Here is a 118910-nt window from a genome sequence, read left to right as displayed (position 1 = left end):
AATGGGAAACACCAAAACACACTCATTCACACACACACTTTTCCACTACGGACAATGTAGTTTATTCAATTTCAGAACATGCAAACCCACACAGAAATGCCAACTGACCCAGCCGGGACTTGAACCAGTGACCTTCTTGCTATGAAGGCACTGTGTTTTATAATATATTATATATAGTATATTTTTCTCTAAATATGGTTGCTGTTACACCAATACTTTTCAAAGATTGTCACCTTTCTCAACACTCCATCAAAATTGGCAACTAAAACAAACTGAGTAAAAACAAACACACAAAGTCCTCAAAATTATTGAAAAAATAAATAAAAATACAACAGTTTAAAAAATGCAAATGAACCTATGCCTTAAACGTAGTATTCATAGTAAAAATTAAACTTGATTTGTTTCTTATTACAAAAGGCCAGAAAAGTTCTTCAGTCAAGTGCACTGAATGAGTTTGTTCTTGTCTTTTGTTGTTGGATTAATAATAAGCACAATTGGCAGCAGGAATATAAAACTCTACCACTTTAAGAGCTGCACCGATCTGATTTACTTTTACAGATGCATTTTCATTCTCAACTCTTTATGTTTATTTATTACATATCAAACTAAATATTTTGCATGAATTTGGCATTTTAGCTTCATGCCTATTAAGCTAAAGGATGACTTTACATGTTCTGCTCCACATCTGAGACTGAGTGCATGCCCAGAACACAATTTAAAACACTTTTAAAAAGCCCTGAATAAATCTAATACACTTTAATAAATCAAGTCATGCTGCTTGATTTTACTGATTTCCACATAAAACCAGGCTTTGCGTAAGAGCGAATGCAGACTTTTGGAAAGGGGGCAGGATGATTCAATAATCATTTTATCTTGATTATTGTTTTCATAATTGTTGGAGGCCCAACATTCAATTGAACATCTCTAGATGAACTAAATTTACTGAATTTCAAGGTCACTACTTTGTCCTATTTGAAAGTTATGTATCTTCTCAAGCACAGTCAAATTTCAATGCGATATCTGCAGAATAATCCATGCAGGTTATACTGTCCCTCTCCTGACTTGTGCGTAAGAAAGATCGGTGTTCATTCAAAAAACTCAGAGAACATTTTTTGATACCTGATTGAAAATCTCTAGCAAATACTTGACAACAAAATTATGGCTTAGAGACCCACTAGAGTCTGAGCAGTGTGAGACACTGTAGTGATGTCCTATGTTCAGATATGCTGAAATCATTCAAGCCAGAGCCTGGGCATTTTGTAGCAACGGCAGGTTTTTCAAAAGAAAAATAAAGCACATTTTTATTTAAAGTGGAATCTTTTTAGGAGTTCTAAGTGGAACTCAAAACCTTGTTGTGGACTGTAATTGACACACTATTTGTGTATCTATGTCATTGTGTGTTTATTAAGTTAGAAATTAAGTGAAAATCTTAAGCAAACACTAGCAACTTAAGCCAATGAAGAATTAAATGTAATAATCAGCATTCTCTATTAATTGGATATTATTGCAGTATGACACACCATAGCCAGCTGTTAGAAACTGTTGTGATACACAATGATAGAAGTGTATCACAGATTTGGTTATCTGAATCTTGTTATACTGAATCTGTTTGCGGGAATGGATCTGATCATTATTAGCCAGAGTCAAATGACTCTTTTCTTTTAAAAGAGTCGATTCCCCTGGATTGAATCAGTTCTACACTTTGGCATTGATTCTCGATTCTCAACACCTTAAAATTGAGGAATCATTTTTTTTCCCAGTCCTTTTCTTCCAGTCCTACTGGATGCTTCAACCTCACATCTGACTGCCGTGACCTTCAGAAATGTTTGCTGCCATTTTTATTTGTGTAAGTCATTATTGTTCTCTGATTTTGGCCAATTTTACAGTTATTTTATAAAACACTGTTCTACAAGCATGGCATAACTAAAATATAATGTGTATATATGGGTGGCATGGTGGCTCAGTTATTAACACAGTCGCCTCACAGCAAGAAGGTCGCTGGTTCAAGTCCAGGTTTTCAGGTTTCCCCAACAGTCTAAAAACATGTTAACGGTGAATTGGATAAACTAAATTGCCTGTAGTGTATGAGTGTGTGTGTATGTGTGAATGAAAGAGTGTAAGTGCTGTGTCATGGCTGAAAGGGCATACACCACATAAAACACATGCCAGAGTAATTGGTGGTTCATTCCACTGTGACGACCCCTGAAAAATCAGGAACTTAACTGAAGGAGAGAGAGTGAGTGAATTGTGTGTGTGTGTGTGTGTGTGTGTGTGTATACACAGTTGAATTCAGAATTATTAGCCCCCCTGAATTAGTAGACCCTGTTTATTTTTTCCCCCAATTTCTGTTTAACAGAGAGCAGATTTTTTCATATATATATATGTTTATATATATGTGTGTGTATGTATGTATATACGTGTCTATATGAATATATGTATATGTATATATATATATATATATATATGTACATACATATATAGTAGAAGTAAGAATTATTAGCCCCTCCTTTGAATTTTTTTTCTTTTTTAAATATTTCCTTAATTATTTATATATATATATATATTCTAAAGGATGGACGAACAAAAAGTTGTCTGAAACACTGATCCATTAGTAAAGAAATAAAACATTTCTTTTTTTAAAAAAAAAAGGTCACTCTCACTCTTTTAAGAACTCTGTGCCAAAAACTTGCTTAGAATATTGCCCATACCCTGAGAGAAATATGATCGTCATTCAGCTTTATGCTAGTGATTAATTATCCAGAGTAATGGAGCAATACTCCGCACTGGACCAGGCTTCCTCTGCCACTCATGGCCAATTTCCTTAATTAGGCGTCTGCTGATAATGTAAGCACAGCATGTGAAATATATCTGCAATAAAAGTGTGTCTTTTGTGGGGTCGTGGCAAACTGAAGGGTGGTGGGAATGTTATGGACGACGCATGTCGGCGTGAGATTTAAGAGCAAGGATTTAGTGGGCTTTTCAATCTCAGCGTGTCTGTGCTGTTCTCGGGATGACCTTGCTGTTGTGAGTAGACTATACTGTGACTGTCACTTCTTTTAAAGTAGAACGAGTCTGACCGGATTGAGATTCCTCCCAGCAGCTGAGATGACATGAGCTGCTGAAGAATGGCTTGCTGAGAGCCGTGTGTCTGCAACGGAGCCAATACTGACAGCTAAACACTGCACACACAACTTTAATGGCATCATCTGTGTTGGACTAGATGCCTTCTATCAACAGGAAGTTTGTGTTTACTATTCAGCTTATTTGTATTCTTCTTGCCCTCATTTATCAAATAGGATAACATAGGAGGTGTAATTTGGCAGCGTGTGTTTTAATGTGGTTGTGGCACTCGTCCATATTTCCACTAACTCATGCACTTTACTCGCTCAGCATAACTAAATTTTTAATTGATTTCAATAAGACCTTGCTATTAGTTAAAGTCAATGCTGATATAACAGTGCTTGTTTCATTGTCTTAGGAATTGTGGATTAATAATATTTTGAGATGTAATTATACTTGATATTTAAAAAGTAATCAGGACCCGGGTTTCACTCCATCCAGGCTTATTAAAGCAATAGTTATAGGAATAGCCCAATAACTGCTCACACTCAAGCTATCCTTGGTGGAAATAACTTTCATCTGAAGTGTTTTAAAGTTGAATTTTAATTGTCCAACACCATCAAGGGGTTAATGCATGTCATACGAAGAGGATTGATGTGTTGTAACAAAGATATTTCAAATTTTCTAGTGATGAATGAAATCTTTTCCAAATGTGTAATCTTGACAACTTCTTGTCTGACCTATGACTCAAAGCATTTGTAGCTTTATTTCTGGGAATTCACAGTCAATCACTTGCCACAAAATTAGTTTTCCACAAAGACGATGGCAAACAAGATATCTAGTTGGCTTGGCATTACTGGTAAGTTGCATACAATTAGGCCCTGTTTACACTGCCGGTTAAATGTAACCCAATTCCGATTTTTTGCTCATATGAGACACATATCGGATCTGTTCTATGACCGTGTAAACACAAAAAAAAACCCGCATGCATTCGGATATTCAGAGATCGATTTCAGGCCTCCTTCATATGTGGAAATAAACTATCATTTAAACAGGCAGATCGGATTTATGGCAGCGATTCCGTTTTGTACGTCATTAAACTTGCGACAATGTGGTACTTCTCCGCTGTTTAATGACGTAGAAGGAAGAGCGTGTGTGGAGACGCTGACGCGGTAAACAACAACAACAGAGGAAACATGGAGGAAAGTGGTCAGTCACCTGAGATCTCTCTCGTACCCACAAGTTCCTCTGAATGGTGGAGGATACCATATATAAACCAAAGGCGCAAGCTGCAATGACGGCCCTTCCCTCCTCCTCCTCTGCCTCAAAATCATTTTAAAGTTGGCAGATCATTGCATATTTTGCAGAGCATTAAACAAGACGATTTCTTCCATGGGGGCTAGTGTGGCGCAGATGCTAGAAGAAGCCACCTTTACGAATGTGCGACGTTGTAGTTTGTATGGCAAGTGTAAACGCATGAATTGATTATGGGTCACAATTAAAAGAACGTGTAAACGAACAGGCAAAAAATCAGATAAAGGCAACAATTCGTAATTGGGCATCAAGACCTGACAGTGTAAACGTCAACTTATTTATTATGCCATGCCTTGTTTCATGAGTCATGCGTTGAGTCTGTTGTGGAGAACATACATGGCGACAGCCACTGGAAATCACTGATTTTGAGTTTAATTTAAGTGGCTCCTATTTTTCTCTTTTTACAAGATGTAAGTCTTTGGTGTCTCCAGAATGTGTGTGTAAATTTCCGCTGAAAACACCCATTAGATTATTTATTTTACAATGCAGAATTTGCCCATTTTGCCGTCTGAGTACAGTGTAGTTGTTTTTGTAGCCTGTGCCTTTAAGTGCAAATGAGCTGGTTCTACCCACCCACCGTTCTCAAGTGTGTTTGCTTCTCATGTGTTTTGTCAGATAAACTGCAGTCAGTGATGCAGACAGACGTGGATGAAGCTGAAGTCCAGATTATTAGTCAAAAATACCAAGTAAGTTTATTTGATGTATTGGTGGTGGAGTTTATTCAATCCTTTCTGAAATGATGACAAATGCTGTTTGCTGTACACACACACACACACACACACACACAAACAAACACACACACACACACACACACACACACACACACATTTACAGACACTGTGCAGCTATGGTGATTTCAGTGCTTATCAATTACAGCGATTGTACTGTCTTTATTACAAACACGCTCTGTTTTAAAAATATTTTAAACTTGTGAAACTCATTCTTGAGGTGCAGCTGATCACAGAGAGTTGAAACAGATCTTTTAATCCCAATTTCTTTGCAAATCCTTTTCTGTGGACATTTATACATTTTACTATGATTTAATACGTGCTGTCAATCAATTTGGTGGGAGAGGAAAACCGCAGTCCTGTTTCATGTTGCATTAAGTTAGGAATTTTTTAAATGAGACTTGTTGTGTTTCTATCACTTTAATATGACTGTGGACACTACAGTACATACCTTCACACATTTATGTCCAAACAGCTTACAAAAGTTGATTTTGCATCAAAGGTGCATCAGGAAACAATGTAAAAGGACTCTTGACTGTGTGTGTCTGAAAGAAAAAAGGCATTTATACTGAAGATGAATTGAGGGTGAGTAAAACATGGAATAATTTTCATTTTTGGTTGAACTATTCCTGTAGATAATTGTATAAACTGATTATAAGGTAGGGTTGGGTCGATAGATGATGCCCTCATCCATCGCAGGTGGCTGATAGACATCATAGAGTTGATCTAACATCGCGATCCTCTGCCCCGCCACTGTCGCAGCAGCAACTCGCTCGCGAAAAATACACACTTAGGCTCCGTTTACACTAATACGTCTTAGTTTTAAAATGGCATTTTAGAACAAAAACTATCCACATTCACATTGGCGTTTTACTTAGCATTTCTGAAAAGATCTCCCTCTATACTGCTGAAAACGCACATCACGTGACCACACACACACACAGACATGCACTGCAACATATGTGGACGCCTGAGCTCCTGGCAGTCAGCGAGTGCTTTGAGCACAAAACCCCAGAGAGCAGTGCACGTCGGACAGTTCATCAAGGATGTACCGCTGGATCACATCTCACTATAGTTGTTAAATGTTATAACGACACAGATCACACTGCCTATTCATGCCAGAGTCCCGCGGAATAAGTGATTGGCCGGTGGTAATTTGTGTGTAACTTACCTTTATTTATTTATGATTTGGTTATGGCTAAAACTAAGACCATGAGGGTCAGATAGTTGAAACGGTAGGCTACAAATAATTATTTGTTATGAATTCATTAATTATTCATAAATAATTAATTCACCGCCATCTACGACGACGATGCCATCGTCCATCACGATGTTTCACATTAGACACTGTACGATGCCAAATTGGTCGATATCGCCCAACCCTATTATGAGGGATTAAAGCGATAAACAGACATAAAAGACCATGTTAAATCAAGATGAATTATTAACAGGAAATCAACTATAAAAACTGAAAAAAAATTCCTTCAGTGTTTCTCTCAGATTTTTTCCATATCTTCCCATCATAAGGAAAGGTCAGTTTTGATTACTATGATTATTTGTCTTCAGACTTAACCACAGTCTTCAAACCCAAAGTGTGGTCAGGAGTACTTGTGAAAGGTCCATTTGTGAAGTAATAGCTTTACTCTAAAAGAAAAAAACTGAGGCCGAGAGAATTATTTAAGCATCATTAATGCAGTTGTGCCCCCCCCCCCCCCCTGTTGCATCTAAATGTTTTCTCTTTAAGTTGTTGGCAACCGTGTGAAAGACAGCAGAATCCTCTACCCTTAAATCACACCAGCTGCTGTTGTCTTTGCTGCATTAACCATAAGTGGATCTGCACATCTGAACACAGTCATTACCTTTCTTTTCCATTAGATTTCACTTTCCACTTTTATCTTCCTCACATAAACTATGAATAATGATTATCTCACACCTCTTTGACTTTGTTTTGAGAATAAATGCTTGTACTTACAGACTTGTGAAAGGTCAAGCACAGTGAACTAGAAATATTGTTTATTTTGATGTTGCAAATGATAAGCAGTTGTGTGTGTACTGCCTGTTCACACCATGAGAACTATAAAGATACATGATAACATTGTGGCTTAGTGGTTAGCACTGTCACCTTACAGCAAGAAGGTCGCTAATTTCAGCCCCGGCTGGGTCAGTTGGCATTTCTGTGTGGAGTTTGCATGTTCTCCCCGTGTTCGTCTAGGTTTCCTCCGGGTGCTCCGGTTTCCCCCACAGTCCAAAGACATATAGGTGAATTAAATAAACTAAATTGACTGTAGTGTATCAGTGTGTATGGATGTTTCCCAGTACTGGGTTGCAGATTGAAGAGCATCCGCTGCATAAAACATATGCTGGATAAGTTAGCGGTTCATTCCGCTGTGACGACCAATAATAATTAAAGGGACTAAGCCGATGGAAAATGAATGAATTAATAATAACATTGTTTATTAAAACTTTAAACACTTTAAACTCTCTATATCTTTAAAGCAGGATGGATTCTGATTGGATGTGAATGTTTTTATTTTTACAGCAAATGAAGAGAAGAATTTTGATATTGATTCCAATAATGACGCTTCTCTGTGTCATTATCGATGTAGCTGTAGTTTGCTATTAATACATTTTTTAGGGATGGTCCAGTCAGGATTTTTGCAGCCGATACCGAGTACCGATTCCTTGTCATGGTGATCGGCCGATACTGAGAACAGATTCTGATGCTTCAAGCTTTATAATGCATTAAGTACATTATCCCTCTAAGTATAATACTTAAGTGGAGATGTCTCCTTACCCAAGGGAATAATTTAAGGATGCTGCATATAATCTCTTAAACATGTCTCTTATAACCATTATAAGTAAGTATTTATTATAAGTATATTATAGTGATGCCATAGAAAACCTATTGTTTTTTTAACAAACCTATCAGTGAACAGTTCTTAAAAGAACAATTAGTTTCTTAGTGTGAAGACAAATAATACAATTTAAATAATCTAAAGAACTGCTTCCACTTACATATTTTTGTGGAATGGCAACATCAGTGCCAATAAAAAATGTTTTAAGGGTGTATTTTGTTGGCACAGAAAATCAAGTCAAAATCAGGAGTTTTGTTGATTATGACATAATATTTTGATACATTTTTCAACAAATCATATTGTTAAACACCATAACATTTGGAATATATGACAGGTTGCTGACATAGAACAATTCTGTGATGCTTTAAATTTAACATTTAAAGGCGTAGTTCATTCATAAAGGAAAATGTATTTACTTAATTCTGTTGAACACAAAAGAAGATATCTTGAAGAATGTTGGAAACCTGACTTCCATAGTATTGTTTTCCTATTATGTCAACATTCTGTCATTATTTACTTACCCTTGACTAATTCCAAATCAGTAAATTATGGACATTTCCGGTAAATATAATAGGTTTTATTTTCTTTATATGTATGTAAATGGTTACTGGTTTCCAACATTATTCAAAACATCTTCTTTTGTGTTCAACATAACAAAAAAGAGCAAGTCGAGATTATTTTTGGGTGAAGCATTGTTTATAAGCTTTATCTTTCTCATTCTCATTATAGCTATCGTCCTTGATTTGTCCTTGTTATTTATAGAAGCCAACAAGCGGTGGGCTTTAAGATTCCAGTATGTGTCTGATGTGAAGGGTGGTCCGACTGTGTGCTCTGAATGCAATGCAATGTGTGTAACTCAATACTGATCCGTGTGCAATTTAGATTTTGGACACCATCAGCTGCACAGAACAGATGCTTTGCTTTTAGCTCAACTAAATCTGAACAACAACCTGATGGTTTGAAAAAGTTATAGAGGTGCATTTAGCTGTTATTTATGTTACAGACACTGATTTAGATGCGCTGGTGGGGTCAGTGATTATTGGCTATTAGCACCGGCTGCTCTTTTGTCCACCCACAAGCCAGATCTGAGCCGTATCTCAGTGTCCAGCCATACATACACAAACAAACACAAAGAGCTTTCCGTGTGGGCACAAACACATTCAATGCATTAATTCACTCAGACGGAATGAATAACACCCACACACAGCCATGTCCACCCATGTCTTTTAGGAGGCAACAAATGAGCGAATCACACCCTAAGGGATGATCAAAAAGCTGCAGTAAAATTCAAACCCTCATGACACATAATTTAAAGCCCAAAAGACGGGGGTGGAGGTTCACACTGTTGTTTAATGGGCAGGTGAGATGAAAAAAAAATTACAGGTTTTTTCATAGATGTATACCAATGAAAAAAATCTTGTCGTCGATCCCATTTGTAAGATCAAACAAATAATAACTTCTAGTTGATCATTTGGAAAAGTGGCAGAAGGTTTTACCAATGAATCATTTGTTGAACTGCATCCCAATCATCACAAATACTGCAGAAGACCTACTGTAACCCGAATGGACCCCAGATTCTCACAGAAATCAGTCAAGTTTGGTCAAGAAATCATGGTTTGGGGTTACATTTGATCGCAAAGTGAAGAGCTTAATCAAGAGTGGCACCTCAGCCAGTGAGGGCAAAGGGGCAGTGGGGCCCCCCCTGTGCACGGCCCTGATATATATATATATATATATATATATATATATATATATATATATATATATATATATATATATATATATATATATATATATATATATATATAAATATATAAATATATATATATATATATATATATATATATATATATATATATATATACTTGTATTTGTATTTGAGGTACCAATATGGACCTATTAAGTACAAATGTGTACCTTAAGGTACCACCCCAGTTACAGCTCTTGCACCTTTATTTCTAAGAGTGTAACACACCATACATCAGTGGAATGTAAGTTTATTTATTCAGTTTTCAGATTATTTAAAAATCTCAATTTCAGAAAATTTACCCTTATGACTTCTTTGTGGTCCAAAGTTACAAATAAGTTATCCCTTGATGTGTGATTTGTTAGGAAAGAACAATACTCGGCTGAGATGGAACTATTTAAAATTCTGGACTCTGAAGGTTCAAAACATCTGCATTTTGGGAAAATCACCTTTTCATTTTGACCAAATGAAGTTCTTAGCAATGCATATCACTAATCAAAAGAAGAATCTCTAAATTTGGCTACTAATGTATTTTTGCCTATTCCTACAAATATACCCATGCATAGGACTGGTATTGTGATTCAGTAAACACATGAATTAATGTCTAGTTTTGAACTATTGCTGTTGCTCAGGCTGAATTATAGCAGTAAATCAGACAATCAGTTGCGTATTTTTTATATAATGTACAGCAGAACCAGTACAACCTTCCTATAGAGAATGATTTTAAGTGAAAGCAAAGTAAAACAGAGACAATCATTCAAAAATATATTGTGTTACAGAAATGTATACTAATTAGTTTGTGTTTTTTATGCTTCAGAGTACATTAATTTCATTATAAAGTAATAGTCATCTTTCCTCCTTCAGGCTTCTTCATGTAAGAGACCAGTTTCACATGCTCATTACTGTAAGACGTCTTCAGAGACAATGAGTCTTGAGGCCTTATATGTGGATTAGATTTAAATGATAGTTTTTTTTTACAAGTCCTTTAATTTAAGTTATGCATGTCATATAGTTATTTATACCCTTTTATTTTCTTCTGCTGAATTGTTTTAATTGTTTATTGTTCCTTAAAAAACAAAACACATATTGACCCATTGTAACTGATTTTAAATTATCTTTTTAATGGGAAAACAGTCTGTAATTGGTGCATCTTCTACTAAGCACCCTTTTTAGAACAAACCTTATACAAAGATATTTATTATGTTAAAATTGTGTTTTTATTACAGATCGTCCACCCAAAATGTATATTTGCTATTCATTTACACACCCTCAGGCCTTTCTAAATGTAGGTTTCCTGCAGAGGCTGAATATTTCATCTTGAAAACCGTTTTGCTTGTATTTGTTTTTTGACTCTCAAAGTCATCCTCTACCATTTTATGAACCAACAAGGACCACAGTTTTTGCTAAAATCTTTGATGTTCTTTAAAAGAAAAAGAAAAACACACCCACATCTTGGAAAGCCTGAGGGTGAGTAAATTAAAGGGATAGTTCATCAAAAAATTAAAAACCTGTCATCATTTACTCACCCTTTACTTGTTCACTTTTGTTCTGTTGAGCAAAAAAATAAGATATTTTGAAGAATGTTGGAAACTATTGACATTGTAAAACTAATATTATGCAAGTGAACGGTTACAGGTTTCCAACGTTCCTAAAAATATCTTATTTTGTATTCAACAGACCACAAAGCCTCAAGCTGGTTTGGCACAAGTGAAGGGTGAGTAAATGATGACAGATTTTCGTTTTTGGGTGAACTATCTCTTTAACAGCTAATCAGGGCCGGCCCAAGCCTTCAGGGGGCCCTAAGCAGGATTTTATTTGGGCCCCCTTGGTGCAAACAATGTGACAAATTATCGTCGATCCTTGATTATTCGCACACTGTAAATTTAAAACATGCATTATCGATTTTATTTGCTGTAGTTGTGTTACTTAAATCATAAAATGTTTAAAGACAATTCCAAATATTATACTGCAGAAACAACTGCCTATTGATCAACTGCCTATTGATCCCACTTTTTATATGACTACTTGCCACAAAACTAAACAATTAGACACAAAACATTAATCTAAGCTGTAATTAATGTTGACAGAAACAAAAACAGCTGGAAGTAGCCAATAGCATACTTATTATTATTATTATTATTATTATTATTATTCAGTCACAAAACGCTGCCAAACAGTCAAAAATAGTGACAATAAAGATTTTTTAAAAATGGATAAATGTTAACACTGAAAAAAATGCATTTTGTAGTTAAAATAGCTTAAAACTGTTTACATCAAATTCAAATTAAATCAGGAAGCATTTTGTAGACATATTCGCATATAGCATATTACTAAATATCTAGAAAAAAAATTCAGTTTTCATAAATAATTATAAATTAAGTGAATTTTTTTCTGTAAAGTGAACAAATTAATCTGCCAATGAGAGAAGTAAAATAATCTTACTTAAAACTAAAAACAATATTCTTTTATTTACCCTAATTGGCAGATTATTGAGCTTTTTTTATGAAAAAAAACGCACATAATTTTGACTATAATCTGTCTAGAAAATGTTTATCGGTTAAATTTATTTTAGATATTTGGACAAGAGACAAGACAAAATCTAGAAGAAAGAAAATCATTTTTGCAGTGTATTTACCATCCATAGTTAATGGCTGTGTAATAAGAAATTTGAAACAAATGAATAAATCAGAAGCTTATTTTTTATCACCAAGTTTATGAAGCGTTTTGCTGCTGTGCCGTGCACTGTTGCTTCACGATATCAGTGATTCTGCGATAAATCAACAGAAAACCAATCACAAATATTCCATGAAAAAATGCATCAAAAATGAAAAAAATTTTATAAAAAAATGCAAAAAAGAAAAAATGCATCAAACGGTTGATTCATTTCTTTTAATGACAGCATGTTTCTAAAATTGCAACAATGTAAAACAAGCGCACAGCTGTCAAACAACTTAACAATGCTGATGTGCACAGAGCAGTTTGTGATTGAAAAACACAGTCATCTCTATCATAGCAGCAGAATCTCAATTTTGTGGAATATGCATTTAAGAAAACACTGTCAAAATAGTCAATTATTGCTTTCTAGTTTTCTAATTAAAAAGTTTGAGCACATTTAAGTCACAGCACTGCCTGCGGGCACGCGCGACCGATATAGCGAAGTGAAAGTGCGTCTGTGAGGAAGAAACTAGCGGAAAATTCGGGGGAGCTGGATGTCTAAAACACAAATACCTTGGTCCAGCTTGGACAGAAGAATATCCGTATGCCTGAGATTTCCACCATTGCAATGGCTCACCTGTCAGCGGTTTACATGACGCTGGTGTATCTCTGATGATCTGCTGTTATGGGAAGCGCCTGGTGGTGGCTGAGTGTACTGTATCTAAAGCGGTAATCTGTTGCAGTCAGTGTAAAAGACTGATTAATTAATTCATATCTTTTGTAAATTTAGATAAGTATCGATACGTGGCACCAGGGTATGTATCGCGGCCGGAAATAACATGATAAATGGGCATATGTTTTGTCCCACCCCTTATCCATAACCCAACAAACAAACATAAAACGAAAGTCACTCATTCATTTTGTGCACTCTTGGGGGCCCCTGATGGTCACGGTTTTGCCTTGGGCCGGCTCTGCAGCTAATTTAATTTTTAGGTGATTGTAATTCTTTTAAATAGTAGATTGGTTGTTGAGCTGAGATCAACTAAAGATAGATAGATAGATAGATAGATAGATAGATAGATAGATAGATAGATAGATAGACAGACAGACAGACAGACAGACAGACAGACAGACAGACAGACAGACAGACGTTTACATAGACCTATTATTGATAAAGCTTTGCCGGTTCCTAAGCATCACAGTGAACTTTTCGTAATATTAGTAAATCCTTCTAGTTGTTGCATTTGTGGGCATTTTGGCTTTTGGACACCGTGGCTGTCTCACCGAGTAAAGGGATGAAGGCGTCACTCTGAGAGGTGCTCACAGCTGCACTTTCCCACACCGAGCTGCCGCCAGCTGAAGCCGCTCTTCTCTCAGCCTCCGGACACTCCTGCGCTTCCTCCTTCGCGCGCAACGCCATGAGCTCAATCTCGTGCTTGGCTGCGGTCTCGAGCACGCGCTGTTTACTGTACACGATGACGAAGTTGTTGATAATCGGGTGGATCGGCAAGGCGATGGCTATCACGCCACACAAGAAACTAACCGCTGCGTTACACCTGCCCAGAGTGGTTTTAGGATAGATGTCTCCATATCCCACAGTAGTCATTGTGATGATGGCCCACCAGAAGGACTGCGGGATGCTGGTGAACATGGTCTCCGGGTGGCTCTGCTCCATCGTGTAACCCAGCGCGGAGAACAGAAAAATCCCCACACTCATGTACATGAGCAGCAGACCCAGCTCTTTCAGGCTGCTTTTGAGCGCAAACGTTAATGTTTGGAGACCTGACGAGTGGCGCGCGAGTTTGAAGATGCGCGCGATACGCATGATGCGCAGAGCCTGCACTGCCTGTTGCACATTGGCGAGCTCCATCATAGCTGTGCCTAAATGCGTAAGAATCAGCACTACATAAAAGGGCATGATGGCCAGGAAGTCGATTATGTTCAGGAAGGAAAACACAAAGTGCAATTTGCTTGAAGAGGACGCGAGGCGCAAAAGGTATTCCACTGTAAACCAGATGATGCAGGCCGTTTCGATGGCCTCGAGGGTTGGGTGCTCCGTGAGGTGACCCTCATCATCTCGCACCTGCAGCTCCGGAATGGTGCCCACGCACATGACCACAGAGGACAGCAGGATGAACACGAACGACACCACTGCGATCACGCGCGCGGCGACAGAGGACTCCGGTTTTTCCATAAGCTTCCACAGGAAGGTCTGACACCTCTGGCTTCTGCTGACCCTTGCATCATCATCATCATCATCTAGGTCATCCAGTATGGTCTTGACCTTCTCTGCTATTTCCGCCAGCTCGGTTTCGACCTCATTTAGACTACATCTGCAGCATTCATCCAGATAATCCTCGTCGATTCCCCAGTAGTCCATCTCTTTCATGAAGCACATGGGACAGACTCCGCGTTTCATGTGAATCTCTCCGTAGTAGTACAGCTCTAGGATGCATTTGAAGGCCTCTGGGTCTCTGTCGAAGTAAAACTCCCGCTTTAAGTCGTCGTAGTCATCGCAGAGCGCAGAGAGATCGTCTTCCGCGGAATCAGAGACACGGTTCAGCAGCTCCGCCAAACGCGTCTCGGGATATCGGTTCAGCACGTCCCCGTAGAGAGTGTGCTTGACACCTCCGATATTCACAGAAATCTCCGTCTCCTCGCTCGCTTCTGAGCCGTTACAATCCGCGTAACGAGTCCTCGGAAACTCCCACATGTCATCAGATAGCTATTCAGAGTTTCACACAAAAACAAAAGAACAGCTTTCATGTTGAGGATCATATGTAGGTTATAAAAAGCTTATGAGTAGTAGTTAAATATTGAGGGAAATGGGACTAGACATTACACGTATAGCTGGGTGAATTTTGGAAAATCAGTTTTATATATTTAATAACCCCAGGCCCGTAGCCAAGCCTATCGAAATGGGTTGTTGTTTTTTTGGATCAAGTGGAGCTTTTTCATTCATTCTCAATTTCTATTAAAGTCTAAAGTTCAAATACTGCATTTAGGGACATTTTAGCCTCTATAATCTTTGCTGCATTAGCTTGTGAGATGGTGATTATAACCACACTTTTTTGATGCAACAAAAATATTTCCTACAATTTCTTTCAAAGTGCTTACCAAACTATTTTACCACAAAGTGTTTATTAAGAAATGTGCATTTAAACTGCAAGTTATTACAAGTTTATAAATAATGTTATGAGATTAAAATATTAAATTAAACATTTAAAATAAAATGGTATGAAAAATACTTTTTTAAATAAAAATTAATTATCATGCATCATAAAAAAATAGGAATCTGTTAAAACCTATTAATAACATTAAACCAGTCAGAATTTGTAAATTTGAATCGTTAAAATGTTATTTGTCTTAAAGCCTTCTTTTATCGGTTATTTTCACAATTTATGATGGCATACTGTCAAAAATGGGACAAATGAGCTCATATAGGGGCCAAATTCTGGACTGTCAGTGGGGACTGTATCTTTCGAACCACCTGAAACCCCCCTGGCTACGGGCTGAACCCACAACTTTCCTCGTTTGATATTTGAAAATAGCCAAGCCTATATTTTCTACCTTGAGAACGAGCCTTTATTATAAAAAATGCTATTATAATTGTTTAATTTAAAACAAATAAGTAAATGACTTGTAATCTAGTTGTAAACGGATCGTTATGACTAAATTATGGATGAAACTAATGTCACACTATAGAATGAAATAGGTTAATCTTTAATCTGAAACATCAAAAATGAATATATGAACATATTTAATGCAGAGCGTCAGATACGATCAAACTTACTTGTATTTGGAGAACTGTAAAGAAAGTCTCAGATTGCTTGACTTCAGCTGCGGGATGTTCGTGTTGAGAGCAGAATAAATCCGAAAGCGTGCAAAATGTATGTTTTCTTTAATGATTCCATATTTATATTAATTTATCCTAATCTATTTAAATCGCAACGTCGTGTTGTTACATTAATACAAATAGCGCTAAAGATTATTATTGAAGCCAAGGACCATAATAGTTATGACAAAACTTACTTACATTTGGGTCAAACAGTATAGAAAGTCTTAAAAAGCTTCAGTTGCATGATGTCTGATTGAGGGAAGAATAAACCCGACAGTACGAGAGGAGCGGAACTAAGGGAGGGAGAGAACGAGAGAGAGAGAGAGAGAGAGAGAGTGAGTGTGAGTGAGTGAGTGTGTGTGTGTGTGTGTGCGTGCGTGCGTGTGTGTTACGTAGCAGGCGTGATGATGGGAGGGGGACAACTCATAATTTATGTTTTCAGATTGAAGGACCAGGAACAGACTGCAACTCACACAGTCGTAAAACATAAACTCTTGCAGAGATTAAATTGATAAGGGCACATTTAAAAAAATGGACCTTCGATTTTATGGCACTTACACTTTGTTCAACTTTTTATGCTCGTACTTTTTTTTAAATAATATTTCAAGGGTAATGTTTCCAGTGAAAAAACATATTTATTTGGTCAAACACTGCTAGGAATAAAGTAAAACCAGCCGTCACACAATGATGTATGATACAGACAGCACCTCAAAGAACTTATTTGCCCTTTACATCAATTAATGTTGAAATGTCTCCCTCTAGGGATGAATAGTGGAAACAACAAGTTGTGGCACCTGATTAAACCTGTGGATAAAACGCTGCAGACAGACGTTAGATAAAACTGGGATAAGACTTTCATTTGAAACCAACTCTTACTTTCTTTTTTTAATCTGCATTACCCCATAATAAAAGATGATTAAGACATATATGCTAAACAACAGCAGCTTGGAGTGGTAATTTCTTAAATTAGAACCCGGAGGAAACCCATGCTAACATAGCGAGAACATGCAAACTCCACACAAAAATGCCAACTGACCCAGTCAGGACTCGAACCAATGACATTCTTGCTGTAAGGGGACAGTGCTAACCACGGAGCCACAGTGTCGCTGCAATTAATAAATAAACAAGTAAATAAATAATTAAAAAATAATTATATCACACACATTGCTTAATCATTTAACAGCCTTTATCTTAGAAAAAAATTCTCATAAGAGCGTCTTGCTTATCAACGTTTAATACAAATATTTCCAAATTTTATGTGTTAAAAAAAGCTTTAAGAGGGTAGTTCACACCAAATGTCCATTCCACATGTTGCAAAGCTACCTGAGTTGCTTTCTTCTGTTGGATACAAAATGAACATATTTTGAAAGATGTTGGAAACTAGTAACCATTTGTCTTACATAGTATAATTTTCCTAAAATGTATGTCAGTGGTTGCCAACCAGTTACCAGCATTATTCAAAATATCTTCTTTTGTGTTTAACAGAAAGAAGAAATGAATAAAGGTTTGGAACAACTTCAGTGTGACTAAATGGTGAGTAAATTTGACTTTTTTTTTTTTTTATTAGATTTCCTGTTTGAAATGATTTATGAGGGCTTACTCTCTAAAATATATTATGCACATGCAGGACTGCAGTTTTTATGTTCAGATATCTCCCTCTAGAGTCCAAGCTTGGAAAAGCTGAAAAGTGGAAATGAAAAAAACTGCAGTGCTGAGAATACATCCTTTCACTGATACGCATTACAACTCTGTCTTTATGCTAATTATTATATGAACGAATCTTTAAAGTGTGAGAAATTAATGAGCTTCTAGTTGCTCGTATACATATTTTAACTGAATGTATTCTCTGAATAATTTCACTTAGTTTAATGAATATCAAAGGTGATGGTGCATGCCTTTATTTTTTTAAAGAAAGGTCCCCATTTAGTTGTGAAAAGTGAAAAGTGTAGTGCAGAGTTTTCAAGTGATAAATCTGTTATATTTGCTTCTAACATGTTTTTAAATAAATATTTTCTGATTCTCTTGTTGAAGATGGTGTGTTTCTTCATTATAATTAACTTTTAATTGTTCTAAAAAATATTAGCTACATTTTACTTATTCTATTTTTCTAGGGTACATCACACTGAGAACAGTCTCATTCTGGTGGTCTGCAACTCCAGCTCAACATTCACTGGCCCTGTCAGGAGAAATCAGGTTGGTTTAATTAAAAATGAATTAAACTGAACAACCAAACTGATCCTTAACATAATGTAATGCATTCAGTCAGTCACCTTGGAGGTTGTGTAAAGATGCAGCAGCTGTCTAAGCTCAGAATTCTGCTGTTGTATGTTCTGTGTTTCCACAAGAAGCTCAGTCCTTTCAGTCAGTACAGCACTGAGGAGAAAACATCCTTATTAACACATGACCTTGTTTTCTATTAATTACGTCCAACTCAGTTGACTTACTGGTATTTGTTGAGAGCTGAATCTAGAGCCTCCCAGAGCTTGAGTTTGGACTCAGGCATGACATTAGCAATGCTTTCCCAATACGCTCCATCCTCAGAGTCATCTCTCATATCCAACCCCAAAATACTGCTCTTATGCGAAGCCTGAACATCTCTGGACACAAAATAACATGGTGTATATTTTAGGGAATATGCGTAAGAGTTGAAATATCGAGGTTTGAACTTGCAATTGCACTGACTGTCTGCAGAACTGGGCTGTAAAACTTTGAGAGCCGCCAGCAGGTCTTCAGGGTGGATGAGGTCAGACGGCTCTTCTGCTGATTCTCCCTGCTCATTGGCTGTCTCATCCTAAACAAAGACATAAGAGAAGTGGATTGGGATTTCCTGTGGCACAGTGAGAGGTTGAATCATAGCACCCAAGTTTTTCCCAGGAGCCTTCCGTATTTCAGATCCATCTCCCGTTTTGTCATTTCTCCCTGGAAAACTCCTGGAATTCCACCCCCACCCCCATTTTGGTACAATCTACAACACCCCTGGATTCCCCCCCCCTCTCACACACACACACTTTTCCAGCCTCTGAACGGTACTGGACACAGACACATCCTCCTCCACCCCCACTCCCGGTCTCCCGGATTTTCGTTGACAAATGTTGGCAGGTATGGGTTGAGTTGAGTTGATGGGAGAATGGATACTTTACCTTTGTATATTCATTTTCATGTTGTCGGTATTTCATAAAGAACTCTGCCATTTTATACACATCCTTCTCACTCTCAATCCCGATTGCCTGTGTGCATTAAAAGAAGAAATCAACATGGATATTGATAGTGCTGTTATGAATATGTTAATATAATGACACTCATTGGCCAGTTTATTAAGTACACCATTCTTGAACCCACTTTTGCCTTAATTCTTAGTGACATCGATCCAGTAAAAAGCTGGAAACGTTCCTTAAAAATTTTGGACCATGTTTATGCAAACTTTTTAACCATATCACAACGGTACTGTTTTGCAATCTGTGTAGGCCATTTGAGTCTAGTGAATCCATTGTCATGTTTAAGAAACAAGTTTGAGATGTTTTGTGACATGGATTGTTATGCTGGAAGTAGCCATCACATTACTGTGGTCATGAAGGGGTGTACATGGACAGCAACAATATATCAGAACTAGTTTAACCATCTTCCTGTAACTCCTGGAATCAATGAGGCGTTTTCAACAACATCACTGCCACTCAATGGATATATATATATATATATATATATATATATATATATATATATATATATATATATATATATATATATATATATATATATATATATATATATATATATATATATATATATATATATTTATTTATTTATATATTCTTTCATTCATTCATTTTCCTTTGGCTTAGTCCCTTTATTTATTAGGGTTCGCCACAGCGGAATGAACTGTCAACTCATTCAGAATGTTTTACATAGCAGATGCCCTTCAGCTGCAACCCAGTACATGGGAAACATCCGTACACAGTCATTCACACATATACACTACAGCCAATTTAGTTTATTCAATTCACCTATAGCGCATGTCTTTGGACTGTGAGGGAAATCTGAGCCCTCGGAGGAAACCCATGCCAACAAGGGGAGAACATGCAAACTCAGAACTGCCAACTGACCTAGCCAGGGCTCGAACCAGTGACCTTCTAGCTGTGAGGTGACAGTGCTAACCACTAAGCCACTGTGTCACCAGGTCATACATATATTTATTGATAACAGATCATTCTATGTAAACACTACACTTAAAAAAGAATTGTCTACTTGTTCAAACTACTTATTTAAAATTAGCTGAAACAACACACTTGAGATTTTTTTTGACAACTTAATTGTTTTATGTTCAATCACTTACATTTGTAAAAACAATTAAGTTAACTTAATCAATTTGTGTTGGGACAACAAGAAGGTATTGTGTGGAACCCAGAATTTTTTACAGTGTTGAGGTTATTAAGTCCAAGCAGATCATTCATTCATTTTCTTTTCGGCTTAATCCCTTTATTAACCCGGGGTCGCCACAGCGGAATGAACCGCCAACTTATCCAGCATATGTTTTACACAGCGGATGCCCTTCCAGCTGCAACCCATCTCTGGGAAACATCCATACACACTCATACACTACGGAGAATTTAGCCTTTCCAACTCACCTATAGTGCATGTCTTTGGACTGTGGGGGAAACTGAAGCACCCGGAGGAAACCCACGCAAACGCAGGGAGAGCATGCAAACTGCACACGAACCAGCGACCTTCTTGCTGTGAGGCAACAGCACTACCTACTGCGCCACTGCGTCGTCCCAAGCAGATCAGCAATTTCTGAAGTATTCATTCCAGCAAATCTCGCACCATCAACTATGCCATATTTTAAGTCACTTAATGACCTTTCTTCTCCATTCAGTCTGAGTTTGAGCTAATTGTCTTGACCCAAACTACATGCATAAATGCTTTGAGTAAGACTGAATGATTAGATATTTGCATTAATGACCATTGCATTAGTGTATCTAATAAAGTAAGGTTCTCTATTGTTGAGCACTATTTGTCTAATTATACTTACAGAGAAAATGGCATCTAGCTTTATAAGGGACTGTTCATTCTTCTCCAGAGGGGACAACAGCATCCGCAGTTTACTTTCAACAAGAAACCCCTGAGAAAAGAGAAATGAAAAAGATAGTATGCAATAGTTTGTAAATGAGATGTGGTGATGGATTATATTTTTATGCCATAGTGATTTATAGATTACTGTCACCAACCTTTTTGTATTTCGAAATATTTTTCAAAAACTTGTTTATTTTAAAGGAAAGATTATAATCTATATATTAACCCTTGATTATTCAATTATACTTTCCTGATTTCGAAGAAGTGTAGAAGTAAGTAAAATGGCTAACAACCTTCTCTATTTCAACACTGCTAGTAGGAATGTTCACATGGACACCAATAATCTGATTTTAATACGATTAAGACAGTACTCAGATTAAGAGTAGACCATGTAAACAGATTTTAAGGTCATAATCGAACTAAATAGAAATCAGATTAAGACATGTGGAGTATGCCGATTTTAGTCGCATTTTTGAAGTGCAGTACAGACGTGTAAACACTGCAATCAAACTTTTACCGTCGTGTAAGATTTTCACAGCATTTTGTGACAGGATATTCCATACACACATGGCTGTTTGACACTATTCTCTGCACCTATCGAGTCAGTAAAGGATCTTGAAAAAATCTAATTTTTCACGGGGGCATGCATGAAATGTTCCTGAATGAAAGTGAAATTGCCAAACTGCAGTTAAAGTCGACAAATTAAAATTGAACCTCCAGAGGAATTGTGGATAATGTGATGACACAATGACATTAATCGAATTATGTGCTATAACATGTAAAACGGGATCATGAAAGGAACATTCAAAAAGCAACTCATGTAAAGACCTTCAGTCTTATTCAGATTAAGACAAATAATTCGATTACTGATGTCCATGTAAACGTAGTCAGTGTTCCATACTAGACTAGTAACTTACCATGTTTTAATCGGCTTTTCACACATGGTGGAAAATACAAGAGAAATTGTTGTAATGGTAAGTTTTCCAAAAATTGAAAATTTACCCTTATGTTGTTCCCAACTATCAGAAATTTGTTCATCTCCTGAACACAAATTAAGATTTATTCAATTAATCGTGAGAGATTTCTGTTCCTCAGTTGAAAGCCAATAGCCTAGTGGTTAGTGCGCTGACATATGGTGCAGTAGCATGTCAGGGCGTCTTGAGTTCGAATCCTGGCTCAAGGACATTTCCCTACCCTATCCCCCCCTCTCTATCCAACTTTGCTTCCTGTGTAAATACTGTCCTATCTAACCAAAAAGGCCAAAAACAAATCTTAAAAAAAAAAGTGTCCAAAAAGAGATCTAAAAATAAATCTATACTAATCGAGTGGTTTAATTCAAGTCTTCAGAAGAGACACAATCGCTTTATGTACTGTGTGTTGAACAGTTTTAATATCTCTAAAAAGTAAAAAAGGTCAGACAAAAAATTACAAAATGTCTCCATTTATGTTCCACATAAGCATGAATGGAATTTGAAATGACATGATGGTGAGTAATACCTTTCAATCCATGTTTTGGCATTTGTGATATATAAAAATATATAAAGCATTAAATACAGAAAGAGTCCAGAGAAAGAATCCACCCCAAACACTAACCATTTCATCACACAGCAGCTGTAATATGCTCTTCACTGTTCTATTGTTGAGTGCAGCACCAGTGTCCTCCTCTAAGCCTCCTCCTGCTTCCTCTTTCAGTGTGTCTGCAGCAGCCTGTGTGGCCGTCCTGAATGTCTTTTGCTGGATTGGGCCGGATCTCTCCATGAAGGGCAGTGGAGGAGAAGCCCACTCCAGACCCAGCTGCTGCTCATGAATGACTCTGTCTGTCTCCAGTGCTCTGTGTGTCAGAGCCTTCGCCTCATCTTCACACATCAGCCATAACTTCTCAAGCCGCTCCGCATCCAGCGCTGCAAAGTGTCTGTCCACAAAACACACAAGCACACGGTTTGTCTGAATGTGTGTCTAGGTCATGGTGTGAGTTACTGAGCTCACCTTGCTTTCTTCTGCATGTCTTTGTACTGTTGACTGATGCGGGTATAGTCATTGTTTAGAGACTGGTTTCCTGCTTTCGACTGCTTCTCCTGTTTGGTCAATTTAGACTTCAGGTTGTTCAGAACATCTTGCATTCTGAAAAAAATTCTGATCAGTTCTGAAGATATTTTTAACTCAGATTTATATTTGACATATACAAATATTTATACTCAACAAATTGATTTTTTAAGTCAACAAAAAATCTGTGGTAACAAATTAAACTAGTTTTATTCGTTCAGACTTTATTAATCCCAAAGGGAAATTCACTTGCCACAGCAGAGCTCTTCATACTATAAATAGACCATAAGATAAATAAACCATAAGATAAATAAAACAAATTGCATATATAAAAAGACTGTAATATTAATAAAATTATATTTAAACTACACACCTTAGTTTCAAACATTGAGTAGACACTTGTTCATATCTACAGTATTAATGCTATTACAATTCAGCATAATTCATCTAGTTTGACTTTGAATGTACAATCTGATCACTATTGGTAAAAATGACTTCCTGTATCGTTCCCTGTAACACCGGGGCTGAATCTTTAGCTAAAAGAGCTTGCACACGCTTGGACTGTATCAAAAAGGGGATGACTATCGTGGTTCATCATATTGACAAGTTTGTCCATCATTCGATCATGTGCAATCTCTTCTATAGTGGGTTGTAGGGTTGTGGCGATACCATAATTTATGTTATGATACTATACCAGTTAAAGTATTGCGATACCAAGTAGTATTGCGATACTGTTATTCATATCTCTAATCCATGAAATAAAAAATATTATTTTTTATTTGTTATAATATGCCTTCTTAAATTGAATGAATAATTCCCTTATTATTGAAAAAAGTATTTGCACCTCACTTAACCTAAAATTTATTTGTTCTTTTTGTTTATTTAGGAGGTAACTGACCAAAAAAAAATCCATTAAAATAAAGATACAAATTATACCGAACGAAATTCGTTACAAATACAGAATTTTTCCAACCAAATTATGCTTTATGAAGTGGTCAAAAAAAGTTTCAATGTTTCCTAAATCTATAGTATAGACTAAATCTATAGTCTTATCAGGTAAGAATACAAAGTAATTAAAAATTTCACTTTGCAAGTCTTTTTTTAAAGAGATTGTCACGGTTGTTGTAGCTACTAAATCATATTGACAGGAGCAAAAATAAACTGATTTAGATTCAAACTGAAGCATCAGAAAACATGCAATAGGCTACCATAAAAGGCATGAATTCTACACAGTTTTGCAACCTTAAGAGGGCTCCAAAGACTATTAAAATAAAATGGTCTATTGTTGCACAAACGTGTGAGGATTTTAGCGTCTTTTCCACATGCAACATTATGTATTAAAGATAGACCGTTAATGACGATACTACTGTTTACAAACAACTATTTTGGAGCCATAGTCACGATACTACCATAGTACCGGTAAAGCGTGCAACCCTAGTGGGTAGTACATTCACCACAAAATAACCTGCCTTTTTTATAAGCTTATTTAATTTGTTTTTCTCCATCTATCCATCCATCCATCCATCCATCCATAAAAGCATAGTATCTTAGCATTTTAATATAGTAGAATTATTTTGAATATTCACTACTGTTTAAAGGTTTTCGGCCCTTAATATTTTCAATGTTTTATTGGATTCTCTTATATATTCAGCCAAAGTTGGATTTATTTGAATGAAAATACAATCAGATAGTTTTTGTGAAATATTAATAAAGTCAGTACAGTCTTCAGTACAGGGGGCTTTGAAAATAATTGTAATATGCTGATTTGGTACCTTTTGCAATTTATAATAAATAAATGCATAAATCTTTTGCTAATAAAATGATCCATTTCAGATTCTAGCCTCAGATTTCTGAACGGCAGTGTGCTAAAATTAATTTGTCCAACTCCTAATACACATACCTAATAATTTTCCTCTTCAGCTGGGATTTAATGATGGCATTCTCTTCCTCTTTTTTCTTTAGCACCTCATATTTGTAATCAAGTTTCTCCTCGTTCATATGACAGTTGAACTTCGTCTCTTGCACCTTCATCCTTAATTTCTGCACACACAAAAACAGACACGTTTACCATAGTTCCATGTCAACAGTATATCTCCTTATTCTCATATCAGAGATTCACCTGTACTTCTGTGTCCATTCTGATTTTGTCTATGTTGTATTCTTCGGCTGTCTGAACCCTCAGCTTCTGCAGCAAGTCTGCATACTCCTCCATTAGACTTAAACTCTGCATCATATTCATCAGCTGCAGAGAATATGCATCCGGTTTCAGTCAAAGGTATTCACATTGAATGTTTAATGTGTTTTTATGTGCAGTACCTCTTTCTCATTACGATCCTTCATCTCATGCTCCCATTTCTTTTTGTGTTTAGTTAACAGCGTTCTTCTCTCCTCATCTAATGAGTTCTTTAATATCCACAGAAAATAGTATTCATTCATAGTTATGCAATTTTAAATGCTGAACTAGCTACTTCCATATTAAATCAAATCTATCAGAAAAAAGTATATGTAAAGTGAGATAAATACTGTGTCCTCCGGCCTGCAGGGGCAGTACTACACCTCAATCTGATGCAGGTCTTCTCGATATGACTTTTTTAAAGTTGAGATCTGTTCTTCCATCCTCTCGACAAGCAGGTCTATGTCTTTAGCCTGTCTTTTCAGGTCCTTCACATAGCGGTCATCGCTTGCCTTCAGCTCCTATAAACAAAAATAATTGGAATTCATTCATTTTCCTACGGCTTGGTCTCTATTTCAGAGGTCTCCATGTTTCACACAGCAGATGCCTGTCCAGCCTCCACCCAGTACTGGGACACACCCACACACTCTCTCATTCACAGACACAGTCATACACCATGACCAATTTAGTCCATCCAATTCACCCTTAGCGCATGTCATTGGACTGTTGGGGAAACCAGAGCATCCGGAGGAAACCAGTGCGAACATGGGGAGAACATGCAAACTCCACACAGAAATGCCAAGTGGCCCAGTCAGAACTCGAACCAGCAACCATCTTACTGTCAGGCAACAGTGAGAACCGCTGAGCCACCGTGCCACCCATAATCAGAATTATTTAATGATTTAGAGTTTGTGTGTTTATAAGCATTTGTTGGGAATTGGTGTGTGTGTTCACCTGCTGGAGCTCACTGATCAGTTTATTCTTGTCCGCTATGATCTGCTCACAGAGCTGTTGCTGGCTGCTCAGAGCATCTCTCAGATCTAGTGGAGTCTGCTTCATTTTAGCATCCGTCCATTTGCGATTGATCTCCTCAAACTTCTCCTGACTGGATTTGGCCTCGTTCTCCAGCTTTTCTCTCCTTAAGCGACACGTTTTTAGAGAGAACATACTTTTAACACAGGTACAGTTTCAAATGCTTCATCATTTCATTGATACTGCTTATAAAACTTAAAGGTGTGTTCACATTTAAGATAATATTCAAACAGCATTATTCTGTCCTTTTCATGGATGCATATTCAGGGTGTTGGTTTGTTTGGATATCTTTGGTGCATTCATATTTCAGACCAACAGACCAACAGTCCAACAGTAGGGGCATCACGGTGGCGTAGTTGGTAGCAAGATCGCCTCACAGCAAGAAGTTCTGACTGGGCCACTTGGCATTTCTGTGTGGAGTTTGCATGTTCTCCCTGTGTTTGTGTGGGTTTCCTCCAGGTGCTCCGGTTTCCCCCACAAGTCCAAAGACATGCGCTATAGGTAAATTGGGTAAGCTAAATTGTCCGTAGTGTATGTGTGTGAATGAGTGTGTATAGATGTTTCCCAGTGATGGGTTGCAGCTGAAAGAGCATCTGCTGTGTAAAACATATGCTGGATAAGTTGGCGGTTCATTCCGCTGTGGTGACCCTAGATTAATAAAGGGACTGAGCCAAAAAGAAAATGAATGAATGAGTCCCAGAGTTCATTTAGAATTTGTTCCCTTTTTTAGGAAGTTTCTGTCTGTTTTTACTCATTTTTAAATGAACCACACCAACAGAACAGTCACATCAGATTTTGTTTTAATCAAACCTAATCTGCCAAGAATAAGTGTGTGAATGCTGCCATCTAAACCTTTGTGTGCACCAATGAACTGGATTTACACAGCTGAAAAAAATGGTCTCTGTCAACTTCCAAATGAACTGTGTTTTGACTGAAATGTGGACCAAAGATATCTAAACCGATCTATGTGAACACACCCTGGAGGTTGCATCGTCATGTTTACCTCAGTCGATGTGCCTCCTCTAGCTCTGTTCTCCTGTCAGACTCTCTGGCATCTGCCGCTACTTGAATGTTGGTCACCAACTCTAGTCCATCGCTTTTTAATTTTGCCATGCGCTGTACAAAGACGAGAGGATAATGTCATGAAAACCGGATCTACTTCTCACATGTGCATTATATTCAGTACTGAGCAATTTCAGCATTGAGGATGTGACATTTGCAGTAAAAACTTAAACTATAAATTCACATAGAAAGAAAAGGTTAACATTATATTGAAACATCTGTTTATATTCTCCAAAACAGCTAACCACAGAGTTTTGGTTGACATTTGCATGGAATTGGTGTACTGTATTATTTATTTCAAAACATTATTTGCTTGTGTTATTTCTTAATTATCATTGTTTTTAGGGATTTTGTATGATAATGCCCGTGTTCTGAAGAGAAAAACAATATTTTCATATATAATATAAATTATTTTTATAAGGCATAAGATTTTATATCAGGCATAAGATTTTGATTAATATCAGGCAAAAGATTTAGGAGAAATTATGATATGTCTTTTTTTTTTTTAAATAAGTCATTCTGCTTGCCAAGGCGGAATTATTAATAATAATAAAATTAAAAAAAAAAAATCCAGTAATACTGTGAAATATTATTTTAATTTAAAATAAGTGTTTTGTGTGTGATTTTATTTGTTTAATTTAATCTATTGAAGGCAGTCTTAGAGTGATTAATATTAATATTGAAAACAACTGTGCTGCTTCAAATTTGTGGAAACTGTGATGTATTATCATTCAAAACCTCCACTAAAATTAAAGAAATTTTGATAACATTTTTGAGCTTAGGTATATTATATTATATTGTATTATATTGTATTGCATTATATTATATTGCATTGCATTAAATTGAATTATATTATATTATATTATATTATATTATATTATATTATATTATATTATATTATATTATATTATATTATATTATATTATATTATATTATATTATATTGCATTAAATTGTATTATATTATATTATATTATATTATATTATATTATATTATATTATATTATATTATATTATATTATATTATATTATATTGCATTACATTGTATTATATTATATTATATTATATTGCATTAATTTGTATTATATTATATTATATTATATTATATTATATTATATTATATTATATTATATTATATTGCATTAAATTGTATTATATTATATTATATTATATTATATTATATTATATTATATTATATTATATTATATTATATTATATTGCATTAAATTGTATTATATTATATTATATTATATTATATTATATTATATTATATTATATTATATATTATATTATATTATATTATATTATATTATATTGCATTAAATTGTATTATATTATATTATATTATATTATATTATATTATATATTATATTATATTGCATTAAATTGTATTATATTATATTATATTATATTGCATTAAATTATATTATATTATATTATATTATATTGCATTAAATTATATTGCATTAATTTGTATTATATTATATTATATTATATTATATTATATTATATTATATTATATTATATTATATTATATTATATTATATTATATTATATTATATTATATTATATTGCATTAAATTGTATTATATTATATTATATTATATTATATTATATTATATTATATTATATTATATTATATTATATTATATTGCATTAAATTGTATTATATTATATTATATTATATTGCATTAAATTGTATTATATTATATTATACTATATTATATTATATTGCATTAAATTATATTATATTATATTATATTATATTATATTACATTAATTTGTATTATATTATATTATATTATATTGCATTAAATTGTATTATATTATATTATACTATATTATATTATATTGCATTATATTATATTATATTATATTATATTATATTATATTATATTATATTATATTATATTGCATTAAATTGTATTATATTATATTATATTATATTATATTATATTATATTGCATTAAATTGTATTATATTATATTATATTATATTATATTATATTATATTATATTATATTATATTATATTATATTATATTATATTATATTATATTGCATTAAATTGTATTATATTATATTATATTATATTATATTATATTATATTATATTATATTATATTATATTATATTATATTATATTATATTGCATTAAATTGTATTATATTATATTATATTATATTATATTATATTATATTATATTATATTATATTATATTATATTGCATTAAATTGTATTATATTATATTATATTATATTATATTATATTATATTATATTATATTATATTATATTATATTATATTATATTATATTGCATTAAATTGTATTATATTATATTATATTATATTATATTATATTATATTATATTATATTATATTATATTATATTGCATTAAATTGTATTATATTATATTATATTATATTGCATTAATTTGTATTATATTATATTATATTATATTGCATTAAATTGTATTATATTATATTATATTATATTGCATTAAATTGTATTATATTATATTATACTATATTATATTATATTGCATTATATTATATTATATTATATTATATTGCATTAAATTGTATTATATTATATTATATTATATTATATTATATTATATTATATTATATTGCATTAATTTGTATTATATTATATTATATTATATTATATTATATTGCATTAAATTGTATTATATTATATTATACTATATTATTTTATATTGCATTAAATTATATTATATTATATTATATTATATTATATTGCATTAAATTGTATTATATTATATTATATTATATTATATTATATTATATTATATTATATTGCATTAAATTGTATTATATTATATTAAATTATTATATTATATTATATTATATTATATTGCATTAAATTGTATTATATTATATTATATTATATTAAATTATTATATTATATTATATTATATAAAAAAACAACATGTTAAATGTTAAAGATCTGTTTAAATGCAGATAACAGACTCTTTCTCTTTGCTCCACTTCCTTTTGACTTTTCCGTGTTTCTTCTTTAATGTCCTCCTTTCCCTGGGCATCTTCACCGAGCTGTTGTCTGCAAAAATATAGCGTGTCATTACTGCACATATAAAATCTCTGAAGATCGAAGACTGACACTTTTATTGCTAACTAACGAAGCAAAACACAAGAGTTAATGAACTCGGAGACATAAATGAATGTGTACCTGGTTTTGGCCTCTTTTCTTGCTGCTAAACGGAGGCGGCGGGCTATAATTCTTTCCTCTTTTTTGTCAGACTCAACAGATGGTCCAGGTTCTTCGGCCTCTTCTCCTGCTGCGAAAGGTTCGGTCTGGTGCATTTTTACTTGCGTTAAGAAGCGCTAATGTTAGACAGAGAAATGAAACATGAAGAGGAAAGTGTGAATGGACGAGGGATGTTTACGAAAGCGTTGCTATGATACTGCGCAAGTGACCACGTGTTAATACTGCCAAAGGCGAAAACAAGCTCAGGGGAAAAGGTAGCATATATTTATTTAAATATGACTGTAAAGCAATAATATATTCAGTCGAAGTCAGAATTATTAACCCCCTGAATTATTAGAACCCCCCCCCCCCGTTTATTTTTCCCCCACAATTTCTGTTTAACGGAGAGAAGATTTCTAAACATAGTAGTTTTAATACAAAATTCTTTACCATGTTGACAGCACATATTTTACTAGATATTTTTCAACACACTTCTATAGTGACATTTAAAGGCTTAACTATGTTAATTAGGTTAACTAGGGTAATTAGGCAAGTTATTGTATAAGAATGGTTTGTTCTGTAGACTATCGAAAAAAATATATAGCTAAAAGGGGGTGACAATATTGACCTTAAAATTGTTTTAAAAAATTAAAAACTGCTTTTATTCTAGCTGAAATAAAACGAATAAGACTTTCTCTAGAAGAAAAAAATATTATCAGACATACTGTGAAAATGTCCTTGGTCTGATAAACATAATTTGGGAAATATTTAAAAAAGATAAAAAAATAAATAAAAGGGGTTTAATAATTTTGATTTCACACACATATTTTATACACATATAATTGGTATGTTCATAAATTTGTCATTTAATAATATTATGTAATTATATAGTCGGTTTACATTTATAAATGTATCTAAACTAATTTTTTACTACTAAATATTTATCTTTAAAAGTATTTTCTATCAGAAACAAAAAAAAAACAACATTGAGTGTTCTTGTTATATTCTATTACCCCATGTTAAATGTTTTTTTTTATATATAAGAATTAATCTATGTGAATAAAGAGATGTTTTATTTTTCATTTGTAAATGACCACATTGTGGACGACATAATTTGTGTTATTTAAAATTTCTAGATTTATAATAACTTATTATTGTTTTTTATTTATATGTTTATGGCAATTTGTTTGTGTTTTAAAAACTTTAAATATCTTTTATTTTGTTATTACAATGCATTGTGATATCTATTTAAAGTTTCAACAAAATAATTTTAATTTTATAATATATTTTCAATGTTTAAAAATTATTTTGTAAAGTATGTGTCAGGCACGTAGCTGGGGGGTTTGGGTGCGAAAGACCTGCCCCTCACTGATAAAGTTCCAGAATTTGTCCCATACATGAGCTCATTTGTCCTATTTTGACTGCTATACCATCATAAAGTGTGTAAATAACTCATCGAAGATTATTAACTGCCTAATAACTGACAATAGGCTACTTGACCTTAATAGGAGATTTTATTTTAAAACTTTAACAGGTTCTTTTTTGTCTAATGATATAGAATGTGATACATTTGTATTTTAAAAAAATAATACACCTAAATAAGTTTTTTCATATTTCTTTATTCTAAATCTTTAGGAAATGTTTTTGGTACATCAAAAAGTGCGGTTGTGATGACCACCTAACAAGCTAATCCAGAAAAAAGGTGCTTAAAATGTCACTAAAATGCAGTATTTAAATACTTAACTTAAATATAAAATGAGGTAAATAACTGAGGTGAGAAAAAAGAACCACCCCTTTCATCAGCCTGGCTGCGGGCCTGTGTGTTGATATTATGTGATATGCCAAACTACATACATATTTGCCATAGAAGAAAAATGAGGACAAACAAAAAGAATTGCATAGTCATAACTCAAGGAAAAAATACTACATGTCAGCAAGCTCCTGGCGGCAGCAGCTGTTTATTTAGCAGAAGAAATGTTTGTGTAAAGAAGCTGAAAGTGGCGATAATTTAGGAAAGCTGTCTTTGTGGCTTTTCTCTTTCTTTCACACTCTCTGATGTCTGATATCTTTTGCCATGGCTGGACTGGTTTTTGTCTAGCTTTATTGTGCACCTGACTGTGCCATCAGATTAGAAGACTATAGGCAGCACATAGGCATCTGTTGTGACTTCTTTGCATATAGACTAATTCTCTTACTCTCCAAATGAGTCTTTTGCACATCCATAACAATATAATTCTGAGTCATAAAGATTAAATATATGCACTGGGGGCTCTTTTTTCAGTTTTAGCATTCAATATGAGAGGATCGCACACTGTACAGGATTAGCAGTCATGTCCAGGGCTAAAGTACTACTGCTGGCATGATAATTGCATTGGTGATTACAGTGGCTTAATGTTTAGCACTTTTACCTTTAGCTTGACTGACTGTGTTAGCTGAAGAGCTACAGTGCTCAGCATAATTGAGTACACCCCGTTTTGAAAATGAATATTTTTTTTCCATTTCTCAGTGAATATAGGCAATGTATTTTAGTGCATTTAAACAAAACAGATTTATTAAACAGATATATTAATTAAAACAATATTTTAGTCACCAAACATATTTAGAAATTAAAAGATAATACAATTAAATTCAAGCAAAAGATTGCAAAAAAAATTACCACCTTCAAAATTTTTCCTCTTTTTAAAAATTTGTATTCAATATTTTTCTATAACATATAAATTTGGGTGTACTAATTTTTGTACTGCTATCGTAAGTTATTTTGTTAGATTAGCTCCAGATTTGGCTTCAGTACTGACTAATCTAATGTATATTCACTAATATAATATTGTATAGCTTCCTATTAAAAATATTAATCTAAAAATTTGTGAGGGGTGTACATATATATACTGAGGACTGTATCAATCAACTTGATACATACAGACTGAAGTTCTCTAATGCATGTGCATCTATGTATGATTTGCTTTTAAAAGTCTAAGAAAGGACATTACCATAAAAACAAGCAAAAAGGAATTCAGCAGTTCAGTGCTTCTCATGACCCAAAAATAAACAGACAGCATGAATAAACATGCAGAATAGAAATATCTGAACGCCAATAATACAATTTAGCTATTCAAATAAGCCTCGGGGACTAGCGAAGTCAAAGGCAGTTGATTCATTAACTCAAACTTTGCAATATTTTTGGTATAAATTTATATTTATCTTTCTAATTTAACCAATGCAAACTTTATCCCTGTTGTTAGAATGTTTTCGGATTGTAAATCGCATTTTTGATCCAAGTAATTGTTTATATTTTATTCTTCATATAAATAGTATGCGCACTGTACACCTATCTGCACTTATTATTGCATTTAAGTGTTGGATATGTGTAGGAATTTGTGCTGACATGTTGTATTTACTGTATTGTTAAATTTAATTTAAATATATTGGTCACACTTTATTTTGATGGTCCGTTTGTTGAATTTAAGTTACATTACTTCTACATGCTAACTAATTCTTATTAGATTATAAGCATGTTGGGGTTAGGGTTGAGGTTAGGGTTAGTGTAAGTTGACATGTACTTGCAAATTTTCTTACAGTCAGTTAAATGTCTGTTGAAGAAGCAGTATCTACAGATATTAAGCAGACAGTCTACTAATACTCAAATGGACCATCAAAATAAAGTGTTACCGATATATTTTTTATCTAATATTTATAATTATTTAAGCTTTTCAGCTTTTGTCCAGTAAGCTATTTTTAAGCAAAGTATACACTAATGTTGGATCATCGCTTAATGTAAAAAATTTAAAAAATGCTAAACCAAAGCCTGTGTAGAAAAGAAAAAACAGGAGGGTAGATGGAGAAAGAGGATACACACAAGGAAGGGATTAAACAAACATAATTGGTTTAAAACTGGCACGATTAGACAGGAAGACACAGCAGAGGATTACAGCCTGTGTTTGCGTTACTGCATGCGTCTTCCTCTTGTTTCTTTCAGGACTTTTATACAGGACTGTAGCACGGCAGGATGACCCAACAACAGGAGAAACTGGAGTCTCTGATGAAGAGTATGGAGGTCCTGCTGAGAGAGGTGGAGCAGCTACGTGGACACTGTGGTCATTATAACCTGGAGCTCAGTCGCCACATCACCGAGCTCCGCCTGGAGAACCGGATACTGACCGACAAATACAATGCTCTGGACAAGGAGCTGCAGGAAGCCTGGGAGACAATTGAGGACCTCCAAGACACCAAATATGCTCTGGATGCCAAAGAAAGACAAGCTGAGAAGCTGAGCCGAAAGCTGTGATTAACTGTAGACATGCAGCAACCAAAAGTTTTTAGGGTTTAGCGCCTAAACAATGCAGCTTGTTGATTCAAGCGTATTCATTTTTATCTTTATATTTAAGAAGCTCACCACTCACCAGCCACTTTATCAATTTCTGGTATCCTGTTCAACTGGAAATATCTAATCAGTCAATTGCACAGCAGAAAGTTAATGCATTGAAATCCAAATGAAGTCAAGATGATCAGCTGAATTTCAAATTTAGTGAAGAAAGGTGATTTAAGTGAAAACGATCACTGGTGTTTATATAAAATGGCCCAAAAAGGAGAAGATGTCCAGTGAGTGGCAGTTCTTTGGGTGAAAGTGGCTTGTCGATGTCAGATATCAGAGGAGAATGGCAAAACTGGTTTACGTTGATAAAAACAACAACAATAATGACTCAATAATGACTCATTACAGCCAAAAAGGAGAAGATATCTAGTGAGTGGCAGTTCTTTGGATGAAAGTGGCTTGGCGATGTCAGATATTAGAGGAGAATGGCAAAACTGGTTCACGCTGATAAAAACAACAACAACAATATTAACTCAAATAATGACTTGTTACAGCCAAAAAGGTGAAGATATCCAGTGAGTGGCAGTTCTTTGGGTGAAAGTGGCTTGTCGATGCCAGATATCAGAGGGGAATGGCAAAACTGGTTCACGCCGATAAAAACAACAACAATATTAACTCAATAATGACTTGTTACAGCCGACAAGAGCATTTATGAACACACAAGCTTGGCGAAACTTGAAGCAGATGAGCTACAAGAGAAGAAGAAGAGCACACTGTTGACACTCTTTGTGAAAGGACACAATTTACAAAAGCTCACCAAATTTGACAATGGATGTCTAAAAAACAGTAGTCTGGTCTGGAGAGTTTCGATTTTTGCTTCAACATTGGACGGAGGGTCAGAATTTGGTGTAAACAAACAAAAAGCATGGATCTATCTTGCCTTGCATCAACTGTCCAGGCTGCTGGTGCTGGAATTGTATAAGGAAGATATTTTCTTGGCCAACCTTTGGCCTCTTAGTACCAATTGAGCATTTTTTTAAAATAGTATTCTACCTGAGTGCTGTTGCTAACCATATCCATCTCATTATAATCACAGTGAACTTATTTTATTGGATAATGTTGTGTCACAAAGCTTAAATAATCTCAAACTTCCTTCCTGCTTCCTGAACATCACATTCATCAAGATCACTATTCTCAAGTTGCTTCCACAATCCAGCAGAACACTTTTGGGTTGTGCTGGAATGGAAGATTTGCATAATGGATTTGTAGTCAACAAATGTCAGTATGGACCAAAACCCTCGTTGATTCTGTGTCACAAAGAATTAAGACACTCCTGGAGGCAAAATAAGCAATCTGATTCTGCAATATGTACCTAATAAATTGGCTGGTGAGTGCATGTCGTGTCTATATATCTTTTTTATGTGGAAGTGAAGCAGTCCTGTAGGTAAAGTTGGCACGGTGAGTCTACATTCTCCTTCACAATGACAGCCATCATCTGTCATTTTGGTTGCTGAAAAGTGAAAGGGACTAAAATAGTACCTTAGATGACTGAATGTCACACTGAAAGAACTTCCACCCCTATGATTTAATACTATATGTTTAGTGGCACTAGAGGAACAAATGTGGGTGGAGCATTGAAAATCGCCTCTCTGAGGGATCTTTCACACATCAAATAAATATGCTTTCATAATCTCTTTGTAAATAATGTTTTTAGGCTTTGGCTCGATTTAAGGTTAGGATTACACGGTCAGTGTTAAGAATTGACAACTGCATTTACCTGTTCACAGTTCAGCTTACAATAGATGTTTGGACACTGTGAACAATAGACTGTAAAAAATACAATGTATCTTCAAATCCTTTAACATTAGAAAAATGAAGCCAACATGTCCCAATGATGGCTACTGGTGATGTCCTTTGGAGCCAACGGTATTATGGTTCCCCCCGAAACTTCTGCAGACTCAAATTCATAAAAAATGAATTAGTAACTTACGATCTCATGCATTTTCCCCAACAAGATTAATGTCTGGTTTGTTTCCTTAGTTAGTTAGCTAATCCTAAATAACTTATCTTAAAAGTTCCAGGAAGAATCTCTAAAGTCCCCAAGAAATCAAAACTAACCATATGATTTTGTGAGCTCACAATGTTAGTTTTGTGCTGAACAATTAATCTGTGCATGTCATTATGAAAAAAAATGTTTGCCCTTCTAATCTTTAACTGAAATCTGATAATGGACTTCCTGTTTGTTTTCAGTTAAATGATCAGATTACGTGATTTTGAAGTAATGGGTATAGCTAACATACCTAACCACGCAGGTTCGACTGTCAGTTTTGACAACAATCAGAAATGGTGAGCAGAAGTCTGTTAGGTTGTAACAACCCTTCCAAAACCCCTTTCCTGATCTTTCTGAATGAAATGCCTATTTACTACATCCATTCAGTCCACGGTAGAAAAAACAAGCCACACCCACTGTCTGCTCATTTAAAATTCAGTTCCTCTAGGGACTGCATCACAATACGAAAAAAAAAAAAAAACGGTTGCAGCTTCGGTTCATTGGGACTTTAATACCCATGGAACCATTCTGATGCACAAAAGGGCTCAATTGAACAAACAATCAATCGTGCATAAGTGAAATAATAGTAGTCTAACATGACATAAACCATTCTCGTGAATATGGTGGTGTTGTCTATACTGCAGCCAGTCACCAGGGGGTGATATTTGGGCTTCACAGTTCAGTAAGGGCTACGCATGCTAGTGACAATGACTGAAAGAAAATGTCAAAATAGATGATGTTTAGGAATGAAGTTATTGCATGATTTTATTATTCAAATCTTTAAACCGTACAGAGCAAAACATGTGAGCTGCTCAATCTACAAAACTAAAAGGAGAAGCTAAAACTTAAGACGTCACAAATAAAAACCCAGAACATGCTACATGCTATTTGAGCTCTCATTTGCATGGTGTGATTTCACAGACAGTTGTTGAATATCGTTTAATTCACACACGAGGCTTTACCAAAACAAAAAAAGAACTGTTTAGAGTCCTGAAAATATACCATCTGAGCTTATTAGGAGTTGTCACTTTGTAAATTATCCTTAACAACTTTGTGAATGACAATTTAACAGATTCAATCAGTCAAAATAAATCTAATATTGTTCAGAAATCTGAATTTGTGTCCCACATTATATTAAGTGGCCTTAACTAATGTGCTTACGCTAAAATTCATCATTTGTTGCAACGTACTTATTGTGTAAATACTTTTTACATTGTGATTGATTGAAAACATGCATGTAATTACATCTGTAATAAATTTACTTTAATTACTGTTGACCATACCTTAACCCAGCCTTAAACTACCCTACCCGTATCCCCCTCAAGAGCGCCAGAGGTTTTCTGCAATACATTGTGAACACATTACATTGTATTTACTTTTTGTAGTAAAAGTAAATACTTAGTAGTTAAAACCATGTAATATAAAGTGGGACCTGAATTGTGTTTTTAATTTTGACCAGCCCATAACAAACATGTATGATCTTAAACTATATTTGTGCTGATGTCACCATATTATAAGATTCAGGCATGGATTTGTCTCCTGAGAGGGGTTAATTGTAATCTGATCTGGCTAGTGTGAATTGGTAGGTTTGTGTACGTATGCACAATGGAAGAGATATTCAGTCCTGAGTCTGCATGGACATCAGTGTCATAACTCTCTTGCCGTGACCGAGTCAGCTTGACATTTACAAAGACGCTGAGAAGGTGAGTGAAAACGGGACGTTTGAGTGATCTGTGAATTTATGCTCAACAAAAATAGTAAAAACAAAGCTTTACAAATAATCTGTGTATGTTGTAGATGATGCTCCACTATCTTCTCGGGACTTTGTGCCTGATCTCTGCCGTTTTCAGCGTGAGTATAACCACAAACATTAAACACATGCTCAGAATTAATGTCAGATTTAACCACACATTTTAGCTGCAACTAAATGTTTATATTTTCAGAAAAGCTGATCATTTATATGCAGAAAAGAGTTCTACATTTTGGATCTTTTTAAAAAAGGCAATTCTCCAAGGCTGTTTAAGGCTTGTCCATGTCTGTGTCAGATAACCAGTGCGTTTGCTTGCAGTTGAGGCCACCATCTGATGATTATTATGGTGAATATGGCCCATATGGACCCTGCAGCCGCACATGCGGTGGCGGAGTCGCTGTGAGAACAAGGATCTGCAACACCATGAGGTGAGTTAAGTACATATGAAACTCTTTTTTTTAATATACTATTTCATTAAAGTCATCTTCTGTGTTTTGATATTAAGGACGGATGGTGGACACAATTGCGTGGGACCATCAAAGTCCTACAAGCTCTGTAACACACAGGTAGCTAAGTTAACACCTAAACAAATGCACACGCTGTTTTAATAAAAGTGTTTGTTCAGAGCTGTAACATTCGTCCTCTGCAAAGGAATGTCCTGCTGGATCTAGAGATTTCCGTGAGGAACAGTGCTCTCACTTTGACCAAATGACCTTCCAGGGGAAACGTTACACCTGGCAGCCATACTATGGAGGTAGAAATGCTTTATATATACAGTTCAATGCAAAATAATTAGCTCTCCGGTTAATTTTAATTTAAAATACTTCCCAAGTGATGTTTAACAGAGATTATCTTTTCCATATAGGCTAATTATTGTAATAGGCTTTGTCATTATTGTGCAGTTTTATCTTAGGCCCACACGGAATCTGCGCATGCAGAAATCCACAGATTTTTAGCCCATCACTGAGTCTGTTTATTTACTTGTGTAAATTTATATTTATTCAGTTTTTAAATTAATTTCAGTAATATTGTTGATTAATATAAAAATGTTTGTATGATTTATTTATAATACAGTTTGTAAAGCAATATTTTCTGTCATTTAGTAGATATATTATACGATAGACTTGCTTTGTTTACCAAATAAGTGGATCTAGATAGATTTGCTTTGTAAACATTAAATACAAGTTTAAAATGTATTATTTTAAAATGTAATATATTAAGTTTTTAGTTATGAAACTCCCAAAATCATTCCACATAAATCTGCAGATTTTTTACAAAATTCTCTGCAGAAATAGCAAAAAGTGTCAGCAGATTCTGTCTGGCCCTACTTATAGGTATAAACCACACCAAATAAGTTGTATTTACCATTAAAAATGCAAAAAAGAAGTAATGTTCATTTGACATCTGTCATTCTAAAATGCACCTTGCCCTAAGCACAAAGAATGCTGTGTTGTTTTGGGTCAAATATGTACAAAACTGTTCTGCCATTGTTGTGTTGGACCTTAATGTCCCAGAGACTGGGTTAAACAACCATGTCTTTTAATGAGCATTTTTGTTGTTGTTGTTGTTTTTTCATGTGTGTGAAGAAAGGCAAAAATATTAATAATAATCAAGACTAACTGCATTACTTAAGTGATCATATTGACTTAAATTACTGTTACTGTCACTTTAAACTTTTATCGTCCCCTTTTGGGGCATGTGTTCTTCAGTGTATTAGATTTACACCATTCACCACACACACAAGACAGACATCAAACAATAAACTAAATCATTAAAAACAGCAGCTACTCTTCCCATTAGGGGAAATTTGAAGCTATAGGAGTGAAACTCATCATGTAATATATCATCAAAATTATTAGCCCTCCTGTGATTTGTATTATTTTTATTTTTTAAATATTTCCCAAATGATGTTTGATATTTCCAATAATATTTTTTCTTCTGGAGAAAGTCTTATTTGTTTGATTGTTGCTAGAATAAAAGCATTTTAAAAGCATCATAGAATAAAAGTCATTTTAAGGTCCATATTATTAGTAATATTTTTTTTTCAAGTGTCTACAGAACAAACAACTGTTATATAATGCATTTGCCTAACTACCATAACTTGCCTTATTAACCCAATTAACCTAGTTAAGCCTTTACATTGCACTTTAAGCTAAATGCTAATATCTTTAAAATCGTCTAGTAAAATATTATGACGTGTCATCTTGGCAAAGATAAAAGAAATCAGTTATTAAAAATGAATTATTATGACTATTCTGTTTGGAAATGTGTTAAAGACCCCTTTTTCCATTAAATAGAAATAACCAGGGGGGGCTAATAAATCAGGAGGTCTAATAATTCTGACTTCAACTATATATATAAGTCAGACAGCTGTTTGCTTTCATATTCTGTTCAGAAACACTCCTCTGGACTAAGATCAAGTGACCTGAACTGTTGTGTTTTTTCCAGCATCAAACCCGTGTGAGCTGGTCTGTGTGCCCAGAGGAGAGAACTTCTACTACCGCCACAGACCCGCTGTGGTGGACGGCACTCTATGCCACGTGGGTCGCAGTGACGTTTGTGTGGAGGGCGTCTGCAGAGTACGTGTCAACTATGCTACTACAACACAAAACCACTCACACACTCATTTCAGTCTAACACTATTATCTATGCTAAAAGGCGGTGAGCCATGGAGAGATTGTGGGCTTTGAGGATCGCGATATTCCTGTCACTTCTAGACATGGACCTGTTGCCGCTGTCCATCTGGACACTTACAGGTCATTCATCTCTTTTTCGTTTGTTTGTTTTTTTGCATCTGTAATGAAATACAAGTATACATTAATGTATGTATATGGGTCAGAAAATAAAAGGGGTTTTGTGTCCTGTTTAATATATTTTTAAAAATTCTGAGCAAAAAATATTGATTATAGAGGCATACTTGGAAAAATAACCATCTGAAAGACTTAATTTGAGGATCACAGTGCAGTCCCAAAACACTGATTAATTCAAATGTAATTTACTTGCTTTAAAAAGTATATATTTAAGGTCAGAAATAGCATATTGATTTATTTTTTCAGAAATATACGTAAATAAACAGTTGAAGTCAGAATTATTAGCCCCCCTTTGATTTTTTTTTTTTCTTTTTAAAAATTTTCCCAATTGATGTTTAACAGAGCAAGAAAATTTTCAAAGTATGTCTGATAATATTTATTCTTCTGGAAAAATTCATATTTGTTTTATTTCAGCTGGAATAAAAGCAGTTTCACATTTTTTAAAAAACATTTTAAGGTCAAAATTATTAGCCCTTTTAAGCTATATATTTTTCTGATAGTCAACAGAACAAGCCATCGTTATACAATAACTTGCCTAATTACCCTAACCTGCCTAGTTAACCTTATTAACCTAGTTAGGCCTTTAAATGTCACTTTAAGCTGTATAGAAGTGTCTTGAAAAATATCTAGTAAAATATTATTTACTGTCATCATGACAAAGATAAAATAAATCAGTTATTAGAAATGCGTTATTAAAACTATTATGTTTAGAAATGTGTTGACAAAATCTTCTTTCCTTTAAAAAGAAATTGGGGAAAAAATAAACAGGAGGGCTACTAATTCAGGGGGGCTAATGATTCTTACTTAAACTGTATGAGTAAACGGTGACAGTACATTAATTACAAAGGAACAGCGGGCTAAAAATAAAAGATATTTTGAAGCCGAAACATGTACACTTATGCCCCGTTTCCACTGAGAGGTACTGTACGGTACAATACGGGTCGGTACGGGTCACCTTTATCAAGCTTGCGTTTCCACTGCCAAAAGGATACGACAGAAAGTTTTAGACGACGTCATTTTTACTCGAGGAAATGTTACAGTAAAGCTGTACGGGTCGTTCACATATCATATGAGAGGCACTTCTCACAAAACAGATGCTTTATACACATAAATACTTGTTCAAAAATGTTCATTTATTACCTTTCTATGAACATGATTTGACTATAACTGCAGATCAATGATGGTGCGAAATAGCCCTCTGTAACATCTGCAATTATATAAAATAAATAAATAAATGCAACATATATGAACACATACAGACCCTTACAGTATCCGATACGTTACCAATTACAGATAAGCTACACACAGCATACATTTAGTCCTTATTTGGGTTCAAAAGCAACACAAACTATAGCCCAAAATCAGAGCAAACCTCTCATATGTGTCTTTAATCTTCAGCAGCACATGTAGCCTCTTGTTAGAAAGTAATTCTGTCATTCCGAATTCATAATTGTGAAGCTTATCGTCCAGCTTATCCAGCCTCCAGTGCCTAGACTGCAGCTCTGCACAAGAAGTTTGGTCATAGGAGAAATGGTCGTGCCCAACTGAGTCTGGTTTCTCTCAAGGATTTTTAAATTCTTCACTTTCGTTAATTGGTGAAGTTTTTTCCTCACCGCTGTTGCCACTGGCTTGTATGGTTCGGGACTTGTAGAGCTGCGCATCGATGGATTTGCTCTTCAGTGTTTGAACTCTCTGTAGTGAATATTAAATCACACTGGACTGAGCTAAACTGAACTGAATTTAAACTTTAAAAACTGAACTACACTGTTTCAATTGACTATAATCTTCTATGTGAAGCTGCTTTGACACAATCTACATTGTAAAAGTGCTATACAAATAAAGGTGAATTGATTTGAAAAATAATAGTCCAAAACGTGATGATAATAGTTAAACAAGAAGTTTGTTCATGTTTTTGGTCGCAGAAAGCATCATTTGTTGTGTTTTTTTCCAGCTTCTCCTTTGTTTTTTCACTCTCCACTCTCGCGTTTGTCCATTTCTGAAAGGATCGGATATCACAGTGCTTTAATGATTATGTGCACGTTATTAATATGAGCTCAATAAGTTTGTTATTTCAAATATAGACACGCCGCAAGCTCTCTGGAGAAAGTAAAACCACTCGCACTTTTAGACGGACTCGTAAAACAACAACAGGACACAGCAGTTTTTGTTCTTCTTGCTTCTGTGAGTGACGTATCTCTGTAAACCAATAGCGTTCAGCTACGCATCTTGCTCTGCCTTTTGGTACCATTTTTTCGTGCTAAGTAGCATTTGCAAAGGGTGACCAAAAAGTGGTACAGTACTGTTTGCTTTTAAGTACCCTTTGACAGTGGAATAAAAGTGTACCAAACCAAACCGTACGTACCGTACCAAACCACTCTGTGGAAACGGGCCATTAATCTTATTTAAAGTGTATACTGTTCTTACATGTGGATATATTCTTCTTTTTTTGTATTTTTTAATATGTTTGTATATTATTTTTCATATTTCTTTATTTGCTCATGGTTTGCTTGTTTTTATCATTTCATTCATTGTATTATTCATTCATTCAATCATTTTCTTTTCGGCTTAGTCCCTTTATTAATCCTGGGTTGGCACAGTGGAATGAACCGCCAACTTATCCAGCAAATGTTTTACATTTGGATGCCCTTCCAGCTGCAACCCATCACTGGGAAACACTCATACACTCTCATTCACACACATACACTACAGACAATTTTAGCTTACCCAATTCACCTGTACCACATGTCTTTGGACTTGTGGGGGAAACCAGAGCACCCGGAGGAAACCCACGCGATCACGGAGAGAACATGCAAACTCCACACAGAAATGCCAACTGACCCAGCTGAGGCTCAAACCAGCGACCTTCTTGCTGTGAGGCGAGAACGCTACCCACTGTGCCACCGCGTCACCCTCATTGTATTAAATTAAATAATTATTATTAAATTATTATTATATATTTATATTATCTATATTTATTCCTTATATAGTGCTATATTATTGTTGTTTGTGAAATGTAGTTTTTTTCTTATATATTTTTATATGTTTTTATTTTAATTACTTGTTTTGTGGACAGTCCTTTGATAATAACCATGCCGATAAGTACTTTCAAACTCAATATGATTGTGTTTGTAGATACACATACAGTGCCTACTCTGAGTGTTCCCGTCACTGTGGAGGAGGTGTTCAGAGCCGCACTGTTTACTGTATTCATGAGAGAACATCGGCAATGGTCGATGAGTCCCACTGCATTGCAAAGGGCCTCAGAAAACCAACTGCACAGGTGGCCTGCAACGAACACGCCTGTGCCGAATACAGTGCCGGCCCATTTGGTGATGTATGGAATTATTTTACTAATATTTTATCAGTCCCTCCAGGAACACAAATTTTAAAAAAGGCCACATACAGAAGAGCTTGAAATTTATTTATCCATTTATTAATTTATTTCAAATTCTACAGTTTGCCAGCAGGTTTTGGGCATCCTTAAAAAGATTCTTCAGCCAATAATGCCATCATTTTACTGGCCATTTACTTGCTCAAAACATATTTAACTTTCTTCTGTTGAACACAAAATAATATGTTTTGGTTTGATTTAAGACCACATGACTGCAACAAAATGATGAAGTAATTGAAATTTTTAAGTGAACTAACCCTTTAAACATTCACCATCTGATGGCACAATTTGATTCTTAAGGAGATTTCAATACTTTTATTTCAGACAACACTTCTCAGTGTTGAAATAGTTGCCAAACAATACAAAGACATTATACATTGTAGGCTTTTAATGCCTCAGATCAAAAATAGTGTGAAAATTGCACAAAAAAGGAAACGTAATAAATCAAAGACTATTTCCATCAAATGAATATAGATATTTGTTCCTCTGAATCTCCAAATAATGAATAATGGCTTTAGTAAAAAAAAACATTTAAATCTTTTATGATGAGACCTCTGCAAAACACAAAGCAATGTAGTCCTGTGATGTGTGATAAATGTATTTCAGTATGATTTTTTAAATGTAAAAAGATTTCAACAAAGATTTGTTTATTTTGATCATTTAAAGTCTATTGTGTATCAAATATGAAGCAATAGGCTTTATAGCTCAAATAAGTAATAATAATTTAAAAAATAAATTGTTGTTTGTAAATACAGTAGTCCCTGCAATGCAACACAAGAAATGTTGCAATTATTGCTGCAAATTTTGCTGCAGTAATTAAAATCAGTCATTTAAGCTGCGAAAATCTGAAAAATTTCCTATAAAATCTTTGAGGGACTGTTGTAGTTATAGCATTGATTTAAAACTAATACAGAAATCCCCTACATGGTCATATACAGTATGTGACCGTGAACCAAAAAAACTGTGAGAAGTGTCAATTTTTTGTAATTTCGACGTATACATCATCTGAAACCTGAATAAATGAGCAATCCATTGATGTATGTTTTGACATGATCTTTATCTAACATTCTAATGATTTTTGTCTGATCATTTTGACCCAAACAATGTGTTTTTTGGCTATTGCCAGAAATATACCCGTGCAACATAAGAGGTGTGTGGTCCAGAGTGAACATTTGTTTGTGGCAGTGTTCAGTGACGTGTGGTGAAGGGCTGCAGACCCGAGAGGTGATTTGTGTCGGGGGCAGAGGAGAGAGACTCTCTGAGCACCACTGCAGTGGACTCACACGACCACAGGAAACCAAAGCCTGCAAGAAACCGGCCTGCCATCAGGTCTTCAGATACTACACCAACGACTTCAGCCTGGTGAGACGAGGAAGCACAAGAAGGGATCATCTTAAGGGGGATGTGCACTGTAAAAAATGTTTAGTTCCACACAATTGATTTGGGTTGGGACAACATTAAGGAATTAAGTTAACTTTTAGTGTAACTAATTAGTTTTAATAACTCATTTCTAATAACTGATTTGTTTTATCTTTGCCATGATGACAGTAAATATTATTTTACTAGATATTTTTCAAGATACTAGTGTTCAGCTTAAAGTGACATTTAAATGCTTAACTAGGTTAATTAGGTTAACTAGGGTGTTAATGGTTTATTCTGTAAACAATCGGGAAAAATATATTGCTTAAGACTAATAATTTTGACCTAAAAATGGTTTTTAAAAAATTAAAAACTGTTTTTATTCTAGCCGAAATAAAACAAATAAGACTTTCTCCAGAAGAAAAAATATTATCAGAGACACTGTGAAAATTTCCTTCCTATGTTAAACATAATTTGGAAAATATTTGAAAAAAGACACAAATTCACAGGAGGTCTAATAATTCTGACCTCAACTGTAACTTATAATTTTTAGAGTGTGGATCAACAAACATCATTTTTTAGAGCGTGGATTGGTTTTGGACATCATTGATGTTGTTTTCTGGTCTCCTTCAGTGCACCCGGAGCTGTGGAACTGGCACCCGCGAGCGCAGAGTGGTGTGCATGGATTTGGATCAACATCCATATTCAGATGACAGATGTGCTTCTCTTTCCAGACCTCATGCTGTGGAGAACTGCAACACACAGCCCTGCCCTGGCCCACAGAGTGAGTTTAACTACAGGGTCATGTGTTTGCTTTTGAAAGAAGTCTCTTTTGTTCACTAAGGTTTCCTTTTATATAGTAAAACCGAAATATTGTGATATTTAATAACATTTTTGCCCCTATTTAATTCATCTTAAAAAGTGATTTGTTCTTGTGGTGTCTCATTATTACTCCCATCTTGAGTATCACGTGATCCTTCAGAAATATTTTTATTATGCTCAAGAAACATTACAAATTTAATATCATATTCATATTTAATGTTTTTGTGGAAATTGTGATACATTTTTGGTTAAAAATAAAAAAGTTAACAATAATAATTCCTTACATTTATATAGCACTTTTCTGGACACTTAAAGCTCTTTACACATTTTTGGGGGGAATCTCCTCATCCACCTGCACCATATTGCACCAGACCGCACACCAGCTGATTGGTGGAGAGGAGAGTGTTGAAACTTATTATAATATGGAGATGGTTAGGAGGCCATGATGGACAGAGGGCAAATTTGGCCAGGATGCCAGGGTTAAACCCATACTCTTTTTCGAAGGACATCCTGGGATTTTTAATGACCACAGAGAGTCAGGACCACAGTTTAACATCTCATCCGAAAGACTGAGCAGTAGAGAGTCCCTATCAATATACTGGGGCGTTAGGACCCACACAGATCGCAGGTTGAGAGTTGGTCTCATTAACATCACTTCCGGCAGCTACCTAGCTTACCCATGTGGTCTCCCATCCAGGTACTGACCAGGCACCGTCCTGCTTAGCTTCAGTGTACGACCATGTGAGAGTTGCAGGGAGCTAGCTGCCGGCTAAAAGACAACTAGCTTGTAACTAAAATGTTTTTAGTTCTGATTCATATTTATCATCTCAGATTTTTCATGAGATCATTATTTATTTATTTATTTATTTATTTATGTAAATTTCTTAGATTTGACTTTTTACCCATTTGATGATGTTTCAGTTCAGACAATAATGATTCAATTATAATTTTCTGTTTATCACAATGAATCTTTTCTTTTATTACTTATAACTACTATATTATAAACACAACATAGATTTATTTATTTAAATAACTATAAAAAATAGATAATAAAATAATAAACAGTAGTAAATAATATAGTAGTAAAGAAAAACAGTAGTAAAGAAAATAATAAACAGTAGTAAAAACACTGATTAAAATTGTACATTTATCCAGCTGTATTGTAATGATGAGTACAATAAAAATATGTTTTAATATGAAGATAAAAATTAGAATGTTCTGAATGAAACTAGACAGTTTCCCTGCAATAAATTTACAATCCTCATATTTTGGCAGAAACCCTGCTGTGTTATGAGGTACTGATTCTGTCATTGTGTTGCTTTGGTTTAGCGGTGCTCAGTGTGCAGAACCCCAATGGTTATGAGAGCTCCTTGCGTGGATTTGTGCCTCACACTCACGACCCAGTATCAGGTTAAAAGACTGTGACAAATAAAGCACTTTTACATTCTTGTAGTCTATCCATTTTTTCATGTGTGTTTTTTGCATATATACTAATCTTTGCACTGTAGTTTACAGACCAAGCGATCCTTATCCCACAGTGACTGGTCCTCATTGCGCTCAGTCTTATTATGGCTGCTGTCCTGATGGCCACACTGCGGCCTCTGGGCCTCGTGGAGAAGGCTGTGCTCATGATGACTGCCAGAGATCCAGGTGCCAACATATACATACAAACACATGGACAAAATTGAATACTGACACAAGTTATTTTTGAATATATAGAAAAGTAGATTGTAATGCCATAAAATAAATAGTTGACTTACCCTCTATTCTCTCCCAAAAAAGGATGTTTTTCCTTCTGTGGAACATAACAGAGAAGTTAATTTACATTGTATAGACAAAAATGTTTCATTTTAATTCTTTTTTTGTATTTATTTTGCTTATTCTTTAGGTGAACCATTAATCTGTGCAAATGAATCCACTGAAAAAAGTTTGTTTTGGTAATCTTTAATCAAACTCTGACCATTTGCTTCAGCGTGGTGGTCCTTTTCGGTTCAGTCACAATAACCTTAATCACGCAACTCTTGCTATTAGTTTGCTATGAGGGAATGATGCACAAAAAAAGCCTTGCCCCTATTAAATATTGTGTTTCAGTTGGAAGTACATCAACATTCATTTATTCATTTTCCTTTGTCTTAGTCCCTTATTTATCAGGGGTCGCCACAGCGGAACGAACCACCAACTTATCCAGCATATGTTTTACACAGCAGATGCCCTTCAGCTGCAAACCCATTACTGGGAACAACCCATACACTTTCGCATTCACACACACACACTCATACACTACGGCCAATTTAGTTTATCCAATTCACCTATACTGCATGTCTTTGGACTGTGGGGGAAACCGAAACATGGGAGGAAACACACATGAAAACGGAGAGAACATGCAAAACTAACCACTGAGCCACCGTGCCACCGCACTACATCAAAATACTTAAATAAAAGTCGCAACTTCTAGTTTACACTGACTTGGGAACAAAAAGTGTTTGATCATAAATGTTGGTAACCAAACAATTTTCTTTTTTGTTCGTTTTGAATGGAAGTCAACGTCAATCCTAAAATAATTAATTATTAACATTCTTGACCAAAAAGATTTGGTTTCCATTTGACTTACATTTTATGCACCAAAGATGTAACTAAATAAATATATATATATTTTAAATCTATAAACCACAACTGATTGCTTAACATAATTCTTAGCTGAAGTCTATTATATGGAACAAAATGTTTATTTATATAGCGCTTTTACTATGTAGATTGTGTGAAAGCAGCTTAACATAGAAGTTTAGTCAATTGAAACTGTGTCAGTCCAGTTTTCAGAGTTGAAATACAGTTTAGTTCAGTTCAGTGTGCTTAAATTTGACTGTTGGAAGTCCAACCAACTGAAGAGCAAATCCATTGATGTGCAGCTCCACAGGTCCCAAATCAAGCAAGCCAGTGGCGACAGCAGCGAGGAACAAACTTCACCAATTGGCGAAAGTGAAGGAAAAAAACTTGAGAGAAACCAGGCTCAGTTGGGCACGACCATTTCTCCTCTGGCCAAACTTCTTGTGCAGAGCTGCAGTCTAGGCACTGGAGGAAAAGCTGCAGGTGTAAGTAAGTCACTAGCGGGTGTTCAGGCTGGCCCACGGGAACAATGCAAAGACTCGTCTGTCACTGAGGTCTTTCAGGAATCTGTCTCATGCTCTCCATTCGTCCATGACCACCACAGCATCTGTTCAGGATTCGGCCTGGTCCAGGATTATAAATACTTTGGCATAATTTCTTCACAGGTCTTGGATCGCATCAATGGTGCCGCATAATCTTTAGAGGCCTCGGTATGTGTATCCCCAGATGGAGCTAGAGAAGAAAATAATTAGCGTAGCTACTGTTCATGCAAAAATGGAGTGGTACAAATCAAAATAGTAGTTATATAAACAGACATAGAAGCAAACATGTAAAGCATTTGAGTGTTTCTAACAAAATGTCTGGTGCATTAAGACAGGAGGAGTGTGTTCTTCAGGTGGTTTGTCAAGCCCTCTCACCTGCATGGTGCTTACTCATGAATCATGCTGTTATATGATGCACTGTGTGTATGCTTTCCTAAAAAGATAGGTCTTTAATCTAGTTTTGAACTGAGAGAATGTGTCTGAGCCTCGGGCATTATTATTAAAATAGAAATCAGAGGAAACAAAATACGTTCAATATTTCTGACCAAACAATTTAGGTTTAAGACAAGCAGTGGTGTAAAGTAACAAATTACAAATAATCAAACTTCTGTAATTGAGTAGTTTTTCTCAGGAATTGTAAATTACCAAGTGGTTTTAAAAATGTGTACTTTTACTCTTCTCTAAGTACATTTTTTACTCTACTACTTTCCTTCTACCTGCAGTCAATACTTTATTATTTCCTGCCTATGGGGATTAGAAAAATCAGTCCTGCGATGCCTGTCCAATCAAATCGCACATAGAAAGTAAATCGCATCATACTTATGTACCTTAAGACATACAACATACTGTTTAGAAGCATTAAAAGTGTCCAAGAAGACATGCAGAAACTGTTTAGACTGAATGTCACTGATGAGAAGATGACCGATGTTTACTGTATGATGACTGAAATGTCCTTAAACAATAACTAAATGCACTACAGAATGTTACGTTTACACACACACATGCACAAATTACATTTAAACACATCAACCTTTCCCAGCGTTATATTCACCACTCACTACTCTTGAGTACTTTTAAAAGGGTTACTTTTTACTCATACTTTAATATTTACAACAGATACTTTAACTCAACTTGCACTACATTTTTGGGCAAGTAGTGGTACTTTTACTTGAGTATGATTATTCAGTACTCTTTCCACCACTGAAGACAAGGTTTAAGGAAAAGAAACCAAAACTGACTAATTTTCCTTTAAAATATTTTGCATGATGTTCCGCTGAAGAAAGAAAGTCATAGAGGGATATGAAGTATATGAATGACATGAGGGTTAACTGGATTTTTATTAAAACCTGTGAACTGACCATGTGTGTGTGTGTGATGACAGATACGGCTGCTGTCTGGATGGAGTAACGGCTGCTCTGGGTTACAGAAGAGCAGGATGTCCTGACTCCTCCTATGGGGTAAAACAGCTTATTTCATTTTCTCTGTCAGTTTTGCTCTATGATAATCATCATCATCATCATCATCATATAATTTCACCTAATTATATAAACACGTCTTTGCTTTTGTTTTCAGGATCACAGTCCCTCTGCTAGCGTGTGCTCTTTGTCACGAGATGTCGGGCCCTGTTATGAATATAAATCCCGCTTCTACTTTGATCATTCCTCTGGCTCTTGCTCCCAGTTCTGGTTTGGTGGATGCCAAGGAAATGGCAATAACTTTGTCTCCAAGGTGGCGTGTGAGCGGACGTGTAAGGCTTCTGTCAGAGGAAGAGAGCCAGCATCCAGGAGAGTGATCTACGAGGTCAGAGGTTATAGAATGAGATCCCGCGCATAATAAATGTCCAGAGACATCCAACTCATAAACATGTAGATAAAACAGCAGTTTATTCAACGCATTCATTTGTGCTGATTTAAAAGCAGTCTTGGGTTTATACTGACATCTACTGGCATTGATTTGTTTAAAAGGTATGAAAGAGAAACACTTTGTCAAACATGACTGCATCAAAGCTAAAGATAATTTTCATTTCTTTTTATGTTTCGGTGTAAGTATACATTGTACTTTGGTTGTATACTCTTGCTAAGCCATTAAAGTGTTAACACAAACCAACTGCACCAAAGAATTTACTTGAATAATCTCTTGTACAGAGAGGAAGACAATCTTGCAGATAGATAGATAGATAGATAGATAGATAGATAGATAGATAGATAGATAGATAGATAGATAGATAGATAGATAGATAGATAGATAGATAGATAGATAGATAGATAGATAGATAGATAGATAGATAGATAGATAGATAGATAGATAGATAGATAGATAGATAGATAGATAGATAGATAGATAGATAGATTATTTAATATTAATAAATTTATTAAAATTATTAAATAGTTTCAAATATTATATATATTCAAATATTAAGTGACGTTTAATGAAGACGTGATTATTTTCCAAAATGCTTTTAAACTTTTGTCTTTGCATGTGCTGAAAATGTTTTAGTTATTTTGCAAGATGCTGTTGAGATTAAAGGTGCAGTATGTAAGTTTGACACCCAGTGGTTCAACTAGGTATTGCATTCCTGGATCAAAACAAACGCAAGCACAGGTTGTCAAATTGACGACCAATACAAGCGAGACTGACTATCGAGCCTAAAGGCTGATTCTAAATAAAAGTAACGACACGCGGTAGAAGGAATATTTTCCAGATTAAAAATATTTTTTGTCCTAACCAACTCCTTGAATTGATCTATTAGAAATGGCTTCTATTTCTTGCAGCTCATGTGCTTAATTCAGTGTTAAATGCTAACAATGACTACATTTACATGGACACCAATAATTTGATTTTAATGCGATTAAGACAATACTCTGATTAAGAGTTAACCATGTAAACGGCAATTTTCAATTAATTTAATCAGATTAGGGTTATAATCGAACTAAAGAGAAATCGAATTATGCGCTAACATATCATGTAAAACGAACTCATGAATGAAACATTCAAAAATCAACTCATGTAAACACCTTAATCTTATTGTTGTCTTAATTATATTAAGGCAAAAATTTTGATTACTAATGTCCATGTAAACGTAGTCACTGTAAGTCTGAATGCCATTTTACTTCACATTTATTGCCATATACTGAAAGCAGCAGCAGATTCACCTCAGATCTTGAAAATAAAATACTGTTTGAAATTGAACTTTAGAACTGTGAAATAACACAAACCAACACATATTACTGATTCAGCATCTACATTTAATAATGTTAAAGAGGTTTAATATGTATTAATTATATTATAAACCTTACCTTACGTGAGTGAGTGCATATTCTGTGCTTCTGAATGGCTGTATTTAAATTTCTGTCGTGTTTCGTCTGGTGCAAACCGCCAAATTGCTTATGGCTGCAAATCTCACCTCGTAGTGTGTTGTTAGGACATGTGGCTACAATGTAACCTGCTCACCTAATGTTTACACTCGTAATATTTATAATATTTGCTCATTAATAACCTCATGTGGAACTCTTAATCTGCGTCTCATTTCGAAGTCTGCTACTGTCCACCGGAGGTCCCATTTCAGTCATGGACGCATGCTTTGAGTGCCTTTCTGAATGAATGAATGTTTTCCAAGGCAACCCTGGATGCTGAAATATAATTTGCTTAACTGGCATTGAGCGGTTAAAAGAGCCAAAAACAAAGACAGACGTGCCGGCACGTAACTCACATTTTCAAAGCAGAATAACTGACTTCAACATTGTTTTTCAGATGAACAAGCATGTTCACTGAACATCTTTCTTAAATATCTGCAAAACCTATTATGGTATTTTTATGCTTTAGAAGAGTCAAAAACTTACATACAGCACCTTTAAACTGCAATATAAAAGCTTATTAAAAGTATCAATAATCAAAAACAAAATGATAATAATTCACATATTTATCAGAAGTAGGCTAATAATACTAACCCTAAAATTATTACATTTTTTAAAATCATTAAATAAAAAAATATGTAAAGTAGGTTAAAATGTATTACAAATTAAACGTCTTAACAAAATAAATATTTTTTAATTATATTGTCGTATTGCATTAAATTAGATTGTATTAGTTAAAACTATAATATGTATTTGTGCTGTAGGTTAAAATTAAAAAAATATTTGTAAATAATATTGTAAAGTCTATTTCTAATATTCTAATAATACAGGTTTATATATATATATATATATATATATATATATATATATATATATATATATATATATATATATATATATATATATATATATAACAAATACAAAATATGAGGTAAAAATTATAAGTAATGTCATGAACGACAAAAATAAATTCCATTTCCGTAACGGTGGAAAAAAAGCTTTTATCTTGAAAAGCCAACGCTTCACCTACACCGGAAGTGTGATCGGTCTTAGCACATTCCTGCTGTTTCCATCGCTGCTAACAGTGAATAGCCGTCAGCGGTTACCCCAGCGTTCAACGCCACTTTTACACATCAGGACCAGATATGGTAAGTATTTTATCGATGTATTTTCTACTTTTATATATCTTTAGATAGTCACCCTATCAGAAAATCCTGTTTCACCGACTGCTCCAACACATTCAACAAATATAAAAGTGAGTGAACGCGCGCGGCTAGCAGTGTGTTACGAGAGAACGTCGAATAATCCTTAAATCAGCGAGCTTTAATGTGTCCTAAAATACTACATATGCAAAGTAAGTACTATATTTAAAGTTCGATCGAAAAAAACTCATGTTCAGTTTTAGTATTGGTGATATCAGTGTTTGTGAGGAACGTTGAGAGTGTTTTGGTTTGGGGGAGGGTTCGAGTCCAACAGCTGCTGTTTTCTGGGTATTGTGTCAGAGACTCCGTATCAGCTATAATTAAGTTTATTTGGTTCATACGTCAAACATGCATATTTGAGCAACACGTCATGTTTTTGAAATAAATGCACGATTAATCTCACTGTCAGTAGTCAAAGCTGTGTTCCTGTCAATAGGGGGCTCCACATAATTGGTTCATTCGTCGTCTAGATATGTAGTGTTTCCTGTTAATAATATGAACGCAGCATGAAAAAAAGTTCTCCCTTATTACATTTCAGTCTCACACAATTCTGCTGGTGCAGCCCACTAAGAGACCGGAAGGTAGAACATATGCAGATTATGAATCTGTCAACGAATGTATGGAAGGTAAGATATTTCTTTTCTTTGTGTGTGCTATAAACAATTCTAATGCTTTAAAGGGATAGTTCACCCAAAAATGAAGCTTTTCTCACCCTCAAGTGGTTCCAAACGTTTATGAGTTTCTCCTGATAAACAAAAGTAACCATTGACAGCCATAGTAGAAAAAAAACAAATACTATGGAAGTCAATGGTTACAGGATTCCACCTTTCTTCAAAATATTTTCAGAAAAGAGACTTTTTGTACAAGTGACGGGGGAGAAAATGACAATTTGTGGTTTTTGGGTGAACTATCATTATTGGATATTGCACTACTACCTTTAATGCGTGTTTAACCATTTTCCTTCTCACTAAAAGGAGTGTGTAAGATGTATGAAGAGCATCTGAAGAGGATGAATCCCAACAGTCCCTCCATCACATACGACATAAGCCAGTTATTCGACTTTGTTGATGATCTTGCTGATCTCAGCTGTCTTGTGTAAGTAATCACACTTTTCACTTGACAATGTCTAAGCTCCCATTTACACTAATACTTTTTAGTTTTAAAACGCATACATTTTGCTACGGTTACGCCTTCAATCTACACTACCCTGGAGTTTTCGAGCATCGAGTGTTTTGGAAACGCTGAAGAGGCTGTTTTTGTTTTAACCATTTAACTGTCTGTTCTACCAAATGGTTGACCATATTTCGACAGTTTTTAATAATAGTTTACACACACAGCATTGTTGGGTTACAAAAATCAAACAAACATAATCCTGTTGCACTACTACACTTGATTTTGTTGTAAAAAAATAAAAACAAGAAACCATGTTAAAGGACAATCTGAAATATTTTATGGCATACTTAAAAAAAATAAAGATGATTGAGCGATCAAAATGTTTTATTTTGATTGTTTTTGAATAAATTGGTCTTACACTTTATAATTTCAGATTTTTCATAATATAAGTATTAATTCAGGTACTTTTACCATAAACCAACATATTATTCATTTAGTAGAGGTGGATCTTTTAGAAATTATGGGATGTGTTAAAAAAACTGCATAGTGTGTTAACTAGCGACATTAAGAATTGAGAAATGCAATCTAAACAGATTTTTTGTTGGTGGGGCAGTTAAAGGGTTAAAACACTGCTGCTCCATGTTAATGTGGTTAGGGGAAAACGGAGACATCTGAAAATGAAGGCAAGGCTGCAGACATTCGCCTCTGATTGTTTTGTTTTTTTTCTCAATATTAAGTGCAATATTAAGCTCAGTTTTGCATCCTTTCCTTGAAAGTTCAGTCTTTGCAAGTTTAATATGGAAAACAAACTCCAGAGGACACGTCAGGTAAATCTTCAAAGGGAACGGTGTATTTTATGGCCTCATTCACATCACCCTGGCTATGCTGTTTCACTTTCTCAACAATAAAATAATAACATGCTATAAGGATCTGCCTATTGTCATTTTGATATTAACAACTTAAGACAGCAAAAATGTAGCTACATATTTATATGACAGTCATCTTCACTGTATGCATATTTATAACAAAATGGAGCCTATAGACCATTTCAATGTGGTTATGTCATTGGCCCATTAACATTTCCTGCTTGTTATCAAACTATTTTATATCTGGAACGAGGCAATTCCGTCATAGCTTTGTTAAAACAGCTATCATAACATTTCTTACCAATATGTGGACCTTTTTGGATTCTCAAAAGCTATAGAAATGTAAAACAGGAAATGCATTTGGACCGTTGTTATCGTTTACATCCCTCAAAATGGTCTAACATAACTGCCTCCTTTCATTTTCATTGAAAAATATGAAAAATCCTGTCTCTTTTGCTGAATATCAGTTTTAATAATCAATAATACAATAAGTTTATACAATATAGGAATTAAAAACAAGCAATAAGTCAAATGTGCAGAATCAGTGTACGTGGTTTCATAAATTGATTTACTTATCTTTGCGCTCAGCTAAAAGCGTTACTTGAGAACAAGTAATGGATTCAAAAGACAGAGGAGTCGTTAGATAGAGACAAGATGAATTAAATATCACGTTTAACAACTATAGTGAGATGAGATCTAGCGGTAATTCCTTGGTGAACTGTCCGACGTGTGCTGCTCTCAACTGGGGAGGTGTAGCGTCCTGGTTAATAGATGACTGAGTCTTTCGCTGATGGTCTATTTATTGATCACATTCCATAGAACTGTTACACAACGTTGCATCATGAAGTATCGTAAAAACTAGAGAGACGAACTAATACAAATGAATCCCGAAAATTAAAACACTAATTCAACATTAAAAAACTCAAACATTAATCTTAAAAAAATTTAATCAAATTTCCTTATTTTCCATTAAACCGGGAGCTAAAACTTATAAATGGGGAATCCGTAAATCAGCTGTATACCCGTGCCTTGTTGGCGAATTTCACCTAGTGTTCTTTGCCTGGTGTGCTTTTTCACGTCCATTACAGTACACGTCATAAATCCGGTAGGCTCCGTAATCTTGGTATCATAATCCCCAACGATGACTTTATTCATTCAACAAATCAAACCATATACAGAATATAACAAAAGAATTTTAAATCATAAACAACAGACATGTTATTTAAAATTTTATAATAGGTGTGCTCTCAGCACCCGCTGACTGCCTGGAGCTCAGATATCCACATACGCTGTAACGCATGACGTGGTCATGTGATGTGCGTTTTCAGCGGTATGTGGATGAAGAGCTTTTCAGAAACGCTAGGCGAAACGACAGTGTGGATGTGGATCGTTTTTTTTTTTTTTTTTTTTGTAAAACGCCATTTATTGGTGTAAACGGGCCTAACAAATGCTCATGCTCATCAATCATGTACAATTGTCTTTTATTATTTAAACAGGTACAGAGCGGACACACAAACCTACCAGCCTTACAACAAAGACTGGATCAAAGAAAAGATCTATGTGCTGCTGAGGCGTCAAGCCCAGCAGGCTGGAAAATAAAGAGTGCAAACGGTGGAATTATTGAACTAGTCCCCAACTACGCTTCATCACAGGACAGACGTGACTGAAATGAACAGTGAATTGATGCCAATTGGTTCAGATTTTGTTGAATGCATGTCCGTTGAGTCATTATGTCAAAAGCATAGAGTGAAAATATTTTGCATTTTAAATCACATTTTTGTAACTTTTGGAGTTCGGGACTTGGGTTATTTATCGGACTAGTGGGTAATATTGGGGAAAGAAAAGTTTTAGGAGTTTTTTTTGTTGTTGTTGCTCCCAATCCCTCCCAATTAATGATGTTTTATATTGTGGTTTTTGTTTTTCTTTAGTAAAGTATAACATTTACACATTTCAGATGTTGTTGAGATGGTTCTGAGTCATTCTTCTACCCCAACTTTTGTCATCCGTGTTGTTAAAGGTTTTGTTGGCCCTTTCTGATTTGTGCATCCAGTAGTAAAAACTGGAAAACAATAAAATTCTTCTCACAAAATGTGGAAATGTCAGTGCTGTTTTTCCTTTTTTCTTAGCTGTAGAATCAAAAGGTTGGAGATTTTTCAGCAATGGCACATTGAATTGTAGTTTTTATAATGTTTGAAAAGTTGTTGTTGTTTTTTAAATGCTGTTGTTTCCAACTTATCCAAAAAATATGAAGAGTGCTGAAGGTTCATGTGACACTAAAGACACTTCAAATAAAACAACAATCTTACTGACTCCAAACATCTGCAACAACGGTATACACTGTCTACCAGTGTTTCTCAACCACGTTTCTGGAGGACCACCTTAAGGCCTCCTTAACCAAACACACCAGATTCAGATCATCAGCCCATTAGAAGAGACTGAAAGAACTGTAATGTGTGTGACAGATAAAGGATACATCAAAAACATGCAGTGTTGGTGATTCTCCGGGAACGTGGCTGAGAAACACTGCTGTAAACCACTGCCTATGAATCAAATTCTTGTCTGTTTCCTAAATTTACCTTTATTTCTTTGACAACAAATGGCAAAAAGGATTTCAGAGCTCATGGTCATTTGCATGTGTCAATAGAAAGTGCATGTGACACATGATGTATTTTGCAGTTTTATATGTGCCAGTTGAACATTTTTTTTTTTTGTTTTCAGTGACTTTTCTGTTTAGTCAAAAACTTGAATACATCAGTTTCTCTTTTTTTTTTTAAAGAACCATGCAGCAAATAATAATAAACATTTAAATTATAAATACATAAATGCAAATGTTTACCCACAACTGTACAGTTACTTAATCATATACCTCCATGAATAATTAATACATGCACATATTTACAAGAATCCACTTAAACAACTGCATATATACATAGAAAGAAAGAGGATGCAGGAAAATATGAACACCAATACATACCCAATTATGAAAATGTGTATTTTGTATGCGTTGCTATGCTTCATGAAATCTTTCACACCATTCAGCTGTCATCAGCCAATCTCCAGACCAGTTTATATCTTAATTTTATAGAATGTTTGTCTATAAGGAGCTGGTATCTTCTAATTACAAGATAAATGTGACTTAAACATCACATCATGACATCCTGTTTTTCAACTGTCAGAAGCACACTCGGGGTGTCCGCGGACCCTTACAAACTCTTAAATTTCAAAAACAAAATTTTAGGCCTTAAAAAGACCTAAAATCACTGAAATATTGTGTTGTAGGTATAAAATCATTTCTTAATTTCCTGATGTCCAAGTAAAGAATCAGGCTGACACCCAATCACCAATAATCCATCTCAAAACGTTTTTTTTATGTATATTTAAGTTTTTTATTGCAAAGAGATACAATTCAAAACATTTGTTAGACATTTTTGCAGCAAATTTTTCTAATGAAATTCCCTAATCAGGGAAAGAAAACTAAGCAACACATCCCTTTACATGATCTTCCCTTAATACAAAAACTATTTACAGAAGTAACTGCGCCATTAGTGTTAAGCCCTGTATAAGTCTAAAATTGTATTCATAATGTTCTTAAAATGATCTTAAAAAGTCTTACATTTGATTTGAAGAAACCTGCAGAAACCCTGACACTGTACTCTAGCACAAAAGTCTTGTTTTTCTGTTACATTGGCTGATTGTTCAAATAAGAAATTGTTATTCTCAGAAATACCCCATGATACAAAAAGTTTAAAATGTTAAATCCACGTATTTGATGTCTGTGGAAGCTATTTTTTATGATTTTTTTCCTTGTGGAAAAAGGACACCCCCTTTATTTCAATTTAAGAAACATTTGCCCTGTTTAAGGAATAGTTCATCAAAAATTATAATTCTGCCACAATTTACTCGTACTCCAGAGTTTCTTCTGTTGAACACAAATGAATGTACTGAATAATGTTGGTAAGCCGTTGAGACTTCTGAGTCTGTTGCTCACTTATTTTGGGAATGTCCCTTTGTTAAATCTTTCTGGTCTGATGTGAACACTAATTGTTCAAAAGTTTTAGGTGATTTTTCTTTAAGCTGTAGACAAATTATTTAGGGGTTTTACATTAAAGAAAAACAATTCCTTAATTCAAGTTTTTGTATGAACCTAGTATTATTTATTGCAAAGTTTTTTTTATACATAAATGTAAATATACCAAAAGTAAGCCAATTTTTGTATTTTTAAAATGAGAATTGTATCTGTACTTGAATACTATTTCAGAGTTTTATAACAATAAAGCAATTAAAACTTATAAAATGTGCTTTATTTAATATTCTGAATTAATTTGTGTTGTTTTCATGTGCCATCTCTCATTATTTATTTTCTTTATTATTTTATTGTCTTTTTTTCTTTCTCACTATCTTTCTCTTTGCCAAATCATTGTAATACTTCTTTAAAATGTGTCATTCTCTTTTTGAGCAAATATTAAAATTTACTTATTCGTATGTATATTACTTATACTTATTCTTCTGTATTTTCATGGTAATTACCTGTTATTGCAATGAAAAATGTTGGAAAGCAGCACCAATTGACTTCCATAGTGTATTTTTGCACATATATGGATATCGATGTCTGCCGGTTTCCAACATTCCATATAACATCTTGTGTTGTGTTCAAATATAGAAAGAAATTAAAGGACCATGTGAGTAAATTTCCATTTTGCCTGTACTTTTGTATTAGGAAGCATTATTGTTTAATTTGTTAACAATGAGTTGCAGTATCTTTTAGACTGACATGCTTTATTCTGTTGTTTTTGTTACATGATCCACTGTGGGCTTGCATTGTTCATGGAAAGTACCTAAGTTACGTTTAATGAACTGCATGTAGTCTTATGACAGTTGTAACTAAGGACTGAACACAATACTTTAATCGGTGAACCAAAAATTCTTGTTATAAATAAATGTAAGATTAAAATGCCATTTCCATTTTGTAACATATATGATTTACCCCAATCTAGCATAGATTATGCATTTAGTAGACTTCTTAATTCAACTTTTTCTGTTGGAGAAATGTCACAAACTTTTTATTATTCTTTTTTTTAGACCGTTTATTCAGTTTTTACTGAAATCTCACGAGAAAACAACTTTTATGAAGTAACTTGTTTGTTTGAATGTTCAACAAGACTCCTGGACTACAATATTTAGAAAAATGAATCATGAAGGTCAAATGGGTGAAAGCAATTAATATTGAAATGTACAAATTAAATAGTATGAGTTCAAACTATGAATGAATATCTAGACTTGGTTCTGTCCTTCAGCTGTTGACTAGATGATTGCAATTATAAAGTTTTTAGTTGATTGTAATAGACAAAATCTGAGTTGACAAAAAAAGATCAACATGAATGCAAACACAATTTAATTTTCTTTGCATTTCTGACATCAAAACTCTTTTGATTATAAAAACTAAAACTGTGTTAAGCATGCTAGGCCAGTAGATGGTGATTTAAATGGCTAAAAACACAATTTTATTTTATTTATTTATTTTATTTCTTTTTTTCTTTTATTGTTTTAAGATTTACCTGTCCAGGGGCCGCATGTGGAAAATAGCAGCTTTGCTAAAACCTGGCACAATGCATCCTCCTTTTCGAGGTTATTGTATTTTTGTGCATGTCCCTGTTAATTAAGTAAATTCAAAATTCATAGACCAAACATGTTAAAAAACAAACAGTTTTCACTAAATGTTTTGTATTCTGCACAGAGAGAATTACCGTATCATTTTCAAAAATATTGACAGAAAAAAAAACAATAATTAAAAAAGCTGTAATATGCATGGCTGCCCATTGTTGGGGTTGCATCTTTCTAGAACACTATTCTCCATTCTTGTATTGATTGGGGAGTAAATAAAAAGTCAAAATGCATAAAAACTAATAGACGTTTGCATTAAATTTATTTAACATGTTTTTTATGCGTTTAACCTGAATTCAGAATAACTTATAATGCACCACCTGGCAACCACCAAATCAAATCAATACTTAAATTGTGATGATGACACTGACAATCAACACCTTATTTACATTTATATAATCCACGAGCTGGTGGTGCAACTGGTCAAGACTTTGAGGCCACATTATGACAGATTTAGGTGGCACAGTGGCCTGTTTGCCCAGGATAAGGATGGTATGGTCTATCTCCAGATGAGTTTGCTTTTCCTTCGTATAATGATGACTTATGTTGAAGAAACTATAGTTTGTGTTTGTGTATGTTCTCAGCGACAAGATAATGAAACAAAACATCTGCATTTGATTTTACTGTACACAGTAGGAAGGTTAATATTTCAGCGCGCTCCAGCAGGCGCGTGTCCGCGTGTATTTTCAGCCTCATTCACATTCCTCTCCAGTCTCCACAGCCCTCTCGTTTCAGCAGCAGTGCGAGTTTGGTGGTGTTACGAAACCACTGTTTGTCTGCGCTGGACATTTTGGCGCACTGTGTCTTTAAACTGTGGCGGCGGCCCTGCGCCTGCAACCAGGAAACCCCGTAGCGGCTTTCTGAGGGGACCCAAGATGGCCGAATCTTCACAGTGGGGCTAATAATTACTTTTCGTCAAGACGCTGCTATTTCATGGTGCTCGACGCTCGCGCTGGCCATTCGCCGTTCCGGAAAGCGAAACGAGTGACTCTATTCGAGTAATTGCATCGGGGAATGTTTATCTATGCGTGAAGACACTGGCTGGTCCAACCGCGGCCCTTAGCCAGAATATGGCGGAATACCTGGTGAAAATATAGCTTAGCTTATTATGAACGCGCCGCTTTATACACGACTCTTCCCGCCTTTTCACCGACCGCGCGTGAGTATAATGATTAAATAGCGTTATCGGTACGTCTCTGAAATTCATTCGCGTGTGTTTCGAGCATTTCTGTGTTAAAATGACTCTCGAGAGGAGATAGCCTGCTAGCTGAGGCGCTAGCTACGCTAACCCCGTTTGACTGAATTAGTCGCAGCGTTAGCTTAGCCTAGCTAGCTTAAAGTAGGGGGGCACGAAGAAAAGCAAACACTTTCTCCATCCGTGCTCTGGCTGCATGCTTTTAGACTCATCTCTTACACTTATTTTTCGTGCTTCTGTTTATAGAGAGTTTAATACACCGGGTATGTTGTGGGGAGTCTCGGCTGCACACAGCAGCTAGCTGACCATCACTGGACTGGTCAGAATAATTGTGTGGACAGCGCAAGTTTACTGCGAGAGACTCCACAACAACACACTGCTTCAGCTTCTCGCCCGCAAACGCCGTACATTTCAGCTTGAAGTTGACTTCAGATTCTGTTGCATCTCGAGGACTTTGAGATTTATTGAATCAAGGGCAAAAGCCTATCTGAGAGTTACTTGCAAGGATGACTGACACTCGTAGACGAGTAAAAGTGTACACTCTGAATGAGGACCGCCAGTGGGACGATCGGGGAACGGGACATGTGTCATCCGCCTACGTGGAGAGGCTTAAAGGCATGTCTCTCCTGGTGCGCGCCGAGAGCGATGGTAGGTTTCAAAACACTGGAAGACGATGTACAGGTTTGCTTTTCATTGACTGATCAAGTACGTTAACATGAGGCCGCTCTTTATGACAGGGTCACTGCTGCTGGAGTCCAAAATCAATCCTAACACCGCCTATCAGAAACAGCAGGTGCGTTGCACTCTTTTGTGAACATACAATTCATAGTTCGTTTGCTTGAGAGCTTCAAAATGTTTTGGTGTTGAGTACAAATATTTCAAAAAGACAAGACACAACAGGTGAATATGGTAAGAATTTAAACTAATAAATTAGTTTGCAGGACTGCATTCCTTTTTTCTATCATATTTGATACAAACTAATAGCTTTAAATCTACATCAGGGATGATTAGATCAGCACTGCACACTGCTTTTATAATTAATATATATATTTGAGGTCTATATTATCTAATATATTAGTAAAATTACATTTCAATTCTTAGTTGATTCTGTTTTGCGTTAAAATCATTAAGGTTTCTCTTGTTTGAATTGTGCCTAAAAAGATTATATTTCACAGCCAAAAGATGTGTACAGTGACCTGAGTCACCTTGCAGTGGATGTTTTAAAAATATGCTAAAATCCTGTTTAGTGGAAAACGTATATGGGTAATTCCAGCGTTATGGATGTGACATTTGCAGTAAACTCAACATAAATTCATATATAAAGTATATGTTAACATTATATTGAAACATCTGTTTATATTTTCTGGATCAACTGACCACAGAGTTAAGTGATAAGGAAAAACATCAATCTGTAAATGTGTTTTGTACTTTAAATAAGGAAAATAAACATGCGTTATGGATGTGAAAAAGTATGCGAGTTTGCAGTAATACAACATACTTTGTAGAAATTCTGTGAATTAAGCTGCACAACCCAAAAGAAACAATGCTAATCAAAAGGATAGGGGTTGTCACTCTCTAAAGAACAAAAATTATTGATTTTATTTTATTTAATATTTTTGCATTTATGAGGAAAAAGTGTCGTTATGGATGTGACTTTTCTCCGTTATTGATGTGACCGATGTGAAATTGCCACATGTGTGACTTTGGCAAATCAAATATAATATATATTTTTGAGTATTTCTAAAAGTACTGTAAAATACCTGCTTGCACAAAAAGATTAGAAACATTTGGCAAGGTTGACATTTTCATGAAATTGCTCATATTTATCAATCAGATGACAGAAGTCATGTAGTTGGCTTTTTCAGAAAAGCTTTGTTCATGTTGGTTTTTTAGAGGTCTTTATAGATCAAGTATGACACAGGGTTAAAACTGTTGTTTTATTACAAATATTCTGAAATCCAACTCATAAACCCAAATATACACTAATTAAGAATGTGGGTTTGAACTCTGGGTAAAACCACGCTGAAATTTTGTGCGCACTAGGTTTTTTCAAAAGTAAAATTCAGGTAATTACAATAACAATACAGAAGAATAAGTAAAAATCTTTTTTTTTTCTCAGCTGATTATTCAGATTAATATCTGCCAATGCCAATAGTTTGGTATTTTTGACTTTTTATATTTTTCTAGAAGAAAAAAAACGGGCTTGTTTTATAGTAATATATGTATATATTATAAGCAAAGAATGCATTGCTGAATGTATCATTCTCAAAGTAACTCTTTAGCAAAATTCTACACATTTATATTAATAATTCATATTAACAATGACTAAACTCTTTAATATAATCAGCCCTAATCTAACGTATTTTTAAACAGTCAAGCCATAGCTAATGGCACAGAAAAATGCTTTTATTGTCTGATACAAATGTTTCACCAAAATATCAGTTCAGTTCTATTTCTTTTGCTTCACAAATTATAAAATATCTGCAAAAAAAAAGGGTAGGTTTTAGTTTTAGAAATAAAAATGTAATTTCTGTGTTAGTGTAATAGATGACATGTTATCAAACCCAAACTACTCACTGTTTAATGTTCAAGTAAATTCGCTTGTAGTGTGTTGCTATAAACTCCAAATCTCTACATGTTTGTAATTGTGATTTGATTCAAGGACATGTTGTTTTTGTTCTCTGGGCATTTGTTGATGATATTTGTGTTTTTTTTTGAAGGACACATTAATAGTTTGGTCTGAGGCTGAAAACTATGACCTGGCCCTCAGCTTTCAGGAAAAGGCTGGTTGTGATGAGATCTGGGAGAAAATATGTCAGGTAATTATGTCAGTGGTCATGATGTACTTTAATAATATATCTTTTTTTAATAAATTTTTTTCTAATTTTGCATGTTGGCGTAGTCCTCTATTTAGAACGCCCTTGTTTGTGTTTACAGGTCCAGGGAAAGGACCCATCGGTAGACATCACCCAGGAGCTGATAGATGAGTCTGAAGAGGAGCGTTTTGATGACATGTCCTCTCCTGGTCTTGAACTTCCTCCATGTGAACTCTCCCGATTGGAGGAGGTGGCAGAGCTGGTGGCGTCATCCTTGCCTTCTCCGCTACGGCGAGAAAAGCTGGCCCTGGCGCTGGAGAACGAGGGCTACATCCGCAAGCTGCTGGAGCTTTTCCGCGTCTGCGAGGACTTAGAGAACCGAGAAGGTCTGCATCACCTCTACGACATCATCAAAGGCATTTTCCTACTCAATCGCACGGCGCTCTTTGAAGTCATGTTCTCTGAAGAATGCATCATGGATGTGATTGGCTGTCTGGAGTTCGATCCATCGCTACCCCAACCGCGGAGGCATCGGGAGTTCCTGACGACCACAGCACGCTTTAAAGAGGTCATTCCCATTTCGGACCCAGAGCTGCGGCAGAAGATCCACCAGACGTATCGAGTGCAGTATATTCAGGACATGGTGCTGCCCACTCCTTCGGTCTTTGAAGAAAACATGCTCTCCACCCTCCACTCCTTCATCTTCTTCAACAAAGTGGAGATTGTTGGCATGCTGCAGGTGGGTTTTCATGTGTCTGTGTTCGGTGATGTACTTTGCACCATTGGTAGTTTTGTAAACAAGCTATAGATTAACTCTTCACACAGTCCTCTAACAATGTGGCTCAGGTAATGTTTACTATCAAGCTTGCTGTGTCATTGTTCCACAATTCTCAGAGCAGCAACTTCCGGCTCAAATTTACTACATCCTCAGCAGAAAGCCTTGTTTGCTGAGAATGCAGTGAATAAGTTTGCATGTTTGTGGTGCTGACAGCTTTGTTGTGTTTGGTAGGATGGTTTAGTTTGGTTCTCTTTGTGAAGGTCATGTACAAGTTTTTCAAAAAACGCACACTAAAAGGTGTTTGTCAGATGCTTGTGTTTATAATAGATTAGATTTTTGATTAATTTAAAATCACCGTCTTATGCACCCTTTTCACAAGCCTGTTATGACGCGTTTAACGGTTATCAGCATCTTAAATTCTTCAAAGTTTTTAATATTTTTATTAAAAAAGCGTATGAGCATTTATATGTAATTATGTATGTATTATATTATATTTGCTTCTAATTACAAAAAACTAATTACCGCTTGTGCGAGGTGTTTGTAATGCAGCGTCTATGGGACAGGACCGTAAATTTGATGTTATTCTCTCCTCTGGCTGCCGTCATTAGTCTCTCACTATTTTTTTCCTTTTCTGAAAGTCTTTATAACATCATCATGGAGTTTTTCTTTTATTATTTGAGCAAATAGAATTGTGTGAAAATTATTTGTTGTATTCTCCCATTCATTGTGCTCTAAGTTTTCCCAACTATGACTACTTCCGCTACTGAGAAACCCGTAAATGTGAAAAGGGTCTATTGGGTATAGAATGAACAGAGATATTGCAAACAAATGTTAAGTTTTGCAAGTTATGCTGAGTTGTATAATACAGGATTCCAGGTCAGCACCTTATTTAGTAGCTTGTATGTATGCTGCATAGTCTAGCATTATTATTCTGTTTTGTTATCTAGAAATGCACATTTGCTTGAGGTGACAGTAGAAGCATCTTGAACTTGATTTGGAGGATACGGTTTTAAATTAATTCAGAAAGAACAGATTGTTCATTAACCAAAATAGTGACATATAGGACTTGGAGATTTGACCTAAAATCAAAATCTCGATTAATCGAACATCTTAACTTGATTACGCTTAATGAACGAAAATTTTATTTATTTTATTTTTTGCCCTCATAGATTACGGACAGGTTTTGTACAGTAAATATGCTCTCATATTTCAAGTGAGAGATTTCTGAATAAAAGGTGCATTGCTTGATTTTAAAATAATTTATGGAAACACACACTACCTTCTATGATTATTTATTGAACATCAGCGTTGAACAACTGGAATTAAAACGCACATTGCCTAAAACCAACAGTCAATTATTTTCTTATAAAAAAAGTGAAAATAAATAATTTGCGCTTTTGTGTACAAAATGAAATATTTATGTTTTCAAAAAAAGAAAATAAGTATCTCTTCTAAATAAAATAACTTGTTTATCCTGTAAATAATATTTTAAACTGCATTTCTTGAATCTTCTGTAAACAAATATTTTTATGTAAATAATAATTTTATTGTAATAGAAAATATGCCGCCTCAAGGCATCTCTGGTGCAGCTTCTAATCAACGTCAGTGTAGTGCAAGTGTGCGATGTGTGGTTATGTTTTTTTTTTTAAGAGGGCCGTGGGTATTCAACTGCGCAAAAGCTGCGCCATACCTTACCCGTATGTTCGATGCAGAAATATAAATCAGCCCTAACAGAGCAGGGTCATGTAACCACATGCCATAGGGAGAGTAATCGAAAAAATTGACCTGGAAAAATTAGATCGATTATAGGTTCTGAATGTCTTGATTACATTTCGATTAATCACCCAGCCCTAGTGACATCTGTAATAACTAAGAACCTTGTTTTCTCATGATCAGGGATCACAATAGGTATAGTACCTCACTGTCATGCTATAAAGTAACCTAGGAATATGTTTTCGGCCTTCAACATTGTCTTTGAAATACATAATCATAAAGACATTAAGTATAAATCAGGCATGTTATAGCAAACTAAATTATTTATATTACCTGGCAATAGACAGAAATACAACGAAACACTAAAACTAGCTAGAATTATACAATAAAACAAAAATAGCAGATAAACACAGATTAAACTGTTATTACTAAAATAACATTGTAAAAAGTAGAATAATTAATACGCTATTACTATTTAAGGTCTATATTAATAGTATAATAAATGAAAGATTATGATATTGCATATCACAAAATACAATCATTCAGTTGGAGTTTGCAGCCCTGTAGTAGACTTTTAATAACAAAAGTGAGAATTAAGTGAGCATGTTACACTATTTTCAGATTATAGGCCTATATTTACCAGCAAAAAAAATGTTATTGGTGTGTCCTGAATTTAAATTTAATCACTTAGTAGTAAATTGGTAATAGTTTTTGTCTCCAGTCTCCAGAATAACATTATTCTGAGTAATTAAATTGTTATTACTACAGCAGGGCCTAGTCAAACATCATAAACCTTTTTATCATATAGTTAGATTGTAGGCCAGCTGTGTGTTAAATTCTATAAATAGATAGTTTGTGGTTGTGGTGTGATATGTGCATTTCTCACTTGAACCTTACAGTGGAGTTGTCTGATTCTTGGATTGGAGTTGGGGAGGGGGGCTTGTTTCCATGGAAACAGCACCATCATGTTCTTTAGAGCCGTATCATGTGATGTCACAAACGCTTGGCAGTCATGCTGGCTGATCATTTCATCCAACATCCAGCCAGCCGCAATTCAGGATACTTGTTTTGTCCATCTTAACAAATGAATATGCATATTGTTTTACACTATCGGTTTAAAATGAGCATATTGCATTATGATCTGAATGCAGCCTAGTAGATGCTGAATAAATAAATCATAGATCCTAAATCATATTTCTTATGATTGTCTGAGTAATTAGATGTACTTTCTGTGACGGTGTGATTGCAAACAGGGTTTTCATTTACTTTAGTGGTTCCTCTTTTTTTTGTCTTATGGACATGACAAGGTGATACAGTAAAATACAGTATCAGTCACATGTCAAGCCTTGGTGTCGATGGGAATTCATCAAATATATGTCAAACATTCAGCTAGAGGTCAAATTTCAAACCGCTTTGAGCCTCTTTATGATATACAGCTTTATGGTGAGCTCAAAGGAGTTTAGTAGAATGTAAATAGACAGCTATAAATTAATATTAATCATGTACCAGGTTTAGATCAGGCAGATTTCAAAATATGTTTGTAATGTGCAACATGCAGCTTATATAAAAAATGTTTTTCACAAAATGAGCTGTTGGTGTTGTGAATAATATAAAAGTATTAAAGTAAACAAAAATTCAAACTGCTTAAAGGTTATTTTAGGTAAAACTGTAAAGATTCATATTAAAATTAATTTACTATTACTATTATAAATGTTATTTATTTATTAGTGACAGTGACTTTGTGATTGGTTTAAGCCCTTACACAGCACTGTTTGTTAGTGTTAACAAAACTAGCTTTTAGTATTTCCACCAAAACTAAAACAATTACACTAGTTCTTATTTATTGGATATAGTTTTTTTGTTTTTTTTTAATGCAACCACAAAGTGTTAAAACTAAATTTTCTTACACATATTGAGCTTTAAAGGGCACATAGTCTACCTCTTTTTTATGATTTAATATTAATATTATGGTTCTTCTAAGTGTGTCAGTTTAGGTTCAGTTCAAAACACAATTCAGATTTTTTTATTATAATGTGTTAGTGTCATGTTGGGGGCGTGTCCATAGTTCGCTGATTTAGGGGTGTGTTGCTTCACATGTAAATTAGTTTCGGCTTCCCGCCAACGTAACAAGGGGGCGGGGCCATGAGCTCACCTGCTCTGCGTTTGCAACAGACAGACAGATGGAGAAGGAGAGAGAGAGGATCCCCATTCAGTCGTACATGTACGACTCTGACACAGACCAAGCAGAGTACAAAATCATTTGTGTCTTTGTACAGTTTTACAGCCAACTGTGTGCTAGTTTCAAGTGCCGAGCTTGTACGCAGAAACTAATAACCACGCACACTGAGTTAACTTTGACTGAGGCACCGGATGCGCCGCTCGAAGCCGCGACACGGCACACCAGACACTCTCTGTAGCGCACCAGAAGCATGAACTGTCCGGAATCGTCGTGCCACGCATTTTTTAATTCTAAACATAGGTTTCTGCAGCGGCCCGCGGTGCCCAGCCGTCGACTTCAGTGTACCCTGATAGAAACCTATGTTTAGAATTCTAAAACACATGCTAGTTAAGATCACAGGGAGCTTCTGGGATCGTGAGAATTGCAAACGGCTGAAGTATAAGGTAGACTCAATGAGAAATACACATGTTTGCAAACCTACCTAAAGATACAACCAATAATTCCTATTAGAGCGATAATGTGGAGAATATTGCTCTTGTGTTGAGCCCAATAAGCCTTGCATCTAAAAATAGAGCTAGGGTGTTCCTTTAGTGATATTGCTTCGACTCACGCTGAAAACGGAGGACGTGAATCAACAAACTGAGGATATGATGACGCGCCTGTCAATCAATATTGGTGGGCGGGGGGACCGCTCTCCTACGTCAGGTAGCGGTCGATTTGAAAACAGCTCCAATTGGTCCACCGTTTTTTATGTTGTTAAATTGAAAAAAAAGCACTGGGTGTGCTTATATCACCCCAATATGACGGTCTATACACCATACATGCACATATGTCTGTCCAAACAGCTTGAAAAGTAGATTTTTTTTACCATAGGTGCCCTTTAATAGACAAATGCATTTTCCAGTCTTGTAAAGTATCCTAGTAAACAGGATGATTAGTTGACATTTATACATCAATCAATTGGGTCCATCTCTTTATACTTCTGTGTGAAGCGTCTTCTCCGGCACAGCCTTCGCGTGGTCGCATAGCCCTCACTGTGGCTCACGCCGATGCGCACCTCAAAAAATGTAACTACACATCGCAACGACGTGTAGCCCAAGCTTTGTTATTGGTCTGCTTGGTAGCACTGTTGAGTGTAGGCAGGGGGTGAGAGCTGGGCGAACCAGTTGGAGTGATTGTTTACAAGTGCTGACTGCCGAGTCCTGTGAAGGAGAGATCGAATCGCTCTGTGCAGCAAACTGAACGTTATTTACAACTGTATTAGATGTTATTCACGGCTTATGCAGGTTCTGTTCACTAAAGCAGGCTTCATTGGTGGGCACGCACACTTCATCTCGGTAGTAAACAAACAGCTCACGGTCAGCTCACGTGTGATTTACATCATTACATTAGGACAAATGACATTTTTGGGTGAATTATACCTTATAAAGACAGTATGTGACACTTTTAACACCATTTGGAGGTGTCCACGTTGCACATTGCTGTCTATGTTGCTGTGAAGACTTGTTTGACCGCCTTTACTCTTCTCTCCTGACCTTGAAAATATAATTATCAGAATCGTAGAAAAGCTGAATTAAGATCGTGTGTAGGGTCAAATCGAGATTGCATTCTTTTTTCGATTAATCGTGCAGCCCTACACAGAGGAACATAACCTCACTGCCACTTTCAGAAGTGTTATTGCAAAGCAACACAAACAGCACACAGAAGTATAAATGCACGGCTACGTGCAAGGCAGGCACCAAGGGTCACGCTGGTTACTTTATACTTCTTTGTTAACCAGCCTTTAAGCCCGGGACACACCAAGCTGTTTTCAAAGAACTAGTGCTTTGAAAAAATTTTCACCTCTGTTTGACTGTCTGGTCCTGTATGGACTAAAAAGGTGTGTGATGCACCAAATGAAACTGTTTATCTTTTTATCAGAATACGGTTAACACAATTATCACAAGCGCGACATTGTTCGATTTTAGCAAATGTGACCTTGTTGATTATTACTGACTGTGATGATGATGATCAGACCTGAAGCCACGCCGCACTCCTCTGAACAACACCTTTACTGCGTAGAAGCAAACACTTGTGTCTCATCTGAAAGGACCTACATACATCTTTGTTTCTTCTTTGCTTAGATAAGTGTCATTTAATTAGTTATCTATTTATTTTTTTACATCTGTCCATCTTGCGGGAGTCCCAGAGATAACCACGTCACCATCAAATCTTATCCTGCGCTGCTCTGTTGTTTTGAGTCTTATGTATGATCTAATTTAGGTCTCAGCACCTATTTAGCTAAAAGAGCATGGTGATTTGCATTGTTTTGAGTTCTTTTCCAAGATAAACCATAATGAAAATAAAGTAGAAGTTTAAATAAATGAGAAATTATTCAAAAGTTTGTTAAATGTGTCTAGAAAATGTATTAATAAGCAAATGAGTAAACAACACTGCAGCGCCTTCCATGCGAGTAATATTGTGTATTGGTGATCTCACAGGGGGACGGTATGGCACTCTGAATTTTTTTACATCACTGCACCGTAAACAAAAAAAACATTAATTGAAAGAAAAATAAACTGATCTTACACAAACCGAAAAAAGTGAGATTTTTGGGGACATTATGCAGCACACATATTTAGTAGTGTGTATGTTGTAACTTTGTGTCCTTTACATCACAACTAGGCTATGTTTTAACTAGGAAAAGCTGCCTTATTTTATACTTGTTTTAGATACAATGTTACCTTTATAAAATGAATGTAATAACCAGAGCTCACTTTCTTGTTTTTTTTTTTCAGGATGATGAGAAGTTCTTGACTGAGCTCTTTGCACAGCTAACTGACGAAGCCACAGATGACGACAAACGGCACGAATTGGTAATAAAAGCAGTCTTACTAATGAATACATTACCGTTTTCCTTAAAACAATCAATGCATACAAAACTAATATTGTGCGTCACATCTAGGTAAACTTCCTGAAGGAGTTTTGTGCGTTTTCACAAACGTTACAACCACAGAACAGAGATGCGTTCTTCAAAACCCTTTCCAACATGGGAATCTTGCCAGCGCTGGAAGTTATTCTTGTAAGATATTCTTGCGTTTTTAAAGTGTCAGTCAGTTGATGATTTTGTAATTTTAACAACTTTTACTACTGACTTGTAAGGAATCTGAAATATTCTGACTAGCTTGAAGATTCCTCTCAGTAAGTCAGAATTTTAGCTAATATCAGGGTTATTTAGTATCATGTATGTTTCTGTATTAAGGGCATGGATGATGTGCAAGTGCGTGGAGCAGCCACTGATATCTTCTCCTACCTGGTGGAGTATAACCCCTCTATGGTGCGAGAGTTTGTTATGCAGGAGTCTCAGCAGAATGATGATGTAAGTCCCACACTTTTACTAAGCTGTGTTGTCGTTTTCACTACCTGTTTTTCTAACAGTGTGTCTCTATTTCTCAGGACATTCTGTTGATAAATCTGATCATTGAGCATATGATCTGTGATACGGATCCAGAGTTGGGGGGAGCTGTTCAGCTTATGGGTTTGCTCAGGACACTAGTAGACCCAGAGAACATGCTGGCAACTGCTAATGTGAGACACATTTTTATATGAAATTTATATTAAATACATTGTCCTATTTTAGCAATAAATTCAGATATGTGCTTTTTAAAATAAAGGAATTGTAGGTTGAATAAAAGTATTATTATTATTATTATTAAATGTTACAGTTTGACAATATGCTTGTTATTTACACCTTATTCAAAATTAGTCCTAAAGACCTATACATACAGAATGATTGTTTGCTGTGAAAAATACAGATGCAGGCTTGGAATGGGGAAAAGAAATACTAGACTGTGAGACAAGAGTTGATATTAGCTCAGTTTTAGACTGCCGTTTTATACTTGAGATGCTGTAAAATGTGAACACAGTGGTCAAACGTGTCTATCAATAACATGTTTACATGGGGAAAAAAGACAACCAATGGAGATGATGAAAAATGATATGGAGAGTCAAGTGGAGATCAGTTTACAACTGTTTGATGTTGTTCACTTGTGATTGAATTGAGGAAAATGCTTCTCTACCAGGTTTAAACCTGCTTATTCTATGGAATATTTAGTTTTTTCTCATTTATATTATTTCAGAATATAAAGGGATCTGCTTGTACTGTTGTTTTTTATATTTTATTTATAATAATTTTTAAAATCAGATATTTTTTCAATTTTATTACACATTACACTCCTTTAACTGCCTGCTCTACCAAATGATTGATCATATTTTGACTGTTTTAAATGATGAGTATTAAAGTCATTTAAAGAATGACTGTTTTTAAATAATGGTTTACACACAGCATTGTTGGTTTACAAAAAAATCAAACAAACATAATCCTGTTGCACTACTACACTTGCTTTTGGCTTTATTGTAAAAAACAAAAAAACAATCAAGAAAACACGTTAAATGAGAATCTGAAATATTTTCTGGAATACTTAAATAAGGATGATTTAGTATTAAAATTAAAATTCTACCATTTGGTAGAGGTTGATATTTTAGAAATTATGGGATGTGTTGAAAAGAAATGCATTGAGTGTGTTGACTTGCGACATTAGCAGTTAAGAAATGCGATCCAAAAAATAATTTTCTTGGTGGGGCAGTTAAAGGGTTAATTCAAATGTTCTGAAAAAAAGTTATTTCTTGTCATATCACCCAGCTCTTATTGTGCTACTCTTTTGTTCTTTGTCAGATTGTAGAGAAATGTTCACTTTAATTCAATTGTCTGTTTTCTTGCAGAAAACGGAGAAGACTGAGTTCTTGAGCTTCTTCTATAAGCATTGCATGCATGTGCTCTCCGCTCCACTTCTTGCCAACACCACTGAAGAAAAACCCAGCAAAGGTAATAACTTATCAACTATGTTTTTTTTGCATGTGTCTGCACATGTACGCTTGTAGGATGCATGCAGGCTGGAAATTTTGGCAGCTTTGTTATGAAGCATTTATTTGTACATATTTAAAAATGTAAGCTTTGCAGACTTCTCACTGTGTGTTTGTTTGTCTTGTCAGATGATTTCCAGACATGTCAGCTGCTGGCTCTAATCGTAGAGCTGCTCACTTTTTGCGTGGAGCATCACACGTATCACATAAAGAACTACATCATCAACAAAGACATCCTGCGCAGAGTGCTGGTGCTCACTGCATCACAACATGCTTTCCTAGCCTTATGTGAGTAAATTCTTATGTACAAACGACACCACTTTAGCAATGAGCTAAAACTTCATGCCACATTTGAAATTAAAATATTCAGCTGAAAATATTGTATTTTCACTCGCTCCTGTCTGTTGAGAGGATAAGCTTTTGCTTTTTTTGTTTTGCTTAACACTATAACAGTTTAGATGATCTGTTTCTGATATTATAAAAAAGTTCTGAAGTCCTAAGACTAAGCTAAGTAGAACTGGACAAATGACAGACCTTCATCATATTTAGTTATGCTACTTTTCATGAGAACGTTCAAATCAATAACACCAAACTCATTAAAGCTGATCCATTTGTAAAATGAAAGGCTCTGTTTAGTGTTACACCATTGTTACAACACATGCCAGGTAATTCTGTTTTCAGGACCAGCAGCGTTATTCACAAGCATTCATTTATTTTGGACAAAGCAAGATTTTTCGCGGGGTCTTAAAAAGTCTAAAATTTAAAAATTGAAATTTAAGGGCTTAAAAAGTCTTAAATTCGCTGTTCTAGGTCTTAAATATTTTTGCACAGGACTTATTTTTCCGTTGTCCATGTAACGCTACATCTAATGCTCATTTAAATTCTTTTTTTGTTGTTGTTGCTTGGTTTTCATGGTGTTGTAGTTCTTTATTTCACTAGTCCAATTGTAATTTGCGGTATTACAACTACAAAGAAGGTCAACACACAATAGCCAATCAGCTTTCTGTTATTAAACTCAGTGCGCGTGGCGAATGTGACGTCATTGCTATGTTTACAGAAGTTTGCTTTGAGTGCGCGTGACATGATTTCGGCTGGCAGAGTATGGCGTTATTTCACTGACAAATGTCGTAAGCGCAGTTTTATAAGTCGAGAGCGCATTCATGTAATACGAGAGAGTGAATCTCTTTGCTCATGCGCCGGTTTTCTCTGTTCGTGGACAAAATTGCTTGCGAGCTCTCAAAACATGGCTGCTCAGGTGCGAATGATCTGCTCTCGCTTCGTCGAACGATGCGGACTCAATTTTTGTGTCTTGTTTCCTCTTCCTTTCGTGCTTTTGCTCTCCAGAGATCCTCCTGTAAATTGGTTATTCCAAGAATGTTGATGTGGTTTATATATTGCTACACTGTTTATTAACAGTACACGAAGAACTAAAAAGTTAGGGTACATTCTATTATAAATACTAGTGTTTTTAAGTGTTAGGTGTACTGCCTATGTTCAAAACACTGTACATGCCAATAAACATGTTCAGGGGCCCTGTGGAACAGCTTCTCCTCAAAATGAAGATGATGACGGGGAAAATGTCCTCCACTATCTTATCAACACTGTGTAAGACAGCAGACACTGCTTTATTTTAGTTGCCATGATAAAATGGGATTGATTTTGAGATTTATTTGAAGAGTGAATAGTACAGTAGGCTATAATACCTAATCAAGTCAGTGTTTCTCTAGGATTTTTTTCCAGCTGTGGTGGCAGGCCTTTTTTACACAGATCTACCAACTACCTGTGGTGTTATTTCAATAACAAATGTCGTGAGCGCAGTATTAGAAGTCGAGATCGCATTTATGTAATAGCCTACGAGCATGCGGATCTCTTTGCTTGCACGCCGTTTTTTTTTTCTGCTTGTGTACAAAACTTTTTGCGCACCCCCTCAAATATAAGCCGCTTTAAGAGCGTGCAGATCTCTTGTGCGCTCTCAAAATAAATGCTGCTGAAGTGCGATTTAGTGCATTTATGTAACGAGTATATCTCAAGCATTTATTAGATTTGCTAGGAATATTTATGAATGCCTCCGGTATTAATGCGTCCTGAAATAAAGTAAAACGGCTATACGTCGTGTTTGCTGGCCTCATGCATCACGCACCTGTCACAGTCAGTCAGTCAGCACGTAACCTTAAAGGGTTAAACAAATGACGCACTGCACTACTACGGTTACAGAAAAGTTTGCGCTGTTATAATTCACTTACCTTTTTAATACGTTTTGGTGCGATTATCACCCGCTATTAAAAAAATAGGATGTTTTGAATGAGAAGCTGTAATATAGCCATGGCGGGATGAATCTTGGCGTGACGCCTCTGCATGGAAGAATGAATGTAGCGGAAACCATGCAAGTATTTCCCTACTTTCTATCACAGTTACATTTATGCTTGCATTAGTTATATTTAAATGTTTTTTATTTTATTTTATTAGTATGCTGCACCTTTTGGATGTTTAATAAATGTTTTTCAAATAAAATAATTGTCTGTGTCTTTAAGTGTTTGAAACTGGAAATATCTCATCATATACCATACAGCCAAAAATGTTATGGTTTTTTTAGATTAAAAAAATGTAATATGTACGTCTATTTTAGTATTTTGGTTATTGTTAATAAATAGTTGACCAATATAAATCATATCAAATAGCATGAAAGGAATAAAGAACACAAGACACACATGGTGAATCTGCATATAATCTCACTGAGCGAGCAGTGTACTGAGAGTGCGCAAGAAAATTTGTTCATGAGCAGTGCATATTTGAGAGTAAGAATTTGCGCGCGAGAAGCTTGTTCTATTTGAGAGCTTGCATGCAGTTTTGTCCACAAACGGAGGAAATCGATGCACAAGCAAAGAGATTCGCTTGCTCGTATTACATGAATGCGCTCTTGACTTGTAATACTGCGCTCACGACTTTTGTCAGTGAAATAACGCCACAGCGGAGCTCACAGAATTTTTTTGAGACTCGGGTGAACAGTTCGTGCGGCGCCTCATTTGATTTGAGTTGAATATGAAACACTTTGAAGAGGTTTTGTCTGAAATGGGTACGTCTGTACAGACATCTTTATAATCGGTCCATGCGTGATCATAGGGAGAACCAGAAGACCAATAATTCTTGGCTAGAAATTGCAACAGCAGTGGGAAAGGAGGAAAGTTTTTGTAAAAATTTGCAAAAACCTGAAGGAAAAAGAGGCCCCCAAAAACATCTTCAGTGATATTAATGATTTGACCTAGTTCCGGAAACTTTCTACTTCTCTTTTTGTTTGTCTGATTTTACTGTCTTTCTTTTGACCGCCCCGTCATTTAAAAGAATATCTCGTTGGCAAACATGTCAAGTATAAAAGCCTCGTCCGTTTTGTGAGGTGTGCGATGTGGTGCCAGGTGAAAGTATAAATCAGCATTAAGATGTTTCTTTGTTTGTTTGTTTTTTCTGTAGTTCAATGGTGCATCTAAGCTGTCTTTAGTACTGTTCAATTTGAATACATTTATTTTACCACTAATTTTGTGATTTTTGTATTTTCTCTTTATGTATGCATGTTTTTGATATTGCGATTTATAGGTCTTAAATTGAATACTTAATGTTCTTAAAAAGGTCTTAAAGTAATAAATTTGACATTATGATATCTGCAGAAACCCTGATATAGGTTTACATTTATGTTTAATATAAATATAAATAAACATTTCTTTTAAATAAACAACATTCAGTACTTTTAAAACAAAATTAAGCACACACAACACATATTGTATCAAACACATTTTTATTGAATTCATAATTGAATTGTCTTTTCTTCCTCGTTCATATTGTTACTTTTCCTCGTCCTTCTCCTCCTCCTCTTTTTCTTCAACTTCTCCTCCTCCTTTTCAGTCTCATTCATTGTCTCTTTCTCCTCCATGTGCTCCTCGACCTCCTCACTTTCCTTCACTTCCATCTCTTCCTCTTCCACCTTGCAGTTTCTCCTTGGCCGCCGCCTCCTCCTCTTCTTCACTTTCTCTTTCTCCTCCTCCTCCTCTCCAATGTATTTTATTTCCTCCTCATTTTTCTCCTTCTCAGCTTTCATCTTGTCCTCCTCCTTTATTTGCTCAATCAGAAACTTTGCCACCGATATACTTCTAGTGGCATGTTCCTTCAAGCTCTTCTCCTCCTCTTCCTCCTCCATTTTCCTTTTCAAAAACTCCTCCTCTGACAGTCGGGTGCTGGTATCTTTCTTTCTTTTCTTTTTGTCCACCACCACCACTTCCTCTTTCATCACCTCCTCCTCCTTCTCCACCACCTCCTCATTCTGCGTTATCTCCTTCCCTTCTTCCTTTTTCTCCACCACCTCCTCCTCATTTGTCTTCTCTTCCTTTGTGTAATCTTTCTCCACAATCACCACCACCTCCTCTTCCATCACCTCCTCTTTCTCCACCACCTTCTCCTCCTGCATTGTCTCCTTCACTTCTTCGTCTTTCACAATCACCTCATATATCTCATAATCTGTTGAAAGATAAACAGTAGAAGTTTGCACATAGTACACAGTCATTTTCAAGGAGACGTTAATCTCCAGCTACAGTTTATTCTTAACATTATAGTCTAGAAAATCTCTAGATTCAAAAAGCATCATTTACCATCAGAGGAGGAAAGTGTGAACAGCTCATCACTAGGAGAGAAGCAGAACCATCGTAGAGCAGCTCTGATGAAAGAAGCAGCCTTGCTCTTTTTCTTTCTCTTTTCATTCACTTTCTCCTTTTCATCTGTTAAAAGAGAAATGATTGCACATCTTTACACACTTGTCCACAGTAATTTGAGAAGAAATTAAAATGAACATTCACCAAAAACAAAAACCTGAATATATAAACATTTTAAAACGTTATTGTAGCTAAACCAAGATTACCACAAATTTACCATGGATTTGCTGCACTTTTGTATTTTATTATTTATTGTAACTGACTATAATATTTTATTTTCATGTTCTATAAAACTGCCTACACAAATGGTTAATGCACCAAATTATATAAAAACTACATGTTCAGTGCAATTCTTTTAAAAATAGAAAACTGAATAATGGGGTATATTGCACAGCTAGAATCTTTCAGCCAACAGTTCATTTCCGGTAAAAGGTTTCTGTCATAATTTTCAATTTTATAAGGTTGCTTTTACAGCATAGACATCGTAATTTAATTAAAATACAATCAGTTAAATAAACCTAAGCATTCATTTAGTTGTTCATGCATAAAACGAGACGATAGACCATGTAACCGCTAGCACCGTCAGTACCAGCAGGCTAGCGTAGAAACTACATTTAAAAAACTAAAATAAATTTTCATGTTTATTTTAAATAAAATTTAATGCAGTGCTTCTTGTCTCGGTCTGAGACCCACTTTATATCAAATATCTGTTAGGCAGTGAAGATCACTTTTTAAAGAAAACATCTTAAATGGGGCAATTTTGTATTGGAAAAATAAAAGTCTGTGTGCATACCTCATTTCAACAGTGATTAGCCTACTGATGAAATATTATAAATATTAACTAATATTGCCAGTAGTTACTATTATCACTGTTAAAGATTTTTGTAAATGACACAGTATTTAACTGTAATATGAACTGTATTTTACTGTAAGACATTTATGCTGTACTGTAACTGTAATTTAAAGTTGCATTCATGAAAATTACTCTGTAGTTTACAGTAAAGATAAACATACAATTCTGTAAATACATATACTGTAAGATAAATAGTGCTGTAAATAGAAATACAATATTTTTGCTGTAATTGATGAACAGTAAGTTACTGTAGATTTTACTTGAATTTGTTAACAGCTCTTCAAGAAAACAGCAGTTCAAGCAGCTGTCTATTATATTGTACAAACATTTTTTAATAGCAAGTATATTATTATGTCAGCAAAACACTGATATTCAGATCACAATGTAAATATAACTCACTGTTAGTGCCGTTTCTAGGCCTTTCTTTGAGCTGCTGCAATTTTTTCTTGCGGGAGATCTCGCAGGCTTTGGGAACTTTGTCTTTCTCCATGATGTAAATCGGTACAGGGTTTCAGTCTTTCACCTGTAACCACTCAAAAACTTGGGGTTTGTAAGCTGGAATAGGATGAGGATTTCGGTCTTGCACCGTGAATCACTCAAACAGGGAGATGTTCAATCGCTGAGACAGTCTCGAAACACTAGGAGCGCAAGTATTTAAACACTGAACAGCCAAAGACACACCTGTACTACTCCACTACAACAAACCCACAAGAGGTTCTCCTATGATGCAGGGCTTTAGGTACACTTTTGGAACGCGTTCTATTCTCAGAACATGTCACTATGGTAACGAGACATGACGCTAAGAAATGTTTTCTTTTACATTCAAATGACTGAGTACATGTGCAAATTACCTTAAATAAATAAATGCATTCGCTGAACAAATTGATCTAAGGCACTAAAGCCGTCTTAAATAGATTATCAATTAGAAATTGATGTAACTGTAGACAAAGAAGCACAACAAATGAAACGTGAGAGGTTTTTGTGACCACAAAACTAACATATTGACTGAAATAATATATAATAAATAAATTTTAAGTATTCAGCTTCAGTGTGATTCATTTAACAAGACATACTGCAAATATACATGCTATTCCCATTAGAAATAAATACTATAGTCATTAGTGTAGGAGTGCAACATCAATTTGCAGAAAACTAAAAATCATAAATAAATGTTGAGGATTATCTTTAAACAGAAAATATATTTTAATAAATGAAAATAAACAAAATAATTCAGAATCAAGCCGTAAGCTGCAGAACAAATGTGTGCAAAAGTGCAGGCAACATATATTCAAAATATGAATCAAAAATAATTTAGTTCATAGCACCGAGTGATCAATAAATGAGATACAAAATAACTATTATTTTTATACTATCTATGTATCTGTATGGTGTGGTGCTGTATATGGCAACATATGATTTTCTCTCTCTTCAAACTAAAAATACCAAAGATTGTTTTGTTGGGGAAAAAAAACTACTTACTACTACTAACTACTACAGTAGATGTTAATGCTCAGCTTAATGTTAGAATAATTGACCGTTCGTTAGTAAATAACAGGGTATTCGCGGGGTCTTAATGTCTTAAATTTCAAAAACAAAATTTTATGTCTTAAAATTCTTAAATTCACTGAAATATTGTGTTGTAGGTCATAAATCATTATAAACAAGTCTTAATTTTAAAGGTTGTGATGAAGTGATGTTACCCAATTGGGCCAAAACCCATCCAATCACCACATAATTAAATAAATAAATAAATATCCGCCCATCCATTTATCCATCCAGTTTTTTTTATTGCAAAGAGATGTTATTTCACAACAGCTATTGATGACATCATTTTACAGCAATGTTTTTTTTTTTTTATTAAATTCCCTAATCAGGAAAAGAAAACTTAAAAACAATTACACAATTCCTCATGATAACAGTAATTTATCCCTTTACAATCTGCCATTTACACAAAAATTAACTACTTAATATTTTTAAATGGGCATGAAACTTAAGGTTTTTTAAACAGAAACACATTAGGTTGAATAGGAGTTATATTCAATAAATTTGGAGTAAATGCAAGCTATATATTTTTGGATTATTTGTGTAGTTTTCTTTATAATAAATATACTTTTAATAATGTTAAACGGGTTATTAAAAAGAAACATTGTTAGAAAAGTCTATACAACTAGATTTCTTGTTTTGACACATTAAAATATGTGGTTAAGAAATAACTACATTTGGTTTTTCCCATTCCATTGGTCCAACTGGGCCATTACCAAAAATCCTTAGTGTTTAGCCCTCTATAAGTCTAAAATCTCTTTCATAATGGTCCAACTTTCCAACTGACAGACATCACTTATAACTAAGCTGCACAATCTCATTGTACCTTTTCCACTTGTTTGTCATCCAGGTGCTTTGCGTTTCATGAGAAAAATCATTGGCCTGAAGGATGAGTTTTATAACCGATACATTATGAGGAGCTTCCTGTTTGAGCCAGTGGTCAAAGCTTTCCTCAATAATGGATCCAGATACAACCTCATAAACTCAGCCATTATAGAGATGTTTGAGTATGTCAGAGTGGTGAGTACATGGTTTCAAACATCCCTTCACTTGATGCTCTTGTACACACTGTTAGCTTGATATGTTGTTTATTTTGTGTGTAATTGCCGTGTTCTGTGTCTGTAGGAGGATGTGAAGTCGCTGACGGCTCATATCATAGAGAACTACTGGAAGGGCCTGGAGGACGTAGACTATGTGCAGACGTTTAAAGGACTAAAGCTCCGATATGAACAGCAGAGAGAAAGACAGGACAACCCAAAACTTGACAGGTCAGTGGTAGGGGTGTGACGATAACCGCATCGCCGCCTTACCGCCATAATGAGATGTCAACTGCGGTAATGTAGTTATTACCATCATCACCGCCCATTTTAGTTTATTTATTTTTGCTTGTGAATCTTTCAGGATTGTATAGAAAAACAGAATAAACTAAATAAAAGGAATAAAAGGCCAGGCCTAAGTATTTTCCACTTAAATTACAAATTTAGATTACAAAACGAAAACACTGAATCCTTTTTAATAACCAGCATAGGCTGTTTTTATTTTAAGCTTATTTTAATAAAGCAGGCCTACTAACTCAATCGCTCCACAGAAAATAAGCATTTTTAACGCACCGCTGTAATTTCTATATCACAATGCCTTTATCAACATTTTTAATACAAGTCATTATTTTAAATATAATGACTTGAGAATATAGTTTACCTCAGCGCTGCACTTTTCTCCTTCACCCTCGCACTGAGTTCAGGTGACGGAGTGTTGTGAAGTAGTTAAACTCTCCTCAGTTTAATTTACAGGTTCAAACTGGCACAGGAATATCAGTATATCAATATAGGCTTTGCTAAAAGGCTGGTTAAATGTAGGTCTTTTTTGACAGAAGCTATAAACAGACGCGCATGCTGTGACCATGGTGATGAGTTAACAATCACATATATTTTGACTTATTTAAAGTGTGCTATAGCATATAATAATTTTGTGTAAAGACATTTATAAGAAATATGTACCCAATATATCACAGAAGTTATACACTAGTTCCTAGTGTTGTATAAAAAAAATACCACTGAAATCTCAGCTGCTGGTAGCATTTGTACAAACTGGGGAGCAGATAGATTCCTACATTTTGAAAAGAAACATACATGTGAAGTTAATAATAAACATAAATTTCAAATAAACATTTGTACTTCTGTAAACATAAATAAACCATTTTAATTATCTCGGTGCTAAAAAAAGTGAGACGGTAGTTTGTAACTCGAATTGAGTGCTTTTATAAGATGACAAAAGCCCGCATCTCCAATCACCAAAAACGGCTGGAAATCTTTAGCCATGAACACCCCCGCTACCTTTTGTTATTTTTATGCGTGTCTCGGAACCAGTTGGGTATGTTTGCTGGAAGGATTCAGCAAGGGATTGTTGTTTTTTGGAGGACTTTATTATCTTCTCTGCTATCCTGCCTTCAGACAGTGATATTGCTGGGTAATGGCGCCGCAGAGGTGCAGTCATGGTTATATGTGTAAAACAATGCTTGCACACAGTAATTTTTTTTTGCCGCTTGCCATGTTAAAGTGTGGAATGATGGTTGAGCGCCCCCTAACTTTAGAGCATAGTGATTGAATATTTACTCGCGGAGAGGAGTTTCCTCAACTCAGCTCGTAGACTTGCAGGCACACACAAAAGTCAATTCGGGAAGATATAAAATGCACAAATTATTAAAAACCAAAGAAACCGAAGGAAGTACCAGTTTGAGAACCGCTGCTTTAGTTTTAGGAGAGCTATAATATCAGTATCTTGTTTTATAGGGGAAAAATATTTTTAAACAAAACATTTTTTTGAGTGAAAAATTTATTCTTTATGACGAACAAACTTAAAATAATTTGATAAAATAAAGAAGTTGAGTTTTTTTTTTCCCCTCTGTTCTCATTCTAAGAACAACTGTGAAACTATATTGAAGTCAATATTTACAAGGAGATTTCTTTGTCACCTTTTTATTTGGATTTGAGCTGCTTTGATTTTATTGGTATCTAATAGTGTCTTTCCATAATGTTGTTTTTTTCCATCTGCATGGTTGTTTTCAGTATGAGGTCGATTCTGAGAAATCACCGTTTTCGCCGGGATGCGCGGACGCTGGAAGACGAGGAGGAGATGTGGTTTAATACGGACGAGGAAGACTTGGAGGATGGTGAAGCAGTTGTGCCGCCGTCGGATAAGATGAAGAATGACGAGGACCTGATGGATCCCATAAGCAAATTTATGGAGAGGAAGAAATGTAAGCTACTGCTAAAAATACATGGTGTGATGATTATGATCAGCTGCTATTGTCCCCTACTTGACTGCAGAATAATATATTATAAAACGTGTTGTTTGTTTTGATTGAGGACTTGTTTCTGTACTCTCCCCTCCTCTTTCCAAAAGTGAAAGATTCCGAAGAGAAGGAGGTGTTGACAGGGAAAGCGAGTCTCTCAGGACGGCAGAGCCCCAGTTTTAAACTGTCCTTCTCCAGCTCCCCAAAGGCAAGCCTGTCCTCTCCCCCGACTGCATCCCTTCATCCCGGTTCACCTGGTTCTCCTAGCTCTCCCGGGACAGGGGCCCGGAGCTCCCCCCCATCGGCAGCTGTCACCACTAAGGTATTTATACAGAATTGAAAGTGCTTTAAAATTCTAGTTGATTCCTTTTTTTTCCTAGAGTTGGACAAAGTATTTGACCGGGTTCATACAAGTACTGGAAATGCTTTTTGGAACTGGAAAAGTTTTTAAGGTTTGAAAAGTGCTTAGATTTTGGATAAAGTGCTTGAAACTGCTTGAAAATGTAATTGCTTTTGCTGTATTTATCTAACTAAATAGGTAATAATTATTAACTATTTAAATAAAATAAGTGATCTGCAGGCAAAGTCCTGCAAAAGCTTGAAAAGGTTTAAGATTTGACTTTGGAAAAAGTTCAAGAACCCTGACTTTGGCACCTTATGGGTATAGGCCTTCTAAGCCCCCAGAGATAAAAAAAAAAAAGTTTGCAATACATGAGCAGTGATATTCTGTTAGCAAACATCCTGTATTAAATGATTCGATAAATATGTGCTCCACATTTCCTCTCAATAATCTAAAATGACAATTAATGACTTAAGAAAGCAGCTGATACTAATAATATTGATGTTCAATTTAGCAGTCTATTCAAGTCACATCATGTGTCTTTAAATGGCATTTATACTGTATATTGCATTTTAAATGAGTGTTAAACTGTCAGTGTTGATTTTTAAATGGAATTGTTTCTACTGTAAATCAGCTACTCAATGTTTGTTTTTTGACTCCTTGATGTCTGACCAGTGGACTAAACGGGAAATGAACCCGAGAAGAATTCAAAGAAGACCGAGACTCTCCTGCCTATTATGTAATCTTCACTGAGCATTGGTTGTTTGAAGGTGTCCCAAAAAGGATATCTTTCCAAAACGTTTGCTTTGGAAAACTGTTTTGAGTTTCAAATGAGCTCTGTTTAGGCCTGATTTTGTCTAAAATGATGCCACATCAGCTCATTCTTTGAATTAGCTTGAAGAATATAATCCGTTACTTAATGAAATAATAATAAAATAAAATAATAATCCAGTTAAAGTATCAATTACTCCCTTTTCATTTCAATTAAGTAAAAGTACAAAAGCATGCAATGAAAAATCCCTTTTGGATAAATTTTTTTCCCCAAGAGGGTTATAATATTGATAATGCCAGCTCACACGTTTAAAACAACAAGTATGACATTATCGTAGGCTGTAAATAATGCACACCCATGTAGTGACCATGTCACAATCTGAATTAGCAAACCATTTCAAGAAGTTAACTGAGAAGAATCCGCTGATTCGTCAGTGGGTGAGGATTTCTCCAGTCTCCAGTTTAAAACTAGTTTTTATGAAATGTGTATTTTTATAAAATGCAATATCTTGCTTTTGGGATTGTGTAAAGGTAATCGGGCTATGTAGTTCATCATAGGTTCAATTACATTGTTAAATTGAATTAAAATTAAAGGTAAAATTGTTCTCTGATATCTACATAGTGGGTTTGAGGCTTAAAAAAAAAATCTCCATAAATGATTTAAATGCTCATTTTTTTACTCCACAATATATTCCTAGAATCAGAAGCTCCATGTTTAGACTGGTCAATATTAATGAGCCTGCTCAACTAATTGAGTAGATGCCTATTGAGCTCTTATTTAGTTATGCCTAGTGATATCCAGATTTGTATCATATGGCTCGCAACTAAAAATAGTCTGAACTACAGAATCAGATGTTTGATACTTAGTTACTCCTCATTAGGGGTGCACAATATATCGTTTCAGCATTTATATCACAATATGTGAATCTGCAATAGTATTGCAGGATCAGCAATGTCAAGTTGGGATTATCCTGTCAGCATCACAGTTCAGAACGTGATTTGGGGGGGTCATCGCAAAGTTTTACCTTAAAATAGTGAAAGATTTTCAGTTGGATGCGTTGGTAAGACTAATGTTTGTGTAAAATTTAAGCAAACTTAAACCGAGGTTATAAAGGTAAATAAACCTAAATGAATTATTTATACAATGAAGACTATACAGTGTTATTTTATATAATATAATTTCTGTACCTCAACACTCTTAGATTCCACAGAAACCCATCAAATTCAATTGTATTGTATTTTATGCAGATTATCCTCCTACAAAATGATCCCAATTACTGTAAAATGATGAATTTGTTCAAAACCGTTATGTCATCTTGTGAAATTTTATTCATATGGAAATATATACACACCTGAAACTTGTCTATAGCACTTGTTCACTGCTGCTCTTATAGTTGTGTAAATTGCTTCCTTGTCCTCATTTGTAAGTCGCTTTGGATAAAAGCGTCTGCTAAATGACTAAATGTAAATGTAAATATATATTGCAGACAAACGAAATCTTGCAATGTCATGTTTTTGTCCAATATTGTGCAGCTCTACTCCTCACCACTGTTTCTTTTTACACTTATTTCTAACTGTATGCTTGTCCCCTTCCAGGGAGGTTTAGTGGGGCTGGTGGACTATCCCGATGACGACGAAGAAGACGAGGACGAGGAAGATGCAGACAGTAAAGAAGAAAGTCCTCCGCTGTCCAAGAAGTCCAAGCTGAGCTCCTAAAGCACTCCCTCCTCAATCAGCACAGTCACGCTCGAAGGGAGCTTCATCCAGAGACTTTTCCAGTGCTCAGCCTAGAACTCAAACTGAAACTAAATGAATGATGATGAATAAACAAATGAATGGATAAATGAACGAATGCAGCCCCCCGCAGGAGTCCACGGGGCGCCATGTGAGGAACGGAGGACATGGAGAGCAAGAGAGGGAGAAGATTCGGTCCCAGAACCAAAAGGTGAATGTCTCCACGTGGAGTTTGTCCAAGTGCCAATCTGCAAGAGAGAAAGAGAGACTCGTGAAGCGGACAGAGAGATGGAAGGCTGTGGTCTGGACAAAGAATAATAATAAAATAAGAAATTAATCTGACAAAGCTAAAAGTACTGGGGGGTAAAACAGACCTCACACGCAGTCCGTCAGTCAGTCGTTCACTCACAGACACTCGAACTGTTGCCCCACAGAGCGTCCCAGGCCTGGACCAGGACACACTGCCCCCCCTCTCAGGGAAGGACCTCACATGACCCGAACTGGGCCAGCCAATCCACAACCACCACTCACCTTTGCTGATCTCCATCTCCATTTCTTTCTCTCCTTCCTCCAGCTCTTTTTTTTTTTCTGTTGTTTTTTTCCCTTGTTTTTGACTTTCTAGGGCCAGGCGGGACACTATAGGGAGCAAAGAAGTCTGGGTCATCATTGTTTAAGATGTCACTGTTGTTCTTGTGGCTCAGCGGAAGTTCTTCCTCTTTCAAAGCCAGCAGTTCCCTCCTTTTTCTTATTCTGTTGTTCTCCTCTCTGGTTTTTTTAAAATGACACAAAGAGACCTGCCTTTAAATGTTCAGGACGTTTTCAGCCGCACTTGAACAGGTTTTTAAAACCTCAGTGGGGGGGAGATAGTTTTACCCTTTTTTTGCCCTTCAAAACTGCAGATTTTTTGGAAAATTTGTAAGCCCGTCTTGATTAAAGATTGAGTGGAACTCTATAGATGTGATTGATTTCTGTCATATCTTCATTTTTTTCTTTTCTTTTACTTGAGTGTACTCTTAGTTGTTCGGTATATTTGGGACCATTAAAAGATCTTTGCTGTAGTAGATCTCTCCCGGTTGTGCTGGTTCCCTGTATTATGTTCAACTGTGCTGATCGTTTTGTCTTATGAACTGGGATTTGGTCACTGAAATGACCCTCCTGTCTGCTCGTCTAAATACGTCAATGGAGAAGCCGTGTCTCCGCTAAACAGCCTGCACACAATTAAAGATAACAGTTTTTATTTTCTGAAATGCCATGTTTCCATTTGTATTTCAAAACCATGAGGATGGAGAAATCGTGCACTAGGGGGCGTCCTGCAACAAAAATAAGACACATGCTGGAGATGGAGAGTAACATTTTGAGGATTGCCACACAAAACATTTAAATATTTTTGATATTAATATTATTAATAATACTACTGGTTTCTACTTTAAAGTCATTCTGTGCCTGTGATGGCAAAGCTGAATTTTAATTTTATATTTTTAGGGCCAAATCTTCAGAAGTCATTTTAATAATCTGATTTGTACTGTTATTGGTAAAGTAATTAATGATGGTTATTAATATTGTGAGAAGGTTGTGCTGCACAATATTTTTTGTGGAAACGGATACATTAGGATTCAGGAAACCTGTTGCTTTTAAAGTGATTAGTTGACTTAAATATGTAAACCAGGTTGTTTTAAAATGATTAGTTGACTTTAAGAAGTGAGTGAGCCTGTGGGATTTCAAATGATTAGTTGACTTAAATGAGTAAACCAGGTTGTTTTAAAGCTACTAGTTGACTTAAATGAGTAAACCAGGTTGTTTTAAAGCTACTAGTCGACTTAAATGAGTAAACCAGGTTGTTTTAAAGCTACTAGTCGACTTAAATGAGTAAACCAGGTTGTTTTAAAGCTACTAGTCGACTTAAATGAGTAAGCCAGGTTGTTTTAAAGCTACTAGTCGACTTAAATGAGTAAACCAGGTTGTTTTAAAGCTACTAGTCGACTTAAATGAGTAAACCAGGTTGTTTTAAAGCTACTAGTCGACTTAAATGAGTAAACCAGGTTGTTTTAAAGCTACTAGTCGACTTAAATGAGTAAACCAGGTTGTTTTAAAGCTACTAGTCGACTTAAATGAGTAAACCAGGTTGTTTTAAAGCTACTAGTCGACTTAAATGAGTAAACCAGGTTGTTTTAAAGCTACTAGTCGACTTAAATGAGTAAGCCAGGTTGTTTTAAAGCTACTAGTCGACTTAAATGAGTAAGCCAGGTTGTTTTAAAGCTACTAGTCGACTTAAATGAGTAAACCAGGTTGTTTTAAAGCTACTAGTCGACTTAAATGAGTAAACCAGGTTGTTTTAAAGCTACTAGTCGACTTAAATGAGTAAACCAGGTTGTTTTAAAGCTACTAGTCGACTTAAATGAGTAAACCAGGTTGTTTTAAAGCTACTAGTCGACTTAAATGAGTAAACCAGGTTGTTTTAAAGCTACTAGTCGACTTAAATGAGTAAACCAGGTTGTTTTAAAGCTACTATTTGACTTAAATGAGTAAGCCAGGTTGTTTTAAAGCTACTAGTTGTTTTAAATGAGTAAACCAGGTTGTTTTAAAGCTACTAGTCGACTTAAATGAGTAAACCACGTTGTTTTAAAGCTACTAGTCGACTTAAATGAGTAAACCAGGTTGTTTTAAAGCTACCAGTCGACTTAAATGAGTAAACCAGGTTGTTTTAAAGATACTAGTCGACTTAAATTAAGTTTTTTTTTTAAAGTGATTAGTTGATTTATTTTTTTTAAGTGAGTAAGCCTGTGGGTTTTAAAACGATAAGTTGACTTTACCTAAAGTGATTAAACCTGTTGCTTTTAAAGCGAATAATTGACTTGAATGATATAATATCACAGGAATACATTAAATTATATACAGGCTTGTACAATTCACTGTTTTTTTAAGGGTTATATTAACTCAATATAGTGCTTCACTTTATTTTTAAATGCAATAAAACTATGAAATTGTATGAATTCACATTCTAAAATGTAATAATTCTGAATAATGCTGCATTTTGTAATCAAATATTAATGCAATGTTGCTGGGATAGGGGATGTCTTTCAAAAAGAAAAATATTAACATTTAAAAAAATGTATGAGTAATGTACTTTCATTAGATCACGGTTCAATTGAAGTACCTCATTTTGTTGGCATGCTGTGAACATTTTATAACGTTTGTCACTTAATTCTCATGTGTATATCAAAACTTTGACTTGAAACATGTTCAGCCACTTCGAATCTTCTCAATCATTGCCTGAATGCAATATGTTTTATCTTTGAAGAGATTATGCCCAAATAACCAACAGGCACCTGTCAGTATCCTGGCACTTGATGTCCCTTTTAATTATTAATGTAACCATGACAAATCAAGCCACACAAATGAGTTCAGCTCATCACCATCTGATGCCAGTCAAATCCAGCAGCGCCTGGCAGTTCCTCAAAAAAGAGCCACCGTGCCAACACCAGTGTCTCCCTCTTCGTGTGTGGTGGTCTGTGCACTTTATTTATTTGTTGAGAATTACTGGTCATTTCCATTGGCACGTGGCAGTGCCAGTGGAGAGATTCTGCAGATATGCTTTTGAAGTGAAGCCACTCAGCAGATACTGACATGGCTTTGGAACCAGAAAGGGTTGATGCTTTAACTGGTTTGTTTTCGACTGTCCTTGCTGGAAAGACTGATGTAGTGCAGGAAAACCAGTGTGGGATTAATCTGGCTGATCTGGTTAAGTAATGTGCTGTTGGCAGGTTAAGAACTCTGAGGAGGTCAATTGTCTGTGGTTAAACAAGTTCCTGCCTGGTGATCTGTGTAAACCTGCTGCTTTAAAAACAATTAGTTGACTTTAAAAGTGATTAGTTGACTTAAATGAGTAAACCTGTTACTTTTAAAATGATTAGTTGACTTTATGTGAAAAAGTGAGAAACATGTTGCTTTTAAAGCGATTTAATTGACTTAAATGAGTAAACCTATGTATTTAAAGCAATAATTTTACCTTAAAAGGCGAGCAAGCCCCGTTGGGTTTTAAAACGATTAGTTGACTACTTAAAGTGAGCAAAAAGAGATTAGTTGACTACACTTGAAAAGTTGGTATGCCTGTTGCTTTTAAAACGATTAATTGACTTAAAGTTAGAAAACCTGTTGCTGATTAGTGACTTAAAAGTGAGTAAAGAAAAGGAATAAACCCGTTGCTTTAAAAGCAATTAGCTAACTTTGAAAACGATTAGTTGACTTTGAGTAAACCCATTGCTTTTAAAATGATTAGTTGACTTTAAAAAGTGAGTAAACTCGTAGCTTTTAAAGTGATTAGTTGATTTACTTAAAGTAAGACCATTGTTTTAAAATTATTAGTTGAACTAATTGAATAAACCTGTTGCTTTTAGAGGTTTGTTGACTTTACTTAAAAATGTGAGAAACCCATTACTTTTAAAGCGATTAGTTGACTTGAATAAGTAAACCAGGTTGTTATAAAGTGATTTGTTGACTTTATAAAGTGAGTAAGCCTGTGGGTTTTAAAACGATTGGTTGACTTTACTTAGTGACTAAACCTGTTGCTTTTAAGGCGATTAGTTGACTTTAATTAAAAAGTGGGTAAGCCTGTTGCCTTTAAAACGATTAGTTGACTTTACTTCAAGTAAACCCGTTGCCTTGAAATTACATAAATTAATTATAACATTGAAGGCAACTTAACTGTTCCAAATTACAATAAGTTTACTCACCTTTTTAAAGTAATGTCAACTTGTCTTAGCTTTAACGCAGTGGGTTACTAACAGTGTAACTTTTTACAGTGGGATATCTCTGCAATCATGATGATAACATTTGGAAAGTAAATAGAATTTCATATTTCCCACATCACTTGTACAGAATATGAATTTTATGACAAATTTGTAAGCTACTTCAAGCCATATATATGGGCACAATAGGTTTAAGAAACAAAATGTATTACATTAAACTACATCTAACTACTATCTATCTATCTGTCTATCTATCTATCTATCTATCTGTCTATCTATCTGTCTATCTATCTGTCTGTCTGTCTGTAGTCCCAATGCCATATTATTTCAACCCAAGTTGGATCAAATATGAACAAACCAAACCGCTGAATATATTTTAAAAATGTATAACGCAATGGTTAGGTTTGTCTAAATGTGTAATAATTTTGGGTTTAAATTTAAAGATTTTTTTTATCAAACACAAATAAACAAATAAAAGTAGGATCTGAAGGAGCACTTGGTAATTAAAGACAGGTGTGTTTGATCAAGGATACAGATGAGCTCTGCTGAAAGGTAGATCTCCAGGGACAGGATTGAGCCCGTCTTAGAAGGTACTGTAGGCTACATTTAAGTTGTACTGAATAGGTTTATAAGATCAAGCTAAAGTGAACTATTACTTATATTCTAGATAAACTGTCTACATTTGATGCCAATGTTTTACACAAGTATATGGTAATTACAGCTGTTTTGGAACATGACAACATCTTGCTTTCAAAAACTGCGCGCTTGTAGCGGAATGTTTTTTTCTGCACCGCTCGTGTTCCTCCAGCAGAGGGCGCGCAGCCTTCACTCTTCCCTCCGTCCCACGAGAACGGCTTTTGTGACAGATTGTAGAATCGTTTAGAGGCAGTAAAGTCTGGCGAGCAGGAAATCCTCCGCGTCTCTCGACGAGGTTGTCAAAACAGCCGCACAATGTGCACTTTCATGTGCACAACTGGACCCTGTCGCCCCGACCGACAATCGCTTGTGTTCGCTGCACAAAGTGGCCTCTGTGTCGGCCGGGGCTCCTCCTTTGGCCCGGCGGCCGCTGTGGAGGTGATCGGGGGCCGCGTTCAGCATAGCGTGTCTGTTTGTGTGATTAATCACCGTGTAAAACTCCAGCGTATCCGTTTCGGTGGGAGCGAGGAGCCACGGGCGCCTCTCCGTTTATGCGTCATTGTGTCTAACGGTGCCCGGTAGCCGGGAGAGCAGAGGGCAAAAGTTTGAGCATATGGTTGAGATTAAGGCGCTAAAGAAACTGACTGATTCACATGATTGGGATTTGTTTTATTTTGAGTTCCCCTGATTACTGAATAAACGTCTTAAAAGTGATTGATCTTTTTTTAGGGGGGAATAGGCTATAGACCTATTCACTGAAGCCCTTTGTTCGCTTTAGTATGGTCCCCCAAGCGTCACTCCGCATCCTTAGTGTTAGTTGCATCCTTCATGTTGTTTATATATTTAGTCAGTTTGGTTTTGTTGCATGCTGTCAACGTAAATCTAGATTCTGAAAGGAATGTCATCTCTTGAAAGTTGTAATCTTCTGGAAATCATGATGCATTTTTGCAGTAAATACAGCAGCCTATGCCCTTTTCTGCGAGTGTAGAGACAGAATGTGTATTAAATTAAATTAATCTTTATTTCTATAGCGCTTTTACAATGTAGATTGTGTCAAAGCAGCTTAACATAGAAGTTCTAGTAAATTGAAACTTGTCAGTCCAGTTTTCTGTATTATCATAATACCGAATATTTATACTACAAAACGTCCAGTTACATTTGAGTACACTAAGCAGAATGCTTTATATGTCCCATAAGCACACACTTTTTTAAAATTGGTTCAGGTAGAGTAACCATGTGTTTATGGCACATCATCTGAATTACTATTCTTGTAAATTATTAAAATAGTGAACTTTCAGTCAATACCAGCTTATTCGCACGTTTTCACTCGATTGAATGGCCGTTATCAGCTGATCAATATGGGCCAGTAGGGGCCTTCTGCGCCTACTAGTAGGCTCAAGGCTGTTGTTATCATCCACATAGTTAATCAGCTATAGATCACAAACAGCTGTGGATGCAAGTTAACGAGAATTACTTATTATTTATTGAATTTCCCATTTACTGTGTTTTATTAACGTCTACCCAACCGTCAAGGTGAAGTAAAAACCGATATTGATCTGGAGTCTTCTCTTTTAGTATAGCTGATTAACCACGTGGATGGATGACAACAACCTTCTTAGTCTACTAGTACACGCAGAAGGCCCCTACTGCCCCATATCTGTCAGCTGATATTGGCCATTCAATTGAGTGATAACATTTAAAGCGGGTGAAAATGCACTAGTCAAAGATTTCTGATAATTATATAAAAAATATATCTTTAAAGATGTCTTTTTTTTTGCCCAACAAGGGGCATTTATCTTTGATCATAAATGCACTATGAACAGTATTTTTCTGAAATATTATCACAATTTAATATTATTTTTTGAAGTCAATGCCAACCATCAACTTGTTACTAACAGTTTTCAAAATATTGTTTGTGTTTAACAGAAGAAGGAAACGTACGCCATTTTGGAACACACCAGTGCTGCATGAATAGTAAGTACATTTTCATTTTTTGGGAGTGCTATGGCTTTAGTGTTTTGTGTCTTGAAAGAGGCAGTTGTCAACAACCGACTACAGTTTTAGACTAATTGCAAAGTATTTTAGCTCAGGCTGTTTGACTTGTACATTGTTTATAACTTCAGCCTTTTATTTCTGGCAGTTCTGGCCTCAGAATTAATGAAAGTACATTCATAAAGATTGTTTTCATGATGAAATTGTGTAGGCCTTCAAAAAATATCAAAAATCTACTGAAAAAGCCTACTGAAGGGCTTAAAGCGAAAACTCCCTACACTGAAAAAAATTATTCAAAGATGATTCCTTGGATTTACTCAATTTTTTTACATTAAGTGGTTGTAAACAATTTATTTGGGCTGAATTTAAACAAAATAATTAAGTTGAACATTGCTCAATTTAATTTGTTTGTTTAAATTCAACACAAATAAATTGTTTGCAACAGTTTTGCATGCAACACTTTTTTCAGTGTACATGTTAAAAATGTTATATGTCCCTATGTTAAAAAGCCCTATAACAGTAAACTGTTGTCACCAAGACACTGCTCTTATACACTTTTGAAAAAAACAGTATTTATTTAATGCTGCTGAGTGCTCATTGTCATAGTTGTGTGTGAATGTCTTCTAGAAGTTCTGTAGAATTGACTACTGAAGTGTTTCCTTTTATGCACCTTATTCATCAGCTGTTTAGTCAATGATGTTGCATCTCAATCAGCTCCCTTGTTCAGTAGTCACAATCAGGGAGTCAGAAATTTCAAGTGCCATCTCAACTGTAAAATTCTTCCACTGCACTGAAGCTTTTGCTCTCTGCAAATCCCCACAATGCACCATGAAAATCAGAGTACCGACGCTCACTTTGTTTCTTAAAGTCGGAATAATATCTAAATTTACTTTCTCTGTTTTCATCATTAGTAGTGCTTGTTATAAATGATGTGTCTGTGCAATTCTCATAGTCTTTGATCAAATACCATAACCATACCTTCTCCCTCGAAATGACTTTTCTTCACTTCAACCAACTCGCCAAACATAACAAATCACAGATTTTTTTTTCATTATAAAAACTTTAATAATTGATTATTGGTTGAAAATGTTGCTGCTATATGAACATCTAATTATATATCTTTAGTGCAGTCTGAAAAGAAGCTTTTCAAAATTATGTGAAAAATATACTGTAGTACAAAACATCCCCAAATTTTCATGTAACCACTAAATGTCCCAATCTTTTGCGAACCAACATTCTTACTGTCTTGACCAGTGGCCGAATTCATGTACTTGAGCTAGGGAACTGATTGAGACACAAGCTAAGTCTAGGATCATGTTATCTTCTCAGCTGGCCTTTGGAAGTACAACCGAATACAGAATTACAAACTCTGTGAAACTGCATATATACAACTTTAAATATGCAACCAATATAAAAGTATGATTCGTGTAGTATAAATGTAAATTAATTTACAGGTGTAACGGATCTCTGTGATCTCCCGGTTCGGATCACACTATGGTTTTTGAGTCATGGATCAGACCATTTTCCAGATCAGCAAAAAAGGAAGGAGACAAATGTCATTTGCTTTCCATTAAAAAAAAAACTTGAAAAAAACCCATTGCTTTAACAAATTTTTATAAAAATAAAAATCAAGAAAACCAGCTGGAAAAAGGAAAATATTCAATACAAAAAATGAAAGACTAACATCTTGAACAGCATATCATATTTATTTTCAATTATTGATTTAATAATTCACACATAAAACTTCATGTTTCATTATAGGTGGATCGTTTTTGAAAACCTATTCAGTGACATCATTTCGATGGTTGTTTGTCGCCACCCATTAGTTACACAATGTAATTGCTACAACATTAACCAGCGTCAAGTTCTATTAAACAGTAAATTTTAATCTTTACCATAAACATCAGTGTCTATATCAGAACTATTAACTGTTCTCCCAGAACTTCTGTTATTTAAATGTTTGTAACTAACTGAAAAAGTATAAAAACTGAATCTCTCTCGATCAAACGCAGATGTGAATGCAGCGCTGCGAAGCATTAATAAACATATGCAAATTATTATCATTTATCATTCATGTTGTGCGGGTTTGAATTCAGATAACGATCTTTTAATGTATAATTGTGCAGCTTCAAACTGAATGCATTAATGCAGGCTAAACATACAGTGACAGATAACACCTTTAATTAATAACCTAAGAAAGCGTTTAGGTCCCACCACAACTTTTTCCGTCATCATTATATTTTACAGGGATGCCAAAATGCTTTCATACACATGATTTGAATGACACGGGAGGAGATCGCTACAAATGTTGGATTCCCCTACAAGTTATTTATCCGTGGGTCATGTGCGTTTCGAACTGTGGGCTGTGATCTGTACGGATTACAGATCAACTGTGATCCGTTACACCCCTAGCTGTAACCTACTAGTGTCATTCGAATCACTTAACTGCAGTTGACAAATCCTCTACAGTGGCCTTATGGGATAGTAAATTATCAACCGAATGTGTATTTCAGAATATTTTAGGTATAAGTAATTCAGAATTTTCACTTTTAGACTTTGGAAATTCACAGTATTAAAACAAACTAATTTCATATGCTGTTTTTGCCCATTATATAATAAGAAAGTGTGGGATTTCACATGTATTGGTAATGCACAGTATAATGAATAATCTGGAATGACTCTCATTTGTACCAAAAGCTTGTATTATAAAAAGTTAAATATTGCTAAAATATGAATTTCCAAGAGAATAACTGAATAAAACATGCAAAATGTTGAAGTTAAAGAGTCTTTGCCATATTAAGATATTTCTGTCACATGAAAAATTCAGTTTTTTGTCTTCCTCTAGTCTTTTTTGTTTTGCTTTGCGAATCTGAGTGGATGAAATTCCGTTCTATGTATTTCCATAGTCTTTGTTTTGCTTTGCGAATCTGAGCGCAGCTTTTTGAATTGCTTTGAATGAACGATTTCATGAGTGATGTTTTCTCCAGTGAATGTTGCACCATAACTGAACCCAATGGCCTCCGTTCCATTGACCGCACACCGTCTAGTCCAGCACGCTTTCACAGACTAAACAAACACTGATTAGACAGACAACAAATTCGAGTAAGCTTTATTAAATTCACATATTAGTCTCTAGTGTGGACTAAACAGTGTGGTCCGCATAGGATAGCAGTACAATTTAGCATGTTAAATTTACCCTGTATAATGTTACATAAATGGACTAGTGGGTGTTTTCATTCTCAATCAATAAACACGTTCGAGCAGGCATGAAGAGGGAATGGATTTACCATGTGGAAACAGACATATTTTGGATCCTTGCCTGTAGTTCATGTGCAAATATAAATATGACCTGCAGTTCTTAGATTGCAAGTATAACCGTACAGCTGTGAATCTGTGCTGTTCTTGGCTGTGACATTGGGGCTTTAATGTTTAAACATCACTAGTAAACCTTTTACAGAGTTCGCTATTAATATATTTAAATTGGGGGGTTTTACAACGTCATCAGAAGTCTGGATGGTGGATATGGTTTGGATTGTTGTCATCGTGTGGAAATCAGGAATCAGAAATTAATGATGATTTGGTGTCAAACTGTACAAAAATTCATAAATTTAGTATATGAGCAAAAAAATGTATTACTAGATATGGGTAGGCCCAAACGGAATCTGCACGCGCAGATTTACCCAGATTTTTAGCCCATCATTAATTCTGTTTATTTACTTGGGTAATTGTTAGTAAATTTATATTTATTCAGCTTTTAAATTAATTTCAGTAATATTATTGACTAATATGAAAATATTCATATGATTTACTAACACTACAGTTTGTAAAGTAATATTTCTGTCTTTTAGTAAATATATGAGAGGCTTTGTTTACCAAATAAAATGTATCTAATTGGATTTGCATTGTTACTTTTTATTTTATATATTTTTATAGGTTTTTAGTTATGATACTCCTAAAATCATTCAGCATAAATCCGCAGATTTTTAACAAAATTCTGTGCAGAAATAGCAAAAAATGTCTGCAGATTCTGTCTGGCCCTAGTTATGGGTTAGAATAAAATAATAATCAATAATCAAATGTCATAATTCAAACTTTGAATATTTTTGAGAGTAGAAAATTTGACAATGAAAATAAAATAATCAATTAAAGGATGGGATATGTCAAGGACATTCCACCAAATATTAATTTCTTAACTCTTTTGAAGTTAAAACATTGATATTATGTTGTGTAAAAATAATTGAGAACATTGCACTTTTTATGTAATATAAAATACAAAAAACAAACAAACTTTATATTACAACCTTTTCATTTTGAGCTTTCACTCAAAACAATGATGTTTGCTGTTTGTTCAATCTATTTATATACAACAAGCTGAAACAACACATTTCTTGAGTGTTTTTGGGACAACTTAAATGTTTTGTTTAATCCACTTAAATTAGTAAACTAATAGGTTAACTTAATTACTTCATGTTGTCCCAATACAAATCGATTGTGTGGAACCCAGCATTTTTACAGTGTTTTGAAAGCAATGCCATCAGCAGTGTTCAGAATCAAATAAAAATAGTTTTACTTGAACATGTAAACTGTAAATCCAGAGAAACAGATTTTTCAAGCGGTCTGTATTTATATTTTTCCAAACACAGATACATTCTCTGTCTTCTATCAATCAATATTATGTTTTCGATGTATGTTCAATTGTTGTTGTTTTTTTTTGTCATGTTTTGTTTTTCACAATAAATTATTCATAAACCACAATACAGATTTCTGTCATAATAGTCCCGTCACATCGCCAACTCAATATCGGGAGAACATGCAAACTCAACACAGAAATGCCAAGTCATCCAGCCACGACTCGAACCAGCAATATTCTTGCTGTGAGGCGACAGTGCTAACCACTGTAGCCACCAATATATCATTTAAATACTTTTAAAGAATTTGTTGTTAATTACATTATATAGTATTCTGGTTGACTGAAGTAATTGGGTTAAGCATATCTGACCAAAAAAGTAAAAAATGCTAAATCACTTTGAGGGATCAATTATTACCAGTGATGCGAAAAACGGCACTATAAGTAGTTAATAACGGCGATACTTTTTTTCAGTAAAGATTAATCAAAAGAATTACTGGTTCACCCGTTACAACGCCTTTGCCATTACTGTCAATAAAGTGCATGCTACTATAATTGAGAACACTGAAGCGGTTCATGCAAACAGCGTCTCGCTCAGCCCATAAGTGTGCTTGGGGCCGGGGCGGGACACATAACCAACCATTGATGATGATTGGTGTGTCTGTGAACGTGGTCTAACTGAGAATGTGATGATTGGCTTAGATTAGAGTACATTTCCATCGTTTGCCAATCAGAAGCAGAGAAGTGTAGATGTTCACAAGCACATGCACAGTCAGTCGCACACACTAACAACCAGGAGTCAGAAAGATGGCAAATCCAACAATTTCAAAGGTAGCATTTGGAAACTGGAAATATAAGCACTGCTTTTTCCTCATTAGGGTGAAAGGCAAGAATGTTTATGTATTTATATTGATATTTGCATAGGTATTTATAGTTCTTTTATAGTCATTTGACAAATAGATTGTTTTAAAGTAACGCAATAGTTACTTTCCCTCGGTTACTATTGGTGAGAAGTAAGTAGTAACTCTAACTAATTACTCTTTTAAAGGAACGTGTCCAACACTGATTATGACCCCATAATGGAGAAGTAAATTTCTGACCCTGGGTCACGACTGTTACTGTATCTCCTTATCTCTGGGCGAGAGATAAGAGAAGCATGTCAGTCACTCTCTCTCTCCCTCTCCCTCTCTCTCTCTGCCTCTCTCCGCTGTTAATAGCCTGTGGTCTTGGTTAGCCTGGGCACCAGATAAGAGAAGTGTGTCAAACTGTACTGCTGTTTAGCACAGTAATACTCCATTTCATGCTCTCTCTCTCGCCACTTTAAACTGTTTCAGGGTTGAAAGTGGGTGGATTATCTGGTGACAAATCCCAGACCTGCGTTCTCTCATTAGCACATATGGTGTGCCATCACATGGTACCTTTGAAATGCCTCTACATCTGAGGCTACAGTCGGCATGTCAAACACCTCATTCCCTCGACAGAGCCATGTGTTTGATTTACACCCACCGACATGCACAAATTGCAACACACTCCTTCCTTTAGCTTGAAGCACTGGTTGGAAAAAAGGGTGATTTTTAAATTTATTAAATTGCATGAAATAAATGTAGTTAAAAAAAAAAAGATTAGTATGTAATGTCATCAACATCTGTTAAAGAGCTATAAAAAGTGTTTTTGCAGGCCACTGTGTGTGCAGCATGGATCTATTCTCTCTCTCTCTTTCCCTCTATTCATTTTAAGAGCCCCTTTGAGTGCATCATAAAAACAACAGCATGAAAGACCAGTGTTGCTCTCGGTGCTCTCATATCTATCTCATAACCCTTAACACACACTCACTCTCTCTTTCTCTCTCTCTCTCTCTCTCTCTCTCTCTCTCTCTCTCTCATGCATAACAGGTCTTCCACCATTACATATTACATAGTGAAATTGTAGGGCAATTAATTAAACTTTTAAATAATGGTTAAGTAATTAGGATTACCATTCTGAAATGACAGTCTAATCATTCGTAATCAATCATTCATCTCAATTAATTCAAGTTTATTTTTATAGCGCTTTTCACAATTGTTATAAAGCAGCTTTACAAAAGGTGCACATTAATGCATTACAGTCAAATTTGGAAAGTTAAGGTTATTAGTTAAATTTATTAGTTACTATAATGTAAAAAAATGATATGATCAATTAGTTCTGACAGCACATGTTTTTAGTCATTGTAACTTAGTTTAATAAGTTAATCATGTTCTAACTTTTGTTACACAAGCTGTTTTAAGTCAGTTTAACATACAGTGATACAAGTTCAATGGACTCATAAGGTTAATTTGATTCAGCTTCAATTTAAGACAACCAGGATTTCTTTACAGCGTAATAACTTTAAGAAGTAACTAATAGCTTTTAACAGTAAAGTTACTATATATAAACCTACACTGTACAAATGCTGGGTCTATATGTGTTGGGACAACATGAAGAACTATATACACAGTAGAAGTCAGAATTATTAGCTACTCTGTTTATTTTTTTCCCCATGCACTTTGTTTAACGGAGAGAAGATTTTTTTCAACTCATTTCTAAACATGATAGTTTTAATAACTAATTCCTAATAACTGATTTATTTTATCTTTGCCATAATGACAGTAAAATAATATTTGACTAGATATTTTTCAAGACACTTCTATACAGCTTAAAGTGACATTTAAAGGCTTAACTAGGTTAATTAGGTTAACTAGGCAGGTTAGGGTAATTAGGCAAGTTATTGTATAATGATGGTTTGTTTTGTAGACTATCAAAAAAAAAATATATAGCTTAAAGGGGCTAATAATTTTGACCTCAAAATGGATTTAAAAATTTTTTTAAAACTCTTTTTATTCTGGCCAAAATAAAACACATAAGACTTTTTCCAGAACAAAAAATATTATCAGACATACTGTGAAAATTTCCTTGCTCTGTTAAACATCATTTGGGAAGTATAAAAATAAATAAATTAATTAGTTAAAGGAGGGCTAATAATTCTGACTTCAACTGTATATGTATATGTGTGTATGTCATATAAATTGTCATTCAAAGCTGTTTTTTGCACTGGTTGTTTTTGTAGCTGTTTTTTGCAGCGGTTGACCTTCCAGCTGCAACCCATCACTGGGAAACACCCATACACTTCCATTCACACACATACACTATGGACAATTTAGCTTACTCAATTCGCCTATAGCGCATGTCTTTGGACTTGTGGGGTTAACCGGAGCACCTGGAGGAAACCCACGCGAACATAGGGAGAACATGCAAACTCCACACAGAAATGCCAACTGACCCAGCCGAGGCTCGAACCAGCGACCTCCTTGCTGTGAGGCAAGAGCGCTACTCACTGCACCACCATGCACCATATTATATCATAATATTTTTTTTTGTATTCAGATGAAAGACATGCGTGTGATTAGATAATGACAGAATTTTTTATTTTTTTTGATGAACCCCTTAAAATAAACTATAGTAGGCCTACAATACAAACTATTATTTCCCCTCTCTCTCTCTCTCTCTCTCTCTCTCTCTCTCTCTCACTGTCTTTTGCATATGGATTAGATCAACACATCCTTTTTAAAAGTTAGTTTCGGAAACAAAGTTAACGTGTGTGGATTTATATGTTGAGGGAGAGAACAGAGTCATCTCTGTTAAAGTACATCAGGGGCGTTGAGATCTCTCTCCTGCTGTCTATAAAGCCCAGAGCTCAGATTGTAAAATGGCCTTTCACGAGATGACACAGGAAACACTCCCAAGTTGAGGCTCAGGCATTCCCCGTCCACCACAAATCACAACAAATCTCACAAACCTTCTCGCTCAGTCAGAACCCGTACAGTAACAGCTGGTTTTGAATTTAAAGGTGCTGTAATATATTCACGGATTTTATGGCTGGTTGAAGATCAGTGATTTGTCGAAATGCAGTTGTCTAGCATCTCCGCTGGTGGTCACGGGCTGATAGGTCAGTCGGGTCTCAGAGGAAGTGCAATGCTGACAATCAAATCCATTGTGCAGGTCCGCTTCAGTTCACGTGTGTGTCTCTCGGTCAGGTCTTCGCATGCTAATCATAAACATATTTAATCACGGTAAGCTCTATGACCTGCACTGCATGAAAGAACTTTTCTTGAGCCTGTTACCTCCCTGTGTGAAAGTGACAGTTTGTAAGTATTGTCTTTGTGGATGTCTTTTGAATTTATGAATGTTGCAGTTGAGAGAGTCTTTGTTTGATTGACTTTATATTTGATTTATAGATGTCTATTTTACAGGGATCCACACTGTTATGCTTTGGAGATGTATTGAAACATTTTACTCAACTCTGATTCTTATGGGTTTTTAGAATAAAAAATGACTCCAAAATGAAAGTTTAGTATTAGTTTACTCATCTTTAGGCCATCCAAGATGATTCTTACATAGACCAGCATTTTCCTTCACAAGACCCCAACTCCACAAGGCCATAATTTTGTTCTGCTGTATTTTTTTTTACTCTGAGGTTGAGAAATTAACAGCAAATGATTTTTTTAGGTTCAGCTATCCCTTTAAGAAGTAGCGCAATAGATCAGCCCAATTTTTGATGGAAATTTGTCTACACTGAAAAAAAATTATTCATTGCATTTACTAAATTATTTTAAGGAACGTGGTTGCAAACTATTTATATTGAATGAATTTAAACTAACAAATTAAATGTAGTTATGTTCCGATAAATTTGTTTAAATTCAGCTCATATAAATTGTGTGCAACCACTTACCTTAAAATAATTTAATAAAACCAATGAATATTTTTTTCAGTGTACTGATAGCAATAGGGGAATTACCAACGTCACAAATGATGTCACACGGGTTCAACCGCACATAGCGGTTGCAAAAAAAGACAGTCGTGTTTGTATGGATGCCAAATTCATCTTTGGCTATCAGAGAAGCTGAATGGACTGAGGACTTAATTAAAAATGCTAAATTCTGCAGTTCTCCTGTTATATCAGGTAAGTTCACACTATGCTAAATTGTACACATTACTTGTTTTTGATTGCAGCAATGATTTCAGCAAAAACAGTTAAATATGGTGAATTAAACTGCGGACACTGAATGCTTAGAATGAAAAGTAAAAAAATGTACGTTCCCATAATCTGCCATACAGGTGCAGTTCGCTGTCAAAATGCAGTTGTTTTGATGATTACCCAGGCCATGTACAGTTCCGTCTTCTTTCCTTGTCTTTGGCTAGGCAGAACCTCAGCACAAAGTTTTGAATCTGGTAATCATTTAACATTATTTTTTGCACAAAGAATGTTATGTGCACATTTCTTGACCACACTGAACAAAATTGTTGGCATCCAAAGACTTGTAGTCCTTTAACTTCTCTCTTGTAAAATCACTTGGAGTTTCAATGAGATAGTTGTATATTTCGGGCTGGATGCTTGGCCATTTCGTCTTATCCAATATCCATTGGGAGGGTGCTATCGCAAAATGACCTGTCAGATGAACGCAGCTCACTTTAATGTTAATTTTGCAGAAACACTGTGCTCATCACTGGGTGACAAGCCGTTATAATATGCTAAAAGCATTATGTAAATAACATATATAATATGTAATCAATATAACTTATCTCTAATACAACAACATACTCCGTACCGCATCGGATGTCATTCCCTCGCTGTAAATGCTAGCTCTGCCGTTTTTTTTTTTCAGCAACCTCGATGCTTGAGCATCCTGAATGTTTACAAACCGGTAATTCGTCTATTTACTATTTTGTTAAAACTGTTATGTACAAATATATAACGTCCAATTATATAAAATGTATAGGGATTAAAAAATATATTCATAATTTATACCTACAATATAACCACTTAAAGCATTCGTTTGAAATAATAATAATAATAATAATAATAATAAAAAACGTTGCATTAATTACTAATCAGACTCGATTAAATAGTTTAGATGATAAAGAAACCCACATGTGCTGTCTTTTTAAATGCTGTTGCTGTGTCAGTTGTGAAAATTTTAAAGTAATAGTTTTTGAATGATTGATTCACAGCAAAACACCCTCTCTTATCGCCACCTGTAGATGCAACGAGTCTTCTAACGAACAGTGGTAAAAGATTCGAATCAATGTATCCAAATTTGAACAGTCCTTCGACTCCCTAGTTAGTCGTTATAAACATTGCAGGGTAACGTTAGCTAGTTAGAAGAACGTAGTTTGTTTTGAGCAGTTGAAGAACATTTACAACGTTTTATTCATTATGTTTCTACCCTGCTATCACGGAATCTGCACTTTTATTCAGCTATCTTGCCTGAGGACTGAATAGATAACAGCGCAACTGGTAAGTTTTTAGATGCTCGGTTTATTTTAACGGTTGGTTGACGATGGGACAGCTTTATTTATTTAAACAAATGATTATTACTGAACTCTCCCGCTGTTTGATACACGCTTATAATATATCACAGGCCTTCAATAGAGTTGCTTCCACTGATTGGAACCGCCTCTTACGACTGTTAAGTGAAATAGCCGGCTCAAAGTTTTCAACTATCAGCCTGAACGTGTCTCGTTTTACAGCTCCGAGAAGTGTCAGTTGGGTCGACTTTGCTCGTTTTGTGCAAATTTCCCGGTGAAGTCCATAAAGCACCTGCGGCAGTTAACATGGTTCAGTCAGTGCTAAACGTACATGACAATTTCCTGTGTATGAGTGAATATGAACATTAGTCATCACTCAGTCTGCTCTGCACCACAACGTTTGAGCATGCTTCATATCAGCCGATCTTGATCCAGATTTCTTGGTATCTCATGAGCTTTATACAATGTGTAAAGTTGGACATCCATTTTAAGTTGTGCCACACATTCAATCCCATAATGCACCACAATATTGTCTTAACAACCAACGTGCACTTGCTAACAAATATCCATAAATAGCTGTAAGCATTGGACTGACAGAGTTACAGTAAATGAAATTTATGGTGGAACAATACAGGACTGGGTTTCTTTTTAATTAACGTTAATGTTTATTTTATTAAAAGAAAGAGACTCATGCAGGTTTGAAACAAGTGAGAGGATAAGTTTCCTTTTTAAGGTAAAGTAGCAATTTAAGAATTTTTATAGTACACTAATGTAGTTAAATGAGCCATTTAGTAAGGGTATGTGGGTGAGATATCAGATACAGCCCTTGACTTTTTTATTACTTTGATATTTAGCCTATATTGCAACTTTATTCTTGTCCTTTATTCTGTACCAAATTTCTCAGATGCATTGTAAGCATGCATTGTTGCAGCCATTGGCACCACATCTACGTATAGTATACCTTTGGATAACTTTGCGAATTGTATTATTATGCTGTACTATTCTAACTGTAGTATCCTAAACATTGCTGTACTATTCTAAATGTAGTATCCTAAACATTATGCTGTACTATTTTAAATGTAGTATCCTAAACATTGTGCTGTACTATCCTAAATGTAGTATCTTAAACATTATACTGTACTATTCTAAATGTAGTATCCTAAACATAATGCTGTACTATCTTAAATGTAGTATCTTAAACATACTGTACTATTCTAAATGTAGTATCCTAAACATTATGCTGTACTATTTTAAATGTAGTATCCTAAACATTATGCTGTACTATTTTAAATGTAGTATCCTAAACATTATGCTGTACTATCCTAAATGTAGTATCCTAAACATTATGCTGTACTATTTTAAATGTAGTATCCTAAACATTATGCTGTACTATTTTAAATGTAGTTTCCTAAACATTATGCTGTACTATTTTAAATGTAGTATCCTAAACATTATGCTGTACTATCCTAAATGTAGTATCTTAAACATTATACTGTACTATTCTAAATGTAGTATCCTAAACATAATGCTGTACTATCCTAAATGTAGTATCTTAAACATACTGTACTATTCTAAATGTAGTATCCTAAACATTGTGCTGTACTATCTTAAATGTAGTATCTTAAACATTATACTGTACTATTCTAAATGTAGTATCCTATACATAATGCTGTACTATCCTAAATGTAGTATCTTAAATATACTGTACTATTCTAAATGTACTATCCTAAACATAATGCTGTACTATTCTAATTGTAGTTTCTTAAACATTATACTGTACTATCCTAAATGTAGTATGCTAAACATTATACTGTACTATTTTAAATGTAGTATCCTAAACATTATGCTGTAGTGTCCTAAATGTAGTATCCCAAACATTATGCTGCAGTGTCCTAATTGTAGTATCATAAACATTATACTGTACTATTTTAAATGTAGTATCCTAAACATTATGCTGTAGTGTCCTAAATGTAGTATCCTAAACATTATGCTGTAGTGCTGAACAATGTGTATACAAAATGTACCATTTTCAAAAAAGTAGGTAGTATTCTGAGCATTAGGGATGTAACGATTCACCTGACTCACAATGCGATACACGATATTTATCTCACAATTGTCACGATATTTTAACAAAAGTTCCCTTTAATTATTTTCTTAAATGCTGCACATTTTTTTAAAATCAAATAAATTCCCCCACAAAAATTATATCATTAATAGAAACTGTGACTGTGCTGGGATTTTACATGTTTAACAAGAAATATCATCATATCTATGTTTTCTGGCATAAGCCGAGGTATTTGCACATTTGCAATGTCCCCTGCTGAAAAAAAAACCTCTTTCACTGGGGACTGAGATTGCTGGTGTGGAGAGGTAAGCCTTTCCTGAACCAGAGAGCAGTGTGTACAAAAGTGGTCAATAGGCCCACTGCTCCAGGGGACTGGCCACTGCCATACAAAAACTGATTACAACATTTCTAATGATATAGTAGGATGGAGACAAGAGTTGAACATGATTATGAAGGTGAATAATTAATATACTTGTATAATTAATTAGTATAAGTATCAGTGTGATGCACTTAAGAAGAGATAATCTTGAACATTTTTAAATATTCTGTAATAAGCAAATTATTAAAATATGCATAAACTAATTTGAAAAGGGGAGGGTAAAATAATCTAATACCTTCTTCTGTAACAGAACAACTTTCTCTTTCAGTCTGAAAAACATCTTCACACTTTCAAAGAAAACACTGATGCACCTGAGATCTCTGTTGCACTCGTCGGAGCAAGCGGAGCTGCAAATGCTCTGGTCTGCGTGGTTTGGCTTATTAATAGTTTTTTTTGCGTATAGACGTCAGTGACAGTAGTTTTTCAATGTGCTGGCTGTTTATGTGCGTCATATTCGTTGTTCTATTAGTGTAAGTAAACCGTTTTTTTTGCAGTATTTGCGCACAGTTAGAGTTTGTCTGGCGCACTTTACCGTCATTTTACTCTGCCGACTCACCTTTTGCTCACCGCTGATGTGCAGGCAGTGTTGGGGAGGTTACTTTGGAAAAGTAATAGATTACAGATTACAAATTACCCTATTTAAAAAGTAATATGTAGTGTACCTTTTCAATTACTTTATAAAAGTAAAGTAACTGATTACTTTCGATATTTTCAACTAAGTCATCTTCAAGCATTTATACCAAGCAGGTGTGACCTTACAGTAGCTCTGTTTACTGTTAGAATTTCAAAATCTTTCATCACTTGAATTAAGATTATATTAATAACATTTTTAAAGTACAGCCACCACAAAACCAGAACTTATAAATAAAAAACATTGTTTACTGTTGTAAAAAAATCTAAACTTAGCATATTGTGTATATATATTTACAACTCTTCATTAATAAATTACACTACATAATGTAGTATCATCAATAACTATTATGAACTAGTAGTAATTACCGTAGTATACTTTAAGCTTTACTACAGTAAACTAAATATATCTATAGACCTCCTCTCCCTCACTTATCTTTCCATCAAACAAATTTCCCGTGTTAGCCTAATTGGTTGGCAACGTCACCGACCAGAGCGAGAGGTAGCAGTAACGCACAAAGTTTGTTGTCAACCGCTGAAAAACAGGAGGAAGAAATCGCCATTCTTGCCATCATATGGATTTACTTTCATCGGCTAGACACCGGCCTCACAGCTCTGTGAATGTCGGTGCTTTATTGATCCACGATCAGTAAATGTAGCTTGTGTGGACTGTTTTGTACTGTCTCATGAGATTCCTGCTTTTTTTAAAGATAAATATATAGCGTTATAACATTAAAGCATATCAGTAACTTATTTAATGCATGTTCCTGTAAACAAACATTGTAAATAATTGAAAATCCGTCGACCGTAATAATCAAACCCTTGGGAACAACTGTGATCGGAACCAAAATTCACAGGTCTGTGTTCTCTGAACTCCTCTCAAGTGGTGGACTTCTTCATTCTGATTGCTTGCCGCCGAACCGCGTCATAGCTCAATAAAGGTGACTTGATTTCAACTCTCCTCGACACTCACACCAGCGAAAACCGCCGCCGGCTCTCATTCAAAATGAATGACTTCCGGCTACTTTGACGCTCTCGCTGCTTTCAGTGTAAATGTACGGTTAGAAAGTAGCGACACTGCCGCCACGCTACTATGTAGTTAAGCTAATAGCGTCACTACTTGTAAAGAGAATATTTAACATGCAACCCCATTTGGAATCATTAACATTTTCATAAGTAACTGTAATTTAATTACACTTTTTTCTCAGTAACTGTAACGAATTACTGTTACATTTATTTTGTAATTAAATTACGTAACGCCATTACATGTAACTAGTTACTCCCCTACATTGTGTGCGGGTAAAGCGAAAAAATGTATCGTGATTCGTTCAACATTTCTGCCGTTTGAATAGTCACATATTTGAATGGATTTTTCAAACGGCTCAAGATGAATCGCTATAACCCAACTTTCAGACAAATGTCCCTTTTTAACTCCCGAAGCTTTGATCGATTTCAATCAAATCATCATTGATGAGCGATGAGCTGTTTTCCCAGAAGCGCCAGGAACTGTTGTCATCTGATGCACAGTCCAGTGACTGGATTAACCCAAACTCCATGTCCGCTCCTGAAGGTGAGAGGTCACTGGTATTATGGGACCTCTCCACAACCTTTAAGAACAGGAATGTCATTTACCACAAAAGCTTGCTTTGGCCAGATGATCAATGAAGTCCAAACACAATCCGCTAAGGTCAGGGTTGAAATCCAAAAAAATCATGTCGTGGATCCAGGTCAGAGGTGACCATGAGGGCACATGCTCTTGGCTCAGTCATGTGTGAAATTTTGAGAGTCGTGTTTCCTTTTGTTTAGTCACATTACAAAGAGATATGCTGGCTTGTGTATAGGATGACAGAATATAAGAATGATGATCATGTGGGGACTTTATCAAAATAGCTGATTGAATGCAAGTTATACAATTCATAATTAACTCACTTGCTATTGAACTTCTCTTTTACTGTGTGTGCATCAGATGTGTACTGCGCAATGCGTGTAAAAACAGTAGAAACGATTAAAATGATTAGCTCTCTGTGCACCGGATACAACTTGACACAACATCACACATCCCAGACCGTTAAACCTTTTGCCCTTTTCTATTTCTGACTCCAAGTGCACAGGTCACTTCAGACATTTGGATTTGAATTGTTTGCTGTGTTGTCTCCAGTACAGATGACAACGTTGTTGCAGTGGCGACATGGTGTTATGTTGTTAAGCAACTGCTATTTTCTTTAAAGGGATGAGGCTCAGTGGCTAGCACTGTCACCTCGCAGCAAGAAGGTTGCTGGTTCGAGTCCCGGCTGGGCCAATTGGTGTTTCAGTGTGTAATTTGCATGTTCTCCCCGTGTTGCTGTGGGTTTCCTCTGTGCTTTCCTTCCTGTGCTTTCCCCCACAGTCCAAAGACATGTGGTACTGGTGAATTGAATAACTTAAATTGTCCAAAGTGTATGAGTATGTCTGTAAATGAGTGTGTATTGGTGTTTCTGAATGCTGGGTTGCGGCTGGAAGCATTTGCTGCGTAAAATATATGCTGGAATAGTTGGTGGTTCATTCCGCTGTGGTGACCTCTGAAATCGAGACTGAGCATAGGAATGAATGAATGAAATAATTCTGATATTATTTACTCATTCTTTATCATTTGCATCATTTATACCAGTGGTCCCCAATCCCCAGACCAGTATCGGTCCGTGGATCAATTGGTACTGGGCTGCACAACAAATCATTAATTATTCCCGTTATTTATTATGTTGGCCTGAATCTTTTATTTAAAAAAAAATTTTTTTTTTGGTATTTCTCTGTTACATCTGGGTCACTTGAGCGCCAAAATTGAACCCACAAGCAGCAGAATGAGTTTCTTTGCGAAGAGTAAATATCCAAGTGAAGGACCCACGAACTGCCAAGGAATGGATCCACAACCCATTTGTCAACAAATCAGATGAATCCAGCATGTCTGTTCAAGAAGATCAACTGTTGGAGATCGCAAATGATGGCGGCCGTTCACATATTGTGTCTTTTCCACGCTCGAGTTTGATATTTCCAATGGAGGCATGCAAATTGTGCGTACATATATTCCAGGCGCCACTAGTTGAAAACATCTTCAGAATGCTGCGAGTGCACCGTGAGTCCTGTAACAAGAACTGAACAATCAATTTATTTGTATGGAATATTTGCTAGACTAATTATCTCAGACAAACACTGCAGTGCTTTTTAGTTTTCTCAATTCAATTAAATTCACCTTTATTTGTATAGCGCTTATACAATGTAGATTGTGTCAAAGCAGCTTCACATAAAAGGTCACAGTAAATTGGAACAGTGTAGTTCAGTTTGTAGTGTTTAAGTTCAGTTCAGTTTAGCTCAGTTCAGTGTGGTTTAATAATCACTACTGAGAGTCCAAACACTGAAGAGCAAATCCAACGATGCGCAGCTCTACAGATCCCGAACCATGCAAGCCAGTGGCGACAGCGGAGAGGGAAAAAAAAAAAACTTCACTAATGGCGGAAGTGAAGAAAAAAAAAACCTTGGGAGAAACCAGGCTTAGTTGGGCACGATCATTTTAATTTCTCCGCTGGCCAGACGTCTTGTGCAGAGCTGCAGTCTCAGTGGCGGAGGCTGGAAGCTGGCCTCAGCGAAGACTCGTCTGTCTCTGGAGCGTCACAGGAATCAGTCTCATGTTCTCCACTCTTCCATGACCATCACAGTAGCTGCTCAGGATTCGGCCTGGTCCAGGATATGGAAACCTTGGGATCATCTCGTCGTTGGTCTTGGATCGAATCAGTGACTCTGCATAGTCTGAGGGCCTCAGGAAGAGTATCCCCAGGTGGAAATGGAGAATAAAGAAAATAATTAGCGTAGCTGATGTTCACAGTGTATATCAACAAGATGCATAACCTGTGTGGAAGCCCCCTAAGTGGTGCACTAAGTGTATGCTTTACTGAACAGATAGGTCTTTAATCTAGTTTTTAATTGGGAGAGTGTGTCTGAGCCTCGGACGTTATCAGGAAGGCTATTCCAGAGTTTAGGAGCCATAAATGAGAAGGCTCGACCTCCTTTACTCGACTTTGCTATTCTAGGTATTACCAGAAGCCCTAAGTTTTGAGACCTTAAAGAGCGAGTTGGATTGTAGCGAGACAGAAGATTGGTTAGATAAACAGGAGCTAGATTATTTAAAGCTTTATATGTAAGAAGCAATATTTTAAATTCAATACGAAACTTAACAGGCAGCCAGTGTAAGGAGGATAAAATTGGTGTGATGAAATCTTGGTGTGAAAAATTGGTGTGATTTAAAATTTTCTCCATATATAAAACTTGTATCAGAGTTGCAGTAATGTTTTGTCAGCTTGTCATTCTCTTAAGAAAACTGTTGATGGTCGCCTAGCAATCTACATACACCCATCTCCTCTCCCGGGCTGTGGTAAAATTGTCAAGCGGTGATAAAAAGGTTGGGGACCACTGATTTACACCTTTCGCAGAATCAGTCCTATAGCTTTGTTTCTTCTGTAGAACATTTTTGGAAAATGCAATTGTTTTTCAATTACTGTAGTCGGTCTAAAGTCAATGGGATCTAATGCCATCAATTGACATTCATGATATGGACAAAAATGCTTTTCCTTAATATCATTCTTCAAAATATTATTTTCCTGTCCTAGAGAGGAAAGAAATTCATACATGTTTGGAATGACATAAAGGATGTGTTTTTAAATAGAGATTTTTTTTTTTGTTCTTTAAATTGAGAATTTTTTTTTTAGGTATTTTTTTTTCATTGATTTCTTATTTTTCTACAAATGACAAGATTTCTGTCATATATGATAATGATTATTCTCTATTTTTTTTAAATTAACATACAAAGCAATATTGCTGCTGTGGATCTTTGGATAAAGTCCAGCATCTCCAGATCCAAAGGCAAGCATAAAAAAGTTCTGTGTAAACCAAGAAACAATCCCAAAAGGCAGACTTTATGATCACTTGTGGTTTTGCGAACGATCATGTCAGTTAGGTTTATGAAACTATAGGGTCGTGCTTACATAATTTTAGCTTTCACAGGGGGGCTCATGAGTGCTTTCTGTGGCTGCTGTGTGCCCATGATGCGCTCTTCTGAGACAAGCTTCAACCAGATTTTGACAGTCAAAGTGGCATTACGTCACAAAAGTGCACACTCGGAGAAAAACCACCAAGGTTTTCAGAGCCATTTGGGATTAGGTTTAGAAGCAGCCATTTTTAGGACCCACAAGTATGCAGTTTTAGTCACCAAACTTTTGATCCCTAGAAAATCTTAATGCCCTCAAAATAGTAAATGATCGTGCAAGCTTTTTAGGTGTTGATGGCCTCGATTTTCAATATGCACATGCTAGCCTATATTTACAGCAAGTGTTTTTTAGCCACTAATAAACTTTCAGAGAATGGTTAATGTGACTGTTTTTTAATTTCGTATGGTTCCTTTTACAGCTGCAGTAATGTAATCTAATCAAAATATAGTCACATAAATAGACTGAAGCATTCATTTAGTTGTCCAAGAGTAAAACGAGATGATGGGCCATTTTTAAACACAAGGGCTGCAGAAGAGCATCTCTGAACGCACAACACGTCCAACCTTGAGGCAGATGGGCTACAGCAACACAAGACCACACCAGGTGCCATTCCTGCAAGGTTACAATAGTTTTAGATTTTTCATTAGTTTTAGTTTCTATTTTGTTTTGACTTTTTGTTTTCAAATTGAGTTAGTTTTAATTAGTTTTAGAGGGAGATTTACTAGTTTTTATTAGTTTCTATATTTTGAAATAACTTCATTTTAGTTTAGTTTTTATTACTTTCAGGATGTTTTAGTTTTTTTTTTTTTTTCTAAATGAGGATATTTGTTAGGTGCAAGATTCAAAATCAACAGAATAAATATTGTATAATAACTCAACCATACATTTTTTGAAACCTGTAATCAGAGGACACATGAACACTATCATTTACCACAACCATCTACCCATCCTCAAATTCAATTACAACAGCCCACAAGACAGCAGCCTTAAGTTCAATATGTGTGCAAGGCTGATTCTGATGTTAGATACACAGTAGTGATGGGAAGTTCAGCTATTTATCGCGGATGTTTGGACTAGTAGTCAGCAATAGTAATTTCAGTCAATTAAAACATCAGCATGATCTGAAAAATGTCTTACAGTAAAGTTTTGCAACCCAACTGAAGCATGATTCACCTATTTAAACTCCATTACGATTTTCTTTTATGAAATAAACTTACGTTTCACCAGATCCTTTCATTTAAGCCCTCGTTTTACCCGCGCTGCAGTTGTTGAAGTTTAGTTCAGTCACAGCAGGCTGTCATGTACCGTTTGTGCTCGGCTCACTGAATCACGCATGTGCAGTTTTATCGGTTAACCGCTTCTCAAATTTGATCTTAGTGTAACGTCACTGTTCTAATAACTGAATAAGAGTATATATCGGATAATTTAGAGTTAGAGGGGGTATTAGGCTTGTTAAAAAGTAAGTAGTTTGTGGACGAGTGTTCAAATGATTCAGTTCGATTAGGTGAACTAGTTCAACCGGTTCACTTAGAAGTCCAACCCGGTACTAGTAAGGTGTACCTAATAAAGTGGCCGGTGAGTGTATATTTCTATATTTTAAAGAAACTGTGTGAAGCAATGCATTGTGACTGGTCTGATACTCACTTTATATTGCACCTCAGTCAGGCAGTGAAGATCATAGATTTTTTATTTTTTTTAAAGAAACCATATCTTAAATGCTACTATTTTAAAATGGTGTAACAGTTAAATAGAAGCACTTGAGCTGGCTTACTGAAAATGAAAAGTCCCTGTGCATACAGTATACCCCATTGTTCTGAATTCTATTCCATCTAGTCCAAAAACACTTAGCTAATTGCTAAAACCATATTTTTTTATTAACCGTAGTATTGCTAAAAATAAGATTGAGTGACACTTAACAGAGATCTGTTTTTTCTTTTTGACTGTTATTGCATATTCATGAAACCAAAAACTCCGGTTTCAAGAAGATCATGAATAAGATTCTGCTGGCACTCACTGGCAACAGGGAAAGGCCATTTACACTCAGTATTAGTGAAGTGTTTGATGGCGTGTGAGTTTTGAACAGTTGAACTGTAGCAGGTGGTCATCAGTCAGGTCAGACAGATGTCCTCTGGCCTGTGGAGGTCAGATCGAACAGACTGAGAGTCGACCTCCGCTGTGCTGAGAAGGCGAAATTCTAGCGCAGGCTCTATCCTCATCGATCGGCCACACTTTAGCACGCATTAGGTTGCACCCACACACAACAGCATGCTCTAATGAAATCAATCTGCTCTGAAAATGCCTTGATCGCGTACCGGAGACAGGAAGAGGAGATTTATACGATTTCTAAACCTGTTACTGTTCCATCAACATCTATCAGTTAGGCTTTTCATCTATAATTTTATTTACTCAGACAAAGATCGCATTCACATTTATAATGCTGAGGAAGCGAGTTTACATCCTTAAAAGGATATTCCACACAAAAATGAAAAGTAGGTTTTTCTTAAGTAGAACATGTAAAGACTGAAACTTAGAGAGTTGTTAAATTCAAATCAATGACTACGACTGTCAACATGCATACAAACAAATGGATTACAAATTGAGGTCTTATGAAGCAAAACAATCTGTCTGTGCAAGAAACGCATTCATTAATTAAGCCTTTTGCTTGAATGCCAAATATGGCTACCTCAAAACTGGTTCAAAAACACCTGCATAACCAGATTATAAACATTATACGTATGTACTATGTATCATTAGCATTATCACTTCTATTACAAGCATGAATATTGTCATCGGTTTCATTATATTCATTTAAAAGGGTCCTACTGTACATTATTATGTCCTTTTTTACAAGATACTGTAAGATTAAAATAAGTCTCTGATGTCCCTAGAGCATGTATATGAAGTTTCAAGTACAAATACCCCACAAATAATGTTATAACTCTTTGAATCTGCACCTTTTAGGATTGTGCCATTTTGGTGACTGTGACTTTAAATTCAAATGAAGTTGTGCTCCCAGCCGTCTTTTCAAAAGTGGGTGGAGTTACAAATGCCTATGAGTCA

At 35.3% G+C, this 118910-nt stretch overlaps 5 protein-coding genes across 7 annotated transcripts; 3 read left to right on the top strand and 2 right to left on the bottom strand.

Moving 5' to 3' along the window:
* Positions 1 to 12574: 12574 nt before the first annotated feature.
* kcnf1a (potassium voltage-gated channel, subfamily F, member 1a) lies at positions 12575 to 16502 on the bottom strand. Of its 2 annotated transcripts, none has more exons than XM_056481206.1 (2): positions 16396 to 16502; positions 12575 to 15084 (listed from the first exon to the last, which is right to left on the bottom strand). In XM_056481206.1, the coding sequence occupies exon 2, from the start codon at positions 15070 to 15072 to the stop codon at positions 13591 to 13593; it is 1482 nt and encodes a 493-aa protein (XP_056337181.1). In that variant the 5' UTR covers positions 15073 to 15084; positions 16396 to 16502; the 3' UTR covers positions 12575 to 13590. The 2 variants fall into 2 exon arrangements, with proteins under 2 accessions (XP_056337181.1, XP_056337180.1); XM_056481205.1 differs by lacking the exon at positions 16396 to 16502 and adding an exon at positions 16153 to 16364.
* A 342-nt stretch (positions 16503 to 16844) lies between these two features.
* On the bottom strand, positions 16845 to 30949 carry drc1 (dynein regulatory complex subunit 1 homolog (Chlamydomonas)). The gene is given in 17 exon segments (XM_056480694.1): positions 16845 to 18373; positions 18468 to 18570; positions 18642 to 18794; positions 18880 to 18904; positions 18907 to 18988; positions 19338 to 19424; positions 21224 to 21313; positions 22858 to 23176; positions 23251 to 23385; positions 25208 to 25347; positions 25427 to 25549; positions 25624 to 25710; positions 25864 to 26001; positions 26435 to 26618; positions 27516 to 27628; positions 30565 to 30652; positions 30782 to 30949. Coding segments are annotated over 17 exon segments (2010 nt in total). The 5' UTR covers positions 30916 to 30949; the 3' UTR covers positions 16845 to 18364.
* Positions 30950 to 38775: 7826 nt separating this feature from the next.
* On the top strand, positions 38776 to 52555 carry paplnb (papilin b, proteoglycan-like sulfated glycoprotein). 2 transcript variants are annotated; one of them, XM_056481733.1, is made up of 14 exons: positions 38776 to 38861; positions 38956 to 39009; positions 39227 to 39336; positions 39414 to 39474; positions 39560 to 39662; positions 41357 to 41487; positions 41567 to 41664; positions 44851 to 45052; positions 46295 to 46471; positions 47102 to 47252; positions 48620 to 48700; positions 48829 to 48940; positions 51818 to 51893; positions 52009 to 52555. In XM_056481733.1, exons 2-14 carry the CDS (start codon positions 38956 to 38958, stop codon positions 52267 to 52269), a joined length of 1617 nt encoding a protein of 538 aa, XP_056337708.1. In that variant the 5' UTR covers positions 38776 to 38861; the 3' UTR covers positions 52270 to 52555. The 2 variants fall into 2 exon arrangements, with proteins under 2 accessions (XP_056337708.1, XP_056337707.1); XM_056481732.1 differs by having other exon boundaries at positions 48799 to 48940.
* A 2272-nt stretch (positions 52556 to 54827) lies between these two features.
* On the top strand, positions 54828 to 59059 carry erh (ERH mRNA splicing and mitosis factor). The gene is made up of 4 exons (XM_056481734.1): positions 54828 to 54937; positions 55530 to 55617; positions 55966 to 56086; positions 58467 to 59059. Exons 1-4 carry the CDS (start codon positions 54935 to 54937, stop codon positions 58567 to 58569), a joined length of 315 nt encoding a protein of 104 aa, XP_056337709.1. The 5' UTR covers positions 54828 to 54934; the 3' UTR covers positions 58570 to 59059.
* Positions 59060 to 63467: 4408 nt separating this feature from the next.
* On the top strand, positions 63468 to 90392 carry smek1 (SMEK homolog 1, suppressor of mek1 (Dictyostelium)). Its single transcript, XM_056481731.1, has 15 exons — positions 63468 to 64474; positions 64564 to 64619; positions 66547 to 66645; positions 66764 to 67381; positions 74090 to 74167; positions 74257 to 74373; positions 74554 to 74670; positions 74748 to 74879; positions 76074 to 76176; positions 76344 to 76502; positions 84154 to 84323; positions 84429 to 84571; positions 86369 to 86559; positions 86706 to 86917; positions 89303 to 90392. Exons 1-15 carry the CDS (start codon positions 64333 to 64335, stop codon positions 89420 to 89422), a joined length of 2457 nt encoding a protein of 818 aa, XP_056337706.1. The 5' UTR covers positions 63468 to 64332; the 3' UTR covers positions 89423 to 90392.
* The last annotated feature ends 28518 nt before the right edge of the window (positions 90393 to 118910 follow it).

The sequence above is a fragment of the Danio aesculapii genome, chromosome 20, assembly GCF_903798145.1.
Source record: "Danio aesculapii chromosome 20, fDanAes4.1, whole genome shotgun sequence".
Taxonomy (NCBI): Eukaryota; Metazoa; Chordata; class Actinopteri; order Cypriniformes; family Danionidae; genus Danio; species Danio aesculapii.
The sequence above is the reverse complement of the archived record's forward strand: the minus strand, read 5'-3'. Positions and strand labels throughout refer to the sequence as shown.

Coding starts and splice junctions, on each gene's coding strand:
- kcnf1a (XM_056481206.1), bottom strand. CDS start 15,072: ATGTGGGAGTTTCCGAGGACTCGTTACGCGGATTGTAACGGCTCAGAA.
- paplnb (XM_056481732.1), top strand. CDS start 38,956: ATGATGCTCCACTATCTTCTCGGGACTTTGTGCCTGATCTCTGCCGTT. Junction 47,253..48,619: donor GCCCTGCCCTGGCCCACAGA/GTGAGTTTAACT, acceptor GCTTTGGTTTAG/CGGTGCTCAGTGTGCAGAAC. Junction 48,701..48,798: donor CACTCACGACCCAGTATCAG/GTTAAAAGACTG, acceptor TTTGCACTGTAG/TTTACAGACCAAGCGATCCT.
- erh (XM_056481734.1), top strand. Junction 55,618..55,965: donor TGTCAACGAATGTATGGAAG/GTAAGATATTTC, acceptor TCTCACTAAAAG/GAGTGTGTAAGATGTATGAA. Junction 56,087..58,466: donor GCTGATCTCAGCTGTCTTGT/GTAAGTAATCAC, acceptor TTATTTAAACAG/GTACAGAGCGGACACACAAA.
- smek1 (XM_056481731.1), top strand. CDS start 64,333: ATGACTGACACTCGTAGACGAGTAAAAGTGTACACTCTGAATGAGGAC. Junction 64,620..66,546: donor CCGCCTATCAGAAACAGCAG/GTGCGTTGCACT, acceptor TTTTTTTTGAAG/GACACATTAATAGTTTGGTC. Junction 67,382..74,089: donor AGATTGTTGGCATGCTGCAG/GTGGGTTTTCAT, acceptor TTTTTTTTTCAG/GATGATGAGAAGTTCTTGAC.